This window comes from Cynoglossus semilaevis, chromosome 19 (genome assembly GCF_000523025.1).
Source record: "Cynoglossus semilaevis isolate Cse_v1.0 chromosome 19, Cse_v1.0, whole genome shotgun sequence".
Lineage (NCBI taxonomy): Eukaryota > Metazoa > Chordata > Actinopteri > Pleuronectiformes > Cynoglossidae > Cynoglossus > Cynoglossus semilaevis.
In genome coordinates, this window is record NC_024325.1 from 5780471 (window position 1) to 5902751 (window position 122281).

The 122281-nt window shown below is 40.2% G+C and overlaps 11 protein-coding genes across 20 annotated transcripts in view; 10 read left to right on the forward strand and 1 right to left on the reverse strand.

Annotated features, from left to right (window-relative positions):
* The window catches only part of arhgap32b (Rho GTPase activating protein 32b), a 78422-nt gene extending 68220 nt beyond the window's left edge, over positions 1 to 10202 (forward strand). For all 6 annotated transcript variants that reach the window (XM_008332487.3, XM_008332488.3, XM_008332489.3 and 3 more), the window contains 11 exons: positions 947 to 1049; positions 1671 to 1815; positions 2324 to 2406; positions 2707 to 2814; positions 2969 to 3114; positions 3193 to 3394; positions 3635 to 3780; positions 3863 to 3937; positions 4053 to 4883; positions 5437 to 6110; positions 6533 to 10202. In XM_008332487.3, coding sequence (XP_008330709.1) covers positions 947 to 1049; positions 1671 to 1815; positions 2324 to 2406; positions 2707 to 2814; positions 2969 to 3114; positions 3193 to 3394; positions 3635 to 3780; positions 3863 to 3937; positions 4053 to 4883; positions 5437 to 6110; positions 6533 to 8746 — 4727 coding nt within the window. In that variant the 3' untranslated portion in view covers positions 8747 to 10202. The remainder of the gene's footprint in view (positions 1 to 946; positions 1050 to 1670; positions 1816 to 2323; positions 2407 to 2706; positions 2815 to 2968; positions 3115 to 3192; positions 3395 to 3634; positions 3781 to 3862; positions 3938 to 4052; positions 4884 to 5436; positions 6111 to 6532) is intronic.
* A 1162-nt stretch (positions 10203 to 11364) lies between these two features.
* Positions 11365 to 15315, forward strand: LOC103394977 (histone H3.3). Its single transcript, XM_008332494.3, has 5 exons — positions 11365 to 11449; positions 11495 to 11550; positions 12843 to 12987; positions 13214 to 13367; positions 13979 to 15315. The coding sequence occupies exons 3-5, from the start codon at positions 12860 to 12862 to the stop codon at positions 14105 to 14107; spliced, it is 411 nt and encodes a 136-aa protein (XP_008330716.1). The 5' UTR covers positions 11365 to 11449; positions 11495 to 11550; positions 12843 to 12859; the 3' UTR covers positions 14108 to 15315.
* Positions 15316 to 15667: 352 nt separating this feature from the next.
* LOC103394976 (histone H3.3-like) lies at positions 15668 to 17093 on the forward strand. Of its 2 annotated transcripts, none has more exons than XM_025065779.1 (4): positions 15668 to 15822; positions 16129 to 16273; positions 16525 to 16678; positions 16805 to 17093. In XM_025065779.1, the coding sequence occupies exons 2-4, from the start codon at positions 16146 to 16148 to the stop codon at positions 16931 to 16933; spliced, it is 411 nt and encodes a 136-aa protein (XP_024921547.1). In that variant the 5' UTR covers positions 15668 to 15822; positions 16129 to 16145; the 3' UTR covers positions 16934 to 17093. The 2 variants fall into 2 exon arrangements, with proteins under 2 accessions (XP_024921547.1, XP_024921548.1); XM_025065780.1 differs by lacking the exon at positions 15668 to 15822 and adding an exon at positions 15889 to 15960.
* Positions 17094 to 22397: 5304 nt separating this feature from the next.
* On the reverse strand, positions 22398 to 26708 carry crx (cone-rod homeobox). 2 transcript variants are annotated; one of them, XM_008332495.3, is made up of 3 exons: positions 24894 to 26708; positions 23769 to 23920; positions 22398 to 23627 (listed from the first exon to the last, which is right to left on the reverse strand). In XM_008332495.3, the coding sequence occupies exons 1-3, from the start codon at positions 24988 to 24990 to the stop codon at positions 22992 to 22994; spliced, it is 885 nt and encodes a 294-aa protein (XP_008330717.1). In that variant the 5' UTR covers positions 24991 to 26708; the 3' UTR covers positions 22398 to 22991. The 2 variants fall into 2 exon arrangements, with proteins under 2 accessions (XP_008330717.1, XP_016896929.1); XM_017041440.2 differs by having other exon boundaries at positions 22398 to 23920.
* A 6529-nt stretch (positions 26709 to 33237) lies between these two features.
* Positions 33238 to 38550, forward strand: kptn (kaptin (actin binding protein)). The gene is made up of 13 exons (XM_008332496.3): positions 33238 to 33388; positions 33547 to 33806; positions 34182 to 34264; positions 34389 to 34473; positions 34557 to 34611; positions 34858 to 34936; positions 35131 to 35204; positions 35633 to 35739; positions 36648 to 36737; positions 36818 to 36881; positions 37105 to 37240; positions 37808 to 37972; positions 38198 to 38550. The coding sequence occupies exons 1-13, from the start codon at positions 33375 to 33377 to the stop codon at positions 38360 to 38362; spliced, it is 1377 nt and encodes a 458-aa protein (XP_008330718.1). The 5' UTR covers positions 33238 to 33374; the 3' UTR covers positions 38363 to 38550.
* A 335-nt stretch (positions 38551 to 38885) lies between these two features.
* Positions 38886 to 57671, forward strand: nova1 (NOVA alternative splicing regulator 1). 2 transcript variants are annotated; one of them, XM_008332497.3, is made up of 4 exons: positions 38886 to 40161; positions 47204 to 47347; positions 55722 to 55888; positions 56267 to 57671. In XM_008332497.3, the coding sequence occupies exons 1-4, from the start codon at positions 39981 to 39983 to the stop codon at positions 57284 to 57286; spliced, it is 1512 nt and encodes a 503-aa protein (XP_008330719.1). In that variant the 5' UTR covers positions 38886 to 39980; the 3' UTR covers positions 57287 to 57671. The 2 variants fall into 2 exon arrangements, with proteins under 2 accessions (XP_008330719.1, XP_008330720.1); XM_008332498.3 differs by lacking the exon at positions 38886 to 40161 and adding an exon at positions 44213 to 44681.
* Positions 57672 to 70014: 12343 nt separating this feature from the next.
* Positions 70015 to 75644, forward strand: capns1a (calpain, small subunit 1 a). The gene is made up of 11 exons (XM_008332499.3): positions 70015 to 70173; positions 71225 to 71281; positions 71387 to 71426; positions 71534 to 71626; positions 71769 to 71826; positions 71947 to 72011; positions 72521 to 72589; positions 73062 to 73140; positions 73375 to 73491; positions 73616 to 73674; positions 73782 to 75644. Exons 2-11 carry the CDS (start codon positions 71235 to 71237, stop codon positions 73806 to 73808), a joined length of 654 nt encoding a protein of 217 aa, XP_008330721.1. The 5' UTR covers positions 70015 to 70173; positions 71225 to 71234; the 3' UTR covers positions 73809 to 75644.
* A 412-nt stretch (positions 75645 to 76056) lies between these two features.
* Positions 76057 to 80577, forward strand: LOC103394983 (nuclear apoptosis-inducing factor 1). 2 transcript variants are annotated; one of them, XM_025065613.1, is made up of 5 exons: positions 76057 to 76547; positions 78093 to 78290; positions 78480 to 78902; positions 79241 to 79324; positions 79417 to 80577. In XM_025065613.1, the coding sequence occupies exons 2-5, from the start codon at positions 78164 to 78166 to the stop codon at positions 79836 to 79838; spliced, it is 1056 nt and encodes a 351-aa protein (XP_024921381.1). In that variant the 5' UTR covers positions 76057 to 76547; positions 78093 to 78163; the 3' UTR covers positions 79839 to 80577. The 2 variants fall into 2 exon arrangements, with proteins under 2 accessions (XP_024921381.1, XP_008330724.1); XM_008332502.3 differs by having other exon boundaries at positions 76070 to 76547; positions 79271 to 79324.
* A 3402-nt stretch (positions 80578 to 83979) lies between these two features.
* Positions 83980 to 91203, forward strand: dlb (deltaB). The gene is made up of 8 exons (XM_008332500.3): positions 83980 to 84208; positions 86217 to 86583; positions 86920 to 87159; positions 87263 to 87320; positions 87413 to 87670; positions 88422 to 88783; positions 88986 to 89202; positions 89649 to 91203. The coding sequence occupies exons 2-8, from the start codon at positions 86533 to 86535 to the stop codon at positions 90362 to 90364; spliced, it is 1902 nt and encodes a 633-aa protein (XP_008330722.1). The 5' UTR covers positions 83980 to 84208; positions 86217 to 86532; the 3' UTR covers positions 90365 to 91203.
* Positions 91204 to 92111: 908 nt separating this feature from the next.
* Positions 92112 to 98301, forward strand: ppp1r14aa (protein phosphatase 1, regulatory (inhibitor) subunit 14Aa). The gene is made up of 4 exons (XM_008332504.3): positions 92112 to 92400; positions 95829 to 95909; positions 96012 to 96044; positions 96953 to 98301. Exons 1-4 carry the CDS (start codon positions 92218 to 92220, stop codon positions 97130 to 97132), a joined length of 477 nt encoding a protein of 158 aa, XP_008330726.1. The 5' UTR covers positions 92112 to 92217; the 3' UTR covers positions 97133 to 98301.
* A 1001-nt stretch (positions 98302 to 99302) lies between these two features.
* On the forward strand, positions 99303 to 110009 carry exoc3l2a (exocyst complex component 3-like 2a). The gene is given in 14 exon segments (XM_025065847.1): positions 99303 to 99551; positions 101017 to 101581; positions 102080 to 102297; positions 103210 to 103954; positions 104034 to 104148; positions 104236 to 104346; positions 104454 to 104554; positions 104731 to 104841; positions 104997 to 105132; positions 105524 to 105646; positions 105946 to 106101; positions 106950 to 107071; positions 108540 to 108559; positions 108562 to 110009. Coding segments are annotated over 13 exon segments (2787 nt in total). The 5' UTR covers positions 99303 to 99551; positions 101017 to 101039; the 3' UTR covers positions 108849 to 110009.
* Positions 110010 to 122281: the final 12272 nt, after the last annotated feature.

Genomic DNA, 122281 nt, shown 5'->3' on the forward strand with positions numbered 1-122281 from the left:
TCTGTCACATACATGCTGTGGAGCTCACAAACTCTGTCTCTCTCAGACACTTTATTTCTTTTGAAGCCTGTTCAAGCCAAACCTACTCAATGTTGACACTGAATAATTTTAATTGTTATTACAATAACATCCAGTGGTGCTTAGTTTGTTATTTCATTTGGTTCAATGATATTTGTAAAATTTAGTCTGCTTTACTTTGTGTTGTTAACATAATTTCAGAGGTTAAAAATCACAAGATCAATACCTGATTTTAATTTAGTTTTGATCTTTACTGATTAAACATAAAACTACTGTATGTAAATTCTCTTGTGGCCCTCTCATGGACAGAGTGTGTGTGTGTGTGTGTGTGTGTGTGTGCGTGCGTGCGTGCGTGTGTGTGATGGGAGGCCTGGGAACCTCCTCACACACACAGACACTCACCTCCTTATCGCACACTGAGAACTAACAGGCCTTGGTAATTCATGGCTACAGAAGGGGACTGAAGAATCTCTGTGTTTTTATTTATATGTGTCATCTTCTATCACACAGAATTGATGGACTTGTTCTTTGATGCTGACTCACAGACAACAACAAACCTCCCAGTTTGTTTGTGTAGAAAGCAGGTTAGCGTTCTGACAGCATCAATAGTTCTAAAACTCTGTGTCCTCCCTTTTTTTTGATAGAAAGATCAATTGTTTTTGCTCAAAGCAGAAGAAGAAAATATTCACTGTCAGTGTTCCCTCAAAGCCTGTGGCCTTTTGTCCATTTGTGGTACGTGTTCCCACAGTGTAGCCGTTAGCATGCCTGCCTCGAGAACAGAGAGTCCTGGGTTCGATTCGCAGAGGAACCATATGCTTGAAAATGTGAATCCTCCAAAAAAAGTGTCTGCTAAATGCATAAATCTCATGCAGTGCTTAATATAAAAACAAAAGGAACTGATAAGGATTTCTTTTTTTTTCCTCCACAGTACCACAGGTCCTCAAGAGCTGCACGGAGTTCATTGAGAAACACGGTGTGGTGGACGGCATTTACCGTCTCTCTGGAATTGCTTCAAATATCCAGAAACTGCGGTGAGAAATACTCAAATACTCAAATACTCTAAACTGTGGGCTATATATAAGTGGTGTAATAGTACGATGACGTGTACAGTTGAGTCCAGCAATGATTGCATCATAGTTGGGGTCATTGCTGGACTTCAGACTCTGGGTCTTTGTGTTTTGTATAACAAAACTTATATCTTATAAAGGTGTTGTTCCTGCTTCCCAATTTGAATAATTTTGTCTTGCATGACATTTTTGTTTTCTCACTACATTAATATTTCCAAATTATTTCTTAGTTTAAGGTAGACATTCAAGCTCAACATTGTGTCGGCAGCTTGTCTCATTTGCAATGTAACAGAAAAAAACTAGGTTAACCTCAGGGGCTAGTCAGTGTTTATTGACAAGCTATGTTTTCCACAGATACAGAGTTCTGTATTTCAGTGGTCTGAATGTGTCAGAAGTCTGTGTATCAGTGAGCTGGTTCTGACAGACCGGAGATAAAACCTGGCAAGGGAAAACAAACTAGTACCATAGACTGGAGTATGTTCTGTTACCAAAAAAAACTGATAACACAGACATAAAGCCTCCTTAAGTGAGTTGGTTTGGACCACCCATCAAAAATATGTCATTGTTTATTTCCTCTCTCATCAGACATGAGTTTGACTCTGAGCAGATCCCTGACCTGACCAAAGATGTTTACATCCAGGATATCCACTGTGTGGGCTCGCTGTGTAAGCTCTACTTTAGAGAGCTGCCCAACCCCCTGCTCACCTACCAGCTCTATGAGAAGTTCTCTGTAAGCATATCGCCGGCAGCACTAATCACTCCTCACACACTTCACTCACGATGTCCATGAACATTACTGTTACAGCAGTGACTTTCAAGGCTGCGTTTACAATCCCCTCTACGAAGAGTTATGGGAGTTGATTGATTGATTACAAGATTGCATTCTGTCTTTAGAACAATACATTCCTCAGGTTCATTCTGCACAAGTGTCGTAAAAATGAGTCACTGTCACTTTAATTAATTTGACAGCAGTGTACTTGACACACTCTGTCCTTATGCAGCAGTCACAGTGTGTGTGGATTAAAATAAAAACAATAACTTTCTCCAAGTACAACAGAGCTATCCCTGAGGATGAAGTAAATGTTTGCTGGTTGTTATGGCAGCCTGGAGAGAGGAGCGGGTTGGCTGGTGTTCCACTCATGATCCATGTCGTGCTGTGAACACCAGTGAACAAGCTTAACATGTTCACTCAAACATCCCATCTTCCTGGTCTTACATCATTTCCTTTTTCTCTGTAGGAGGCTGTATCAGCAGCCACAGATGAAGAGCGGCTCATTAAAATTCATGATGTCATCCAGCAGCTTCCGCCCCCGCATTACAGGTCAGTGTAGAGGCACACTGCCCCCCACTGGAAAACACAGTGGTTGCCAGATGTTTGGTGTATGTTGTTAGTGTCAGCTTTATATACTTTATATATATATATATATATATATAGTAAAGTAAAAGGGAACAATTTGTCATTGGTAATCAATCTAATATTAAGCTATATCAGTGTAAATAGTGTAAATATTCAAGCACAAAAAATTGGTGTGCTGCAAACATCACTGGGTCATTTTGACCATTAATGTGTACATTATTAGTGGAACAATCTGAATCTAAATTAAGGATGGTTTGATCCTAGAACTCTGGAGTTTCTCATGAGGCACCTTTCCAGACTGGCAGCCTTCAGCTACATCACCAACATGCACAGCAAGAACCTGGCCATCGTCTGGGCCCCTAATCTGCTGCGGTGAGCCCTGTGTAAACTGTTATATGGTTAACATAGCTGTTATTGTGACCTTGAAGCTGCCTTACACAGTATTTGTAGACTTGTTTGGCGGAAAATCTATAAATGTAAGCCAACCACTGCTTTTTACATTGATCTTTCTGTGTTTTCTGCTTAGATCAAAACAGATCGAATCAGCTTGCTTTAGCGGCACAGCTGCCTTCATGGAAGTAAGGATCCAGTCAGTGGTGGTGGAGTTCATCCTCAACCATGTGGATGTTCTCTTCAGCACTAAGCTCAGCTCATTAATACGAGAGGGAGCAGGTACATGCAAGAGGCTGCTGCATAAATTATTATACCTCTTTGTACTGCACATTTGCTCATGGTTTTTTGTCAAACTAGGCCTGAACTCACTGTCTCGGCCCAAGTCACTGCTGGTTTCATCTCCCTCCACTAAACTTCTGAGTCTGGAGGAAGCCCAGGCCAGGACTCAGGCTCAGATCAACTCTCCCGTCACTGAGGACAGCAAGTACATCGAGGTGGGAGAAGGTCCAGCTGCCCTGCAGGGAAAGTTCCACACCGTTATCGAGTTTCCCACCGAGAGGTTTGTTGACTCCTACTGATAGACCAGATTCATAAAACAAATATAGGAAATGTTGGAGACCTTATTATTTGTTACTAAAAAATACAGTGCATTTAAATTCTACTGTTTGTGTTTCCCTCTGCTGGTTACTAATAGAATTGCAGGCAAACTCACTTACCCTGCACCAAGTTGCCAGTTCTGGCTGTCTTTAGTTTTTCATAGCCACTTGTATTAAAATAAATGTTGCTTTTATTTTTGTAGGAAAAGGCCACCTATTAAATCTAAGAAGTCTCCTGTGGGGAGTTGGCGTTCTTTTTTCAACCTAGGCAAATCGTCCTCCATGTCAAAGCGCAAGCTTCATAGAAATCCCAGTGAGCCGAATGAACTGAAAGCTATGGCCCTCGCAGGTAAGTCTTTTCTTCACAATGGAAAAGATAACTTGCATTATTTACACGTAAATACTGACCCGTGTCAACCAATATTTTTCAGGAGGCAGAGGAGAAACTGCAACATTAAGATCAGCCAAAAGTGAAGAGTCATTGAGTTCCTTGCATAATGTTGAAGGTAATTCTGATTGTCAGCATAATTAGTTTAAATATCTTATGCAACCCAAAAACTGTGGCTGTCACACTTAGAGCGTAGTGAATTGTTCCCAATTAAATCTTTCCCATTTCACCAGGGGAAGCTAAAGTGTATCGTCCTCGGAGGCCACGCTCCAGCAGCGATGCCCTGTCAGCCTCCTTTAACGGTGAGCTGCTAGACAGCCGACAGCACTGCAACTCCTACGACAACCTTGACGCCACAGAGGAAAGTGATGGAGATGATGGGCCCATCTGCGTGCCTGCTCTAATCTCACCTCCTCGCTCAGCAGGTGAAGACGTGGACCTCAGCCCACCGGACATTGGCATGGCCTCTTTGGACTTCGACCCAATGTCTTTCCAGTGCAGTCTCCCAGACACGTCTTACGCCTTCCCCGTGGATGACTCGATAAGCGGTGCTGAGGCCTCCACATTAAAAAGGAGCCCTGGCAGCATCTGTGGTAAAACCAATGGCCCTGGTGTCTCCACTTCCTTTTTGGGCTGCTTGACCTCCCCAGTATTGTCCACAACCTTCATTTCAGCTGCTGGAGAAAACATGGAAAACAAAAAACTTCCAACATCCCATTCATACAGTGACAAACCTACACAGGCTGTGTCACCCATTAAATGCAGTAAAGCCATCAGTATGACACCTTTTCCTACTTCAGAGCTTTTCACTACAGAAATGCCTGACAAAAGTAAAGGTGGACAGGCTGTTGCTGCACCATCGTTAGCTCCACCTGCAATTCCAAAGGACTCTTCTAACCCAACGGGCAGCGTGCTGCTCAGGCCAAAGGAGCGGCCACTTAGTGAAGCATTCCAAATGGAGCTACAGTCTAAGCTGACGGCCTTTGAAAGTACAGAGAGTCAAGAAAGGACAGTAGAGGAGAGTGTCCAGCAGACACCAGCTGCCAGCCACCAAGATCTTCAAGGTAAAGAACAAACACTGTTTTTTATCAAGCTTCTGAGTCTAGAGGTAACCTTCACGTAGCAGGATCAAACAAGTGTCTTAGTGCTGATGTAAAAACACATCTGTTGTCAGTTTACACCCAAACCTGGTCGTGTACAACAGGGACAGATAAAACTGCGTCTCTGCAACATGCAACTTAACATAACACATAATAGTCATATGTGCACAGAAAAAAAGTATTCAAAACTCTGACTGCTAAAAGGTCTAATTGCTAAAATCTGTATTTAAGAGGTACACTGTGCAGGGTTTATGCAGCATCTAGTGTTAAAGATCTATGTTTTGGTTTAACGGCTTCAAACTGTGTAGGTTAACATGACAAAAATCACATTTTATTTAAACAAAATAATTTTGTCTTAATTTTAAAAATGTTTTAGATGCAATTTAAACACCCCCTTCTTTCACTCCTAAAGCACCTTAAACCTACCTGCCTGCTGCCTTTTTGTTCACTCACCCACTGCTGTCTTGCCTTGTGATTATTGAACTTTAGAACCCCCTGTGTTTTTGTATCCCAATAGGAGTTGTAGCTGCGGACACTTCAAAGGACCCCACCCCTTATTCTCTCAGCGCCACAGCCCCAACCTCTGCCCCTCCTCCTCCCGCTCCTCCTCCTAAAAATGCTGCCCGCATGTTGGCCCTGGCCCTTGCTGAGTCTGCCCAGCAGGTCTGCCTCCAGTCTCAGTCACGGTCCTCCGAGCCCTCGACACCGAACCTCCAGTCACAGGATACCTCTGAAGACTTAACACCTGCACTTGCACCACAAGTCACGGCTTCCTGTGAGGAGAGAGCTGAACAAACGTGTCCTCCTCTACCACAGCCACCACCAACTACTGCCACGGCTGTCATCATGGCATCATCCATTCAGCTCCATCAAGTTCATCTCACCTCAACATCTAATCCTACAACCAAGCAGCAGCAGCAGCCAGTAGAGGTCACAGGCACGGTCACCAAAACTATGGAAAGTGCTACATCTTTGAGAAGTCCGCCTGAAACACATCCACCAATAGAGTTCCCCTCACATGACACCCCTCTGTTAAAGTGTCCCCCACTTCCCACTACAATCAACCCAACCTCTCCAACAAGGACAAGTCCAGAAAGGCTGCAGATCCTCACAGGGCCGGTCCATACCAGCTCCACCCCAGCCCCGATCCAAAGTGGCAGCGGTAAAGTCATACCACAGCCTGGTTCTGAGGTTAGTACTGTGTTCTAAGGTGATTATGTGTTCTGTGTTTATTTCTAATTAACAGATGCATATTATCATAACAGTTAAACTTCATTTGAAATAATATATTCAGCATTGTATCAGTGGGTAAACACAAAACACAGATGTTTTCTAGTTGTAATGTTAGATCTAGATGTAATGTTAGAGAGCTTCGATATGCTTTGTTTTTGTTTTTTTTATCAAATTCACCCAAGGACTTTTTAATTTTTAATATTTGAAAATTTTAATTATTAAAAACAAAGGCTAAATAATAAACAAACTAGATTCACAGGATGGTATAACATTTTCTTTTCTTGCCCTTACTGTTACTGCTCATGTGTTAAAACCTAGTAATGAAATGTATGCTGAAATGTATGCTTTAGTAAATCACTGTTTTTCTGTATTTTGCTCAGGTCAAATCAGACAACAAAGCATCACAAAGCATCACAAAACCTTTAGAACAGCCACCTCCTATAGCCCAAAAGCCCAAAAATCTGGCTATCCCACCTCCCCAGACTCAAACACAGACGCAGCTTCAGCCCCACCTGCCAACGCCACCACAACCTCAGACACCTACTAATCTGCAGATTCAAACACAAGCCCTCCCTAAACCACCAACACTGTCCAAGGCAAGTGCACGTGTAGCCCCCACCTCTGCTGAGCCTCTGGAGAAACCTAGAGAGGCAATTAAACCAGTACAGCCCTGTACAGAGTCCTCAAAGTACCACGACTCGTACACCCCTAAACCCCCAGCTCCTCCTGTCCGGACCATCGAGAGTAAACGAGCCACTGCAGCCCTCAGCCAAACTGAAGCAGCCTATCACGCTGTGGATGAAGGCCTTGCACCTGGCCATATAGAAGACGCCCTGCCTCAGCGTCCTCTTTCTCCTCCTCATAAGTCTTCCATGCACCAGCAGGCCTACCTGTACCATCCTAAAGGAGAGCCTGTTTTAGTTGAATCTCCAGGAGCTCCTTACTACCACCAGAGGCCGGTTACTCTTGGCCCACCACCGATGACACACCACTACAGGCCAGACGACGTGCCTCCATATCTTTCCTACGTGTCCAAGTCTGAGCCCCAGATTCCTTATAGTGCAAGAATGGACAACAGATACAGCACATTAGGCCCAAGATCCTATCACCACTCCATGAAGTCCAGAGGAAACTCCCGTGGCATGTTTGTGTCAGCAGGACCGGGGCATCCAGGTTACAGCCACGACAGAAATCAAGGCTACCCCACTATTCGCAGAGTACACTCACTACATGTTCCTTCAGCTGTTCGCTCAGTGCCCATTCAAAGGACCGAGGTTCCTCCTGATGATGACATGTTTTTCTACAGGCCCATGTATCAGTGCAAGGCCTACCCACAGTCCCCGCAGCAGCCCCCACAGCAGTCCTCACAGGGAGATTACCATGTCACGCAGCTGCAGCCTTACTTTGAGAACGGCAGAGTGCAGTACCGCTACAGTCCATACTCTGGCTCAGTGCACCTGGAAGCACCATTCTGTGACATGGACCCGTATGCCACAATTCGAATCCGTCACTTTCATCCTCACGGCAGCCGAGATCCTGGAGCTGTATCTGGTCGTTCGAGCGGAAAGGCAGCTGGGTATCACTACCTTGCTCGCCACATTCTCCCACCTGGTAAAGAGCACAGCTTTGTGAGCAGGGACATGCCCCCAAACCATGGGACCAAGGAATCTGCTGCCTACCTCTCATGGGACCCAGAGGAGTCAGAAAGGCTCCGTATGCACTCCATCCGTAGGGAGAGCAGGGCTAGACAAAGGATTAAAGGTCCAGTCCTCTCTCAGTATGATAATGTTGGCTTATACACACCAGCAGATATATCAGGTTATGAAACACTCCACCTGCGTAGCAAATCCGACCCAGGTAAAGCTGTGCTGCTTGTAGCTGAGAGCAAAGATGGACGCTACCTCCCTAGACATATGGTTTCAGACCCTGATGTCCTCATGTACTTAGAGACTGACAAACATGTCCAGGGTTGTGACAAGTCAGATGGACTTTCCAAGCAGAGCAGTTCCAAAAAATGCCACTCATCTCACTCACCTCCTGCAACTCTGAGCCACAGCCTCTCCCATCCAGAAGGTGGGCGATACGAGAGCGGAGAAGAAAAGCTGACTGCAGACGGCAGCAGGCCCAAACACTGGCAGCAGGAGTGCCCTAACAAGAGGAATATCCAACCACGGTATGAGTGTCCTGATTCTGACCATCCTCAGAGTAAGGGAAGGGCATCAAGCAGTTACCACAACACGGACGACCATGCATCAGTTGCCAGGGAACAAGTGTCCCGCTCCAAACCAGAGAGATCCCACAGTGTCCGTGAACAGCCGCAATACAGCCAGAGCAAAGACATGGACAGAGACTACTCGTATCAAAAACACAACACCAAAACAACAACTCAGTCCCACTATGATAACTTGGACGATTATCACCCAGTACCTCAAGCTCAGGCCCCAGTCCAAAAACATGGCTCCAGCTCCTTTCCTGCTCCAGGATTCTCAGGGAGCCACAGCAACAGAGCATACTCCACAGCACTGGGCCAGGGAGCCTTCATTCAGACTGAGCTAGCCATGCCGAGACCAGAGACTGAGATATGTACAGAATAGAACACTATGGGGGAACATGTGAAATGATCTTTTGTTTTGTTGAAGAAAGACTAATGAGCTGAGCAGCCTCTGCAGGACAGTGGACTGTGGCATCACCAATATTTTTGCTCCTGTGTATTTTTCTTGAATTTTAAGACTTTTTTCAGAAAGTCCTGAATGTACCTAAAAATTACTGCTTAAGATCATAATATTGACTGATCAAAACAGTAGCCAGACATACATGTATATAAGAAAAATGCAAGGGTCCTTCAACAAGAACCACAAAATATGTCAAATATATATGAATAGTATCTGTAGTAAAAAGGGATTTTTAGTTGTATTTTTTGTTAGGTGTGGCGCTGGGTATGAGCATCATCTGGAAATAAGGTTTGCATTTTAGAAATGCATGCACTCTTATCTCTTACAGAACAGTTCTGTGTAGATCACTATCATTAAGTTCTTTCTGGAAATAACAGCACAAGTTATTGAAACCGTTGACTCCCTCTGCTGACGTGTGCAGGAATCTGCAATACGGTGTGTCCATGTTTGTCTCCGAGTTTCCAGCCAGGTGTGTGAGTTTGATGAAGAGCTGCAGTGGGTTTTACTTTTAATTATTACAGTGGTTATCAATATAATTTGTTTTCTGTGGCTGTGTCATTTTGATGTAATTATAAACAGATTTTGGTGATAATGGAATGTTTTGGTACTTGTCTGTTCTTCAGTGGAAGAGGGACCAAATGACTTGGCGCAGTTGTTGCACATTAATGGGATACAGGTGATAAGGTTGATGTATAAGGTGGATTTATATTTCCCTTTTCTCATCACATTAATGGTACATTAATGAACTGGACTAACTTAACACATCCGACAACCACTCTGTCAAAACGTGGAAAAAATATGTTGTTGCATCTTTGAGCAAAGCCAACAACTTTGTTATGAGCCTTAAATTTTATTCCTGACCCTATTGTGTTTAATTTTACTGTCCTATAAGCCTATTGTCATATTGCACTGACATGGTGATAGGTTTGGCAGTGTAGATGATGACTCTTTTCTGGGCTGACGGTTTGATCTGTTGGGGTATTTAGTTTTATATCACCTCTGTGATTCTGAAGTTAAAATATTAAAGGGTGTTTTTTGTTTGTTTGTTTGGTTTTTTTTATGATACCCGGGGATCTTTTTTAGCTGCAAATTAATGTATACTACATTCATCTGGTATTATACAACATGCCCTTTAGGTTCATAATAATACCACTACAATGTATTTGACATGTCTAAATCCAGGTTGTACTCTGTAACCATTCAACTTCTACATTGCTTGCAGGTTTTTCCTCCTCTTGCCTTATGTAAAGCCTCTACCTTTTCAGATGGGGTGTTGAAGTAAGGCACTGTGTACTTGAATGTGAAAACACTCTTGTCTCAAATTAGAGGTATCTAACGTTAGATATGAAATAATAAAACTTTTCAGCAGATGCTGTAATCAATGTGTCTTCTTGTTAAACTCTGGAGCGTTCTTGATAAAAGTTGTCATCTACTGCAGAGAACCAGCTGTGTGAGGGTGTGTTAACCTTTTAAAAACTGGGATATATTTTTTATCTTGGCCTTCAACAAAACATGTTTCTAAAAACCCAAACAAACAGAATGTAAATATTTTTTTTGCCAAATGTAATCCACCAATTTACCAAACATTACTAAATGACAAAAAGTAGAAATTCTAATTTTTGTAATATCTGTTGAAATCATGCAATACAAAAATGTTGCACTAACAACAAACATTTCAGTAGAGCTATAAAAAAGAATAATTATTTTTATATCTTGTATAATGTTCGAATATAACTACAACAACTAGTGGCCCTTAGTGAGGATTGAACCAAATTTTATTTATAGTTGTATGTGGCATAAAATTAAATGAAACATTGAGAGCATTCTCAAGAAATAAAATAACCAAAGGGTGCTAATGCAGCACAGGCTTTTTTTTGGCTCAAAATAGAATATGTATATAAAAAAAAGACCTAAATGACCGTTAAGCCTATTAAGCCAATTGAATAGCACTACAATTGCACATCTAAATACAAATCATAATCATAGTAACACCCAATCCTAATGGAAATTAAATGGCCATGTATTACTGTAAAGAGCCTATGTGCGGCAACTGGTACACATGCCATAGTTTGAGAACTGCAGCTGATTTGTTGTCCCTAACTATGGATTTTGTATAATTCAATTTGGCTCACAATTATTTTTTATTACATACCACTTGCACTGATAAATTATTTGAGGTTGTGCTTATTAAATTACTTGACTGTAAAATTAGTTGAAAAGAGCTAAAAAAAACCCCCATACAAAATATTTGATAATAAAAAACATGTAATAAAAGAGAACTCAAGGGTTTGCTCGAGAATCATGTAGTTTTATTGTTTATGTAAGGTCAGAAAACTTTACGTTTATCCAAACCATTTGTAAAAGGAACTGCAAGTGTGAAAACATGGGAATTTATTACAGATTGGCCACATAAGAAAACAACAAGTGTGCGTAATGAGAAAATAAAGTTATGTTTGTTCGCTGGATTTTCATCTTGAAAAACAAGAATTTGTTTCTGTAAGCGAAGTTTCCGTGTTTACAAACGTTGCCAGTTGCATTGTGGGAGACAGATGATTGACATTGCCGCCATTTTGCCTTCCCTCTCTGCTTCCATTGTGTGAGAGATAGTAAATATCTGACACTGCCAGAGAAGCACAACGTACTTGTTTCCGTCATATATCTGACACTGTAAGAGAAGCACAACGTACTTGTTTCCGTCGAAGGAAAAGACGTAAAATTGACCCTCGGTAAGTTTAGTTTCAGTCTAAATTTATATCCATCTGGAAATTATTTAACATTTTGTCTATAAAATGCCTGATTTTAAGTTGTTTTTGTATTAACAACGCCTGTTTTTTCGACGTTATGTTGGGGAGAAAGCAGCTGCTCCGATGCCCAGGCTGAGAGAAGAGCCGCTCGTTACTTCAACTGCACAAATATCTGCTCCACTTTCAGTCTCGTCTTTACTTCGTTTTTTGCTTCAATATTGCATCGTTTTTTCGCGTGTGTAGCGCGACACTTGTAGCTTCATTTGTGCCGCATGTTTTGGTGGCAGTATTGTTAGAACACGTTGTCTGTTTATGTTGAAAAATGTTGAAGTTTACGTCTCGCTCACTGTTCGCTGGTACGTCGACAGCTTCATTACGCTCTGCGGCCATAATCTTGCGGTATGAGGCGGGGTTTTTGTTGCTTGTCCCGCCTACAAACTATGCAGTTTTGAATGCCATTCGTCGTTACATATTCAAGGGACACAGTGGATTCGTTTATTTATGCATAATGACCAGGTTATAGCGGCGTCATTGGTGGAAGTGTGAGGCAACACTCTTCGGATTGGTTCGTTGCTCTGTGTTTGTTGTGAAATCCCGGTTTCAACATTTGAAAAGGCTGACTGAAGGTCAGAGTAAGTGTTAGATCCAAAGTTAAATATTTAAAGAACTATTACTAGTTATATTCACAAATACGAATTTATCAGTAAATATCAAAATTGTGTTTAATGCGGTATTTTGATGTACAAACAAACACAGACTATGTAGTTTTGTAGTTATGTGGAGTTTAATATTTGTAAAGTGGGTGTAAAATCCCTTTAGAAAACAGACTTGAAAAATAGTTTTACAAACCATCTGATAAACAATCTAAAAATAAACAGTAAAACAAAAAATATGAAAAACTTAAACATGGTAGTTATTGCCATCAAACAGCATAATTACTTTAATGATTAAAAAATTATACCTTATGAATTATAACTAATACATAATAATTTGTAGTGCAGTACTGTTCAAAACAAATGCATATTTACATTTACATATTTACACATATATGTACAATATATTTGGTGAGCGTTAATTTGTGACTAGTCAACTAACTGGCAACATGCTACATAATGGTTGCAATTGTAAAAAAAAAAAAAAAAAGACCAGTAACCAATCTTCATGACATTTAAATTAACTGTCAGAAACAATTGTTTTTGGTACCAGTTACATGGTTTCATGGATTGTTTATTTGAACCCCCTTTCATGCTTCTTTCTTTACTGTTCTTGTCTAGGGGATACTTCATAAGTCATGGCTCGTACCAAGCAGACCGCTCGTAAGTCCACTGGAGGAAAAGCTCCTCGTAAACAGTTGGCCACAAAGGCTGCCCGAAAGAGTGCGCCCTCTACTGGTGGTGTAAAGAAGCCCCATCGTTACAGGTAGGAAAATTGATATGAACTTGTTGAGTGTTTGGTGGTGCATTTTCCCTGAATGATGTTCAAATGATCAACACATAGTAAGATAAACTGAACAAATTGTTATCAGGGAACCTGATTATTTAGAATCCTAGAACAACATATGTCATATTCATTCATTTTTAGTAGGAGCACTAACTTCCACTAACAGGATTAGCATTTATAACATTTTCTGCTCTTCGTTTTTTAGGCCTGGTACTGTTGCTCTGAGAGAGATCCGTCGGTACCAGAAGTCCACTGAGCTTCTGATCCGTAAGCTGCCGTTCCAGCGTCTGGTGAGGGAGATCGCTCAGGACTTCAAGACTGACCTGCGTTTCCAGAGCGCTGCCATTGGAGCTTTGCAGGTGTGTTGACATGCACAAAAAACATCACTATCATAGAATTCTGATTGCACTGTGTAGTACTATTTTCTTTGTGTATAAAATACCAGACTTGATTTTTGTATTTATCTTTAACCCAGTACTACAGAGAGTATCGATAATGATGTAACGGAAGTGATTCATTGCTTCATACTCATATGCCAAAGAAGTACTATGTCTATTTGTTTTTCTTTTTTGGGAGTCTATTTTGTCTGGATCTGCTTCTTCTATTATCCATCCCATAACACACAGCTCAAAAACTATTCTTTTTTTTTCTATTCTGGTATTCTCGATTTTATTCCCACATTTGCTACCCAACTGCTCAGGGAGTTCCTTTTTAACTGCTCACAATTTTTATTGTAACAGTCAAGTAAGAGAATAACAGCAGTGACCACAGTAGTTTGACCAATTACTTTTTCCAGCTAATTTGTTGAGGTTTTATCTCTTTTGTTAAAGATTAGTTGAATATGTTCATTCATTTTCAAGTTAAATTAAAAAAAAAAAACATGAAAAACTGCATTGTTTATAAAGTGTGGTTTAAATTGTCTCACACCTGACATTGCTAACGGGTCCATTTCTCCCTCTTTGTCCTGCAGGAGGCCAGTGAGGCCTATCTGGTGGGTCTGTTTGAGGACACCAACCTTTGTGCCATTCATGCTAAGCGTGTCACCATCATGCCCAAAGACATCCAGCTGGCACGCCGCATCCGAGGAGAGCGTGCTTAAGACGCTCTCCTCCTTCTTCTTTCTCCTCTTTTTTCTCTACATGTCCCTTCCTCTCTCCTCCCCATTGTACTCCACCCACACCCTGCACCCCTTGTTTCCCAACCTGCCCTGCTTCTCAGTAGACATTAGAGTAATTCTGATTATGAAGAGATAGAAATATGTTAAAAGTCTGGTCTCTCATAGGTTCGTTGGTTTTGTTGTTTTCTTGTCTTCACCAAATGTTTTAGAGTTCATTGTTGTGCATATTGACAGTTTAGCAGATCAGATCATCATGTGTTCACAAAGTCAAACAGGCATCTCTGGGTTTGGGTGAAATTTTGGAAGGTGAAATACTCTCCTGGGCTTTACCTGGATTGTGAAGTCAAAAGGTTCCTTTGGTGTTGTACACAGGGGCAAAGTATGGCCCAAGGACTAGTCTGCTTAAGGGGAGCTGCAACTTCCACAGCAGGGTGCTATTTTAAAACTGGTCCTAAAGCCTGTGTTCTCATGAACACCCTCCATCCTTTGGCCTGCCACCCTCACCACTGGGACCCAAACTGGGATATACCCTGGTCTGTTTGGCCATTTGTGTTTACATGTCAACTCTGTTATTTTAAACCATTTGGTAACCAAGAAAAACTGTTGTTTTGGACTTTTGGTTATTGTTGTGGATAAGGTGGTGTTGTTTTTACACATCGTCATCAATGACAGACATCTCTTCATTTATTACTTCCAATATCGTTGAAATAAAACAAGAAACATGTTTTTCTTTTACAGTGATCTGTTTTGTTAATGAAAATCAGGAAGGGCTCCTTTGTTTTCTAAGGTAACATCAGTCCTAACAGCAGCCACACGGGGGCGATGGTTTACCATCTCCTGTTTTCTTACCTGTTCACTGTAGATCAGTCTTCATCTATTAAGCCTCTGTCTCTATTTTTATCACCACAGTTTAGGCATTAGACTCATCACTACAGTATAAATTGATGTGATAGTTAAAATGACACTCTGCATGTTTAGACTTTGTCTCACACTTTCTGTCGCTCTTTCTCTTTGTAGATCTGAGAGAAAAAAAACTCCCTCTGAAAATTTGTGATACACAATATAACCTCATATTTGTTTTCTTTGATATTTTTTCTTATTCCTTGAGATTTTCAGACGTATAAATAAGCTGATCTTTGTATTTTCCAAATTTGTCATATTATGGTGGTAATAAATAGGTGTCAAAACAACAAATTGTCTTTTTTTTTCTGTCTGAGCTACAATGTTACACAAAGTTTAGGTTTATATTATAGCTCAGCTGTGGTGGATAATAGTCAAAGCTCAGATGGTTTAACAAAGAAACAACAACCACGAAAAGCATAAACTGCTATTTTACAATTAACTGCAAGAATAAAAATAGCCAAAATAGTTCCAGCCTATGCTTCAGTGTGGCTTGTACTTTGTCATAGTTGCAGGGATCAGGTGTGTGTATAAGACAAGTCACACAAAAAAAAAGAGAAGTTTCAGGAAAAGTATTTGGCCACCTATAAGAAGAAGGGAAGACCGAAAGAAATATAGGAAAAAAGCAACAAAGGGAGGCAAACATAAAAGGAGAAGTTGGGATAAAAGGAGAACATAGATGTCTTTCTACCAAACAAAAACACGTATCTGTACCAAACTAGCAACAAAACATTGAGTGGACGAACCGCAAAAGAAAGGGAAGTACAAAGTAAAACACAAAGAAGTGGAGAAGAAAGGTAGGTCAAAGTAGGAAGTAACGCACTGTAACACACTGCCATAGAACACCATCAGAATGTAATAGACGTTGCAGTCCAGAAGAGGGCAGTAATCTAACACAAATCCCATTCAACGCCACCAAAACATTTATATTCCAGGTGCATTTAATATACGATAATTACACAAAGTTCAAGCTTTAAATCTCTCCAGAAACAACACACACAAACACACAGTTTTATTAGTTCATTCTCGATGCTTTCCCACAAATGCCTGTGCAACAGTCTGAACAACGACATGATTTGTTTTGTTAATTTCTCCCGGTTCAGGTGATACTTCATAAGTCATGGCTCGTACAAAGCAGACCGCCCGAAAGTCCACTGGAGGGAAAGCTCCTCGCAAACAGTTGGCCACCAAGGCTGCACGCAAGAGTGCGCCCTCTACTGGTGGAGTGAAGAAGCCCCATCGTTACAGGTACGAACAGAGTAAAAAAGCTTAAAATTAGTCAGCTGTCACAAACTATTTAATTGTTTTTTGTTTGTTTGGTCTCCAAAACTAAGCAAGTAGCTTAAATATTTTTATATATTATATTTCTAAATTCTAAATCGTGACAGTTAATTCAGCTCCAAATAGGCAAAAAACAAACAAACAGATACGGTCAAATTAAAGGGTACTTAATAGTAGTAACTGAGGACATGTTGAATTTTGTGTAACTGTCTTGCCAGGCCTGGTACTGTTGCTCTGAGGGAGATCCGTCAGTACCAGAAGTCCACTGAGCTTCTGATCCGTAAGCTGCCGTTCCAGCGTCTGGTGAGGGAGATCGCTCAGGACTTCAAGACTGACCTGCGTTTCCAGAGCGCTGCTGTGGGAGCTCTGCAGGTGTGTGTGTGTGTGTGTGTGTGAGTGTGAGAGAGGATGTGCGCGTGTTTGTTTGTTTGTTTGTTAACATTGACAAACTTTCTTCCTCCGTTGCCATGTGTACATCTTCTCTATCGCCCCCTGCAGGAGGCCAGTGAGGCCTATCTGGTGGGTCTTTTTGAGGACACCAACCTTTGTGCCATCCATGCTAAGCGTGTCACCATCATGCCCAAAGACATCCAGCTGGCACGCCGCATCCGAGGAGAGCGTCCTTGAATGGTCACCTGTGGGTTTGTCCTCATGTCCCTGTCCTCCCTTACACTCTTCCCCTTTCTCCCCTTACTTCCTTACCTCCCCTACTGGATTTTTAGTAGACTACATCCTGTATAAGGAAGATAACAATATCTGAAAGTCTAGTCTCAAAGTGTGTTTTTAACGTCACATTTTTTAAAAGTACCTTTTAGGTACACTTGTCAAAGTAAAAAAACAAAACAAAAACAAGATAGTAAAGGTTATTGTCAACACTATTCAGGCTCCATCAACTGCTCTCTCCCTCTTCATCAGTATGACCATGTAGCCTGACTCAAATTTAAAGATAAACGGAAAAAAACGTGAAAATGATGTTATGTTACGTTCCTTGAGATTTCCAGACGTACAAATACAACTAATATTTGTTTTGTCCAAATTCTCTTGTAATGGTTTTAATAAAACACATGACAATCAATGTCCTGTAACCGTTAAGATTTTATTCTACGAATGTTCCCGAGTCACTGATTTTACACCACTTCTAAACAATTAGAATTTCCTACCTCGATTATTCAGCGTAGGAACTCCAAACGACCACACGGGGGAAACCTTTCCCCAGCTTTTGTCCACACAACGTGGACGTCCTTCAGGCCAGAACGTCCGAACTGATGGAGAGATTGAGGAGGGACCACCACCTATACTGTATGACGAATGTTTAATTTCAAATGTTCTATGCGATACAAAGATGTTTAAATTTTGACAAAAATTTGGTTCTTGAACGGATGGTCCATATTAGAAATGTGCAAAAAAAAAATAATTTTTGTGACATTGAAAAGCCTATACTGAAGAACTCGGCACATTTCCTTCAGCAGTATTCGCTTCTCTTCTCTCATTAACCACACTGACACCAGTACAGCACACAGTTCCTTCATGCAATATATATATATATATTTTACACATGTAGCCAGTTCACATTCCATTCTGATGGTCAACACCACAGATACCAGGTCACAAAAGAGGGAAACGTCATTATATTCTCCTCACCTGACACTGTGTCCTCCATAGCCTTGAAGTGTTGAAGCTAGCTCATGCTGTGTGTTTGAATATGGTGACTTATCAGATGACTCAACCGGACAAACATTTAATGGAGCACAAAGGTGACAATTGCCCAGGAAAATGTCTGAAAGGCAGAATGGTAAATGTTGAAAAATGGTACATTTAGTTTAAATTCAGAGGGTGGTGACATGAAAGTGTTCATTTCCACCCGAGCTGCAGTATCACACCATCAACATATTAGAATCAGTTATAGGTTGGAAATGTGATTGCAAAATGTTAAAACATATCTTGTGGCTAACATGAATTAGCCACAGTAGATAGTCAATAGACTAAAGGACTAAAACACGACTCAGACGTCATATTAGATCATTTGAACTAGAGCTTGGCCATAAAAATAAATAAGCATCAAGCGAATGAACAGAAAGCTCAAAGGAAACCTAACACTGCAGTCAACTACACTGTTAGAAAATAGTAAAATTAGTCAATTGTCGGGATAAAAGATACACGAGAAACAAGTTTATGTACAAATGATCTTATCGAGCCTGGGGGAGAAAATATCTCGCAAAAATAATAATTAGGTTTGTGAAATGTTTGCAACGTGGCACAAAAAGTTTTTTGAAATGTGTGCCGACTTCACGCATCACAGCGCAGTACACACGTGTGTGTGTGTGTGTGTGCACTTCAAGTCTGGTAAAAACTGAAAAAATCTTGGTGTTTTTTAATGTCCATTTTGTAGCAACATGGTGTGTTTTCCTACAATTAAATTGCTTTAAAAAACCTCAATATATACCGTCATGCCTATCATATATGTCATGTCGTTGCCCCTGTATACTTGCCAATACACACCCCTACTAACAACATATGTTTATGGGCCGAGAGATAATGTTTAAACCTGGGTCTAACTAATACACAGTTTCTTCGGATTTTCTGGTTAGGATAAAACTAATGTTGGAAGTGAAGTTAGGTTTGTCGGGGAACGTGCAGCGCTCTAACCCCCCTCCCTTCACTGCCTGGAGGTTATTTTACTACATAACTGTAGAACAGAGAAGATCAACTTCTTGCTTATATCATATTTGCCTACATGAAACTGAACACCCGGCATGACGATGCCGATGGTTTGGGACCGTTTCCATGTGAAGAGAACATGTGAGGTGAACGTCATCCGTATGTTAAAGACCATAGAATAATCCACTGAACACACAGGATGAATTTCCACCTGTCTCTGCAGCGATCCTATTTCCAATAGTTAGATCTAAAGAAGAAACGTTTTCTTTCGCCTGGTGGGAAGTATTAGATAGCATCAGTTATGTCCCGTATTTGTGTAAATGTTTCAAATCAGTCAGGCCTGCAGCCCCTCAGTGGTGCCCCCTGAAGACATGTTTATTCAGAGAAACTGTCCATCAATTACGTACATATTGTGTGGACATTTATATGGATTAGACATGTACTGGTAAAAACCCAATCACACTGCAGGCCTTAATTAAAACGCATCCTTTATTGACCTCTAAAGTGTGGGATTAACGTTTCATTCTGTCTATCTATCTATCTATCTATCTCCCTGTCTCCCTCTCTCCCTCTCTCCCTCTCTCCCTCTCCCTCTCCCTGGTTGGGTGTTTGATCTCACCTGTGTCCTGTGCCGTCGTTGTCTAATTAGCGACTCACCTGGTTGCTCTCCCACACTCTGCCTTTGTTGGTTCTGTTCATGCTCTTCTGTCAGTCACTGTCCAACCCAGGTGGTTCAGAGTCTTAGCCCAGTTTAGTTCATCCTGGTTCCGTTCCTGCCCCTGATCCCACGTCTGGGGTGCTGCTGCTGTTGTTACTGTGAGTGTCTGTCCATTTATGTAACCATTTTGATTTTTGGGATCTCAAAGCAGCTTCGTCTGATAATAATCAACAGATTCTTGTACCCTGGTTGTAGCCCTTCAGTTCATTGATCAACTGTTTGCCTGAATCATTTCTTTTATGTTAGTTCTTCACAAAATAACATTTTTGAATGTTTTGAAACTTCCTGTACAGAATTGTGACATCACTGTCACTGTTTGGGGCGGACGTTCAGCCAGGAGCTTGGGAACCTAGAAGCTGAATGTTCTTAGTGAATGATTCATATGTGACACACAAATGAATCACAAATGTCAAACAACATCTCACAGCCTTTGTTGAGAGGGTTGGATTAACAATGTCACCTTAAACAGCCTAAAGCCTAACTGATGAGTACAAATACATGAATAAAATAGATTTATATAATTGTCATTTGTAGACTTATGGTTATATTTAAGTCCCATGGGAACAATAAATCACATGACTTCTGGTTAAAAATATAAAACAAGATGCAGAGAGACCGGTGTTCTACGTTGTGGTTCAGGGTGGTTCATTTTGATGCTGATCCAGATGTTGATCAATGAAAATAAGGTTTCCCTCTCATCATGATGGAGTTGTCATTGTTGTTCTTGACAACTCTAATGAAAGGTGGACATGATTTTAAAATTTAGTTTTAGTCTAATTTAATCAAAGTCTGCCTGGAAATGACAGTATAGGGGAAAAAGTGCCCCTAGTGGAGGTTTTTAACTTCCTTGACCAAAAACTCAGTTGTTAATTAAACAGGTTAATTCATAACAATCAATGATTTAAAAATGATTTGAAAAAAGGACTGATTTTATTATTTATTCATTTACCCAGACCAGAGTCCATTTATCTGAGTCTTTGTTGCCTATTTTTCATTTCATGCGTTCACCTTCCTCAAGGTCTGCCCTGTGTTGGCTCCATCCCCCATCACATCTGCTCCTCGCTGGGATTACGACGCAAATGTCTGACTGAAACTCACAGTGCTGAGAGGGAAGATTATGAGTGTACTGTACGGGTTAACCAATCAGAGTGCACAGATGCAGGGATTAACCAATCACACCAGAGAGGGAGGGAGGGCGGGAGTGAGTGCGGGGGGATTAAACCAGCAGAGAAGGGATTAGGCCAGTGCTGAGTGCAGACAAATTGTTTTCAAATGGCTCTGGCTGTCTGCTCGCTTCTGTCGTAGCAATATATTTGAATTCATGAGGTGTTTTTGTGGGAATGCAGATGAAATGAGATTAACATGAAATAATGAATCCGTGTTTTTTTTCTTATTTATTTAGCCTGACATCCAAACATCTGAGCCGTCAATGATCAGGGGCTTCATTTTGACTGATTTAACTGTTGGATGTCAGTGAAGTAACAAACCTGACCTCAGGCTGAAACTGTTTCAACCTGAGGCCACGGAGAGACACCTACAGGATGGAGTACTTTAAAGTACAGACGCAGGACTGTGTGATGTCGGTGACGGCACGGTGGGTCACATGACGTGCGTGCTACATAAATAAGAGAGAAGCACATGTTTGTCAGACAAACAAAACAGAAAACATGGAACACAAACACTTGGGTAAATTATTCTGCATTTCTGATGTCACACACAAGTTTGCATGGCAATAATCAGGTCATGGAGGGATTATTAAGTTTTTAGAGGAGCGAGGGAGGGGGTGTTGGGGTGGATGTTGACGATGGGAAGGGGAACCAATGAGCTGACAGACAGACTGACGGACGGACAGACGAACAGACGGACAGAACGACAGGTGGGTGTGGACGGTGCTGTGAAACAGTAATTAGTTAAAACAAGTATTGACAAAAAGGCTTTAATGATCGTCTCCTTCGTCACGTGCTGTTTCATAAAAACATTAAATCAAGTGGTTCAGTCATTTTGAAGAAGCAGAAAAAGAAGAGGAGAAACAACAGGTAGATACAGAGTAACAGGATCCTGTCAGAGAAAATGAACTGAGCTAGGAAAGATGGAAGGATAAAAGTGAGGAAAGAGCCAGGAAAAGGTTGGAGGAGGTGGGTGAGACGGGTGAGAGACAGAGGGAGAGAGGACAATAATCCTAACTAATTCACTTAGGGCATTGCTGAAGGGAGGCTAAGAGGATTGAGACACTAGCAGAAACAGATAAGCTAAAATAACCAAGATGGGAGAGTGAGAGCCATACAGGCCGTATGACAAACATGACAGGTCTGGACCTTACAGCGTGGACACTGTCTGGACACTCCAGAATCCTCAGCGAAAACACCCTAATATGATGTAAGTCTCAATGACGATCAAAGCACAGACATAGTCGAGAAGAGGTTACTTTAATATGTCACACAGCCAAAACAGAAAAAAAGATCTAATTATCCTAGAACAGATGAGAAAAGATAAAAACACGACTGAAACGGTCAAAACCAACTCTAACATGGTCTAAAAATGCAAGAAAAAAAGTACAAGTTTAAGCAAAGAGTACAAGAGATAAATGAGAGCGCTAGGAATAAATAAACCATCGAAGAGAAAGTAATTCATGGGACATATGAGAAGAAGGGCTGCTACTATAGTCAAATCATACATCTCTAAATCATTATCCTCCAAATGTAAATGACAAAATAACAGGTCTGTATCTGTTGTGTATCTTAAGACAGACATATGTTAGTAACATGGGAGTCAAACAGTCCTGGGTTTAGTGGTCATTTAACGAGTTGGTCATTAGTTTTAATAACAATCCAGGTCGATTCATAACTGCAGCCACACTTAAGAGCCTGCTCCTACTAGAGCAGTTTAAAAGAACTATATAACAACATGGGTTTAAAGAACAAAAAGTGTCACGCTCATGCTGAGTCACATGTTCATGTCATGGATTAGACTTGTCCATGTGTGGAGCTGTTGTTTCCGGGTAGGGCTTTAAAAGGTTTCTGTTTTTTTTTTTTTTTTTTTTTTTTTTCCAGTTTACATAACATGAAGACACCACATACGCTCTGCTGCTCTCCGCGGCTGCTCACAGTGTAGTTACCGTCCTTCTATAAGCAACGTCTCTGGAATCACATGAAGCACTACAGAAATCACCATTAGAAAACAAAACGAGACCTTACAAACAATAAAGTGAGAGTGAATGATAACTGAGTCCTGGGGCAGAACCTCCTCTGACTACCTCACACTGACTCTCTGACCAACCCTGGGGCCTTCGTCTCCTTCGTCTCCTTCTGTCTACAGCACCTGGAACTTCCAGGAGCTCTGGTCTTTGTGATCCAGGCAGTCCATTGTGGTGAAGCCCAGTTTCCAGGCCTGCTGGTCCTTGTAATCCAGGCAGTCGACGGAGGTGAAGCCCAGAGAGGAGGCCGTGCTGTAGCCCTGCGAGGACAGCGAGGCCGGGGACTGACTTAAGGAGCCACCCATGGAGGGCACGGTGATGGGGCTGAGGGCGCCGCTGGTGCCTGACAACTGCGAGTGCATGGGGGACAGGTAGGCACTGCAGTCCAAGCCAGTGAAGTAGGAGGTGGTGCTGGCGTAGCCCTGGGTGTAGGCCGACGGCTGGCCGTAGCTCATGGGGTAAGGAGAGGGCCGCTGCATGCAGGGGGCGGAGGAGGCCAGGGGGTCCGGCAGTGGGGAGATAGCAGGGCTCCAGATGGACACGGCTGTGTTTCCAGTGCTGGAGCTGGGAGCCAGTGTTGGGCCTGACTGGACCGGAGAGGGGCTGTAGGAGCTGGACGGGTTAGGAACAGGGTCAGGGGCACTGGGCTCCTGGATCGGAGAAGCCTTCTTCTTAGGAGGGCGTGGTTTGGACTGACCACTGCTCTGCTGCTGTTGCTGACGGCACTTGGCACGGCGGTTTTTGAACCAAACCTGTAGATGTGTCAACAAATACAGCATGTTAGAACCGAACGAGTCGTGACAGAAAAACACAGAGGAACTTCCTGTAAGGAGAGTTCTACAGCTGCGGTGAATAAAAACATACAGGTGCTCCACAACACATTCCTCTTTTACCTGCACACGTGACTCCGGCAGGTTGATCTTGAGGGCCACCTCCTCCCTCATGAAGATGTCTGGGTACCGGGTCTTGGAGAACAGCGCCTCCAGGATGTCCAGCTGTGTCCGGGTGAAGGTGGTGCGCTCTCTGCGCTGCTTTCGCGGTGTGGCTGTGAAACCAGTAGTACACAGAGGGGGGCAAATAATTAGGACCACACTTCAGGATATAGTTAGGGTGCGTTCAGGTTCCACTTGTTGCCCGTGAGTAAGAACCCAGAGAGGCCATTTGTTTTTCAGACACTCTCTGATCCCGGTGGTTTTCCCACTGGTGACTGATGGAGATGAGCTCAGTGTTTGCTGATGGTATTAAGTGGCACTAACAGTCGCTGCATCTTCGCGGCGTTTTCTTTCATCATTTTAGAGAAAATGGATCAAGTTTCATATTATTCATTCATCTCTGGTTTGTACAGTCACAGTCATGTGTCTCCGAGTGATGCTGCGTGTTTGTTCAGAACGAGTAGAGTGAGCAATTATTAGTTTTTGTCACCTGAAATCCACATTTAGGGTATTAAATGTCTCCATAGTCTTTGGCTTGTCTAATAAGGTGAGTCGCCGTGAGGGAAAGTAAAAACATCTGAAGTTGAACACTTTTACTCAGGTTCCCCTGATACAGGGATCGGGAGTAAACACGAACGATCTGCTTTGAATATTAGACGGTGTCTGCATCGCAAAAAGAAAAAAAAATCACCTCAAACTCCAAAGTTAATATCATAAAAGTTTGACATTTGATTCAATTAATGTTCTTTCTAAATTCGGGGATGAAATAAAAACCTAACATTCCATGAGAAAGAAACGTCAACTTAAAAAAAGAAAAGAAATTCCTACAGTTTCAATCAATGCGACTCGCTTGATATAAGTACGAAAAAAAATAAAATAAACCAAAACTTTATATCAGTAAATCTGTCACTCAAGGACGTTTCCATTTTAATATTTGTTTCGAGTGTTCACAGCTTTACGCACGACCTTGCGCTTTTACGCATCACATGAAACGGAAAAAAAGTTGATCGATTCAATAACAACCGATAAATATGAAAAGAACGAAGAGTAAAATATATATTTGAAATATAGGATTTATATACTCACATGGATAAGCGACGGTGGTGTGAAGCACGTCCATCCCGGGGCCAGGCAAATTTAACCCGTTCATGGTGTAATGGGGCTGCTTTATGTAGGACATCATCCTTACTGCGGGCTTTTAAGTCCTGTCGCTGACTTGTGGGTCGGACACGCAACTCACCAACCGAGGGCCCCGCTGAGCTCAGCTGTGGCAGCAGGTCTGTGCGACACAGACACCGGGGGGAGCGGGGCGCAGCAAACGCACCACAACAAGTCACACACAGGAAAACTAAATTATACTTAAAAAAAGTGTTAGAAAAATAAACCAAAAGATAAGTTTTTAGGTATAACGGCGGAACAACGGAATGACAGACTGCGGAGCACACGGATACTGCTGCTGCTGATGCTGCTGCTGCTGCTGCGTTCAGGTTCACTCAGTTAAGTCATGGCACAGGTGACAGGCCACTGGATGTGCGTCTTGGTGAGGTCGCTCCTCTGAGTTTCTTTACCAGCACACGCTGCTAATTAGAGGGAGCAAGTGGCTCCAGAAAACCCCTCCTACCACACACACGCACGCACGCACGCACGTCAGGACGCACGCACGCACACACGGAGACAGCAACAGGCTACATCATTAGACGGAGCCTTTCCACGTTATATGCGCGTTAGTGTTAACATTAGATATAAGAACACACAAATGATGATGATGATTTTTTTAAAGTAATCACTCACCAACTAGACGTTTATTGCCTCTATTAGAAACAGAAAAAAGAGAAAAGTAAAGAAAGACAGTAATATTTACGGTTCAAATTATTTTAAATTAAAGTGAATCTGGTAAAATTAAATTGTTAAGTACACACAAGGCTGACTGTTCCAATCCGAGCTGATCTGATCCGAGCTGGAATTTACTTGAACATACCACAGTTGTTAAGAGTTTTATATTTAATGAAGCATAAATACATTTAATACAATAAAACAACAAACACACACTGTCATTGAGTTTCGTCTTAAACAGGAGTCCAGGTCTTGTACAGAACATCATCGTTTGTAACTGACACTGCATTCACAAGACGCAGAAGCCAAATAGAATAGAGGTTCCCAACCCCTGGTGCGGGGACCAGTGCTGGTCCGTATGTCATGTGGTACAGCGCCGCAGTTCAGTTTTACTAATTTACTTCATTCAAAGAGAATCCAGTCATATCCCTTTACTTTGTTCATTAAGAGATAATGTTTCAAAACAATAGTTCAGTCATACAACAGTACTAACAGAGTATAGTCCAAAAGATGTTTTATTGTGTAAATTTATCCTCAATGATGATGTGATATAACCAGTCGGCTGATACAGGCAGACCGGTCCATGGTACAGAAAAGGTTGGGGGCGCCACTGAGGTAGACAGCGTATCTTAATGGGAGGGTTACAGCACAGTGACATTCACAGGTGCCGTACTTTCCTTCATGTGGATGTACTGTATGATGTAGTTGATCTTTGTGGCGAAGGAGAGAGGAACATTTTAAAGAACAGACATCAGAGTCGACTCAGACTCCAGGGTTACTGTCATCCACATGGAATAAAAAGGTTTAACCAACAACATTTCCAGTTGCACATAATCTGAACTAGGAACTTTGTCATTATAGAACCGTAGTGTGTGTTTCCCACATTTGACCACACTGTACACCTGGTGCATGACCCAGGTTGGTTATATAGAAATGTGTAAATTAAGGAGAAGTTTATTTGTAGTCTATTGTTTTGTATTCAGAGAGGTTAACTCTTTGGCTGTAAAGGGCAAAAAAACTACAGTTTAATTCAATTTTGACCTTTGTGTCGTGTCTATTAGGGGAAATCTACTGCTTGATAAGTGTTGAGTTGACATTGAAAATATCACCATGAAGAGGAAAATTAAACAACATTTAATGAAATTTTCAATATGGCAAAAAGTGGTAAAATCCAAATTTTAAACTGTTAATAAGTAGTAGAAAAAAGTAACAAAAAGTAGAAAAACTTGTGTCAGTATTTATTTAAATTTTCTGTTTTTGCAGATATTCATTTCCAAACAAATAAAACCTAAACAAAAAGAATTAAGGTGGTCTCTAAAAATGTTTTTTTTCTAGTTCTAGTTTATTATTCTGCTGCTGTTTTTATTGCATTTCTAGAACAATCACTGATCTGAGCAGGGAATTAGCTCTACCTGCTGTTTACCTCCTCACTAACTCATACATTCACACTAACTGACTACAATTATCTCCTAAACATCTGCATATGAACAAGCTGTGGTCCCGCTCTCTCTGTCCTACACACACACACACACACACACACACACTTACACTAACACATGCTCAGATGCACAAAACCGACAAAGCTCATTTGATTTATCATAATATGCTTTATCTGAAAAGTAAGTATCTTATCTCCAGATAAAGCGTGGAAAGACAGGGCAATCCGGTCAGTGTTGGAGCAGGAAAGGAGGCTGCAGAGAACGACAGCCGCACAAACGGGAGACGGATCGGTGTGTGTGTTAACTTGGGAAAAAGACTGCCGAACGAGCAGGAAGGAGAAGGTGGCTACAAGAAGAATGTAAGATGGAGGAAAGGAATATTAGAGGAACCAGAGCATGGAGGCGGCTGCTGCACCTACTGGACAACCTCAGGATTACACCTGGAAAACATGATGTCCCACTTTATTTCCTGCATTTCCACGGCTGAGGGAATATTTCACGATGAGAAGAACTCGGATGAACAATTCTCTACAATTCCAGGTTTAAATTATGGACATTAAACCTGACACACTTCCATATTTAGACATTTGTTTTAAATCATAACAAACATTTTTTAAGATGCTGTAAAATGTGTTGTTTTTTTTTTACTTTTTTAGTTCTTTAAACTGTGAATTTAGATTTGTCATTCAGGATTTTTATTTTCTATTTAAACATTGATGTTATGCAAACTGCTGACTTGATTTAGATGATGGTGTTTCAGTCTTTATCCACGGGTGGAACAGCTTGTCCCACAGCTGCAGCAGTAAATAGGGAAGTAGGGAAGAGGACTGAGCTCTAATCCCTGTCCGACTGCCCTCCCCCCAAAGCTGTTCTCAGACCTGATGCAAGCAGCACTTTGTTTGAGGTCCAAAGTGAGGCCTGGAAACTTAGGACGCCGTGGAAAATACGGAGGCAAATAAGTTAGTCAGGTGGAAGGAGAAGGAGAAGGAGGAGGAGGAGTAAGTATAGCAGGTAGACACACTATGTGTGAGGGAAGGGTGGGTGGAGAAGCAGGTGAAGGGGCAGAGGAGGGGGGAGGCTGCCATCCACGTCCCCACTGACACACTCTGGCACTTAATCCAGATTACAGTGTCTAAAACAGGCCGGCTAAATCTGCAGGCCGGCAAGCAGTACAGAGGCCGCTGTCATCCCCAATCACTCACACACACACACACACGCACACACACACGCACAGACAGTAATCTCCTCTGTGCAAACCAGGTGCCACCAGCAGCTCAGCACAGACTGACACTAACCACCACCACCAACCCCCTCCAGCTCAGTTAAGTTATTGCACTTGTTACACACAAACTCCACACACACACACACACACGCACACACACACGCACAGCCAGTAATCTCCTCTGGGCAAACCAGGGGCCACCAGCAGCTCAGCACAGACTGACACTAACCACCACCAACAACCCCCTCCAGCTCAGTTAAGTTATTGCACTTGTTACACACAAACTCCACACACACACACACACACGCACACACACACGCACAGCCAGTAATCTCCTCTGTGCAAACCAGGTGCCACCAGCAGCTAAGCACAGACTGACACTAACCACCACCACCAACCCCCTCCAGCTCAGTTAAGTTATTGCACTTGTTACACACAAACTCCACACACACACACACACACGCACACACACACGCACAGCCAGTAATCTCCTCTGTGCAAACCAGGTGCCACCAGCAGCTAAGCACAGACTGACACTAACCACCACCACCCACCCCCTCCAGCTCAGTTAAGGTATTGCACTTGTTACACACAAACTCCACACACACACACACACACGCACACACACACGCACAGCCAGTAATCTCCTCTGGGCAAACCAGGGGCCACCAGCAGCTCAGCACAGACTGACACTAACCACCACCAACAACCCCCTCCAGCTCAGTTAAGTTATTGCACTTGTTACACACAAACTCCACACACACACACACACACACGCACACACACACGCACAGCCAGTAATCTCCTCTGGGCAAACCAGGGGCCACCAGCAGCTCAGCACAGACTGACACTAACCACCACCACCAACCCCCTCCAGCTCAGTGAAGTTATTGCACTTGTTACACACAAACTCCACACACACACACACACGCACTATATAGCTCAGCACTCAAGCACCCATATTGTGATTACAAAGACATTTTCACGTCTTTTTTATGTTAGCGTGTGTTAGCATCTCTCTGAAACAACCATCTCTGGATGAAGCCTGACTTGACCTTCAGGTGACCTGTATTATTGAATATGACAGCCTGCCCAAATAGCGAGGAGCAAACCAACACCTGTAAGCATCTTTGGTTACGGTGAGGAAAATTAAAGGAGGCTTAATCTGCCGCCTGTGATCCATTAATATGGTGTTATCTGATCAGCTGTATCAACATAATGAGTCAAAATGAAAAGACAGGATGAAAATGATGAAAATACTTTTGAGGGATATTGCTCAAGAACAAGAAATAGCTATGAGCAAAATAACAAATGAAACCATTGTTGTTTCAGCACCTTGACTTAGTTTACTTCAAAGAAATGAAACTGTCCTTTTTTTTATTTGGAAAGTTTGTTTCAATTTGCCTAATGATTCATTTCTAATTAAAGTCTTCTCTACAGATCATCTGTCTTCTCTTAAATCAGTGTGTTTGCGCTTTAGCTCGTCAGCAGACATGAACAAACGAGTGAGTTGATGGATGGTCAACCACAACATGTAACTCCACCAGTACCTGTTGCTCTAAACAGGTAGCTTTAAGTAGCAGTAGTAGTAGCAGTAGCAGCAGTAGTAGCTAGAAGTAGCTCAAATCTGTGGTTTTCCTTTTTTTAGTTTTTTACAGGTAAAAATGCCTTTATTTTCATTCATTTTTTTCCTCCCTCCTTTTTCAAAATAGATCCTTGACTTTCTCTTTAATTTGGTATTTCCTCCTGCCTCTGGTACGTCTTATTGTACTTCCTGTCATCACTTGTTCTTTGACATTGCTCTGATTTCTAACTTTTACTTCCGAAAGAGAATTCCAGTTCACAGGACTTACATTTTTCTGGGCGATAGTGATGAAAGTGTTGACGTTGACCCTACCAAAGGGGGCGCCACAGAAAAAACTTTGGGAACCACCTGATGTCTGAACCCAAAATAAGAAACTATTTCAGGTGAAACGGATGTAAAGGATGAAAAGTATCAGCCTTACATTTACATAATGGACTTTTGGTTTTATCAGCAAAGTTTCAAAGGGGTTCAATAGTAAAATGGATCTCCTTTATAGAGTTTCCTGACATGTTGCCTCCTCTGTTACAGTGCCTCCAGATAGTTGTAAAGAAAATGTATGCTGACCAAATTGTTGTGGGTTTTATTGGCTTCTTAAAGAACTGTAAGGTATTCAGTTTAATTTTCTTTACTAGACACAACTGAGAGAAAATAACACTGGTCAGTGAATGTTGATTGTCAGTCCATATAAATGTTGATTAATTTGTACTTTGAAGGAAACTTCAGTCATAACCACTATGATGATGTCATGGTTCAACTTCTCAGTTCAACTTTATAGATTCCAATAACAACAACTTAACATCTGTCACGTCTGAACCGATAACCAGAGCCAGACTTTACTACAAGTACACACAATAAATGTTGTACACTAAGGTGCATGCATGTGTGTGCTATTTGTGTGTGTGTAGTGAGCCAGTAGTTGCACTGTATGGTGAGGTGCGTCAATGTGGAGGATGAGTGATTACAGTGGACAGTAATCCTGCACTTGGATTAGCAGATGGTATTAGTAGGAGAAGCGGGGGCGAAGACCACAATGGCGCCACCGTAATGACACAAGCCTGCGACGGCCCGCACGTTCATTTTTTTCCTCCCTCCTTTTTCAAAATAGATCCTTGACTTTCTCTTTAATTTGGTATTTCCTCCTGCCTCTGGTACGTCTTATTGTACTTCCTGTCATCACTTGTTCTTTGACATTGCTCTGATTTCTAACTTTTACTTCCGAAAGAGAATTCCAGTTCACAGGACTTACATTTTTCTGGGCGATAGTGATGAACGTGTTGACGTTGACCCTACCAAAGGGGGCGCCACAGAAAAAACTTTGGGAACCACCTGATGTATGAACCCAAAATAAGAAACTGTTTCAGGTGAAAAGGATGTAAAGGATGAAAAGTATCAGCCTTACATTTACATAATGGACTTTTGGTTTTATCAGCAAAGTTTCAAAGGGGTTCAATAGTAAAATGGATCTCCTTTATAGAGTTTCCTGACATGTTGCCTCCTCTGTTACAGTGCCTCCAGATAGTTGTAAAGAAAATGTATGCTGACCAAATTGTTGTGGGTTTTATTGGCTTCTTAAAGAACTGTAAGGTATTCAGTTTAATTTTCTTTACTAGACATAACTGAGAGAAAATAACACTGGTCAGTGAATGTTGATTGTCAGTCCATATAAATGTTGATTAATTTGTACTTTGAAGGAAACTTCAGTCATAACCACTATGATGATGTCATGGTTCAACTTCTCAGTTCAACTTTATAGATTCCAATAACAACAACTTAACATCTGTCACGTCTGAACCGATAACCAGAGCCAGACTTTACTACAAGTACACACAATAAATGTTGTACACTAAGGTGCATGCATGTGTGTGCTATTTGTGTGTGTGTAGTGAGCCAGTAGTTGCACTGTATGGTGAGGTGCGTCAATGTGGAGGATGAGTGATTACAGTGGACAGTAATCCTGCACTTGGATTAGCAGATGGTATTAGTAGGAGAAGCGGGGGCGAAGCCCACAATGTCTCCTCTGAACTGACACAAGCTGCAGCAGCAGCAGCAGCAGCAGCAGCAGCAGCAGCTCTGAGGGCCTCACGTCCTTCTGCTTTACACCACACCAACACACAGACACACACTGCCAGGGCCACACGACAATATGATTTGATGAGTAGCAGTAGCACGAAAAAAAGTGTCTGACTCTTTAGGATGGCTAGGACATTATCATAACAATAAATAGACCATTTGTAATATATGCAAATGTACATTTTTGTCCTCATACTTGTACAATATTATCCATAGTGTACCTTGCACAAAAGATGACCTGATAAAGTTTAACCTTGCTGGAGGTAAATCTGACCGAAACTGCAAATGAATTTCCTTCCACAGGAGAATAATTTAAAATACCAGTTTGGAAAACCTCTCATATTCAGTTACAAAGTGATGAACACTATCCATAATAATGTTTATTTACTGTTTATACAAGGACAAGTAAAAAAAGAAGTTGTAAACCAATTGGATTCAATCTTTATGTATAGTATACGTATTTGTGAAGTTGAGGTTGATAGTTATCAAGGGTTCTTCCGTAGCATCCATGATCGAGGTTAAACTGACATCTGGTGGACAGGTTTCTACATAACAGATTACTCGACTAAATGTGACTAAATGAATGGAAAGCCCTAAGCGCGGACAATTATAAATATAGTTTAGATTTCTCGTAACTATCATGTTAAAATGTAAATTATTATTTCTGTCTGTTTACCGTTACTTAATCATTTGAATTGATATGCAAAATTTGATCTAAATTTGTTGTATATTTATGCTCAGTTGTTGACAAAGACTGCAGGTGATAATGCCAGGTGATTGGCATTAGCCAATACAACGAATGACTGTTTTGTTCTTTTTTGTCAAATTAAAAGATAACATGAAACAGATGAAAGGTAGACTTGATGTAATGACAGCATTTCGTTCGTTGAACTGGCCCCCAAACGCCTTAAAACTAAACAAACCATGCAAATCCAGTCCATGTGGTGTCAACATTAACCGCTGTGCGGCAGTAAAGTACACATATACCGTTGAATCTATTTACAATTTGCAGCATGAAGTAAAAAAGAATGCGGCGCTTTAAAATAATCTGTGTAAATTGTCATTCAGGGGACAAAATCGTTAAATTATTTACTTTAACTATATTTAACGTCTACCGTTTAACGTAATCAGTTGTTGTTCATTGAACTGATGTTTTTATTTCGCTAACAAGACAAGTATTAACATTTTGTCCAATACAAAACAAGAAAAACGTGCAAGACATTACACTTTTTAACATTTACGATAAATAATACAGAAAAATATCAGGCATATTCATTTAAAATTAAAATAATATATGTTGAAAGAACAATTAATAGGATTTAGAGCGCATTTCCTTCATAACTTTAGCTCTTTTTCGTCAAAATAACATTGAAAGCCACGATTTCTGATTTCATTGAACGCAGCTTTGCACAACCTGGATGTGTTTCCAAAGGTCAGTCCGTTAAGTTTGTTTTGGAACAAACGGGAAACTAAATTGCAATTTAAAGCAAATTAAATATAGCTGTTTAAGAATATGGTACAAACTGAGCGTTCTACATATATGCTAATAGGCGTCCCCGGTTTACTCTTTATTTATTTGTCCTAATCTAGCGTGTCGTTAACAGCACTTCAGCACTGCAGCTCAGTTTGTACAGTCTCAGTCGGCAGAATGCTCCGTGAGCTCTATCCCTTTGTGGAGGACAGTTTCAGTCGCTTCCCGTCGCAGAGTAACATTTACGGGCTGTGTCAGGCCGGGGAGCAGGAGTTGCTGGCAGCCACTCTCAAAGGAAAGGTGGTGTGTTTCAGATACCAGGAGCTGCAGAACAAAATAAGACCCGTTGCCAAAGAGGTCCAGTTCACATACATCCCAGGTAATTAAAAAAACAGTGGTTTGGTAGATGCCAGCCTAGATATAACTGGTATTTTAAGAAGCAGTCAAGAGAGCAAAAAAGTACTGGATGATGGTACAGGGTTGTACAACGATATCAAAACAGTGATGTCAGGTTTATGGAATGAGTTACAGATAAGTTCAGTGCAGGGGTGAAGATACATCAAGGTTAAGCACTAGGCATCCTTTTTATTGCAGTAGTGACAGTCAGGTTGACAGATAGGTCTTTAGGACTGTCCTAAATACAGGAGATTAAAGGTTACTATGTGTGCAGAAGAGAAACAGTAGAATATTTGGACCAGGTATTGGGCATATTTATCTATATGATATAAATTGAATTTATTTTGTCTTCTTTTAGTTGATGCAGAAATTGTATCCATTGATGCCTTCAACAAATCTCCACCCAACAGAGGCCTGGTGGTCGGCATTACGTTTATTAAGGTATTTACATAGCTAAATAAATGTGTTAGCATTTAAAGCATTGGCATGCATACAAAATGCTAACAATGGTAAATTCCCTCCAAAATAAAAGCACTAAACCTTTGCATTGATTGATTTCCACCAGGACTCTGGTGATAAAGCCACTCCTTTCCTAAACATCTACTGTGATTATGAGCCCGGTTCAGAGTTCAACCTGGAGTCTATAGCTCGTAAGTGTAAAGCACAATCCCAGTGTGTCTGATATTCACTATACCACACTGTCTTTACTGACTGCTAGTGTTTCTGTAAACAGAAAGTTGTTTGAATCTGGAGCTGCAGTTTACACCGTTCCAGCTGTACCACACTGAGTGAGTTCACTGCTCTCATTAAAAACAAACCAAATATTTATTATGACAAAAATGAAAAGAAAAAAGTCTGCTTTATGAAGTGATTACATGAGCCCCTTTAATGTAGTTTGAACTCCTTTCTGTAGTTACATGAAAACTTTTTTCATTAAAAAATGTATAAAATAAAATGTGACTATATTTTGTTTTTAGAAAATCTGCAGAAATAATCTCTCTTTCTCTCTCTCTGTCCGTCTTTCTTTGTGTCAGAGTGCAGTGTGAGGATGGTGGCAGTGAGACGGTGTTTCTACTCAGCGGCCATGACCAGAGAATACACCTGTATAAGGAGGTCAGCTAATTTGAAGACATAAAAATCTTTTTCTATCTTATAATATTAAGTATGGATATTTTATGTATGCAGTGCACTGTTTATTTTTCTTCTAGAGGCTTGGTTAAAATGTCAGCACCTACTTTTAACGTGACATTGACATGACATTGACATGATTTATTTGACCCTGACAGTATGTCCTCTGTTTCCAACAGAATGCCTCCCTACACCAGTTTGAAGAGCAACCTGTGGAGAAACTTTTTCCTGAACTACAACAGCTGCCTAGCAAGTCAGTTGCTCTGTGTTTCGCTCTGCACTGTGTTGATAACGGTTCTAAACATTTGGTAATGTTTTGATCTTATCTTTGCCAAAAGTCTAAAATGTAACACAGACGATAAAGTAAAGTTGTTTCTAACTTATCCACAGAAAATGAAAGTACATAACTAAATAGATTCTTCCCTTCTCTTTCTTTGGTGGGTGCTAAGTGCTACTCTTTCACAGTGTGGTCAAATTGGATTCTTTGAAAACAATTTGTCCATGAATACAAACAAATGTATGCTTTTCTTGTCACAGAGTGCTATAGCAACAGAGTTTTAGTTGTAAAATTGTAAAAACATCAGTTGTCATAATAGACCAGTGGATCTTGACGGATCAGGAAATATCTGTTTTGTGTTGTGTTTATGGCTTTTGACCCTCAGTGCTGTACTTTTTTTACAGTGTTCTCTGGATGGATGTGTTGAATTTAGCAGACGGCCGGCGTATCTCAGCGTTCGGCTGTCAGAACGGCTGTGTTGTGCTGGCTGTGGTAAACCAGACTGGACCAGGTGGGTGCGTTATATATCAAAATAATGAAATTCTTTACATTTAAACAATGAAAATTGCGGATAATTGTTTGACCCTTTTTTGACTCAGACAGTTAATCACTCTTTAAATTTGCTAGTGCAGCACATCAATGTTAATAATCAATAGTTGTTGGCAGGTTTTTAGAATATCATTTGATTTATCAGTGGCATTTCTCATCAAATTGAAATAAAATCAAAACTTCATCTCGTAGCACCTTGTCTGTTCCTATTCTGAACTCTCCTGAAGCATTCAGATGTACAAGGAGGTCCTGGACGTGATCAGTCTTCTTCCTCTGTAGCACATGATTATCACCACAGTCACAGACGGCCACATCAGGAAAAGAAAACTTTCTTTTGAGTCATCGACTTCATGTACTTGACTCACTGCGTTTATGTCTGACTGCTTCAGTCTCTTAGGAAATAAAGAGGAATTAAACGGCCTCACTGCCTCCATCCCACTCAGTTACATTTAAACAAAATCCAATATTTAAACCAATACAGTCAAGTCTGCTCAGCATTTATGCACTGTTGTTTTTACCGCTTTCCATTTGAAATGAAGTGCTGAGAACGTCCAACGAGGCAGCAGCAATAACACAGGCTTATTGGTGAAGTGATGCAGCTCAGAGTTGAACAGTGGGAGTCTCCACTGACAATTACAGCATCTCTACACTCATGAACAGGGATATTAATTATTTTTCATTCAACAGAAATTTTAACGATCATACAGACTAGACAGTGGTAATAAATTCAGTTCAGCATTTGTTATGAACAGATCTAAGCAGGAAGTCGGATTTAAAGAGGCTTTTCATTGTAGTTGATGTATGTCACACGGAGCGACAACTTATTTACTATTTCTCAATGTGTTTTGATGATCTTGTCTGTTCTACTAGAGGTTTTGCAGAGCTGGAGGGTCCAGTTTGACAGTCCAATCTCTACAGTCCTGCTGTTTCCTCTGAACGTCTGCACAAGCAACGACACGGGTATTTAACTGATCTGCAGGTTTATTATTTATTTTATTCTGTTTTTTTGTAATCTAAATATGGCTGCTTTTTTGTTTTAGGTGTCAAAAAGGAGAGCTACAACCTTCTAGTTACCAGCACCATTCAGGTGGCAGTTGTGTACAGGTAAAAACCAGATAGTCTTCTAGAGGTCCTACATCTATATTTGAATGCAGTTTAAATAGCGAGTATTCAGGGGAATGGGGTTATTGTTGGTAAAAACTGACGTGTTGTACCTTGTTTTTCTAGTGTATTTTTCTGTATTTTCTGTGGCATTTTCATCTTGTAACTTTAATGTATTGGTAAGTGTGAAGAGAACAGTAATAATTGGCTCGGTGTTCTTTTTCAGAGATGTTCAAGAGTATGGTTTGTCTCGCTCTACATGTCTCTCTGAAAGTGACCACTGTGACGCAGTGCTCTGCGCTCTGGTCATCGACCTGGATTTTGATGGACAAAAGGAAGTCTTACTTGGTACATATGGACAGGTCAGGAGTTCTCTTTAAAGATCAACTGTTATATCTGTGAGGAGAAAAATCTGGAAGTTTTTGTCCAGTAAATTGCTACATACAGTATTTCACTGTTAAAAATAGACTTAGTAGTAAATTAGGCTAAAAACATTATATTGTAGTACTAAAATACTGTTTAGTGGTTGTAACAGTGAGATATTGGACAAAAGGTAGTACACCAGGGCAATACATTAGTTGGCAAAGTGTTGAACTGTTGATTATCTTCTGAAGTAAAGGTTTGTTTTGTTCAAATTTGATTTTTGTTTTGCACACTTAAAAGCAACGACATCTACTGTGTGTATCTACAGTCTGTTGTGACAGAGGAGGACAAATGTGAAACATGTTGACATTTCATTATCTTCACCATCACTATCTATTATCATTCTTCCACTGTTACAGCTGAGATCATCAACAGCTTTACGCCTGATTTAACACGAACAGTAGGAGCAAAAACTGATGGACTGTAACAGGGAGGGACGTGTCGTGATCAACTGATGCTGCTGAGGTGTTGAAAATAACAGTACTGTCCACGTGTCTGCCCTGCAGGAACTTCAGTGCTACAAATTCAGTCCGGCAGGGAGTCGACAGTTTCAGCTGCAGTGGAGGCGGAGCTTCACCAGTCCTTTGCTGTCCATCAACTATCTAGATTTGACAGGGGACGGTGTGAGAGAGCTGGCTGTTCTTACCCTGAAGGGACTGCATATCTTACAGGTGTGTGTGTTACTGCATCACTACACTTGACCAAAATTATAATCTGCATTACTGCAGGGTGACTTTTACTGACATCTACTGGTGAAGAGCAGTGTAAGATGCGAGGGATTATTATATGTATATGTATGCATGGCTATTAATGCAGCCATAGCTCATCACCCAGCACACCGTCTCACACCTACCATCACTCATCATGTTTGATGTTGATATTGTTTGTCTGTGCAGCACAGCCTCACCTGCACTGCTGATGTGGTCCTGGAGCGACTAACACAGAGGGTGTCAGCACTGACAGCTGGCTGTGGGCCAGTGCCAGCCAAAGTTCAAGACTCCGAGGAGAAAGATGTTCTAGCGAAGACCAAGGAGTGTTTTGCTCATACATCATCAGAATGAGCAAAACACCGGCATTCTTTCCCCTTTGTACCGTTATTGCTTTACACTGTGCCTTGAGATTTCTCGAAGGTGTGTCTCTTCCTGCAGAGTCAGCTGTTGCCATGATTACAGACATAGGGAGAAGGTTTACTGTCTCTGCTAGTTATTAGCAACAGGTCCAATTCATGCAAGTACTGTAACATAAAACCTAAAACCTATAACATAAAACATAATACAATTATACATTAAATATACTGTACATAATACAATTATACATTAAATATACATGACATCAACGTAAGGTTTTGTTTTGTGTGTTTACTTTAAACCTAACTGAACTGTTGTGTAGCACATTGAAAAGTCATTATCGTCAATGTTTCCAGCAGTTATGTGACTTCCATTAAGTCAAATAACTCAATGTTCCATCACAAGCATTCTTCAATGAATCACAGTCATTGTTTTAAAAAAATCATACTGCATCAAACCAAATGGAAAACTGCAGAGTAAGACTGTTAAAAAAACTGTATCAGAATTTGACTATACTAATTTTAGGTTAACTTTAATAATAATACACTAACATATATAGTTAGTAGTTTAATAAACACTAATAACTAACTGTCTGTAACAAGTCATATTCAGTTTACCCAGATTAGACTTTTGTCTGACTTTTGTCAGGCAGAATCAGGGGTATTTTATTTATTTTTACTTTTGTTTAAGCAGCAAGTCTCCGCTGAGGCCTGTCTTTTACAAGAGACATCAAAATAATAATAATATGAACTTAAAGGTAAATAAAATAAATACATATTGACATGGGAAATATGCAGTCCATTGAGCCTAGTAGGAGTTGGTGCTCTGGGGTCGCAGCAAATTCCCAAGGGCCACCCCTTGGGGGCGCAATTGCCTTTAGACCACACAGTCCTTTGAAACATGTTTTTTCTACATTGTTTTTGAACAACTAATACAATTGACCATAATCTAATCACATTTGTTTGTTATTCTCTTTATTAGGGCGGACAGTTATTGCAAACTCTTGTAAATGTCTCCGTCTTTTGGCCCCCCAGTGGCACTGTAGTCCTGTCTGACTGTGAAACTACAGCGACTCTTCCCTCTGACTACAAAGGCAAGGCAACAATAACAACAGCTGCACTAATCACACACCGAGGACCTGACGGAGACACGGCGAGAGGATGACTTCAGAAAGCCTGCCTGCACCTCCTGCTCTGCACTTGTCTCCGCGGCAGCTGAACGTGTGACCACATTTATTTTTAAGGAGCCTCATTTCTGCGCGTCAACAATATAATACTGAACACACTGCTGGTCCTGGAGCGACGCCTTCAAGGAGCGCTTTTCTCCCTCTGATTGTTATATTTAGCTGTGAGACACAGACGCAGAGAGGTGCAACGCTGCCCGAGCAGCGGGAGAAGGGGAGAACGACCCCCGACCCCTCTGTTGTCCAGCCTCTGTGCTGCCGTTTACAGCAGTTACACACATCTCAACTTGTCGTTCACTTTGCGTTTTTAGGCGATGAGCTGGCCGTGAATGCGCCCCGTGCGTGTGCGCGTGTCTGTGTCTTAGCGACAGGAGGAAAACAGGGATTTTAGCGCAAAATTGTCTCTCGTGTGGGAAAGAAAAAAAGAAGATGATGATGATGGCCGGTGGTGGAGGGGCAGCGGTGGACCACAACGGGATTTACACCAACCCCAGCCTGCACAGCCTGCAGCAGAGCCACATGGACGCTGAAAACCCGGACTCCCGCAAACGGCCGCTGGAAACTCCGGCGGAGGAGGCCGGAGGTACCAACAAGCGCACCAACGTCGGAGGTAAGAGAAGCAGAACGCAACTCATCACCATCTTGTTGTGTATTTACAGTTAGAAGTGCAACGGACTGAGTAGTTAGTGCCGTTCCTTCACAGCAACGAGAATACCGGTTCGATTCCCGGCAATAACTGACAGTCCTTTTCGGAGTTTGCATGTTTTTTTTTTTTAACTGACCCGGGTTCTCGGTACACTCTCACCCGGCGACTACTAGTAACTATTGAGTTTGACTGCAGTCCTCGCACAGGAAGGAATGAAATAAAAGCTGATCTGTGTAAGTCAGGCCAACACGACCACCTAGCATCTGTGCAAAAAAAGTGATAGTTAATGACCATGACGTCACACACGGCAGCCACTGAGCCAGCAGCTCTGACCTCCTCAGCCCAGGTCAGCCTTAGGGATGAACTCACTCACCTGCCTCCAGTAGGTGGGGAGGTCAGTGAAGAATCACCTGTAATGGCTAAAACTTCTTTTCAAACTCCTAGTGTTTTCCCCCATAAAGCCAACAGTTACCAACATCAGCATTAAGTCCTGAGCTGAGAACTTCTGTGGCCCCAGGACTGATGATCTACATTGTTTAAGGTTGTTTGGATACTCATATCTATTTACTACAACATTATCTGGCTGCTCATTGAGATTTTGATCTGATACACAGTATATCTCATATATAGCCATGCCACCTAGATTCTGACCATATACAGTACACGTGCTGAATGTTGTCATCGCAGACTGAAAACCACAGCCATCAGATGCTGATGATTGGCGTTCTCCACCTGCAGTGACAACTCTCTAAAGAATCCTGTGAAAAATATTGTTCTGTTTCACTCCCGTTCACATTTAAGTCAAATGACAAAAGCTTCACATTTTATTTTTATTAAATCAGAATCAAAACTTTTCTTTGCTTGCAATGATTTTTGTCGGCTCATAAAATGTTCCAAAGCTCAGAATATGTTAATTTAGCAACTAATTAGTTCATGAATGAACAATGTCAGGAGCTGAATGTGTGTCTGAGGTGGAAAAAGGAAAAACTAAGAACAGTACTAGGTACAGAACCACATGTCCTTTGTCTATTTGCTTTATCAGGGAGCACCAGAACAGATTATCCATGTAATGACTTAATTCCAGTTTAATGCATTTCCTGGTACATTTACCAGGGTTGGGATAAGGGGGATAAGAACCTGGGACACTTTTCTTTTTCTTTCTCACTTCTCTACAACACTTCCTCTGCTGAGATGAGGCCCAGGGGGATCCCAGCTGAACCACAGCAAACCAGAGGTATTGTGATTTCACCCCAGTGTCATTTCAGTCTTCTGTACTCTACGGCCTACAGTATAATGTAAGACAATTCTTACCAAATTGTAAATTCTGACGTCCAACGTTAGCTCCTGAAGGAGTGTCCCTGTTCAGGGTCATGGGCTTTTACCTGCTTCGTCTGTCCTATTTTGGTCCCTTTCACACCACAACTATAAATGACACATCCAACACCATTGCAGACTAAGTCAGCACCAAACAATAGTTATTTATAGGTTGTGGGTTGAGCTAGACCTCTGTTTGTGACTACAACTACTAGTGTGCTAATTAAGATGGGTGCAATTGCTAAAGATGAAGAGTTTTTTTACTGGAAAGTTAGGTTCTTGACTTAAAATCCCTTGTAAAGTAAATAAATTGTAGAGATTAAGATGATTTTGGTTTTTGTCATGGTGAAAAATCTATGTACATGTGCAGGTTGACGTGTGATAAATGGGATAACAGCTGATTCAGTTTGTCAGTTACTGTAAGTCTTATTCAGCTGGTGATTCTTGTGTGCTGTGCAGGGGGAGCTCTTATTCAACAACTTGATGTTAATTAGACATCCTCAGAGACAAGGCGGTTTCTTCACCATATGTTCTATCTAACATTTGTCCCTCTTTGTGTCACACACACTCGCACACACACGCGTACACTCGGCCATTCAGTGACAGTAGCATTATATCCTGTTTCGAGCAGCATGAGTGCATCTTTGCTGCACATCACTGCACCTGAGAATTGTTATTTCAGAAGGGCACACACAGACCCTCGTGCCAGCAGATAGTATTTTAGAGCACATTCGGCCTCCATATGTCGTCCGTTAGCACTACTGAAGCAGTGTCTAACAGAATAGTCACACCATATTTTTGCCTTTAAATTTGGAGAAACTTTAACCAGTAACAAAAATGTATTTTTTTCAGACATTTTCTTTCAGTATCTCCATCAAGAGTGTGGTCAATAGAAGAAACGACAGTGGCTGACTTTTTACAGTCTTATTTGTTAAGGCAATGTTCCTTCTACAAATTATAATGGCAAACAGTGTGTAATAGCCTATGTAATATATAGTTTACTGCCACAATCATGTTGAATGACATTTAAAAATAAATGATATGAAGTAATTGGCCAGAACAGATAAAATAATGTCTTTAGTTGTTGAGTCACGGGTGAGGGACTTTTAATTATTTGTCACTGGCAGCTAAAAGTGTCAGATAAATAAATGACGCCGTCTTTTAATTAATTTCCACTTGTAAGAAAATCAATTGTTTTATGCAATTAATCTGCTGCTCTATAATAGTAGTCTATTAGATCAATATTATCAATATTATGTGTTCATTATGTAAATAATCAAACATGGCAAATGTTACGTAGATTTGAACAGCAGCACTTGCATAAAATGCAGCATCAGATTACTTTTTTTCCTGCAAAAACGTTTTAATAATCTCAGCGTCTTCAAGCGAGTTCTGTGTTTTATCGTCAACACCAGACTTTTGGTGTGCGTGCGTACTATGCATTAAATGCAACACTGCAGACCTACAGCCTGTCTGGCAGCAGTGGGAGACAGCCTTACACTGAACCATCCCTGTAATCACCCACCCCGTCCCCCTGACTGTGTCTGATATTGATCACGTTATTCCAACCAAACTGATCATTAACATGACTGGCAGCTACAACAAAGAGGAGAAAGACTGTGCTCTTTCAAAGCTCAGACTCTCATTGTGCATTAAAAGCTGTGGACACCCAATGAGGGAAATTACTCCTCTTTTATCAGCACTGCCTCTTTCACCTCCAAGTGTGCATCTTTCATTCATTTCTTTTTCTAATTACCCATACTCTGAGCCCATGTTGCTGGCAGGCACACACCTTCCAAAAGGTTCTGGGGCTGAGGGATTAGGTATGATCTCATAATGTTGCTAATGGAAAGGCTGGCAGCGGAATGGGAGCTGTATTTTTTTTTAATTTTTGGTGGGAAGGACACAGGTGCCCTTGCAGAGTGATGTAACGTGAGTGGACTGTGAATTTGCCAGGTGGCACTGAAAGAGAGAAAGAGAAGGGGGAAAAAAAGGAGATAGATAGACCAGGAGAGGGAGAGAAGTCTACAGAGAGGCTCTGTCTATTTACCAGCGCATCTTTTTAAGGGTATAGCACTCATAGAATTTTTTGGAAGGGGTTTATTTTTGAACAAATGGGCCATACACTGAACGTCTCATGTGTGGAGGGAAGATATCAATAGCCAGGAATAAGAGGATTTTCTTTTTTACAGGTTCTCGCAAAAACACTATGTAGAAAAAAAAAATACAACCTAGGTACCGTGTTCACGCACAGACAGTGACAGGCATGCACAATGCAGTTTTCACACACTTAAGATACCTCCCGTCGTTGGATTTATAGGCGTAGTGATTGGCTTCATCATCCCCCCTCCACCATTCTGCGGCACTGCCATTTGCAATGGTTGATGAGCCCCTCCGCCCTCTCAAACATGGCCGTCTAAGGGATGGGGTGGGGGAAAGGAAGAGAGGAGGGTGGGCGGCGTAAGGCACGCTGGCTCAGATCACTCCTCCTCCAGCTCCTTTATTAACTGCTAATCTTATCCATACACCTCTCCAGCCACTGTTGAAGGTCACTATATACGCTTCCCCATTCACCACTGATGTCCGCTCACTCATCCTCTTCACCTTTGTCACTTTCTGCGAAAAAAGTGAGTGAATGGACTGCCATACTTTATAGTGCTGCGTCAAAAGAGGCGGAGTAGAGAAAGAAATTCAATTTTTTGGGACCGGCATCGGGAGGTGGGGACATGACGTGTTGCAGGAAGGAAGCTGCCCATTGGCCATGTGAGGTGTCAGTCCTGCGTAGTGCTGCAGACGGACAGGCTACTCGATGAATATGGATGAGAGCAGTGAAAAGGGTGATGCGGCAGGGAAGACCCCCCCTCCTTCAAACCGATGCAGGCTTGAACAATGCGTGCCGTCTCTCACTGAAAACACTGAGAGCCTGCATTAGCATTTTCTCAGACAATTGAGGCTCTGGCCAGCTGCAGGCATGGCTGGGATGCTGCGGTGAAATTTCTTTTTCTGCACCCACTGATGAATTAAACCTCGGTGAAAAAGGTCGACTGGCCGCATTCCTCAACACTACCATTGTACCTATGTCTAGGCTAATAAGATCCCCTTTAGAGATTGTGTCCCGGCATTGATGGCGATCTGACAGAGGACTTGAGAAGCAGCAGATCTGAAAATGGGTAAGCGTCAAACTCTTTTTGTCTGACTTGTTGAATTTATCCATCATGCTAGACTACGTGTAGTTTAATACACCAAAAGCTCATTTGTCCGAGTTAACTCATTTTTCCGTTCCGTCATCTCTGCTGTCAGTCAGGACAGGTTAGTCCATTGAAATGCAGAATGGATACTTGGAAGGGTTGTGAGAAGGAGGGAGGACAGTCACAAGGCATTTCCTCCTGACCCACCCCCCTTGAGTGACTTAACTAAACGCATTTGGCTCAGTGTATGTGATTCTCCTCCAAGCCATCCTTGCAGTATTGGAGGCAGGGGTTTGAACTCACACCCCACTGGCTCAGCTTCCCAATGTCTCCCACTGCTCCTTCTCCCTGGCGGACTGCAGCAACAGATTGCCATGTTTACTCTACCACATGACGCCATTAAAACCTGTTACTGTGATCTCAGACACTGGGACAGAATTAATTATTGAGTAATGACAGCAAACGTGACTGTGTCTCAGCCGCTTCCTCCGCTGCTGCCTTTACTCCTTGAAGATGAGCTTAAAGTTACGCAATGGTTTTGGGCTTGTCTGTCAACAACAGGTCTTTGTATGTTTAGATTCTGCAGTCAGCGTCATTAGTAATTAAATGTAACGTCAGGGTCTGGTGCACGGAGTGAGTGTTCCAAAGCTTTATGGCGACCATATCAGTCAAGCATGATCTTTATTCTTTCACCAAGGTCATTTTATTGTTATTCGTTTCTGTGAAAAGCAGAGTGTGGGCTGCAATGTAGCGATACATTTTATATACCAGTAGAAAGCGAGAGGTGATCAATATTTGTATCATGATGTCATCGTACAAGAGAAATTTTCTATTTCTTTTGTGTAAATGATGTCAGAGAATTGACCTGAACCTTTAAGCTTTCGATGGGGGAGTGAAAATGGTGCTGACAAACAAATGTGGATATAAGATGTTCTGGGATTTGGGAATGTGGATGAGAACTACAGCTACTTAATTAGAATAAAAAGAGAAATTAATTTAACAATCGTGCTATTGTCAAATATTTGTCAGAGGCATTGTTAATGGGCGATATAGTCAAAATCAGCCTGTGTCTGAATGGAACATGAGGGGCATATTAATGCAATAAGGAGAAGCATGAACTTGTAGGCTGTGAAACTCCTTCATGTCACAGTGCCATGTTCATTTACATCTGAATCTAATGAATGCATTACAGAGGCAACAGGTTGGTTAAATCCAGGGTGGCACGCCTCCATCCATCTGACTCCCACCACTACTAAGCCCATTGCATGCCCCCACTCATATCTGACACACTTTAATACCCACAGGACGCACCGTAGTGTGTAGACAGACTCTTGTGAGACGTGGTAAAAACTGGACAAATCCTCACTGTTTCAAATTCAAACAAGAAATCCGACCATTTAAATGTGGACGTGAGCTTTGCATCTCCGACCGCTTCCGTGGCGTCACCCTTGAGGAGTCTGAGCTATAGCCAACATGACGTCACTGCATCGAAATCACCACACAGAGCCTATTCCTATCAGTCCTTCAGGATATTTAGCTTGGAACTTAACCAATTGTTTAACAAAATGTTTAATATGCAACAGGGAACCATGTACGGTCGGAAATGAATTATTTCTGATGCCTCCTTGGCAGGCTCTTGTATTATATTTAGCTGTAAGCTCAATATGTGGTTGATTGCCTTTTACTAGATTAGTGCACTTAATGTGATCAGGGTTTTCCTGGACAGATACTTCACCCACTTTGGTGCTGATTAATTCTTAATTAGAAACGGCTGGAAAAGGGAACTTTCCCCAGTGAAAGAGTGAAGGATGTGTGGCTGCAAATTCTACAGACTGAAATACTGTCAATCACTGAACGGTTGAAGTCACTGTAAGCCACAGTAATCTCCTTCCAAAATGGAGATTTAGACCAACTTGGCACAATATCCTGCGGACAAATCTGTGGGATTGGAGCCCATATGTTCTTCTCACGTCTGTTAATTACAAAGGATCACTCTGTATTGGCATTAATCAACCGTCTTGATAATTGCTTCATGAGTTTGCGTTCTGTCTCCTGTGCTATTTGTCTGTCAGTGCAGTGGGAACTGTTCCGTTCAGACAAGTGTTGATTCTCCTTGCTTTTGGTTCAGGTGTGTCTTGACTTTGTATTTGGACAGAGGTTGCTAAAACTCCTTGAAAACAGTTAAAATTAGATCTCTGCAAACTGGAAAGGAGGTCATCATTTACTCTACAAGAAATCTGGGACAGGACCCAGAACATGTCACCTATCTCCAATAAAACATGAATGTACTGGAAACTCAGTAAAGTCCTCTAAATCTGTACACAATTGTGCATTAATTCTTGTAATTTGTTAATGTGTCCGTGTGGGATTTTTCTTTTACTGTTCGTTCTGGGTTTCGACAGCTTGGTGCTAATACAGTGTATGAGATGATGTCCACAGGTACTTTCTTCTTTTTTTTTTTGTCTGATGTAAACCTTTACCACTTTGTGTTCCTCCTTCCCCAGAGGAGGGTGAGTACTTCCTGAAGGTGCTGATCCCCAGCTATGCAGCCGGCTCTATAATTGGCAAGGGCGGCCAGACCATCGTACAACTGCAGAAAGAGACGGGTGCCACTATTAAGCTGTCCAAATCCAAAGACTTTTATCCAGGTAAGACTACACCAACACCACTGACCAACACAGAGTGTGTGTGTATGAGACGTCGTCCACGTGAGGCTCAGATTTTCCTTCTACTTTCTGCCTTTAGTGTGTCTAAGAGGAAAAGACAACAAAAAGACCCAGATAGATAATCCTTAATCTATTGTCGTTCATTTTGATCAGGCACTCGTGCAAGTTAGTTTGTATCACCCACTCTTTAGGTGTAGGTGGTATTAAGTGCTTAATAAATAACTACTATTTAATCTAACCATTTTCTTTTTTTTCTCTCTCAAATAAAGTAAACTGTTCATTATGCACAACATGTATACAGAGAATAATTTACAAAAACACACAGTTCCAATGCCACAGAAGTGAAGAAATAATACGTCCCAGATTAGATCTTTTAATACAGAGATGAGCTAACTGCTAACATGCTCCATTAGTGGGCCTCAGTTGCAAACAGTTGAATAATCCAATCTAAGTTGGACCAAAGTTTAGCTTTTTTTCCCACAGATAGTGGTTCTTAAAATATGCACAGAAAATGGTAAAATTAAAGCAACATTTTCAGCCGGATAAGTTGTTATTTGGATTTTGGATTTTTCACTTCACAAAACAATAGCGCTGAATCTGTCCGCTGTCTTCATAAGATGATTTTTTTTATGGCTCCTTGGTCATTATTGTACGTAGAGCAATCTGTGACTCTAAGGAGTAATTGGCGTTGCATGTCATTAAATACATTTATAAGTAGTATTGGTTTTTTTTGGAAGTAGAATCATTTGCTTTCACAGATCATTGGTTTATAGAAACATATCGCAGCTGTAAACTGCATGTTCATGGTTACGGGGTCATTGAATGTAATTAATGTTTTGTCCTTGAGGGATTTAACATGCCTCAAGGACAGAGGTGTTGCTGCTGTCCGACACTGCATTCGGGTCTGCAGATGTTTCCAGTTCCAGTAGAAAACTGCCTGGGTGGTGGCACTTTGTCAGTACAGTGGCTCTGTAGCATAAACAGACAAGAACTGCTCTTTTTGGGATAATCATTCACTGGTGCCATTTTGTTCCTGCCAAAAACGTGGAAAATTCTCTGATGATGAGGACTGGTACCGTGTACATTGGACAGCATTAATCCAGCTTGAAAGTGCCTCTTAAAAATGTCAAGAGGAAAGGGATGCTCGGTGGCCGCTGTGCACATTGAGGGCAAAGCTGAATCAGTCCATCCTCCAAACACAACGTGTGTGAGTTGTAGAAGAGTCGAGGTGTTTGTCCTTCATGCCTCAGAGAATCTCTCAACCTGATGAAAAATAACAGGTGCCGAGCGTCTCGCAACTTATTAGGTCCAGATGTTTTCTGTGATAACATGAGCCGGCAAATAAGGCCTGCGTAGTACTTGTAGTACTCGTAGTAGCATGCCTTAAACTTTTTTTTTTTTTTACACATTTAGAATATGAATGGCACAAATACAGAGAGTCTCTTTTAGCTTCTTTCTTAATCAGGACTCACCACAGTGGTAGTATATAAAGAATAATTTGTTACATACGGTGTATGCCCTTCCTGATGTAACCCACCCTGGGATTTGGTGACTAGTTGATGGACATTACAGACTTTACAGTTACTTCAAAGATATTTGAAGGATTTTGACCCCTGCCCCACTCCCCTGTTTTTTACATGTTCACATGTAACAGGCTACGTAGCAGACAGACTGAGCTGTAGCTGCAGAGTTACTGAGTGCTCGAGGGGAGAAGAAGGATGACCTGGCTGCACATTTTCCATCCTCCATGTTTCTTTTAGCTGTGGTGAAATGACGCCAGCTTAGAGATCTCTGCAGATTCTCCACACATGAGCCCAGCCAGGTTTAAGGGAATAAGTTATGGCTACTCAGCTGGCACCAGGCCCAATGAAGGAAGTGATATGTATCTCTATTTCTCTCTTAGGATTGTAAAAATGTTCATAGGCCACCACCTGCTCGGCCCATCCCCCCACTCATTATCGTGATGAGTGAGAAGAGGAGTTCAGGGACACTGCGCTGGCAACGATTTGATTGGTTGGTTGTTCTGTTCCAGACAAATGAAGTGAACCGACTGCCACTGTTGACACCACAATGGATCAGAGTGTTGCTTTCTCGTAGTGCAAAATTGAATTAGTGAATTATCCTTCAGTGTAGAATCAGGTATGATTTAACCAAGTGTTTGTCACACAGCCCGTGCTGCAGCAGCCGGAACAAACTCCTGAACTACAGCACAATCACACACAGGAGAAATCAAGGGACAAAACATGATGCAGCCATTTTCTTCCTCTCTTTCCTCGCTCTGATTGCTCACTGTCTTTGACACTCCCAGCCACCTCACGACTCCCATCCGACGGTGTCAAACATAAAATTGCGTATCCATATGTCTTGGCGGGAAGTGTACAAGTGAGCCCTGTGATAAGCAGACTGAGATGGATGAGCAGAGATACTGAAGGGTATGGATGATGCATGATTGTATGTGAGCGAGGGGACAGGGGGCCAGGCCCAGAAATAGCCCGTTTCAATCCCTCTCTGTGGACATGACCCCTCTCTCAGCTGCAATCAAGCTGCTCAAACACACGCCAAGTTTCCTCTTTACTCCTCCCCACTCACTGTTTGTCTCAGGGTTGGTTCCTGGTAGTTAGGGGAGTCCAGGCAGATAAGATTGCATCACACTTTTCTTAAACTTGTGTTTGTTTGCTTGTACGCCCCTTGAATCTCACTGGTGCTGACTATCGTCTTCTCAACATTTATTGTAAGCACAGTAAGGCTGAATGATTTGTGCGTTCATAAATACAGCATACTTTACATTCAGCCCCTCACACTGTGCATTCAACACACACACACACACACACACAGCCCTGCTTACACACATCTTCATACTTTAGCAGCTGCAGGGAGAGCCGTGGGAGTTCACGATTCAAACACAAACTTAGAAACAAAACTTCAAACCCTTGTGCTTTGTGCAGCTGGGCACTGGCCAAGAACGTGTATTGAGTTACTTTGTAGAGCACAAACCAGATGAGTGTGTTGTGATGTTGCAGAAATGCTGCAAGGATGTTTTTCACCAGCAGATCATTAAAATTTCAGTCACAATAAGTGACCTCATGCTTAAAAACTAAACTATTGCCCCAAAAAAACAGCCTCTTAGAAGGAACAAAAGAATAATAAAACCAAACTTGCATTAACCCAACTATAGATTTTGACTTTTAATGTTTTAAGTATGTTGTCATTAATTTTGTTCAAGTTGAGGTCTTGGGTCTGAATTTTTAATCTAACATGAACTAAAAATAATTTGTTTTCTAGATGAATTACTTTTCTTTCATGTGAATTTTCCGGACATTATTATAGGTTTAAAGCAGAGAAATCAAAGCACAGAACAAGTCGCTAGCAGGAGAAAAAACGTGAGTAATCTGTTCAGTAGTGCTTGAGGGAGTTTTTAACAATCTGGCAAAACAACCAGGATGATGTCACCAGTGTTATATCAGCCTGTGCTCGGACACTCCAAATTTTAACTGAATGCATATGTTGCAAACTTGGGATTGTGCATCTGAGATATGTCAGCATTCAGCAGTAAATGCAAAAAAATAACTGCTGTCCAGCAGTTTTTGAACCTAACGTCATGAAGGAAAATGAAGAACAGCCTACGTTTTCATGCTTCTTTAAATGTCAACAGTTTCCTCAACTTCTCAGTGATCTCCAGACTTTTTTAAGGGAAGCCAAATATTTTGTTAATAAAATCATAAATATTTATTCTGCATTTGCAATTTTCTACTAAACCCTGTTGGCCTAGAAAAAGCTATATAGCTAATTATTAGCTAAATTAACAAAATGTAACTAAGCTAAGCTCATACTCGGCTAAAATTTAGTAAATAATAGCAAGTTAAGTTTAAGTTAGCTCAGAAAATATCTTGAAGTTAGCCAGAAGACACATAGCTGACGGGTTTGCCAAAAGATAGTTGGCAGTTTTTATTAAATTTACCCGTAGACATTTCCCAGAGGCAAAATGTTACAGTGTTTTTGTTTTGATACTGGGCCATCAAGGTCATTTTACTGGATCAGTGGCAGACCAGCTAACTGTCTACTAATGGGTTCCAGATCCTTTATGATTCATAACTAAACTTTATATTTGCAAATTGTAGAGGTTGACTATAGCAGAAAAGAATGACCTGGCTGTTGGATTTGAGTTATATCATAGTTTTCTCAGTTCATGAAAAAAAAAATTAGGGCCTGCTCCAACCTGGACCAATACTAAAATCTAAACTGTCATGAAGCTCATTCGTCTCTTCACTCTGATTGGACATGTGGGAGTATCCCTTATGTTGGCAGGATTGTCCAAGCTCCGCTGTCATGGATACAACAACAAACATGCAGAGCACAGCAGAAGACTACACCAAACCTTATTGTATTGATTACAGTGATTGCAGTGTTTGTGAAATACCAATAGTTGGTAAGATTTGGTGTGAATTTGTTTTTTGGAAAATCTGCTTATTAGGTTTAGAGATTTCTCCTAACAGTATGTTTATTTAGCAGCAGCAGTTAGGGCTGATGGAGCAGTTCAAAGACAGAGACAGAGTGGTGACATCTAATTCCTTCTCCTCATCTTCATTTCATAATGTTTTCTTTTCAAGGTAACAAAACTGAACAATTTTTTAGGCAGGTTTACAAAGGTCATATTGGCACATTTTGTAAAAGCAGTTAATATGAAGCTAATGGGCCAAAGGCTGGAGGAGTTGTTTGTGCTCAGTAGTATATAATATATGCCCCTAATGAGAGACACCTCTGAATAGGCGGTTAATTACAGCAGCACACAGTGAGAGGACACTGCTCTGCTTTGGGTTGATAGTAGGGTTTTCACTAAACAAGCTGACAAGAGTACTGTCAACAATAAAAAGTGGTGGTTGGTGTGTGTGCGTGTGTGAGCGTGAGCTCAGCCCGTACCACGGAGAGGACACTAAGTAGGAAAATGCTTTCAGCCGGTTTTAATTTCTTCTCAATAACAGAAGGCTTTTTAATCCAAACGGAAACAAGTCTTCTCAAATGAAACTGACACTTTCACAACAGACATTATATAAATACAATTATGAATATAGTCAATGATATAATGAACAGGAAGAAAGCAGAGCCTTTAATTTATTGAAATATTTATATTTAAATTTAAACATTGTCTCCTCCTTTCCAGTGGTGAAAATGTCACTTACTTTAAATTGTTTGCCACTATGGTTCAATAAAAAGCATAGTACAAAACATAATGTTGAATAATTCTCAACAAGACGTTACCTGCTGGTGTATGAGTGCTTCATCTCTCCACTGTGCTTTTACACTGAGAGGACACATCTTACAGTCAGTCTTGCTCCTGCCTTTGTCCCCGATGTTAAAATACCTCTAAACTGCTGACATTGTTGACCTACTTATATAAACTACCTGTGAGGACAGTGGGACGCTGAACTGCAGTAGGAAAACAAATAACGGTGGCTGACCGGTGCACTGCAGTTCAACTGAAGAGCCTTTACAAAGTATCTATGTGGACTGTCTCAGCACATGTATTCCATCAGGAGTATATCAATGAAGTGCAGGTCCAGATACCACTGTTGGTGTCAATGCAAGACTGTGTGTTTTAGGAGTTACTGACAATGTGGCAATTAAGCCCTTCATGTCGCGTGACTGCCTGTCATAGATAGAGGGAGACAAAGAGTCGGAGTGAGATGTGACCATAAACATCCCAGCGCTTCATTACCATAAACACTGTAATTTATTTTGAGGCATTACTAATGCAGTATCAATGATACAGTAGCTCCTGCTGTTAGTACTCACAAATGTCCTATTTGTGTATTACTCCCTCTCTAAAAATAGTCCCCAACAAATGGGTTTCATCTCCCACATTGAGTTGTGCTCAACACAACCATGGTCACCTGTTTTAGGATATTTTAGATACGTGAATAGAATAGAATTGACTCTTATTTAGATGCCGACAGTAGAGTTAACATAAATCCAATACAAAGATTGCAACTGATTTGCTGTTGGGGCTTTACATAAAATAATTCTCATGATCAATAGATATAAATATCTGTAAGGCAATTATTTCTGAAGTTGTACCGTAAATAAACTTGCATTCAATCTGTGTTTCAGAAAACCCAAGCTGGACTGGAGCGAATCAAATCAATACATAGTTTATAAAAGGATTTTCTGCATATTTCACCTAAAAATTTAAAATATTTTAGTGTGCACTAGGACAGTGTGATTAAGGATTATGTGAATTTGAAAACTAGATATCGCACCTAGTACTAAACAACTCCGATCTTTCTTTCTTACTTTTCATCTTAAGAGTCCCCTCTATTTGTAGTAAAATGTTAGACAGTTGATATATAATACCTTGTTATTAGTTGGTCTTCACATAAGACACACCAACACACTTGGGGCTCATTGATTGGATGTACGTATCTGACCTGGGATAACCAATCAGTTTAGAGCTTAATTCTGTTCTTTCTTGCACACTTTGGCCTGACATTTAAAGGACAGGTTCCAGTTTCTCTGCTGGTTGGTCCTTCTCAGGGTCGCAAAGGGAGCTGGAACCAAACCACCCATTCATCTGAGGATGGCCAAATAGAGAAATATAATATACAGACAGACATCTACTCAGACCTCTGGTCAATCTGGAGTGGTCAAGTGTATCGGCTGCAATCCTGTTGTTAAAGGTTAACCACCGTAGGAAGAGAAAGTGTGTGGTTGGGAAGAGAAGCAGACTAATTTACTGAATTAAACTGGCACGTCATGAAACATTCCCAGATTTAAAACGTGTTTATAGCTTGGCACAGCTTGCTGTATGGCAACGGTGATGTGATGAAAAAAAACTCAGCAGTGAAAACTCCAAGTCGGACATTCCAAGTTGAGTTGTAGTGTGAATAATTAGGTTATAAATCTGTGGATGTGATGACAGTAATAGTTTATGCGTTGAGAGCTCACAGTATAAATGTGAATAAGGCAGAGTCAGGCTCCAGTGAAGCCACAGAAGAGCTCAAACAGGGAGAGTTGTGTTGGAACTCTTTCGCTTCAGGATCAAGATAGGAGACCTTGAAGTCAGGGGTCTCTTGGGACGAGCTGAGGGCTGAGATGTGCACTCTCTGGGGCACTGACACATTTCTTTTCCTCTATATGCCTATGAGAGGAGGAGCTACAGTGTCTCTTACTGCAGCCCAGAGCTTTTATTATGCAATTCATCATTTTCAAAGAGAGACAAAAGCTGATGCAAGAAGTGGAGGAAGTGAAGAGGTTGTAGAATAAAACTACAGTAATTGTTATTTTTATTTATTTATTTTGTCCTGTTTACTGTTTCTTATAAGCAATCAATATTTCTAGCAGGACTCACTGACAAAATCACAAAGGCAGAGATTTATCTTGAGGTCTCTGTGCAAAACAATTTGGAATGAACTTTTAATGAACTAGTGTTTATTAAAAAAAACATAACTCTGGAAAATAAAGAACTCAGAAAACAATGATTTACTCTAAGCACTTATTGTGATCAGAAGCCCATAAAAACTTAATATAAATGAAATCTTGTTTCTATTTTTTATAATTGTATACTGGACAATGGACTGTTATTTATATCCCATAAAAATTTAATATACATGAAATCAGCCATGTTTCTATTTTTTATAATTGTTATACTGGACAATGGACTGTTATTTATATTTTATTAATGTCCAGCTGAGCCTTGCTTAAAAGCTCTATAATTTGTTTGTCTTTCCACTGAAATTTCACTGTCTTTCCACTTGATTAACAACTTAAGATTTTTTCAGTTTAGCTAAATCGCTGATTAAAAATGCTGTGTCAAGCACAGTCATGACAAAAAATGAGGACATTCTCATTAAATCGTCTAAAATGAACAAATGTAGATATCTCATTTTTAAGTCATGTATTATACACATCGAAACAATAATCAAAATATTAAAGAAAGTCGTACAGGAACAGAGATAAACCGAGGAGAATCTTGTGAAAAGGTAATAAAGATTTGCGTCATTCACATCAATTTTATGACTTGAACACTCGTCCATGGTGACAAAATGACTTTTAGGCTGGCATGGAAAGAAACTCAGGTCAGTAAAACAGTTCTGAAAGACTAACTGCTCTTCAGTTACATTTTCATTCGGGAAAAAGTGCTGAATTACTATTTTACTCAGGATGATCTTCCTGTCTGTCATCTTCAGCTCAGTGGCAGACTAACCAATCATGTTTTTATATTCAGCTGCTTCTCTCTGTACGTTGATTTAAAAACTCAGTAATTGGTGCGATGAATTTTATTTAATAAAGACACATTTTAGTCCAACCCCAACGTCCTAAGAATGATTGATCGATTGACCTTTTTCCTCCTCTGTTACCACAGGAACAACAGAACGAGTCTGTCTGATACAGGGTACAGTCGAAGCCCTCAATGGAGTCCACAACTTCATCGCAGAGAAAGTCCGCGAGATGCCCCAGAGCGCCCAGAAACCAGAGCCTGTTAGCATACTGCAGCCCCAGACCACAGTCAACCCTGACCGTGTCAAACAGGTGAGATACAGTACAGTCAGTCAGACTGTGTGTGTGTGTGTGTGTGTGTGTGTGTGTGTGTGTGGTCTAATGTCAGAAACAACAGTTTACTAGGAGGCCACCTTATCTATTACCCGTTGCCTGGGCCGTGACCCACAGTCTAGTAGGGTCAGGAAAATGTGAGGGTGTGTGGTTATTTTTACCAACAGTCTTTCATAGCTAGACAGAGCCATGTGGCAGCTGCATCCTAAACCCCTGGGATTAACGAATGGCAGAGTAAAGCCGGGGCTGCTGGTTCTTTGACTCCGTGTGATATATCCTCCTATCTGACTGCCTTGTTTTTTTTTGCCTTTCCTCTATAACATTTATTGCTACTTCATTTTTTTATTTTTTCTACAGGCCAAACTTATTGTGCCCAATAGCACAGCTGGGCTGATCATCGGTAAAGGTGGCGCCACAGTAAAAGCAGTCATGGAGCAGTCAGGGGCCTGGGTGCAGCTCTCACAGAAACCGGAAGGCATCAACCTGCAGGAACGAGTAGTAACCATCAGCGGTGAGCCCGAACAGAACCGCAAGGCCGTGGAAATCATAGTACAGAAGATCCAGGAAGACCCCCAGAGCAGCAGTTGTCTCAACATCAGTTATTCCAACGTCTCAGGCCCAGTTGCCAACTCCAACCCCACAGGCTCCCCCTATGCTAACACTGCTGAGGTCCTGCCCAACGCAGCTGCAGCAGCTGCCACTGCGTCCAGTCTTCTGGGTCAGGCCGGTCTAACGGGAATGGGTGCGTTCCCCGCTGCCATGTCCACTTTCTCTGGCAACGATCTTTTGGCCATAACGTCAGCCCTCAACACACTGGCCAGCTATGGCTACAACACTAACACCCTTGGTCTCGGTCTGAACCCTGCAGCTGCCTCTGGAGTCCTCGCTGCAGTAGCAGCCAGTGCAAACCCAGCTGCTGCTGCTGCAGCTAACCTGCTGGCCTCCTACGCAAGCGATGCTTCCGGCAGTGCAGGCCACCCTGCCACAGGTCTCGGTGGTTTCTCCCTTGGTTCTCTAGCAGCTGCTACAGGGGCTTCCAATGGTTACCTAAATGCCTCATCTCCACTGATGGCGTCCTCTCTTTTGGCAACAGAAAAGCTAGCTGATGGGGCCAAGGACGTGGTTGAGATTGCAGTTCCCGAGAATCTGGTGGGTGCCATTTTAGGGAAAGGAGGGAAAACGCTGGTAGAGTACCAGGAGCTAACAGGAGCCCGAATCCAGATCTCCAAAAAGGGAGAGTTCATTCCTGGTACTCGGAACCGTAAAGTTACCATAACAGGGTCACCGGCCGCTACACAAGCAGCGCAGTATCTAATCAGCCAGAGGATCACGTACGAGCAGGGTGTGCGTGCTAACAACCCACAAAAGGTGGGCTAAAAAGAAGAAGAAAAGGATAGAAGGAAAGGATGAAGACAGAGATAGAAAGGAATTGAGAGGGCCACAGTGAATAGAAAAAAGAAATGTCCAAATATCTGTTCAATATTTCGGTATCAAATGAGAGAATCCTTAAGGAGGAGGTGGGGGAGACAACCAAGATAAGTGTGTGTGATATGTGAATGTGTTTTCAGGACTGAAGTCCTGATGTTTTTTAAAAGTTTGTGTCGATTCCTTTTGACGATGGTGATCAGAGTAAGCTGAACTGGTCCACTGCCAAGTTGCAGATTCTAAGGGGTGGGGCCACAGGGTCTCACTCTCCTCCAAAACCTCATAGCTGTTTTATTTTGTTTCTCCTTTTTTTTTTTTTTTTTTTTTTTGGTTTTTTTGGTTTCCACTTTCGTTGTTTTCCCCACCCCCCGGGGTTTTTTTTTTTTTTTTGTTGGGTTCTGTTGGTTTCCACTTCAGTTGCTTACCTCAGCTCCCGGTGAGTTGAGCATGTCAGATAACAGTCAGATAAGACGTCAGCCAGCTGAAGCGCTGATCTATAAACCTCGCTCTTTGTGTACAATGCAAAAAGGCATTGTTAACAGGGACAGGTTTTATGACAAGCACCTGAGGTCATCTCAATCTGTGGGGAAGCAATCGAAGTATATTATTATTTCTACGTTCGTACACAGTGAATTCTGGCTCATACCATAATTGAAGTTTTTAAAAATTTAATTATATTATATTTTTATCCATTATTTATTGATATGGTCTCATTCAAACACAAAACGGTTATTTAAACCTGCGAGTGCGGGTTGATCTGAATGTAAACGCATTATTAACCTATTGCTGTTATTTTATTTACAGGGATCAAAAATTGTTTTGCAGTGAAAGAAATGTATAACTCAAACCCAGTCTGAACTTAGCTGTTGCTGTCTGCAAGAAGAGTTCAGGGGTTCAAATAATCAATGTGAGAGGACAGAGGAGACACACAGGAATGTATAAATGTATATGTATACAAAGATACATGAATAATGCTCCCACAAACGCACAAACAGAGACACATTTGCATATCCAGCCACAGCTAAAAACACACGGAAAAATATTTGTTGTTAAACCCTTTATTGGTGCTATAGGGATAGGTTTTTATCTCCATTACCATGAAATCAGAATCTCTCTGGAGGCTAATCTCTATGTTTATTATCATACAAGAAAAAAAGGTGACGTGTAGTCCAGCAATTAGTAGTCAACTGGATCAGACACAGCCTTCTTTAATGGATTTAGGCTGATTACTGCACTTTGTGGTGCAACAATGGAGTGTCAATACTCAAGGCCCATGTCAACTACCAATGCAGGTCTGCTTTTTTTTCTGTTTCTTTTTTCTTCTAAATACTCGGCCCATAGTGAGATTCAGTCCGACGTTACTTTTACCTCAGTCACAAATTCTAACTTAAAGCTCAGTCTACAAATATGCAGTGTCCAACTATTTGAGATCACAAAGCACTACAGAAGCATTTTTGCTTTAAAAAGCTGTATGAACCAATATCTGTGAGCAAAGAAACCATTGCCTTTACATTAAGGGTACCAAATACACAAGAGACGTGAACTAATGAAAGGGAGGTCGATTTGAAAAAGGAAAAAAAACTGAGTTATTCAGTGAGCCTTTCTTCCCACTTTGCATCAACACTTCCTAACTTGAAGTGGAGCACATAATAAAATGTACCATAATGTTTTGGCATCATTGTCTGTCATGGGCAATTGTTTGCCTAATGCAGGGAGGTTAATTGTCTAGAGCATTTACTAGCACGAAGAGACTAACTTGGCTTCCTTCTGTGCTGCTATTCATGGTGTTCATCCTGACTACACTGGGTCTCTGAAGACTGCACTGTGAGACATTCAGAACACAATGTAAAGCATGTTTGTCCCTGCTTGAGATGTGAGTATTTTAATGTGCACATTTGTGTCACATACACAACGAAACCTACCAATATTAACATTGAAGATATTTTCACGAGAGCATCTCTACTCCACCGTCCGGTGATGTTTCTGTTTTACCAGCACCAATGCACCACACATAATTTAGCAGGCATTTTCAGCGAAAAACAGCGAAACCACAAATTTTTTCCCATCACAGTCTCCTGTACTGTTATTCTCTAGCCCTGTTACGTCCACTGTCTACAGGCATTTCAAAATTGTCCCCATCAACCCAGGCTCTATGATCAGCTTCCTGACAACATGGCTGTGAGGGTTGGTGCTGAGTAGTGTCCAAGTAAAGTCAAAGTCGATTTTGGTTTATTTTTCTTAATTGAAAAAAAAAGCATTGTCTTTTTTCATTTTCATTAATTCTCCTTTGTAGTTCGTAGATTTGCAACAAATGCAACAACAAGCCTTTCTTTCGCTGTGCGTCTGGAAGGCTCTGCTGTCACCCATAACTACAATGTGGCCACCGGTGAAACCATAGTGTAAATTAACCTTTTACTGCCCAAGATTTTAGCATACAATAAGATACAAGCACAATATGGGGGTGTTTAATCAATGCAACTGGACTGCTCGCCTGATCGATACTGATCAATATGTCGTGCCAAATACTATTTCTCTTTGCCCTTCATTAGCTTTCCTCTTTCTCTCAACATTTTATTCCCCTGCATGTTGCTGTTTTCTCACCATTTTGCAGCGTCCCGCTGTCTCCCGAACCCTGTCTGTGCTCCTCACCCTACGCCGTGCTCTCTCCCCCTCTTTCTCCTTCCTCCTGTCTCGTCTTCTCATGGGCAGTGTGTCGGGCGTGCTGCTGCTGCTGATGCTGCTGCTGCTGCTAGAGGGAGTTATGCACTACAGGTCATAAGGGTATGAAGATATTTCCCCAGGCCGCTAAAGTTCACAAGGCTAAAATGCACAGAAAACACCTGCCTCCAAAACTGTGACAGCAACTACACCAACCAGCAACATTTAGTTGAAAAAAAAAAACAACCCTAATTCCCTCTTTAAGAAGAACAAGTAGAATTTGTAAAGGTTTAGACTGTGAACCTTGGCCTTTTAAGGGAATAGAAAATGTTCTTTTGTTTGTATGTTTGATTTTCCCAGCAGGAGGCAGATCATTTGAAAAGATACTCTAATGTTGGCTGAAAAAAAAAAAAAGCATAGTGAGGGCAGAATGCAAATGATAGTGCGTGTTAGTTTTGGAACTTGTTTGTGACCTCAAGCCGAAAAACAATGACATCCTTTATGCATATCCTCTTATCTGAAAATGACTAGAATCCATATCTGTGGAATACAATATGTCATGTCATATGATCTATATGTACTTTATTGTAGCTATTCTAGTTTGTAGTCCAAATGCAGTCCAGCGTTGTCGATACAATGTGAACTATGTTATATTCGTGTGGATGATGAGAGTGCCAACTAAGCCTGATTAAGATTAGCTTCGCAATTTGTTTGTGCATTATGATGACAACTCATCATCAGCTGGTGGTGTCCATATTTCTGTCATTGATGATTTAGTTTGACAGTAAGAAAATGTAAAGAATATTGGAAGCAATATAGTAGCATGTTGTCCTGTTTTGTGTTTTATGTCTGTTGTATGAACCTTTGAAATTACTAAGATTTTGAATGAATAGGGTTTACATGTACTTTTTGTAAGTTATGAAAATGCTGCTATTTGATAAGTAAACTATACAAAATATTTTAGTTGAAAAGATGTCTGGTCTGTTGATTAGAAACATGCTCTGAAGAGGCTGGAGCATAAAACGAGGTGTATAGAATACTATACAGTATTGGTAAGATAGTAAAGTAATAATAGAACTCCATAGTACAACCTGTGCCAAACTAGACCTCTGCAGCTTCTGAAATTGTAAATGTGCGATCAAATGTTAGATATCAATAACTTGTTTAGAAGTGCTGATCAAGTGCCAATCAAACACTGTCTTTTAAGTTAAGAAAAGATAATCAAATACATTACGTAAGAAAACAAAGGACAAAGAACTTTTCGTGCATCGTTTTTATCTCATAGGTACATAGATAAAAGTTAAAGATTGTGATTTTTATGGATCCATGTTGTTTTACACTCCATGCATCCCTTGTGTGTTTGTTTGACCTGTGGCTTAAGTACTGCTGTTTTCTCACAAAATGTCTCTATAGGCCAGCATGGACTAAGCATAACATGTTATAAGCATTCATAACATAGTCATTAACAATCAAAATGTGTTCGTGGAGTTAGGTGTTATCTTTTTGCACGTCTTCTATTGCATGGTATCAAAGTAAATTATGGAGAAAAAAAAACTACAAAAATTATGCGAGGTGTCTCGCAACATTCAGAGACATAACACTGCATGCAGTCAAATGTAAAGCACTTGAGTTTTACTCACCTCATGATTTTCTTTAAAAAAAAAAAGTTTTTTTTTATGTTGTTCGATGGGAGGGAGCTCATTACTGTCATGTTGGCCAGAAAAAAGACAGACACACACACATAAACAATTAAGATCAAGTCCATATCAGTTTATCAAGTTCACTTTTTAGACATCATCAAAGATGTGTTCATTTTTAGGAACAGTGAGGAGAAATAAAAATGTGAAACAAGCAAACGTGAAAATGTTATCCAGTGCATTGGCTCCTTGTGTTTTCTTTGTTTTTAATCAGGCATTAGGCGTTTGTTTTTACAAACAGGTTGAACCTCATATAACCTGTCCCACGATGGTCTTTGATTTGATTTTGTTTTTTTTAATTACACAACTTGAAAGCCCAGATCTAATCTATGAATGTACTCATTTACTCTCTCTTTTTTTTTTCCCTTATCTGTCGAATGTTATCAGTCTACAATGTAAATTCAGGGCAGGATTGTCAAATACATGTAGAGTTTAATCTATGTCAATATCAGATTTCAGCTATAGTCAGGTAGGCCGCACACGGCCGCAGTCACGAAACCAGATATTTTTAACACAACTTCTGATTCGCTGTCAACATTATCTTGTTTGTTTGGTGTTGCATAAATGCACTTTACTGAGAAGTGGTCATGTTGGCTGTGAAAAAACAAGCAACTCATGTTGACTTTTTATGGTTGGTTTTGCTTTTTTTCACCTTTTATTTCCTTGCCATTCTTTGCTGTTACACCAATGTTACCCTTTTTTCAACATTTGATTTACTCCCTTATCCTGTTGGATCTAACGAACGATGGAAAGGGCTGGAGTCTCAGACAAAACAGAAACATTGCACCTTGCCCCCACCTGAAGGCTTCTCCTTCACATTCCCTTCAGCGGAGGCTCGTGTCAATCACCGATTGCTGTATTCCGGACTGACAGGTGAAACTTTGAGGGATGTATACTTTTTTTTTCTTTCCTTTTTTGATTGCCTTTGTTTGAAAAAACAAAAACTATGATTTGAAGAGGTTTTATTTAAAGCACTCGTGTGAAGATACTGATGCAAGCTTATGGTTGGGGCTTATATTGCCAAACAGATCTGAGAAACACGATGGTTTCAGCAGAATGACGTTTGCTCAGGCTCCAGGATGAAAGGCATTGAGAGGCACAGTGATGACGATGATGATGAATGAATGAATGGTGCTTGTGTCTCACCATTTTAGTTAGAAATCCGTTTATTTCACAGAGTCACTAACTACAGTATCATTCCAACGTTAGCGCATTTTCCTTTTGATTTTTGCTCCAATTGTATCCTGGACACTCACCCAACCGTCCACACCTCCACACCACCGCAGAGCCCTTTCACAGGAAGGCAATGACTGGTTTTATTTGCTATGAACTGGCTAAGGCTGCTCGCTCCTCTCTTAAAACCTCTTCTACCTGAGTGTCACTCTGTCAGCCTACATAATATCACGATTTTGTCTTTGTTACAATGAGTACCTGCTACTGTGTCCGCTCTTGAAATGGATTAAAGTATTTCTGAGCCCGTTCGTCTGAGAACATACTGGATGTGAGACATTTTGTCACTGACCCTCTGAAGCTCACATGAACATGATCGACCTCCATCCCCGAGAACTCATCTGTACTATATGTTGGATTTTATTGCCTTTACTTTTGCTGTCAAAGTCATTTTGTTTCCTTATTCCCTGGACAACTCAGCAGGGTTAAACGCTTGCTTTGGTGTAGACTAAAGAAAAGCATTTCGGTACCTTGCAAACATTTTCATGTCATTGTCATTTATTTGATGATCAGTTTCATTTTCTTCAACCTCTGTTCTTTCCATGTCAGAAAAAAATGGACTGACAGCATAAGATCACATATTCCAATCCAAGAGAAGTGATGTTTTGTCGATTGGGTTCGTCTTTCTTTGATTATAATGAGAGCGGGTTTTAACAAGGAGAATTCCCGAAAGTCCAGCATTATTGACTTAAAAAAGGGCTTTCTAGAACAGCATTTATATATCTTTTCAAATTAAAACGTCTTCTCAACACGGTCAGAAATGAGAGGAAAATGCCTTGTCGTGCCATTTTAGTCAAAAGAATGAAAGCTTTTTAATGGCAAATATTTGTCAGTGAGAGTGCCAAATAATTCCACACTGAGCCAAAAGGCTGCCAGCCTACATAACTAAATGTTAGATCACAGGAATGGTTACCTGTCCTGTCACTACCCTCCAAAAACATCACACTAATTGTTTGAGCTCATCCACCAGTATTGTTATGCTGCCAGTCTGTTTTCTGCTTTTGTCAGAGGAACATCTCAGAAGCAGTATATTTTCTAAATGACACACTGTTGATTAAAAAAAAAAAAGACAGCAGCTAAAAGGGCGGGGAATGAGAGGATTTTAAAAGTGTCATTGTTTTTTATTGTTAGGTTTATTTGAACATTATTCATTAATAGATTTAACGGTAATGACTATTTAATGTAACTGTAGTACTGTGTTTGTAAACGAAATTCAGTGAGTTGTGTTTTATGACTCGTGGACTACCAGTGAAGTCAGCATTTCAGTGTTAATAATTGAATTGTTTTTTAAAGATTATTTTTGCGACGGCAACAAAGAGTCATTATAAATGTTCATTTTAACATCACTTGTCTTCCTTTCCTTTTATTCTTCACCTCATCCTTGTTATTACATTATACAACACTATAGTCACAGCACTTTGGACAGAAAGGATGAAATCACATTGATGACAGCCTGACCAGTACAATTTCATACAGCACATTACATTTTTATATTGTGTGTAGATGCAGATCTGGAGTGAGGGTCGACACCTGTATTTAAGGGGCTAACAGCAGCTCTGAGCTATAGGACTTTATGCTTACTCATCACTTAAGTGTTAAGTTAAAACTGGTCAAGAAATAACATGTTTTAATTGCTCAGATCGATAAAAACAAGATGGCGTAGTATATATCTGAAAGACTATAAACAGAGCAGCTAACTTGATTCTGAACTCCTTGAAAAGCTACCTACGACACCCACCTTTCCCCTCGCCCTCAGCAGTCTGTTGTCTCCTAAGAGACCACAATACAATATATGACTCTAAGATCTGGTCTAATCTAACCTCTGTTATAGACTAAAACAATGACGCACATAAAGTTTTCAACATAACTACCATCAACCTGATCAACACACTGAACTCTAAAGTATCTGAGGTGTTGAAACTGAGCACATCTCAAATGAAAACCATTGATCCAGGGAATGTATTGTGCTGAAAAAAGAAAAAAAACATCTTAAAGTTCACACCTGGTTTTATTTGCTCGTTGGAACATTCTATTGTTCAGTTTGTCATGACGTAGTTCAGACTCACAACATTAGGTATTTGCTGCAGAGTGATAGTGATTTGGCCAGAGTCCATCTGCAAACATGAACATTTGCTTCATTCCACAAAGCATCTGAGAGACCACAGTTTCAAATATTTGTCCTCTCTGTGCTCACAGTGAGATTGTAGAGCGTCTGCAGAGAAGTGAAGGGACAGACGAGGAGGCTTTAAAGGCTGAGGCGACGTTTTATAGTCTAATCTTTATACACGCGTACAGGTGTTCTCAGTTAAATCGACTAATTACAGGGCTGCAGTAATGCTGAGCCAGCAACACCACAACACCGTCCACACACACACACACACACACACACACGGCCAGAGAAGGCACAGAGTGAATGCCTTTGAGTGAGTTGAACATTTTTGTAATTAACAGTTATTTGATGACATTTTGGCTCATGGTTAATGCCTTTAATCAGTGGTATCCAAACATCATTTTAAAGATTTAATACATTAATCTTGACCAAAGTTGTGCTAAGTTTCTATGCGAAACAATTTGATTGGTTTTAGAGTTGGATGAAACGATTTTCTGGGCCTTTTGCCCGGCAGATATTTGACAGGTCATAGAAGAAAAAGTAAAGTGTAAATAATGAAATTAATGACGGCTGAATTCCATTTAGCTTGTTCATTTTCAGAGTACATGCTGGCTCACTTTCCTACCTAAACTGAACACAGTCATTATGATGATCATTAACACCTGCTGTTGTCTACATATTACTTTAGGCCAGTTTACAAATTTACAGACGTTAAACTAGAACCTCTGGGCAAACTAGTCATGCTAGTTTATTTATGGCACAATAACTATATCCGTTCTGAATTATTATTAGATTTAATTTGTAAATAATAGTTAGTATATTGGTCAGTACAATAAGTCTAACGCAAAATGTCATCATTTTTCTATCTCGGTATAAATACAACTTACACCAGACTGGCGCTGGCTCTTCTGCTCGCAAGTAAATCTGTCCAATAAAACTCCATGAATCATGCTGAATTCATTTTATTGACTCTTAAAGTGCTGAGCGCAGCCATGCTCAGTGTTTTGCTAAATACAGATGACACCAATAAAATGGAGAATGTAGGAAACAGAAGTTAACATATTCAAATGACTTTAATATCTCCTACTACAATGACCTTTTTCATTAGCCAACAGACAGAGTCCTAATCTTTCAGCCCAGCCGAGCGAGTAGGGAAATGACATCATATGGACAGGGCTGCAGCTGTGCTGAGATCATTCAAATGCATTTTTGTACTCTATTTAGAAACATGAGACGCATGTTCTATTCTGCATTTGAAACAACATGTTATAGATTCTTCTTTAGAGACGTAGAGAGAGATGTCTTAAACTTCCCAACAAGAGTGTTATTTCTAGCACTAATACAGTGAGTCATAGAAATACATTCAGACCATGAATTGATGCTTTCAAATAGAAACACAAGAGGGAAAAATATATTGAAGGTCAGGAAAAATAATTTAAATCAGAACTGAGGATTTCTAAAATACATGCCTAAAGTGCACTCCTGTTTTAGCAATCTGCGCTGAATTAGTTTCCAGGAGCCACAAATAAAATTTGCTGCTAATTGGATTTAGGTGCCTTCAGAAAAACAACAGAAAAGGAGCAAAAATGCAGATGAGGAATATCTTGCACATACTGTATGTTCATCAATTAGGCAGTGAATATTACCTTTTATGAGTCAGTGGTACTTGGGGATTTACATTTTTACTGTTTAATAAAGGCTAAGGCTAATAAAGACTATCTTTTTTTTAATCTTTTATTCTTTTTGATTTATCCCTTGAATGCCACAAGAAAATGGAAGGAATCTAATTCTACACATAACTGCCACGATGGTTAGCCTGTCATAAAACCACTCTTCAAAGCATATCTTTTCAGTTGTACCTTAATTGTACGGTGCCTTTTGTCATGAAGCAATGCAGCACATTTCTAACATACAAAGGCAAGAGAGAATCTTACACAGCCCGGTGTACGGTAACTGTTAAAATCACAATCCAGAGACATTCTGCACATCTCAGCCCCTCACATTTCTCGTCTCCACTTTAAATTAAAGTGTGCGAGCCTGCAGCAGTGTGCATTTAAGGTACATTTGATTGGAGCTGCGAGAGAAGGTAGCAATGGTCTTGAATGATAAAATTGCGTTGTCAAGGAAACAGTTTGTTTTAACACTGCAAATATGTTGTACTGGGGATGCGGATATACAATAGTTCAACCTCCAGCCTCCAGTTCAGCTCTGCCTTCCCTCTTTCAAAGGGGAATAGGTAACTGCAGAGGTAACACGCTATGAATTCATAATCCTCAGATACTATTTAAAGGCAGTCTGTCCTAATTCACATGGTTGAAACCAATCATTTTAGCAAATCTAATTTGCCCTATGAATCATTGCAGTTGGATTCCTTATTTTTTTAAATGATGAATGGGGGGGGGGAGTGAAGGCTGCTGGAAAGCAGAGAAGCGCTGAAGCACCCTTTAACATGGCTCCTGTTGTAACCATGGATACCTCCATTTCATGGACAGAAGTAATTTTAGCTGGAGTGAGACCTGAAAGACACATATCACTGGATCGGCACATCATTTTTATCATTTCTTAAATGTCAAGTCACTGATACAGCATATATCTAAATACATTTTTTCATATGTAGTATAGGTCTGTAATACGACATCCCTCAGTATAATGACCTCGAGAGTAAAATACTATGTTTAGGTTTTTTTTTTGCAGGAACAATTTTGTGGTCATAGAAACCATACAGCTGTCAGTATCCCATTGGCTGACAATAATATGTCAATTTAGTAACCAAATAAAGGAGTGATGATGAGATGCTTGTACATCAAATACAAGAAAGATGAGTATTTGTCTAATTAAGCCAAAATCATTTTAATGACGTATGGCAGAAAAAGAAGATGTTTTCCTGCAACTGCAAGCTGAGATACAGTTCACGGACAGGTTGCCTATTTCTTTGTACATGTTGGAGAGCAGAGAGAGACTCTGAGACTTTCTGTTGCAGAGCAAGGTACTGGCAGTGTCAAGGCAACAAGGAAAGTACAGACCACAGGGAATTAAAGGAAATGTACGTACGTTAGAAACAAAACACAGCTGAGACGAGCTCAGCTACTTCTCCAAAGTCAAGAAACAAGGGAGTGGATTATCAGAATGCCACAGAATCCAAACCCTTACCCAGACAGGGACATGTTTGTGCCACTTGCTGTTATGAATATGCAACAAAAGGAACTTTGGACAGAGAGCAGAATGTTGCCAAGGTGATTTTCCTCTCTCTTAATTTATATGGTAGAAGAACTGAATCAGATATTGAATGTTCACCAGTGGTTGCTGTTGTATAAAAAATGTCATTGGTGCATATAGAGCAACATAAATATAAATTTATTGTGTGTTCACAAAAATATAATTTACATAAAAATGTGGAAATCTTCAAAACCGATTCGGTTGCACTTAATTTAGTCGATTAAATAGTGATTCACTACTTTTTTCAAAAATGCACAGTAATGACAAAATTGCTACATTACAATTTTAAAATACCTACACTTGGTAGGATGAGCTGCCTCCTGTTTTGTACTCTGATATCATCAGAAATAAATAGTACACATTGAGTAGTAGGACTGAATATAGTGAGATTTATATCTGTATTTGCTATATTTGCATTTAATTAACTAGCCGATACGTGCTCGTATTATCTCAGCTATGTGCTCTCTGTCTCCACCTTCTGGCTTTATTCAGCACTGATAGTCTTTAATGCGCTGTACAGTATTTGTGGTCAAACGAAAACATCAGATGATGTCGCAGTCTGTGACTACTGACTAAAGAGAAAGCATCGTGTTTTTGAAAAGACATTTGAGGCGAACTGCTCTGTGTCCAGAAAAAAAAAAGAAAAATATTTTTAATCTCCCCCAAAAAACAAACAACGATCGACATAATCAATACCATCACATTGCTTACAACCTGAAACATAACCCACCTGAGTGTTAGTTTATGTCAAATAAACTAAGTCAAATTCAACTTTTTGATCGTCCATTTTAGCTTAGCCTGTTTATTTGTGAGCTGTTGCAGAATAAACAGGGCGTTTGTAGGATAAATAAAATGACTACATGTATGAACTGTTTCATTTGACATCATTGTGAATACAGGCAGCTATTCTCCATATGCCCTAACAAAGGAATTCTATGGCATTTCTCTCTGCAGCCATGATCATCAAAGAACAGCAGGGAAGAAAGATTCACTTGGCAGTTTTGCGTGTGTCTGTGGTAATCGCAGCTATTATGCTGCAATTATCAGAGAGAAGGATTATGTCAAAATAGATGACAACACAATTTTCTCTGCCTTCTCATTAAGCTGTGTTTAATTATTCAGTTTTGTGTGCAGTCAATTGTAACTGCGCCTCAAGTCTTCTTGCAAATATTCTGAGCGATAGTTGGGCTTCCAAGCAGTGGCCTACTTTCTGTATGTAATTTTAAGGTATAATCAAATGTGCTTTTTCAATTATCTTTCTTGTCAAGGCGTTTCAAGAAATATTAAATGATCTGAAGTCACTGAAGGCTTTCTAGAAGTACCTGGGATTGAAAAAAATGTATTATTTAACATTGTTTGCAATTAATTTGTTTTTTCAGTTAAATACAACATGAGTTAATAAACAGGACTTAAACCGTTAATTATTCAATTTCAATATACTGAAAAATCAAACCAAAGTCGATCATTTACCCATGGTAGAGTTTAGAAGGAGCTTTACTAACAGAAAATGATTGTAAATTTGCAGGACACTCCTTTCCTTTCCAAACAATTATTATTATTTCCAAAAAAAAAATTGTATGCATATATACATATATAAATTATTTACCCTGCTATATAACTCAATATATCGTCGCGTTATTAATAACAAATAATTTAAGCTAATTTAATAAAGCATACTGAATTATCGCCCTGAATAAACGGTCTTGGTCGGTAAGGAAATGAGTATACCTTCCACTGTACATCCGTGATAACGCATCTCTGCACCATGAAATGAGCTGCCCTTTTCTGTCGTCACGTCCTGTTTGAGCGTCACACAGGGTGTGTTTACAGGCGGCCTCCCAAGTCTGTGCCAGCTGTAGTTCGGTAGAACTTTCGCAATCTTCATCTACTGTCTACGCTCATCGCTTCATCTTCTCGCTGCATTAAAGGTAGCTATAAACATATTTGTAGATAATAGTTTGTTTCTAGTAAACTGCAGGGAAATTAGTAGGTGCAAGATTTGATCGGGTTTTGACTTTGTCATATTGCGTTCCTTGTCATAACAGCTAATTGAATGTCAGCAGAGCTAATGCTAAACTTAGTGTGTTTATGTGTGTGGTAACAAGCCTACATGCTAGCGTGGTTACGCCCCAGATTCTAGCCCCTACTACCTAACAGTTTGCAGGGCCTAGATATGTGGACAGTGTTTACACTGTAAAAAAAAAAATCATGTTAACGCTAACAGTGTACCACAGCTAATACCACGAAGCGCGACGCTTTGGGGTTATTTCCTACCCACACCAAATCACCAAAACGTTGACGTGAGATGAGTGACTTAGTACTAATGACTCTTTAATTTTGAACGTCATGACGACGACCTAAAACATCCTTTTTCCTAAATCGGAGAACGTTTCCACAGCAGAAGAAGTGCATGAGTGCGTACAGTGGGTGTGGGAACTTTTCTAGTGCAGTGTATTTGAGGAAATGAAGAAGACATGCCATTGCATGATCTATAACCAGCCCAACAACTGGCCCAGACAGTTTGTCTTAGGCTGTGGTTTTACATGTTAAGTACTTCAGCAATCATATAATAGGATGCTGCTTCCCTTGACACAAACTTTAACTATGAATAAAAAGGAATATATTGTATATTCCCGTGGTGTTTTGGTAATTTATACTAATTTTAATGATTGGTTATTGATTATTCTCTTCCAATGACTTGTTATTGTAGGGTACTAGATTGTTGATGTTTTTTGTCAGTGCTTGGGTAAAATTCCACAAAGTACACAAAGTAGTAATAGTATAGACTATAATACTATATATTTTTTTACTCTGAAGGCTTTTAGCATTGGTATTATAAAGTAATTGATGTGTTTATAGCTGTACATAAGAGCCATTTTTAAATTAGCCCTTCATTATTTATTAATTTTGTTTAATTTTCCTAATGGTCTTGAATATGTAACATTTAAGTCAATGCTCTTTTGTATTTGAACTTTACAGTTGGTGCAAGATGTTTGCGGCCAAAAGGTTCCTGTCTGGCCTCATTGATGTTGTAACGTAAGAATATATGTATATTTTTTTATACAAAAGACTCATATTAATAAAATCGTGCTTTGCTGTCTTTAAACTTTTTAACTCACACCCTCTGTCCTGTCACAATAGCAACAACATTGATCCAGCTATGTTTGTTCCCTCTGAACCAGTGAGTGTTAAACATTACAGAACCAACATCATATGACCATTATCACATTGCTAATATTTAATCCTCACAGACTTTACGTTTGTAAATATGAGAATTGTTTCCCACAGCCCCCACCACGTATGCCAGTTCAATATGCAGACCAACATGAGAGTGATGAGGAGAAACAGTTTCGCAGAGTCTTCCAGCAACTGGCTGGTGATGTGAGTGATGTTTCATTCATTGCCATTTTATTTTTAAAAGTCATATAGATGTCATGAAATGCTAATCACCTATTGTGTTGTTCTTTGCCTATAGCTTTTTTGGAGGTCTAAAAAGTGACTACTGTTATCTTTTTTCTTTAAGGACTTGGAGGTTAGCCCAACTGAGCTGATGAGCATCCTGAATAGAATTATTTCAAAACGTAAGATGTTGGCTTTTGTAATATTTAATGTTGCTATACTTTTTTAAAATAGATGATGAATTAAAAAGGTATTAATATATATTGATGAAATGTAAATAAATATTTTGTTCTGTTTTTCAGATGGTGATCTGAAGACAGATGGTTTCAGCATTGAGAATTGCAGAAGCATGGTGGCAGTCATGGATGTATCCTGGTCTTATCTCTAGCCATCTTTAGCTGTTACCATATTCTGTGATGCTCTGAGCTCATTAAGGCCAAGGAAATACATTAAACTTCTGCATTGGCCTGTAATACAGTTTCAAAATGAGGTAAACGTGGCATGTAATAGATCCTGGTTTTAATGTTTAATGGTCTCAGATTGTGAAATGAAAACAGTAAATACACATTGAAGGTGCTTAATCTCACAATCTCTAATAAGTAAAACATAAGACATGTTTTAATACTACCTTTATTTTATATATAGTCAAAAATAGCCCAACAAAGAAGGTTTTAAAATTGAAAGTAAAAAAAGTTATTCTTCATTTCTTGTCACATTTTAAGCTTCTGCACTGTTTCAGAACATCACTGTCTCCTGAGTAGGCTACCAGAGTGCAAGGGCATAAAAGATACACCTTAGGCAAACACAGGTACTGCTGTTTGTACAAGCTGTAATTAAAGAAAGAAGAGTTGCCTTTTGTTCTTAACGCTCCTTCAGAGTGACAGCACTGGGAAACTGGGCTTCCATGAATTTAAACATCTGTGGAACAACATCAAGAAATGGCAGGCAAGTAGATCATCCTGAATTCTGCTACACACATTTGTAAACAACACAGTGAATTGTTATTGGTGACAAGGCAGAAGACTAGGGCTTAACTGGGAGCTGGTTCAGCTGGCTGTTGTGGTTACAGAGAGGTTAGACTTGATGTTCAGGTTACCCGTGTTCCTTGGTTACTCACTGCGTAGTTTTTTTTATCATATATTTTTATATATATGATAAAATAGTTTATATAAAATATATTTAACCAAGGTAATAAAATTTCATTGGTTAACCTTTTTTGTTTTAAATTATTTGAACTAAAGTTTGACATATTATATATTATATATTTTATATATACATACTGTATTTTATAATACAACCAGCACCAGAGTTCATGGATAGTAGCTATATGTTTGTCTTACTAACTATGAAAAAGTTTGAGGTAACCATGTAAGATGCCAGTGATGTTTTAAATTCATGTGTTGTTACTGTTATTTAGGGTGTGTACAAGTCCTTTGATAGAGATGGCTCAGGTTTGATCGGCGCTGATGAGCTGCCCAGCGCTTTTGGAGCTGCTGGTGAGAATCTTCTCTTTTTTTTATATCTAACTTTTAATTAAGGTAGAGTAAAAAAAGAGGGTCCCTACGTTTTCAACAATAAAATTTTGGAAATAGGAAATATATGAATTGTGTCCCAGACTTCAATAAAATTGTATGAACATCTCTCACACACACATGCACAAACACTAGCAGGCATATGTGCTTCATTATTAGTAACATAACGGTATTGTCTTTTGGGATTTTCTTCCTCAGGCTTCCCCCTTAATGACCAGCTCTTCAACATGATCATTCGCAGATATAGTGATGAAAATGGTAACATGGATTTTGATAACTACATCGGCTGCCTTGTGAGGCTGGATGCCATGTGCCGTAAGTTTTACAGAAGCATTCCTAAGATAAACTTTTTCCCGTGAAGTTTCTGTTTGATAACAGTGATTTGGAACTTGGCTCAAAAAACTAAAGGTAGTGTTGTCTATTTTTTCTCCTCATTCAGGTGCCTTCAAAACTCTGGATAAGGATAACAACGGAACTATAAAAGTCAATGTCCAGGAGGTAAATTTGTCCAAATGTTTTAAGGATATATATTTAACAAAAAATTTAATGAAGTGAAAGACCCATTGTTCCTCATAAACACTATCTTCTCTCTTGTGTATTTTCAGTGGCTTCAGCTGACCATGTATTCCTGAGTCCAGAGGATGTGCCACTGTTTGTTATAAAGAACCGTATTGTTTCTCTCCTCACTTAATTACCCTTTTTACTTTATATGTTACTTTTCAAATCCCCTAGGTACATCTGGCACATTTACAATATTAAGGGCATGCACGTTAGGAAGGATTCTACAGCAGTTGTAATACTCATTGGAAAGAATTAAAAAGCCTCAAAAACATACACATTTTGGATCACATCAGTACCTATAGCTTTACTGGATAAGTATGTAGCAAACATGCTAACATGTTTACTTGTTTGGCATTTGCCCCTTTTACCTTTGGTCAGAATGGCTTCATAAGGCAGGTAGCATTGACCACCTGTTAATGTGATTGTAAAAAGATGTAATCATTTTGTAGGTGGGACTGATTGTACAAATGCCAGGGACAATAATGTACTGAACCTATGTATTTGTTCTGTTCACTTCATTCAAACGCATATGTACCGCCACTGGAAACTTAAGTCTAAGTAGTGCAGATTTCCAACTCGTGTCAACACAGTCAGACGTGTGTGAAAACTGCATCGGGAACACACCTTTTCTGACTGCATAACAGAAGTCAAAGGTGCAACTTATTCATAGTAGTACATGATAAAGATAGATATTGGGAGAACAGAGCCTTTAACTACAAAGTCACCAATTAGAATTCGTACATATGAAAAGTGTAAAAGTAAAAGGTTTAAAAAAAAAAAAAAAAATCACACTAATGCTTAATGGTGTTTTGATATTTTGGCACAATTCTTGCTAGGTGTTGGGAGTTTTCACTGCATATATTAAAAAAAGAAAAGAAATATAATGACATCACAATCACATTTTACATAATTGTGTCTCACCTTGTTTTTTATTTAGCAGATTCTACTGTCAAATGTCAATGAATGTAACCTCATGGATTCAAAAGTCCTCTGGTTTGTAACCTTGCGGCCATGGAGTTTTTGTCAAGAATTTGACCTTAGCATGTTCTGCAAAGGCTGATGGCAAAAGCTTTCTAGGAAACCATTGTCACCATGTCCTTAGATTAATGACAACAAAGGGTAGAAACAAGGAGTGCCAAGGAAATGCCTTTCAGCCCTGAGAGGAAGCGCAATTGGCTACAACACTTGAGAAAAGGCATGGGTGGAGGACTTTTTCTTAAAGACTTTTCAAATTTCTATATTTAGGCACCACCAACAAACTACAGACTACTATGAATGTTAAAGTAGGTAATTGCTGTGTCTTTGTAAAATCAGTCCTGATGGTACTATTGAGAAGTGGCTCACATACAATGTAAGGAAAGTGCATGTGTTTTGCACTATAGTCAGTCACAAGCACATCACAGACTAATGGCTTTTTACCTTATATTTTAATCCATCATTGTTACATTTGAATTGTGCACTGAAGGTAAGAAACCCCAATGCTATCTCTCTCTACATATATTATTTTAAGATTCCAATTTTGAAAATAGCATATATCCTGAAATTTGCTGTGACAATAGAGGTCATTTTCATGTGTTTATTAACCGTATGCAGTTCTATTAACTTTTCTGTAATTTTAGAAAAACAGTCAAATAAGGTGGTGAGTAAGCAGGCTAGCACTTTGCAGTTGAATATTAATGCTGGTGATCCAGATTAGTCACAATGCTCTGTTTGTCAGCTGACTAACTGATCACGTTATCACTACTTACTCAAAATATACCTGCATCAGAGATAACACCAGCACAGTGTGTGAACTGTCATGTATCACTGATGTGTGAGCCACTAATGCATGCAGCCAGTAGAAATGATAAATGTTGATGAGGTTTTTACCCTGCAGTTGTAGCCAGTTATTTATCTGTTACTGGAAATGTTTGCAAAAATGATGTGCCATATTTGAAATAAACATCAAAAAATTCAAAAAAATATTATTGTTCATTATATACTGCATAACGTGCGTGGAATGACTGTGCAAAGGTTTCAGGTGGGTGGAACAATTTTCTGTATCACCACTATTTGGAGCCTTTATTATCAACATAATAATAAGCGTTCTTATTGTACATTCATGATAATATTTCTTTAAAAAGTAACCTTAAATTATTTTTAGGCATACATTTGATATTACTTCATTTTAAAAAGAAAAGTATTTCAAATTCATGTCACGGAAAAGGGATTTGGGCTTCTGGTACTGAGGGATAAGTAAACGTCATATTTCTTCCTCTCCAGAGGAGGACCGCAATACAGAATACAAAACTGCTAAATAGAGGGACAGTGCCCCCCATTGTCAGAAAAACAACATGACTACATAAAATGCAAAATGTATTACAGTGTTTTGAAAAACTTTGAGCTCTCCAGCAACCTAAGCGTTAATGAATCGCCCAACATCGCAGTTGGACTACTGAGAAGCGTGTCAACAAAGTAGTCACACTTCTGTTATAATTGAGTTTACTCATGACACAGGATGTTTCATCGACGCTCCTTCAAATTAAAACAACTTTTGTTTTGTTTATAATAAAGACTAGTTAAACTATCAGAAGAATCGCCTTGCTTAAATAATAACTGTGAATGAAACATACAGAAGGGAGACGCCACATAATTACTTAAAACACAAATATTAAACTGGTGAAATATAAGTCATCATCGATTTTGAATAACCGGACACAAGTTTGCTAAGCGTTAGCTTAACGCCGGCTAGCTTGACGGTAGCAGTACTGGTAATAAGGAAGTTAAGCCTCACCTTTTGCGGAAAAAAATATTTCTCCACAAATTTGAAGGTATGTTCACTTTCTTAAGTTTTTCATTTGATTACTACTATTCTCCGGAGAAAATGTTTTATTAAGCACCTTGTTATTTATTTTAATAGTATTGCATCGCTAGCTAAGGTGCTGCTGCTGCAGAAAGCGCAAACGTTTTTGGTTGTGTAAAATCAAAATAAAGTCTTGAAAATGAATGAACGGGGTCGCTTTTGAATTAAATATATACTTTACTTTGGCATATTTTAAAGTTTTAAGATTTGTCTTTTATTTACTTCCAGGGATTTAATGGTAGGTAGTTAGCTGACCATGCTATAGCATTGGACCTATAGCAACTATAGCGCCGTCCATTGTTCATTTACTCACTGCAAGACGCTTTCGACACCTCGTGAGGATAGTTATATAAATGCTATGCGCATTGACATTTTTGTTAAACTTTTTATTTTTATGTTCTATTGTCATGGCAGAGTTGTGGTTCATCTTAATACAATCTTCCTTTCGACAGACTAAAATAATGTACTAAAGTCAATAACAGTGTTTAACGCAAGTAACAAATATAAAACTATGAATATGGTCCAATTTTAAACCATAATACTAGGCTACTTCCCAGTTAACGGTAGAGGTAGACAGAATTCTATTAGTTCTATATATGCTAGGGATATATGCTAGCTTGAAAACCGATATTTCTTGCTCAACGTGTCTTACTATAATAATAATAATGTTTCTTGCTGATATTAAACTTTAATATATATAAATCAAATGTGAATAAAACGATGAAGATTCACCTCCACCCCAGCCTAGCCCAATAGAGGATATATCACTAGAAACATTGGTAGACAAGAAAAGTTGGTCTTTTTTTATCGTTGTTTCATGTAAACACTCTGACATGTGTGGCTGTTGTCACAGAAGTCTAATAAACAAACGTATCAAAAGTAAAAATGCCATGAAACTTTGCACTGAGGCTCCATATATTATATATTATTATATTTGTTCATTGAACTATATCAGCTAATAGGTCGTCTTTCTTACATTTTTAAAGATGGCAATATTTATCAGTCCATGTTTTTTGTTTTATGTATTTCAGCTTGTAACATATGAACACTATGTTCAAAAATAGTTGCAGGGAGTACAGTTACATATAAGTACAGAGTACATATAAAGTTTGGTATTTATTATCCTCCTAGGTGCGTTCCTGCACATCATGTCTTAGTTCAGATTATTTCCCACATATTGCTATAATTCTGTGGAGGCTTATATGCCAGGCCCACTTCAATCAGTTGCTGCAATAGCAACAACTCAGTGGGCTGCCCTTATATCTGCCTAATATTTTCCAGTACAATGCCCCTTTAATATAAGCATGAGCTATGGTGGTACTTGCTGCAAAGACCCGGGTTCTTCTTATTATAAAAGGAAGTGTAGAATCCAAAATAACCTTCAGGTACTTTCCATATTATCTATACTTATGCAAAGATTGTAAAAATGTAAGTATCCAGCTTTTAGATTGGTGTGACAACTTGCACTGTTTTCTACTTTGTTGTTTATCAAAGTCTTGTTCCTGTCTGTCAGGCAGAGAAGGTGGACCAGAGTATACAGGTGACAACAAAGCTTGACACGTGCTGACACTGTGTGTGTGGAGAATGTCGTCGTCATCATTATACTACGGCATAGACCACATTCGCTTCAAGAAAAGAAAAGCACGTTTCAGTTTCAATGAAGTCCACAAGCTGCTGGAGGAAGTGAGAAAGAATCGTAGAATTCTTGTGGGTATGTGTCTAATGTACATGCTATGCATTCTTTTGTCTTTTTGTGTGTCAATGGAAGGAGCATTTGACTTCAATGCACGTGTTTAGGATATAGAATCCAATTTTTCGAACCTACTGTCGATTTTCCTTTTTTTTTTTTTACCCATTATTAGCACCTGCCGGGTATTTACATTTCTTTTTGCATTCACAGGTAAATACAACCGTGGTGTGCCAACAGAAATTAAGAAAATGACATGGACGGAGATCACTGCGCAGGTCAATGAGATTGGAGAGTGCCATCGTGAAGTCATGGAGGTTGTAAAGAAATGGTCTGATCTCAAGTGTGACACCAAGAGGAAAGTTGCTGCAATGCAGTCAGGGAACATGCTCAGCAGGGGATTCAACTCACGCATCTCCCGAGATCTTAATCACACAGAACGATTAGTCCTTCAAATCCTGGAGATGGATGACGATGACAAAGGCATGAGTGAATATGGCCCATTGGTAGATGATGATGATGGAGCTGAGATCGAGGAAGAGGTTGAAGAGGACACGATGGAACAGCAGAATTCACCAAATGGTGACATGGGGTCTATGCCTCCCCCAACCTCTGTTACTACGAGAAAACAGTCAGGTAGTAACTATTATAAATTCCATCTAACTATGGTGCTAACTAGGGTTGTCCTGATACATTTGTTTTTACAAACTAATACAAGTATACAACTAAGACACCAAGTACCAACACCAATACCTTTTACATGTTTGGTTTCAATAAATGGAAATATTAAGGTGACAAAGATCTGTGGGAAATATAGTGACATGCAGTATGCATGTATTTGAGTTCAACCCAAACCACAGTGAGGACACAAAGCAATAAAATGCTTCCAGCCAGTTTTAACAAGCGAATAGTATTTTCAAGAAGCTTAGAAGTTGATTTTTTTTGTCTTACTTTTTTTTTCGTTCTCTTGACAATGAACTGTGAAAATACTTTTGATGTTACAGGAGAGTCGTCAAATGTTTCCTTTGATGTGCAATATGAAGTACCTCCAACAGAAGGTGAGCTATCAAGTTATTCATTCAATAAGAGTTTTTGGATTTAATGTCTTAGTCATCAGCAAAAAACTAAAAGGTCTTTTTTTTTCAAACAGAAAATGAAGCTGCATTCGGAGACTCCGACTCAGATCAAAAAGATTATAGTCTTCCTTCCATCCACTCAGTAAATTCCACAAAGGATCATCAAGGGAGCAATGGCCTACAAAAACAAGGACAGCCTCAGACAGCTCGTGAAGCATCAGCCTCGATAGCCTCACATCAGCCCTCCTCAAACAGCATGCTACATAATGCAACGCTGAGCCTTCAGGAGCAGCACGCTACTAACATGCTGCTAGAGACGGTTTCACGCTCACTGGAGCTGCTGTCTGAGTCGGTGCAGCAGCTAGCCGAGACCCAGCACGAGTTTGTTCGCGAGTCTTTGCAGCTGCAGCGAGACATGGTGCAGGTTCTCAGAGACTTCACAGGGGGAGCCATTGCTGTCATGCATGACAAACTGAATGGACGACCAACATTATAGCAACCAGGAGTCAAAGCTGTGAGTTTTGTCACTGACTTTCTACAGTATATCTTGTATATACAGGTTTTTTTAAGTGTCTTTGAGCTTTACTGCTAACTACTGTTATTTTTAATAATTCTTTACAAATGTTCCTTGACTTTGTTTGGAAACGTTGGAAAAATGGTCTCTGTGGGCGCATGAATACACAGTGAAAGAGAAACCATTATTTGCAAAATAAATACTCTTTTTTGCTACTGAAAGTGGGATTCATTCCACTCACATTACAAAAGTTGTTCCTCCCACTTTCATGTTTTTTGTTGTTCAAAGCCATGGTTGGTTAAAGCCATTTGCGTGTACGTTTCTGGAAGTTATCACATGTACTGTAAATGTGAGTGGATTTTTGCACCTGACCATTATATGGTCCTTTTTTTGTAGGCTCCACAATCGATGTACAAATCATTAAAAAAACAACAACTAGAAACTGAATACATTTATTAGATTGGATTAGATTTTCTAATTAGAAGGTTTGAGTATAAAATATTCCGTGATTTCTTTTCAAATGAAATAAAATGTATTTAACCAGCCTGCAAATCTGCTGAGGAAAAGTCATGATTTTATTACATATTTGAAATCTTACATTAATCCTAATATGTGAAGTCTAAAACATGTTTCTGTGTCAACCAGAATATGTACCCAATCATTTATATTTGGAAAAACTCAGCTTCTCCACAGGTACTGCAAATAAAGTCTGGAAACACTACATAACAGCAAGCGCATGTTTATAAATGTTTTTTCACAGCAAAACATTCAGTTCAATTCAATCTAGATTCATGGGGGATTCTGCAGGTGTTCAACCAGTTTTACAGACACCGGCAGGGGGCAGTGCGCTGTTTCTTGAGGTGTTTCTAGCCATGTGACAGTACAAAGACCAAATACCCCAACGGTTATAAAACCTGCATCTACAAGAAATAGAAAGTTAAACGGTAAATGGATGAAGTTTACAGTGGATTAACTAAATAAGTATTCTTACAAACAAGAAAACAAACAATGTTGTGTATTATTATTATTATTTAAAATAATGATTATTAATTTATGTATGCCCCTTGTGTTTGTCACAAATTAATAAATTAATTTTAATTTTGTAAATTGTATTAATTATTGTCAAAATAGAAAAATAGTACAAGGTAAAGCCATAATAACTTCTATTTGGTTAATCATCTAATGAAATGACCTGGAAGCATATACTGTACATGAGTGGCTCTCTTGGTAGAGCTCCCATTGGCAGTCATTTAAGCTTTAACAAGCTGAAAACAGAACTAAACTTTTGATCAAACAAAAAACCACTGTCAGTGAACAACTAGATGTATGGAAACTAATACCAAAATCACAACAACCTCTGTTTCACTTTCACAACTGTTGGTTAAGGCTTCATCACTCTTTCATTAAAGCCCATTGTTTAAGCTGGGACATTATGATTTATTTTTCATCATGAACTTATGAAGATACGTGCTAAGTGAAAGCCCCCAAAATCAAGTCAACAACTTCCTGTAAATTGTCCTCTAAAAGGCATTTTGAGCATCACGACTGGATGAAGCTCAACTGATGACAATAGAACAATAATATTAAACCCGGCAAAATTAGTGGTACATTTTACAAAATTACTTTGTGGAGTTGTAAGGCAGTGACATAAAATAATGAAATCTCAGTGAATCTAAAAATGTAAAAAAGGAAGACTGATTAGCTTAAAAATATATATATGTACAAATCTGTATTTATACACAAACGAATAAAAATGATTGAAGTTGATTTAAAAATATATAATGTTTACAAGAACACACACACACAATAGCAGGGTTTACTCCAACTCCATTGTTCTCCCTCAGCCCCCCTCTCCCTCTATAGGGTTAAACAGCTGCTGAGGCTGGAGCAGTATACTGCAGCAGGGAGGGGTCAGAGCTGGGATGGAGCAGGAGTTCAACAGTCTGCTGCGGTTTCCTCCAAAGCTGCAAGGCAGGGGGCCGTAGCGACTGACAGGAGGGGATGTGGTCTTCAATAGACAGCTGTATTCAGTTATTGTGCTCTGGTCTTTTTACCTTCAGTCCTTTACGGTGCCCTTAAACCTGAGACATAATCCTTTATTAAAGGCTATTATTCACACTGAGCGTCTATAAAACTGTATTTTACTGCTCTCTAGCTTTTTAGCATAAGATGCAGCCCTTACTTAAACCGTGAATTTAAATGCATTAAATGCAAATTTTATTTTGTAATGCCTTTACAAAGTCTTTTTTGTAATTTTACACTGTTTGACATGATGTGTTCATGTGGATAAATCCTAATGGAAATTTGTCCAAAACTCTTATTTGTAGAACGCTGTTGCAGTTAACATAGCAACAGGCGGAAGAAAATGTTCCCACGTCATATTTTAACACCAAAGCTAAATGTTTCACAGCATTTGATTGGCATCTGGCAAATGAACACAGATTTAAAGGCCCCACAAAAAGGGTAAAAATCTATCCATCGATCGGTCCTTCTGCAAGCCTATATGAAGGTTTCCTCCTCCTTCCCAGTACCCATGTTGACCCCTGTGACCTTTCCTTTTCTTCAGTTTTTACCCCCACCTGTTCTCATTCCCTCAGTTCTCCCACCTCCCTTTTTTTTATCTCCCATCTGTCACTGGAACTGCTGCAGGAATGGCACAGGAACAGTAGGTTAAAGCACGGCATTACTCTGTGTTGAGATTAAGTTTTTGTGTCCTGACAAAAAGAGTAATTACACATTAAGGATTGATTTACTTTACCATGATTGTTGTTTTCAATGAGCATTTGTGAATGTGAGACAGAATAATATAGACACTATTGGGCACAAGTATTATTATTGTTATTTTTATAATAATAATTATTGTTAATTATAATGACAATAATATTATACTACTCTAATACCAATACTAATACTCTAATATGAACTGTAGATGTACAAAATAGTCACAATACAATAAAAAAAACTGTAGTAAGTATGCATGTGTTATAAAGACTCGTTATCACCACAAAGTAATTTGGTGTCCTTTTTGGGATAATGTTGAAGTGTTGTTTAGAGAAAAGGAGGTCATGTTGGAAAAGTTGCATATTTTTATTGACCTTTTAGTTTTGTGGTGCATTGTGGGATCTTTCTGGTGAAACATATGCCATGGCTCAAAAAATATTGCTAAACACTGATTTAAAGTGATGACATATTTGGCTGCATTGTTAAAAATGTTGACATTCGTCCTTTCACTGTCACTATGTTCACACTGCATCACTTTTCACCTGACATTGGTAAAATGCATAGTAATGGTGAGGTTCACACTGGATGGCTAAACATTTTGAAACATTTTTAATGTTTTCTATGCTAGACATTCCAGTCTAATAATATTATGACATTTGAACAGTAAATGTAACCACTTTGACCTTAATCATATGAGCTGAGACGCAGCCTCAGTTTCAGTGATTTCTTCCTGAAGTTTCTCTTCAACTCTGTCAGTCTGTTTTTGGATGTTTTTGGATTTTGCTGTTTTTGGATTTTGCTGCTTTGCTCTGCATTTATTTCATCTGATGTTTACAGGTTTCATATGATCTCTTTGTCATAGTTGAGGTCTTCTATTCTCAGTGTGTGTGGACCCATTGTCTCCTGGGGTGGGTGGGATAGGGAACAGTAGACTGTAGCACAGATGGTCTGAGGAAACGAGGTAAAGAGCAGAAACATTTAAAACAATTGATTTGCTCATCTGTGACCAGGCACAGTAAAGACACAGTATTTCTGCCAGTATTATTGTCCGTTGACCATTTGTCTAATACTCCTCCAGAGACCCTGAGTCACTTCAGCCGTAAATCTGCAGAGTGAGGAGTTGACGATGCAGTGTAAATTGTGCAGTACCCAACTGCAGCCGGCATCTGAATGAAATGATCGAATCAACCAAATGACGTGCACACATTTGGGCCTCCGTGTACACACTCACAAACCTACACACACCCTGTCCACACCTCCCATTGTTCCACAGTCAGACGGCAGGCTGGGCTGGCAGAAGTGACCACAACAGACCAACTTCTCCCTGGAGGGCCTGCTTGGGTCAGATTTGCAGCAGCCCCCACCTTTCTGACTCTCTGTTTCCTAATGTCCTTAGGGAGAAGAAGGATCCCCAAGCTGCTGCGGGCTGAAGATGAGGCAGATGCAGGCCACTTGTACTAATGGGAGGTCCGAGGGGGATGACATGACTGCTCTTTGGTTCCCATGCCCTGTGGCACACTCATGTCACACTCCTGCAAGCTTATATCGATGACGGCCGCAGAGAGGGTGCACTGTCCATCTGCTGTGCAGACACAAAGACACACACATCCCTCATCGCTGTGGTGCAGCAGGTATGAAACTCAGTGTTGGCCTGTCCCAGAGGAAAGGAGGATGATAATGAAGATGCATGCTTCATCAGTGTGTCTGCAATGTGTAGAAACGCTCCAGAAATATTTTAAAGTCACAGGTGTCACACATCAATGGTATACAATGGTCCACACTGTACATACAGTTCAATTTAAAAGGTCAAACATTAAAAAAAGAAAAAACAAATACATTTTGAAGTTTAAAACCAATGATTACCTTAAATAAAACTGCATGAAGAGTTTGTGTTTGGAGTAAAACGAATTGTTAGACTTTTTAAAAAATACTTTATGTCCTCAAATACTGAATATTGTTTCTTGTCCATTTATTATAAAAAAAACCAAAGCTGGTTATTTTATTAGATTTAATATGGCAGCCATACAGCCTACTTGCTAATAGTCTCTTTCTCTCCCTCTCTTTTTTAATCAATTTTGCATTTCTACTAAAATAACAAATACATGTGTATATATTTGTTATTTTAGTAGAAATGCAATTTTGATGGAAAAAGTTTTAACAAAATATATGTAAGAAAAAGAGTTTTTGGAAATTACAATAAACGAACTCTTAAAAAGGTTTGATGTATAAGTGGCTGCTTCTGTACAGAGCTGACCATTTATGACGCCTGATTCTGGGCTCCAGCCCAGTTCGTGGGTCAGTACCCCAACTCACATGACCACACACACACACAAAACAAACAAAAAAACCAACAACTTCCATCAAACTACAATCAAAAAGCCTTATACTTCGCCCACTTTCCATCCAAGTGTGTGTGTTTCGTCCTTCCTTTGTCCCAGTGAAGTATGTCAGGATATACAGGGGGCCACTGCAGGCACGCGTCCCCTTCCTCATTATAATATCAAAAGACCCTACACCCCAACCACGCGCTGTCGCCCCCCCCTCCTCTCCACTTACCACCACCACCATGCATATCCAACACTGCATTTCCTTATCACTGATAATCACGGGCACAATTTTCTTTAAGCTTTGAATTCGCACCCAGTGACTCCTGCTATCGTTATACAATTGTCCAAAAAGGGAAAAAAAAGTTATACAATGTGTTAATTAAGCTATTTTAAAAATCACATACAATTCTATCTCATTTTTTAATCCAACAAATATTTAAAAACAATGTCTTTAAAAATTGAATCTGTATTTGCTTATATGTCAGCAACATCTTAGGTGTGTTTACTCCAAACACAAAATCTCTGCTGCGGGCGACAGGTGCTGAAACCGACAGCCGAGCAGAGTCCTCCCTAAATCAATAAGTACTGGTGTGTGTGTGTGTGTGTGGTTGGGGGGTTGGTTTGGACTATCATGTTGCTTTTGTCTGGACCTCATACGAACAGCTGTATGGTAATCAACGGCACATGGTTGACACAGCAGGGCTTCAACCCCTGCTATTGTCTCCCAAAGCGTCTACTCCCCCTCCTCGCCCCTCACCCTCCCCACTCACAAACACACACACACACACGCGTAACTGCCCACAGTCTTGTGTCACCTCGCACACGCGTCAGAGTAATTATAACGTCGGCTGTAAAGAAAGAAAGGAGGCCTGCTATTCTTCTCTGCTTTCTTCTGATCTTTGTTCACAGTTTTCTTTGTTTTTCATGAAAAAAAAAAACATTTTGAAAAATATTCTTGTAACAAACGTACTGTAATAATAAATAAATTCATAAACAATAAAAAAATAAACAATAAACAATAAAAAAATAAGTAATAAATACGCAACAACCTAATGTTGGGCCATGTCCCCTTTGTGAAAATAGTTCAAACAAATGACATAATTTTTTTAGTCAAGTAAAAAAGTCTTCGCACTCGATGCTAAATGTTTGTGAACAGTTGGAGTCACTTCGGACACCTCGACCGTCCACCAGCATCCAGACTCTTTCACTTTCCAGATGGTTAGGATTCATGCTGCTCAGCATATCTGCTTCTTATGCATATTCCATATCAAGGTCCCTATCCAGATGTAGTTTGGTTTGTCTAAATCCCCAGGCAGACGTCCTGTGCCAGGCCTGCTCCCCTGAGATCTGCCCCCCTCCTCCTCTCTGCCTGTGACGCGCGGCATCAGGGTATAAAAGCAGCGTGCGCTTTTACGCACAGGAACACAAACAAAAACCAGTGCCAGGACCAAGACGGGGAGGTGGGATTTAGGACTCACCGAGAGGACCACCACAGCTCAGAGTTATTTTTATAGTGGACCATTTCAGATTTTTCTTTGACAACTTTTTGGGGGAATATCAACGCACACGTCGAATGTGGACATCCACAAATATTTTTTCTCTTTTTAATTTTCACTGGAAGACCCGAAATGGCACCGCTACTCTTCAGACTCTTACTGGCTTTGACCTTAATGCACACAGTAAGATAGTTTATTTTTTACATAATAATGTGAAAACCAACACTACTTCACTTTGTACGACTACTAGTAGTAATAGTATTCATAAAGTTAACGATAAGTCTCTCTGTTTTTCTTACATGAATGAACAATGTCCACCCATAGATTGTTTCCTCGATTATGTTCTTGTTCATCTAAAGTCTGAATCATTAAGTAAATTATCGGACTGCTATCGTTTTCCAGATATGGTATGTTTGTATGCAGACGTATATAAACCTAAACGTATTGCTCCCCTTCGTCTTTGTCCTTATATAAACTTTCTGATCAATAACCACTGTCTTCTTCTCTCTGCCACCTCAGGTTTGCTCGTCCGGTGTCTTTGAGCTCAAGATCCACTCTTTTCACACAGCGCAGCGCATCTGCAGGAGACACAGGGACTGTCACATTTTTTTCCGGATTTGCCTTAAACACCCGGAGGATGTGATCTCCGCAGAGCCGCCCTGCACCTTTGGCACAGGGCAAACCAACGTCATCAGAGCCGATCACACCTCCATCTCCAGCAGTGCGCCCATAAGAGTGCCGTTTCATTTCAAGTGGCCGGTAAGTACAACATAAATGTCCAAGATATAAGAGCCTTTTGGTTAATTCATTTGAAGTAGCCTTTAACGTAGCTCGACCTAAGTGCAACTTTGTTCTTTCTCAGGGAACGTTTTCGTTGATCATTGAAGCGTGGAACGCAGAATCTCCCACCGAATACACAGGTAGGTTGTTCAGTCACTTTATAGTTGGACCTAACGACTCACTATTCCAATGTAGAAAAGCTTTAAGAAGACCCCTCTCTCCCCCCCCTCAGACAACCAAAACAACTTGGTGAGCCGTCTGGCGACCAGGAGAAGACTTGCCATCGGAGAAGACTGGTCTCAGGATGTGCACTTCGGAGAGCAGAGCGAGCTGCGCTACTCCTACCACGTTTTCTGCGACGAGTACTACTTCGGAGACGGCTGTGCGGAATACTGCAGGCCCAGAGACGACACCCTGGGTCACTACACCTGCGACGAGGAGGGCAATCGCATCTGTCTGGAGGGCTGGAAGGGAAACTACTGTTCTGAGCGTAAGTGTTCAACTTCAGGGTCCAATCATTAGCCACGAAGGGAGTCGATTTTATTTTATTGATAAACCTGGGCCACAAGGTAGGGAGGTCAGTATTATTACCAAAATATATTCAAAACACATACATGGCATTTGGAGAAAGTATAGGCCTTTCCAGAGAAATGTATCTGTTTATATATGTTATTGTTTAATGAGATGTCAACACTTTCAGCAAGCAGCTCCCCCTAAGAATGGAAAGAAGTACATATGTAGAAAGTATATACATGCATACACAACAGGGGCTTACACAATGCAGCTGATATACTGTGCTCAGTACTATATGAACATCTGTGCTGGTGTATAAACATGTCCACCTCTGAGACATGTCCTGCAGTGTTGTGTTGTAGACAGTCCATCTGCCTTTTGTTCTCTGATACAATGAGCGAAAGAACCGTGGCCCCCTGAGATAGGCAGCATAAACTAATCTGTCAAGGTGATCGGGGCGTTTTTATGTAAGAATGTGTGTGTGTGTGAGAGAGAGAGAGAGAGAGAGGGAGTGTGAGTGATGAGAAGGAGATAAAAGAAAGTATTTTTCTACAGCATCGTGCCTACCAGCTGCTTGGGTTAATACTTTACCAACAGTGAAGTCTGGAGCAGGGCTGGGGTCAGACAGAGGGACTTGGTGTGTGTGTGTGTGTGTGTGTCAGTTGGGCTGGAAGGCGTGCCCATTGTAATTACACACCCTCCTCACCCCTCCTCTCTTTGCTCCACAGCCATCTGCTCGGCGGACTGCAGTGAGAAGCATGGCTACTGTGAGGTCCCTGGGGGCTGTACGTGTCGTATGGGCTGGCAGGGCCCCTCCTGCAACGAGTGCGTCCGCTATCCAGGCTGCCTCCATGGGACGTGCAGCCAGCCGTGGCAGTGCAACTGTCAGGAGGGCTGGGGGGGGCTCTTCTGTGACCAGGACCTCAATTACTGCACCAACCACAAGCCCTGCACCAACGGTGCGACCTGCACGAACACAGGACAGGGCAGTTACACCTGCACCTGCAGGCCCGGCTTTGGGGGCACCAACTGTGAGCTGGAGACAAATGAATGCGACAGCAACCCCTGCAAGAATGGAGGCAGCTGCAACGTAAGTGTTAACAATGGTGATGGTTGGTCTACATATTCACATCACATAATGATAACAAATATAATAAAAAAATAAAATATATTAATTAAATTAGGTTGATTATCATCGACAATTGTTGAGCAATTAAATGGTCTATTATTAATTATTGTTAGGCTCCAGAAGTTCCCGACATTGCCTTATGTTTTCCCTTGTCTATCCGCAGGACCTGGAGAACGACTACTCCTGCACTTGCCCTCAGGGATTCTATGGGAAGAACTGTGAGATCATTGCCATGACGTGTGCAGACGGTCCCTGTTTTAACGGCGGCACCTGTGTGGAGACGATGACCGGAGGCTACACCTGCCGATGCCCTCCTAATTACACCGGCTCCAACTGTGAAAAGAAGCTGGACCGCTGCAGCAACAGGCCATGCCTGAACGGTGAGTGGGCAGGGAAGAATTGTTCCTCTGGCGACATCTTGTGGTACTTTTACCACAGCGAAAGTTATCATTGTAAACTGGTAATATGAAACATATGCACTATTTATTTAATGTTTAAAAATATGAATATGAAAATTATGAATGCCACTATTGGACAGACACATTTAAAATAGCAGCCAATCACCCATTAGTTTAGCATAAGCGAAGCTAATCCTGCTAACTTGACCTTTCCTTATTGGTTTTTAATGGAAGTCTAAGTTGGAGTACTGCCGCCTACTGGGCAACGGCATCTCCATGACTTGTACAAGTAAAGAAAACGATAAATTATACAGAGGATAAAGTGTATACTGATAACCAAAACACTATATATACTGTATATATTGTATTTCCTGACTGCCCTGTCTTTAAGTTATCAATGCTGAACACTCTATTTCTCTCATTTGCAGGTGGCGAGTGTCTAGATCTGGGCCAGAGCATCTTGTGCCGCTGTCAGGTTGGCTTCACCGGCGCCAACTGTCAGATTAACATTGATGACTGTGCTTCAAGTCCCTGTCAGAATGCTGGAACCTGCCAGGATGGCTTGAATGACTACACCTGTTCATGCACCCTGGGATACACAGGGAAAAACTGTAGCGTACGCTCAGATGCCTGCGGTGCTCGCCCGTGTCAAAACGGCGGTACCTGCTTCACCCACTTCACAGGGCCCGTGTGTCAGTGTCCCAAAGGCTTCATGGGTCCAAGTTGTGAGTTCACCCTTCAGCCCAGTTTCAAGCCAGCTTTGCGACAAACCTCTGAGCCCTCGTCTGCAACCGTGACCGTCTCCTGCGTCCTGGCGGTCCTGGTGCTGGTCCTGGTGGCAGCAATCATTATCCTGAGGAGGAGGAGGAGGTTACAAGGAAGGAAGCAGCTGAGTGACATTGCAGTTTACAATGACTTGGAGACAGTCAACAACCTGGGTGGAAGTGAGAGAGATTCTTTCCTGGGTCCGAATGGCCTGTTCAAGATCAGCAACAGCACAGCTCGCCTCAGCCTCTCACTCTGCCCAGACGGCAGATCGGGCTACAGGCACAATCCTGCAGAGAGCGGTCTGGCCAGAGGTCAGCGTCAGGACTTCATGTGGAACGATGAGGTCGCTGTGGGCACTGGAGCTGGGCTGAGATGAAACTCAGATGAAGAACATAAATGCGGACGTTTAAACAGGAAAGTAAAATATAAGCACTTGTTAAACCTCTCTCTTCATGCAGTGAGCATGGACAGAAGCGTGATTTGTGAGCCAAACACTATCTGGGAGAGATGATTCACCATCTACGGATGAACATATCTGGCTAAGATGTTCTACAAAGAATATGAAAAACTGTACAGGGCAAAGCTCTTCCACGTATAAGACCCAAAGACTAGTAATAAAAGCCACATTTCACTGGACCTACAACACAAACCAAATACAGGAAGTCATATTCACTAGGTCATGTTTGGAAAACCTGCCCGAAAAATGTTTCATGGTGATTGCCTTTAATGTGTTTTCTCTGTTCGATTAGTTGGTCTTTTTTTTTTTTAAACACTGGACTTTTAAAAATAATATTATTTATTTTTGCTTTTCAATCTTCCTTTGACCTTTTTTTCCTTATTGTGAGTACCATCATTTTTTTATTCTTTATATTATTTATTTATTTGAAGACTTGTGTTTTTCACCTTACTTTGATTGTCACAGATGTAGAGATATATTTATATGCTGCGGAATGGTGTTTATGGAATGGGCTGTGCAGGTTAGTGTGACATATCCCAAAGATGTTCAGAGCAGGGATATAAGGAAAAGTGCTTTATCACACACTCATTCACTGTGATTTTATTTATCATGAAGACTACTGATCTCATTGCTCTTTCATGTGCCATTTTTTTTATTTCATGCCAAAGTTTGTGTTACGTTACACATTTCCATTCATATTATTTAATTTTATTGTGTGTCGATTGTGATGTGGAATAAAACGTTTGTTTGAATGTAAAGAAATAATGTTCCTGTTTTACTAAATCATTCTGCGCCCACAGAACCAGGAGATGAATGAGTCTGGGTTACAGCTCTAACCGTATAAGAAACTGTAGTTTATTTTAAAGTTTATTAGTTAACCTTTCATCGACAAGGTTAACTCAGAGAGTCAGAGATAAGTTTAAAAGTTTAGACACTGACAGCCTACTGCCTAAACAGTCCAAAACTATGGGAGAAGGTTTATCATTTCATGAAGCTCCAGGCATTTTAATAGAACACAATGTGTCACCTTAAATATATTATACAAGTCTCCTTAAAATCCAATAGTAATCCTCCACATGAACTAATGATACTTCACACACCAATAGTGTAGCTTCCTATTTGCATGATGTAGTTTCTGAGATAATTTAGCTAATACAGCAGTTTACGTATGTTTTTATTGTACTTTGAAGAGCAAATCAAAAGCATGTACTGAGTATAATAGATTATTCACTAAGTTTTCATAGTAAAAAAAAAAAAATTACAATTATTAAAAATACATTATTTATTCATTTATTAGTATAAGACAGTGCTGATAAAAAATGATATCTTTTTTTTATCAGCAGCTTTGCTGTAGATAAAAACAGTTTAGGCTCGTTATCAGTGTCATCAACCTGATGTGATGCAGCTGAGCAGCCACACCTACAGCTGTTTAGCTGCCATTTCTTGCCCTGACTTCCTGGACAAACACACACACTGCACAGCCAGATGAAGTTCACACGCAAATGAAGAAATTGATATTTTGGGAGTTTGTGTTAGTAGGTTTAGATAAAGATGAAAAGTCTAAAGGTCTGTGGAACAGATATTAAAATCTAACTCAGCAAGCGATCAGTGTTTAAAGCAACAAACAAACATTGGCTGAGCAGGAGGAGGGTGGGGAGGAGGGGTTGGGGTTGGGGGGGGGTCAACAGCCTGTATGCACTCCCTTCCCTTTACCCCGTCCTCCCCTCCTGTCCCTGACAGAGACAGACCAGTCAGACTGGTACAGAGCAGACATGGCCGAGGAGCAAACAGGGGACAAGCTGGAGCCGCAGGATCTGGAATTCCAGGATCATGGTGGTCACATCCCCAAGAGGCATGCCAGGGTTACCGTCAAATACAACAGGAAGGAGCTGCAGAGGAGGCTGGATGTGGAGAAGTGGATTGATGAAAGCCTGGACAGACTGTACAAGGGTCAGGTGGGTCAGGAGCATGGTCAGCAGGCTGTTATGAAGAAATAATGTGTCATAAACATTGAGATGTCAGTTTACTGTGGCGATAAACATTTTCTGAATGTTCTAGCTTGGTTAAGGATTTGACTTTGATTGATTCTTGCACATATAATAATAATTAAAAAAATCTATATTTCAGGGGGTTTCTGTACCCTATTTGCTGAATACTAAAATATAATAATTCAGGAAGTTTTTAAACTTTAGGTTGCACATGTTTTCAACTGACCCTTCAGCACAGCTTGTCCAAACACAACAACAGTCCAGTCCCATTGTTGTTGCTTCAGTGTTTCTTTCGACTGCGTCCATCCCTCTGTCGTCACTCTTCCTCCTAAAAATCCACTTTTGGCCACATAGTTTTACTTGAGTCTCTTTGTGATCATCACCGTTGACCAGTGAATCTTAGCATCATTTGTTTTTCTTTCTATAGTTTCTTTTCTACTTTTACAAGATTCCTAGTTGCAAACAAAGGTAAAAGCATGTACTCCCTCTGTATTTCTCTGTGAGGGTGGTGTTCTTTGGGTTACCCGACATTCTCCATCTTTCTCCAGCTGACTGAAGAAGTGGTGTTTTATAATTTGTTGTTTTATAATTACATTTACTTCATTTATTTCAATATGAGGAGGTGTCCACTGCACCTGAGTCCCCTGGTGGACTCCAAGCTTGTTATCGGACTACTTTATCTTTATTGTTCTTTGACTTCCTTCGTTAAAACGTCTCTCTGTAACATAAGTCATCTTGGCATATTTTACAGTCTGAGGATCAAAATGCTTTACAGGACAAAAGAAAAGAACTGACCTCCCCGACCTGACCACTCAACTTCTTCAACAAGAAGCAAACAATATCAGTTGCACAAAGTCAATGAAACACAACAAAGTCAGTTATAACTGTGGAAACACCAGCATCAGTTTCAAAGGTCAACCAAGACCAAACACTGGAGATTAGAAACACTAACTTAACAGAAGGCTTAAAAGTTCAAATAAAATGTAAACTACACGAAAGAAGAGAAACGTTATTTCAAATTTTTTAATGTGAAATATAAAAGCTGCTTTTTTTGTGTGCTACACTTTTTTTAAGTGTAGCACACAAACAAGGGAAGGTTCATAAAGACAAATTGAAGAAAAAAGATTATATATTGTATAAAAATATATAATAATAATAATAATAATAATAATAATAATAATAATAATAATAATAATAATAATAATAATAATAATAATAATAATAATAATAATAATAATAATAATAAATACAAATACAAAATAATTATAAAAATAAAATCACTAATCAAGATTTTTTTTAAAATTGATCTACAAATAAATAAATATCATTATCAGTTTAAAATGTATTTGAACTCATCAGAGGGCAGATGGACAGAATGTGTCACCTATTTTCTGTCTGTCTGTCTGTCCATTTGGACATCCATGTCAGCAGGACAGTGATCCTGATTGGCCGAGGCCACATCTGCAGCTTCGAAGCTCTGGCCTCCTGTGACGTATGACGTGTTTAGCAGAGAGCAGAGGTGGCACAGAGTGCTTCTCCTTACAAGGCCAGGGATGATCCAGACAGATGTGTAGTCCTCTCCTGTCCACTTCTCCCTGAGACCATGTCCGTAGTTTCTGCCTTATATGGACAGTGAGGGACGAGTGTGAGCTGATGAATTAAATGAAGAGAGGGTTGTGGCCTATAGTCCATGTCCCTGGAGGAGGCAGAGTGTTCGGCTGCTGCTCTCTCAGGGGAACAGGCTTTTTTTGGACAGTATATATAAGTATTTGATGAAAGATGGTGTATATTGATCATCAAATACATTCCCAGAACATTTATTCATACATTTTCCTACTGCTTACCCATTCCTCGGGTGGTTGGCCTGTGGGACTCAGTCAATCTTAGCAGTCACTGGGTTAAACAACCACACAGAAACACTCACATTCATATCTGTGTAGAGTATAGTTTTCAAAGAAACAGATTTAAATGGGTTGGACTTTTAGAGGAAAGGAAAGAAAAGAAAAGAAAAATGAATAAATACAGATATTAGTCCTTTATTTGTCCCCCAATATGGCAAATTCACAGTGAGTCTCTGCAACACACACAGGCTGCCACAGGAGGTGCCATCAAGTATGGTGGTTCCTCTGGAGCTCGAACCCAGGACCTTCTGCATGTAAGGCAGATGCGTGAGGTGAACAACAAAAGTTGTCATCTCACAACGTAAACAAACAGCGTTTTTTTTTAGTTCGATTGAAATGTTTTTTGTCCTTTGTGGCAGTTTTCTTTGTAACGTGCCATCAACTGCTATCGAGGGAAATTGCATTGTGGTACTTGTTTCTGAAGTATTACTCTGCCTCTTTTCAAATACAGTACATGTATGCGAATGATAAAGCTTGGGGGTGGGGGGACAAATGAAGCCCAGAGCTGCGACTGCTTCCACAGGACAGTACAGTAGAGAACAGTGCAGTGGTGTGGAAGGCTGTGGAACTCACGTCCCTTCTCTCAGCAGAACAATGGCCGACTGTCCATGAACAACAGGCTCTGTTAATGTACTGACTGAGCGTTGTTGTTGTTCAGAGTCTGAACACACAGGAGGTGGACGTGCAGGCTGTTCACGGTTGTCACATGGTCTGAATAATGACAATATTATTTTTGCTCAAAGTGTAAGGAAGTAGACATGAATAACCGTGTGTCTTCTTCTACTGCGTCTGTTGGTTTAATGACAAAGAACGCTTAAATCATTGTAGGCCAGGCATGGGCAAACTAAGGCCTGAGGGCCGGATGCGGCCCGTTTAATCCAGCCCACCAAACCTTTTCAAATGATATAATTTATTTATATTATCATTATACTTCTGCCTTTTCCCTGCAGTTTACACAAACGGTCCATCTATCTGCTCCTGACCTGGCCCCCTGCTCAATTTTAGGACAATCGTGGTCCGCAAATTTGCCCACGCCTGATGTAGGCTGTATTTGCAACCTGTAATACTTCATCTTTAAACTTGATAGGTCAATAGAATAGTCTTGTGGAGAGTCTCTTTTTGACATTACTGACTGAAGGATGACCAATCTGTGCAGGGTCAAATTGTAGGTTCGCTGGGGATTATGTTTTAACTACTTAAAGCCATATTTCATAAAACAGAAACCCTAACGGCACTAAAGCTGATATGGGGGAAACAGGACATTTTTTAACACTGTATATATTTGCTGTATTTACACTCAGGATATAGGAGTCAGGAGTTTGGTTACATGCATTTCAAGTTTCTCTTATTCAGCTGCCAAGTTAGCGTTAGTAATATTTAATAATCAAACTACAGCTTGTATTTTTAAACACATTTTTAACTCCTGAAAATTGGGTTTTTAATGATCATGTTTACGTTGGCTAGAGAGTATTCATCTGAGCATGTTGTTTGCAGGAGGGCAACATGCCGGAGGAGTTAAACATCGACGAGTTGATTGATTTGCCGAATGACGAGATGAGGGTGAAAAAGTTACAGGTAAGAAAAAAATAATAATGCTGCCAGTATGTAAATGATTAAAAAAAATTAAATTAAAGTGGTTGTTTAGCTGAATTGTAACAAAACTGTTTCCTCTGACAGGAAGTTCTTCAAAACTGCAACAACAACACAGAGGTACGTGTGTGATTCCTCAAATGAGACTTTTCACGTCTGTCAGTTTGTAAAATTCTTTACATCCATAAATATTTATTTGCCGTTTTCACAGTCTGACAACATCAACAACAGCCTTTTGTGTTTCTTAGCATAATAATGGTCAAACAACGAGTCTTTCTGAACACTGTGGTCTGGTCAAAGATAGAAACGAGCAGACAAACTAAAAATAAATAAATAAATAAAAAATATTTATTTCCACTGATGAATTGTTGACATCCATTTTATAACTTGTCTGACTCTGTAGTCTCAGAGTTGGTAATCTGTAACAATATTTAGCCACAGTGAAGCACTTGTATGTTTGAATCTGAGCTGTGGTTTTAGGGAATTTCAAGCTTTACATTTAAACCACACCAGAACTTAGCAGACAAAGTGGGAACTTCCTCTCAGGGGCTTCTGAGCTCATCCTCCTGGGAGCCAGCTGCTCTGTGAGGCCTTCTTTCACGTTCAACACAGGAAGACTGGAAATTCTTCAACAACCCACAGAGCAGGGATTGATCTGCTTTAGCACAGTTTGATAGAAAAAGAACATTTGGAATAACACACAGTCTTGACACCTTTCAAAAAAGCCAAATACAAACTGTTTCCTCAGAGTAGGTCAATTTCTTTAAAATTCAATAAAAAGTAGAATTTGCAGCTTGTAGTTACCACGTTGGTCCACTACAATGTCATCCAGAAAATACCATGTCCTGTAAAGTAGTGTCCCAGTAATGGAAAGGAAATGCTGCCATCGTCTGGCTTATTCTTGTAATGTCAAGATCACTGATTTTAACACAAGCGGAACTCGACCAGTCTTTTTCCTTATTAACATGTTTATTTATTTGTCTATATCCTTGTGTTATTTTCTGCATGTGATCTCCACTTTCCAACAGGCCTTCATTCAAGAGCTGTTGACAAGACTGGAGGGCGTCCACAAGCAGGACGAGCTACAGACTGAAGGCGTTGAACATCCTACCATCACTCACAGCCACTACCGTCACGATCCGTACCACTTCAACAACCCTCATCACCATCATTTTCACCACACCCGACACCAAAACCAGACCCTCTGACTGCACACGCAGGCCACATCACGTCAGGTCATTTTCATACGGGTCTGTGGGCTTGGTGAGGTAGATCAGTTTTCCATGTATGTCACAGGTGTCATGTACAAGCCTTGCTGATAACCACCTGTCGGCGGTCCATATAAAGACACAGCTCACAGTTTGTTGTTTGGTGAGGTTTTCGACAAAGGTCATCACATTGGTCAACACAGACTTGACCTCTTGGTGAAGCCACAGCTGTCTGTTTGTGGTCCATAACTCAAGACACCTTATATTGAACAGAGACAGTATTATCAGCCATGTAATGTAAATGTATATATTTTACCAGCATTTTACTGTCTTGTAGCCATTTTCTGTGTTGGGGAAACCAAACGTGGCTGTTTCACGTGTAACATCCTGAATATGGACGACCTTCTGTTGACCCTGTGTTAGAATGTACAGGTTAGTTTTAGTGAGCGGCTCGTTCTTCTGGTCCTACATTAGAAGCCTGTCTAATCCACATGTATAATTATAAATAGATGCCACATTCATCTAACCTCCACATCAGGCCATACCTATCTAAACAACATTTAGTTTGTTGGTCTGTGTTTAATAGCTGAAGACGTTTTTGCCAGTATTGTCTGGGTTAGATGTGGCCCACATTCAGGTGTGCAAATAAAATCAGTCCTTTATTCATCTCACAGTGGGTAAATTCACAAACTGTCCCTAACTGTGCACCAAAACCCCATAATTAATTGCTATATGTAGACTGTGTAACTATTTTTATTATGAATAGATTGGTGAATGAGCAAAGTCTGTAGAAAATATTGAATGTGATTCACTGGTTAAGTATGGCATAGTTGTTACGTAAAGTACCACTATCACACATGGACTGAATTCACATCTGTTTCCCTGAGTTCATAGTTGATAGTGTGTCATGCAGTAATAAATTATTAATGCAACAATTACTTTTGTCTTTGTCTCTATGTAAATATCTGTATAGGAAATAAATATGAATTGAAAACCGTGTTGACTGAAATGCACTATATGAGTGCTTTATTCAGTCGTTAATTTTATACCATCACCAACAGGCTTTTAAATAACTTGATGGTGGCATTGTAGGAATTCACAACATCTAGTTGGTCATGTTGTAGTTTAATTTTTCTCTGCTGTTCCTAAGAGGAACTTCCTGGTTTGAATAAAAAAAATAAAAAACAAAAAACTGAAGTCAGATTTCATCAGTTTTTGTGGGGGTCATACAAAATTGACAGAACCTTCTATGTAGACCTTTAAATTGGAATTTCACATCCATAGGTTCTTGAATAGAATTAAACCTTTCTTGTCTTTCCTATTAAAGAATGTGAGAAAATGAGATGCATCACAAAATTACTTATTTCATACAGATGCATTTTTTAATGTTTGTATTTTCAAAATAGAGCATTGACAATGTTTATATATTATTAAATAATAAATTAGCAAGATAATAATAAATTGGTCCTAATTGGTTGGGGGGTTAATATCTTGGTCAGTAGTTCTCTTTCTTCTGTTCTTCCCCAGACTGTCCACTGGTTGGCAGAAAAGAGCTAAAATGTCTGAGTTGGCCTACAGGGAATTGTACTGTTGAAATGTTGCTTTGCTTTATTATGTATTTTATAACGTCTGAACCTGAGGCACGGACACACGCACGTGCATTTTTGCACACTTTGTGCTTCTTCCAGTGACTCGGTTCTTTGAGTTTAAGTTCATGCCGTGGCTGCAGTGAGCTGGAGTTTTGGGGTGGTTTAAGCAAAGACAAGAAATCATGTTGATTGTCACGTCAGTGCAGGTTGGTTCACTTATGGTCTTCCTTTGAGGAAGAGCAGAGGGTGTTCAGATGGAATTTATCTTCAAGGACAAAGACAGTGTGTTGTCATTGTAGTGTGGTTTACCATCTTAGTTAGAGACGTCAATCTGGGCACACTCACACTCTAATCACACACTCTAACACTAATCCAAACTATATTGCATGCACATGATTAAATTGATTAAATTTGAACGAAAACTCAGCATTGCAGGGCAAATCTTCGGCTGATTGTTGTTTTGCCCTCTCACTGTTTAGATAGTGAAATTGGTGCAATAAAAATGTCCCCAGAGCACAGGTGTGGGGGGGGGTTAGGGATTGAGAGACTGGGAGGTGGGGTGGGAGGGTATGTGGCGTAGGAGGGGGCAAAAGGACGGGACAGGCCTTTCCTCAGGAAAACATATCACCTTCCACCACAATAGAGCTGCTCAGGAAACCACAGGCAGCCACATTGCTCTCTTGAGTCACCAAGTACTTTCAGACACGCTCTCACACTCACTGCTCCCACACACAAATACACACACAATCACACACTCAAAAGCTGGCAGCTCACACAGCTCACACACTCCAGGATGACAGTGTACTGAGACGCTGCAGCAGTATCATCAGGTAAGTCTCATCCTCTGTCACCACTGTCTGTTCATCTGGACTGCACTCTTTCATTTGATCATGTTGTTCCTGCAGCCACATGATCAAATGACCTGGGAGAATCTGTACTCACACTCTTTTTTTATGTTTTTTTTTTAAATTTCCTTAATTAATCAATGCACATTCAGTGTCAATCAGTGGTGTCTGTTAATTTAACACCTCAGGTGACCTCACTCTTATTTCTTTAAGAAATTCTATGAAACCTGTAAGTGACCTTTCTCATGACCCGCTTTGTAATCGAGGAAAAACCTACCCATTGTTTTAATGATGCCTTACTTAAAATACTCACCAGAGTTCCAGGTCTAAACTTGGGTTCAGGTTTGTTCTCTCAATCTTTTTTATTAAGAAAACAAAAGAAAAAAACAAAAGAAAACACTGTCTATTTGGGACTTTTAAAGAAAACCTGTAAACAACCCATAAATTCCAACCGAGAAATTCAATTAAACTGTGCTTTATACTTTTTTACAAAGTTTTGTAATCTGGGAATATTTCTTCCCCCCAAAGATTCATCATTGCCGAATATGCTAATAGGAAGTGATAAACATTAAGTGCTGGTCCATATCTGGTACATACTTGGGTTGTGAGTCACGTCTACGTCTAAGTATAAAAAGACCAGGAGGCTGAGTCTGTTAAAGAAAATTAAGCTCAAATCCACTACACATAAACTGACGTCTGGTAAAGTATATTTGTTTTTGTTATTTTAAAATTTAAGGTATATTTTATGTTGATTTGGAAAACATTCATATTTATTTTTTCTTTAGCCTGGATATATTCTCTACATAAAAACCGTAATGACACTTAAAAACTTAAAAAGTTAAATCAATAACTTAAATAATGATACAATTCTAAATAGTACGAATGTAATGTAGTGGTAATTAATTTCTACTATTATAAAAAACACAACTACGCTTTGTATTTAAAAGTTCTTCTAATTACTGCAAATATTAATAAAAAAATTAAAGGTCAAATGAATCAAATGGTCTTTGCCCGGTTTGGGGAGAAATATTTCATTCACATTGAATCTTACTAAAAATCAAATCCCTCTCTGACTCGGCCGACACAAGTGTTTGTTTTTAACTGGTGTAATATTTATGTCAGACTACAGAGTTGCACATGTAAACGTATCAATATTTTGAGTTCTTATTTCCTTTTTGCTGAGTGAAAACTATTCCGCAAGCAGTGTTTGAAAGGATGTTTTTCTTTCCGCCTGTGTAAACCGTCTGCTGACTGATACGATGTGTCAGGTCACCCAGCCTAGCCTTAACAGGGGAGAGATATGAATCCCATACGATATAGATGACTTTGAATTAATGTTTTTCTATAGTAAAATGTTGGTTGTGTGATTTAATTTAAACTAAAAATAATCAAATGTCTAATTAAGTCTTCATGTTAAGTTTTAATTTAACACATTCTTTTTGTTTTCCAGTTTCCAAACTATCACTTGCAAACATGCCAATACTGAAGAAACTTCCAGGAAGGTCAAAGAGCTGCCACGAGTTCCCCAGGGTGAACGGTGAATTCATTTTGCCCCGGCTGGACTTGGACCTCAGGGACTTGAATGAGCTGAATGATCTGAGGGACATTAAAGTCCCGCAGAAGAACTTGAACCCCTTTGAGGATGTGGACCTGGATGATGATGACAGAAACGAGGGTGACGTGGGCCTCATCATGGGGCAGGTCACGGGACACCAGGGTCACCAGCTCAGAAGCATGCGCGACGGAGAAGAGGAGGAAAATGAGGTGAACGCTGAGAAACACGGGGCAGGGAACCCTAAAGGCAAACCTCTCAGAGGGACCCTGGAGCGGATCTGTGGCGTGTCACCCTTCAAAACCCTGGAAAAACTGGGAAAAGGCCTGCGCATATCAGGACGCAATGTATGGGGGGGCAACTACCCCAACTTCAGCCCCGGAGAATCGAAAACATTGCCACCAGAGAGAGAGAAAAAGAAAGGTCTACGCAGAGGCTCGGAGGGAATCATGACCTTACTTCGGTGAGGAAAGATGAGTAGAGTAGAAGGGAAACAGTTTGTTTAGAAATATTTAAATGCATTTTACTGAAGAGACAAACATTAGGTTTTAGATCAGTAGAGTAAAACAGGAGATCTGTGATCAAGCTTTGGCACTTCAGAATCAAGTTATGAAACAAACTAAAACAAAAGTTACATTGACCGTTGCATTGACTGCACAGTAACACACACAGTAACAGAAAATATGATTGTATAGTGTGTTTATTTCCTGAGAAATTATGTAACATGTCATAATGGCCTGTTGATCTAAGGAACCTCTTTTGTTTTCCACCACCATGTTGTGTTCCTACACTGTTCTGTAAATGGAACTATTTTTAACAGAGGTATTTCGAGCCGTTGTGAGACTGTAACAGAGCACAGAGTAAAATAAACTTTAGGTCATATCATGGTGTGCCGTACAAGCATCTGTCAATCATACAGTCACTCATGTTGTTTTTTTGTTTATTTTTCCCTCTTGTGCAGCATTACAGGTCGACGTAAAGAGGAGCGCAGAGAAAGTCTGCCCTGTGGGGACCTGAGTGCAGACAGTGAGGCGCTAGCCTCTAGACGCTCCTCTTTCTTCAAGATGGTCAGTATGGGCAAGCTGACGAGGGACTCCATGTCAGACAAGGCCTCCCTGGAGACTGATGAGGAATCAGAAGAGGAGGAGCCCATGGTAAAAAAGAGGGAGCCCCTCTCAGGTATCAAAACCAGTATAAGAATATTCATAAACATCTGTGAAAATTCTCATTCATCCAGGTCATGTTATCCAAAGACTTCTTCTTGGAGCTTGAAAGATGTTTTGTTCCTCATCAGTTTCCTCAGTCGAGGAATGAAACGTCTTTCAAGCTCCAAGAACAAGTCCAGTTGCTTCCAACTAAACTCTTTGGATAATATTGATGAATGCAGTATCCTGTTTTGGTTGTCACCACTTCCTCAAACCTGAAGTAAACATGTCACAGATTCCCAGTTGTTCAGGTCCGTGCTATATTTAAATTGTAGGCGTCTACTGGAGATGCAGGATTTCAAAAGAAATTGTCAATCCTCTTCAGCTTTCATCTTCTAGAACTCAGAACTTTGTTGTAAATTCTACAAAGCCACTAAGTCAAAAGAAAGGTGCAAACAACTTGGAAATATACACCTGGAATACTACGTGATACTAAAAGGCAATACTCTTTCCAGATGTTCTTTTGACCTAGACTGTGTGTCTCCCTTCGGTTGACGTGTTTGCTTCTCTTTGTAATTGGTCATTAAAAAAATATGAAGATGGACTTTTCTAAAATCCTGCCACAGCCCCAACGAGATGGAAAGTTCCCAAGACCTGTGAGTCAGTGGGTTCAACCACCACAGGAGTGAGAAAGGAGGAAATGACACACGCTTCCTCCATCCTTAATGTCCTCTGAGTAGATGTTTTAACCAAACCTCTGTTCAAAAACTCCACAGGGGATTTGACTCTGAATAGAATGGTGTGCAGAATGAGCAACAAATAGCCCAATTTGTCAGTCAGGCACACGCACAGGCACCTCACAGCCACAAAGACAATGGAGTGCTTAATCAATTGTCCTTTTATTGAAAGTGGCACATGAATAAAAATGTATTTGTCTGTTCCTCAGTGCTTGAGATCTTGCAGCTGGTCAATCACAGAGATCTCCTCTTGGCTGACACTCACATTCAGGAGCTGGAACGGGAAAGTGAGCTTTTGTCCCACCTGCCACCTTCTCCCACTGTCACTCTCGCACATTGTCCCAGCACGCCTCATGGAATTCTCCCCTTCTCCAACACATCCATGGATGACTCACTCAGCTCCAACGCAACACTGGACTCAAGCAGACGAAAGGTTAAGGATGTGGAGCTCCTGTACGAGGCCCTGCAGAAAGAAATGTGGGATGTAGTGAGGGAGTCCCTACGCCAGCCCAGTGCTGGACCCAGCCTCGGTCTTGTGGTGCTGGTGATCCAACAAGAGGAGCACGCTGATGCTGCCTGGGCCTTGAGAGACACAGCCAAGCCAGAACAAGATGACCCGCCGACCCAGTCCAGCCAGCGTCCACGCAGACTGAAAATGAAATGGAAACAAGCCGTGGCAGAGGCCGCAGACTGGAGTCTGCCAAATCAGGTGGACACCCAGGCTGGATACCTAGCCTCATACCTGGAGCGCCTAAGAAGCCGCATGGTAGACGACCTGGATGCAGCCAAGCGAAATGCCGTGTCCATTTACCCAGAGGAGTTTGCTGCCTTCCAGGTTTACCTGGAAAGCTACCATCGAGGCGTGGCCAAACGTCTGCGCACAATTACCAATGGCCCTCTGCAGATCACTGATGTCTACTCACTGCTGGACTGGTTTTACAACATCTACAACAGGTAATGTGCTAGAGAAGCCTGTCGAGCTGGGGAGATTCATACAAAAACCTCAATAATAATCTGAACTAATCTCCACCAGGGATGTTCTTGGAACCATTGGCACATCCACAGCAATCAACTATACTCCGCTAGAACCGATTCTGCCTCAAGGCACAGTGGACAGACTTGAACAAGACTGCATCAGTATTGTCAGGGTAAGATGTTTTTTTTTCTTATTCTTCTTAGCTAGAAAGTCTGGTCAGAGAACATTTAAAAAAAAAAAAATTCTAACCTAATTCCAGGAAAAGGTGACATCGGAGCTTATCCAGATTCTAGATGAGGAGGAGAGACGATGGGCTCAGACTCTGCATATAGAGGAATATCAATCGCATCTAGCACGTTCTGTCATCCAGGTACGCTTTTTAACACATTTACCACTGGAAAAGACATCATGTGTTTCTTCGTTTTGGTGTAAGTTTCCCAAGATAATGTTTTCTGATCCGTTTCCTCACATTTCTAGAGACTAAAAGTGGATTTGGACAGATCAACATCTGTGAACCAGTTTCTTGGGGCAAGAGTAGCTCGCTGTAGCCTCAGTGGATTGGCAGAATTTCTCTACAGGTGAGCAGATTCTCCACTAGAAGACAGGACTAAATGAATGTTGGATTTGGTTAGTGTGATGGATGACAAAAGATGGACAATTCTTACTGTGCATAAATGGGTTTTGTCCAGTTCCTCTTACTTTGTAATATGACCACAGGTCTTGGGTTTGTCTTTATACCTGTGTATGCGTTCAGTTTCCAGAGAAAAGTGGAGATGTTTCATGAGACTCAGGCTGAATTTGGAGATCGAGGGGATGGATACGTGTCCAGGACCATAGCTCTGGTCAACTGCTGCCCACCTCTCAGGTAAACACAGAGATAAGAACCACTGTACCTCAATTAATGCATTAATAAATCTTCCCAAATCTTAATCGAGAACCACTGTACCTCACATTAATAAATCTTCCCAAATCTTAATCATAATTCTTAACATTGTTTCATCTGGGTATCATCCTTTCCAGATCCTTTGTGGAGCGCTGCAGGCAGTGTGATCCACAGGGCAGTGATGAGGCGGCGCAGAGAGCCGACTCCTCACTGGACAGGATCATCAATCAGTCAGTGAGGGTTCTGACCGACAGACTGTTTGAACACATTAGGGTGAGTTAGAGGGTTTTTTTCCTAATAATGCCACACGGCCTACCACATTTAAATGATTTTCACAGTCTTACAAACTGAAAGATTATTTCCACAGTTATGTTTTTCAAGGATGTTTTTTAAAAAAAGTAAATGTTTAATAATATTTTTGCAGCATATACATTAATTACTTTTTAATGCATCAAAAGTCACTGCTAACAACAAGCTATTAAATGTTTGTATTAAACTTTAACTTCACTCTGAAGGAAGTAGAAATTGAAAAACCTAAATTTCTGTTTTAGTGCGTGGAAGGAAGTAGGAAGTAGAAATTCAAAAACCTAAATTTCTGTTTTAGTGCGTATCTGAATGTAATCTAAGATTTGTCCATTAATGACATCTTGATCTTTCTTTCCAGCCTTTCTTTGACAAACTGATTAGGAGAAAATGGCTAAACAACACAGATGCCTTTGAGGCCATTGAAGGTTGCATCAAACAGCACTTCAAGAAGTTCAAACGGATGGACCCTCCACCATATCAGGTATGATCTTTATAAACACAAAGTAGCAGGAAAATAAATGAGCCAGTCGTTCAGGTAAACACACAGGGTTAACCATAACTCTGTGACATGGTTTAAACAAAAACAAGAAATATATCTAGGATTTAGTAAGGCATCTGAGCCAGCAGTTAATCACAACAGAATAAACCGAGGTTATTTCCAGCCTGGTGAAGTGCTGAGCTTCTCCTACAAACTAAGCAAACTATTTTTAAAACTGTGTTAAAAAACATTGTTCTCTGAAAGGTTACAGCATGTCAAAAACTGTTGTGTGTCATTGACAGACTCTGGTGGGTGAAGTGCATCGACGTGTCCTGGTGGAATATGTCAGAGCCATCATGCGAGGACGGGTCATCTGCACATCTTCCAAGATGAGGAAGAGGATGGCGTTCCGCCTGCAAGATGAAGCCAAACTGCTGAAAGGACTCTTCAAAGATCTGGTGAGTCCTGTCCTGACACGGGGACAAAGACATTTTGGGTTCCACTCCCAGCCTTCAGTGATCATTAATAATTCTGAAATGCTGATTGTTCAAAACCGTGAGCAGAGTTGACCTGGGAACTGCAGCGGCTGGTGTGTGTGAATGGAACCTGACCCTCAAACTTCCTAGGTCAGAAATAACTCAGACTGTGTTGATACAGAAGTGTGCGCTGAAAAATGGCTGCCGTCAGTGAGATGGAGATGGATAGAGCCGGCTTACGTTAGCGCTAACCCCAGCAGGGGAAGAGAGTGTAAAACAACTTGGCTTGTCAGTGTGGCATTTGCCCCCTTTGTGTTTGTGAGTTCAAACAAGTGTCTGTCACCTCGGCTGACAACAGGAAGCCGCTGTGTTCAGAGGGAACTTCCTGTTCCTGTCAGCTGGCTAGCTTTGATGTGGCTCAGGGATGGCCTTGGAGACTCTTTCACTGAAGATTGGGACGTAGTATCTCTGGCAACTAGGAACTTGGCGTTGGGGGTGTAGATTAGATTAGATTTTAATGGCTCTCTGAAACAGGCATCGTTATTTTTAGTGAATGCAGAGCCAAAGGAATTCAGCTTTCTTTCCTGAGCGTATAAAGGAAAAACAGGTCCTGGAAAAACAGAGGTGGAGTATTGTTATTCATACAGTAAATCACCTGAAATGTTTGGCCTCTGACACTTGAAGGTATTAATCCATGTTTCCTTTGAGGGTTTTGAGGTAAAGGCCAAGCGATAAGTCATAACAAGTGCACTGGTTAAAAACTCATTTAAAAAGAAGCCAGATGAAAAACTTCCGTCTAAAATTACAGTTTTTTTTCATCTTCTCCTCAGGATTCAAGCTCTTCGTGGTTGGATAGTGTTATCTGTCACCTTGCTGATATCATTCTGCTGGAGGACACTCCTTCCATCCAGATGGAGGTGGCTGTGCTGGTCAAAGAGTTTCCAGATATAAGGTGAGAACTGTACTGCAGAACGACTGTTGGAATGGATTCTTTTTTTGTTGTAACCAGGAAATCTCCATTAAAACCTGGTATGTGTGTGCTGGACCCCCAAAGGTGGTATTTTCTTTTTTTGCTTACTGCCACACATATGTCTGCTGTTTTTGGCACACATCCAAGCAGCGAAAACTCAAGACTGTGTGTGTGTTTTTATGTGCATGTGTCACAATGGATCAAAACAAGGAAAAGGAGCACGGAAACATATCTACATTAGGTCTGCTATTTCGGGAGTGGAGCGCGGGTCTGTTTTGAGAAGGGATGAGGTTGAGAGGCCTTAGGGAGGATGGGGGGGGGCTCGTAGGGTGGAGGGTGTGGGGGCAGAGCCACCGGGGCTGTTTGTGCACAGATCAAGACTCAGGTGATGGCTGGCAAACTACCATCGCATGTGACGCATTAGCCTCTCAGGAGCAGACAGGAAGCTGCTGCCGAGTACTTCCGCTTCCTGCCACCCTACAGGAGACAGAGTGGTGCCTCTTAAAGAGGGAGAGGGGTTGAAGAGGGGAACAAAACACAACAGTGCAGACATGGAGACATGCTACCTCACTGCTTGACTCATCCCTTTTGTTTACTGCATGGCATCCCCTACCGGTATTTTGGGATATCATAAGCTGCCGGGCTTCCTTGCGGTTTTCTGGGTGCTTCTTAAAACAACAGCGCAGTCCACAGTCACAGCCGTCATGTGACTGCACCTGGGAATACATGTCAGCTCCTCTTCTTCCTCCATTTATTCAGTCATATGTCTGAAAAATTCCATTGCCGTGAAGGAAATGATTAAGGCATTTCAAGGGTTATTTTAAGCGAAATTCCAAACATTTCCAGAGGTTTCAAATAGAAAAAAAAATCTTATTTTCAAATATAGCAAGAAATAATGATATGGATGGATTTTTTTTCGATATTTCAATGGAAAACATTGTGTACCACAGATATACTGTAGCTACAATATCACTTCACAGAATTGTTATATTTTAGATTTAAAATTTAGATGTCCATTTTCCAAGGTGTATGGGTTACCTTACTTTAAGGTTTGAGTGTGATCAGGTTATCCAATGACTTTTGAAATATTTGAAATATATAAATGAGAAGAATATATAAATGTGAAGAACATTTTGTCCTTTGCGGTCACCCATAGACAAATATGACAGTGTAACATAGCAGACCGTGACAAAGACAGTTGTAAAAATAAAAAAGAAACAGAAACTAACATTGAGTTTCCAGTTTTCCTAAATTCATTATGACACCTTTCTGGAAGTGACACAAAATGGTGTGTCTATTACCAGTAACAGATGCTGTGACTCAGAGCTAATCAGACTTTGTTATTCACAATCATTGCAGCATTTGATGACACCATTGAGATTCAGCTGTCTTTAACACTCATCTGTCTTCCTTCCTCTCATCCTCCTTCTAATATCCTTCCTCCGCACAGGAAGAAGCACATCTCCACCCTGACATGCGCGGGATGATGCGGCAGGCGGAGCGCCAAGAGATCCTCAACATCGTCAAAGACTTTGAATGCAGAAGTGCCCTTGTGTGTCGGGACCGTGCCCTCTTTTCTGACATCCCCATCACGTCAGAGATGCACTGCATCAGCCTGGGTTTCCTCCGCCTTGCCATGACGGTCTCCAATTGGTTCGCTGAGCACCGCCCGAGCCGAAACCGCAGAAGTACCAGGAGTGCGACTCCTCAGCCTGCAGAAAATGTGGAAGACATGAACAAACCTCACAGAGAAGACTAGCCGACATCGCGTGCGAGGCAGAAGAGCGGACGCAGGCGTGCTGTGAGAAAATGTACCTGCACCTTGACCATAAACTGTACCAAACATTGTTACCTGTCACATATGGAAACATGACCTCAGGTACTGCTTGTACTGCACATGCTCACTGATATTTCTCCATCTCCACATTTGCATTCTTATCATGAAAGAGACTCTATATTATCAAAGGTCATTATAGTTTGCAACCTATTTACTTGACTTCCAAACAAATAGAAAAGACTGTTCTTAAAATGTAACTTTTTCAGTTTTTTTTTTGTAGCCATTGCATTCTACATACATGAACTAAGGTGTTCACCATTTAACTATTAAGGATTTGTAAAGGAATAATGGCTTTATTTCAGATAAATCAGAGTAATGGACAGATGGTCACTGGAGAGTTTTGGCTTTAGCAGTACAGTATAGACTATTTACAGGAATGGAAGTACCTATCTGGTTCTGAAATAACGCCCCTGAAGTAAACCGTAAATACCACTGGGAAACATAAGGATTCTTTTGTACTTTGTATGTTTGAATTGGTTGATTGAAGTATTTTTGAATGATTGCTAACATTGGACACCATGTATGGTCCAAGTGTAAAACCATTCAAAATAAGACCAGTCCTGAAAAGTATGTTGAACAAGTGATCTTTATTTTACAGTCAGGTGGCTACATTATTGTCTAATATATATAATCTATGATCTGGTGATGATGAGTGACAGATATAATACTTCAGAGACCTAGACACTGACAGGTGGTTGTGAGGTGGAGGGTGAGACTGAGGGCATCAAAATGACAAGGAGGAGAAGGAGAGAAGGAGAAGGCTTCAACGGAATGTGATGGACACACTCTGACGCCCTGGGAGTGATGGCTGATTGGAAACTGGAATTGTGCTAGAACAGGTATTAGAATGAGAATTCTTCATGACTCAAGTCACATTCATTAATTCGTCATTAAACCAGCCATATATATATACATACAGTATATATATGTGTGTGTGTGGCCATTCTCTGGTAAAAAAAAAGCATATGCAAAATATATGTAAATCTAAATGTGTTGAACTCTGACTGTGAATTAATTGGAATTGTTGCTGGAAATGTAATAAAAACCCATTGACTGGGTGGAGTAAACAGAATTTTTTTATCACCTTTGTTTGCATTTTCATTGCAAGCTTATACGTATTTTCAATGGAAGCTACTGTACGTTAGAATAGCATTTGTAAGATGACTCTTATTGGATTTTTTTTATATTATGTCTACTTCTAACATTAGATGTTGTGGCCCCCGGATGTTGGCATGTCAGACAGTATGTCTAGAAATTTGAAAAACAATACATACCACACTGTAAGAGGATCTGACGCACAACCGAGCTGCAAATACTGGCTGTATACACACCTTTATTGTTTATCTTCAGGAACCACAAACCTGAGGTAGTGGGCTTGACTATGGCCAGTCACTCTGCCGCCACATGCGAGGGGTCACCCACCCTCAGGCCAACAACGGGATGTTTCTTGATAAACAAAGATTTCCTGTTGTCCAGTGAGGTGCCAACGGATGCTTTTATTGGAGCCAAGTTTACGTTATGCATTAGGAGGGAACTTCCCCTTTGCTGCTCAGAGTCAAGGTACCGTAGCCGCTAAGCTTTTCAAGCTGGAGCTGCTCGTGGGCTCTCAAAACAAACTCAGGCAGCCGCAGCAGGAGGCCATCCTCACACTGAGTCTGAAACCAGATGACCTCTTGGCTGCTTTGAAATGGTAAAATAATTCATAAGGGTTAGTTATGGTCCACTGAGAAATTTAGAGCTGGAGGTGAACAGAAAGAGCACGGCTGCCATAGCTGGATAACAGGATGAGTGCAGCGGGAAACCAATGAAGTTACACCATTATAGAACTGATTAGTTTGGCTTGTGATATGTGAAAATCTGACTGTATGAACTGTTGAATCTGCTTGTTGAATTTTCAGCCTTTACTGTTTCATGTTTTACGTCGCAAAAGGAAAGAAAAACATGAACAAAGTATGAACATGTTCAGGTAGTCTATTACTCTAGGCCTTTCAGGGTGATAGCCTCGATAGCATGGTATTTATGATCGCAGGTTCCCAACATCACCATTCCAGACTCCCATTCCCAAACAGTTAAAAATAGCCACTGGTTCTACAGGAGTTCACGATTTTGAAAAGATGATCAAAAGAGTTAGGACAAAGATTTCAGAAAGACCTTGACCTGTTCGACCTTGGGTAATATTACAATTCAAACTATAATATACTGTATTGCACATAGCAATAGAAACATCTAAGTTGTGCAAGTTGTCGAGGCTCGTCTTTGACAAATCAACCTTCAAGGAAACTTGTTTTTTTGGTCAGATGTTCTACTCTTTTCACTAACAATGAACATTAAATCCAGCGCTGCATGACGATGCATTACTGGTCATGGCACTGGGTGATCTGGATCTTTGTAGACATGGAACGTGTTTGCTCTGTCTCTTATTGAAAATGATCTATAGGTACAAGGTAAATGGAAAGGACTATTGAGCAAAGTCAGGAAGTTAGTGATTAAGTTATTAAGTCACTTCCTGGAACATTTCAAATCAGTTCATGTTCATTAGAATGGCCAGTATCTTCTGGAGGGGGTTCTGCCAATTTCCTCAACATTGTAAGTTACAGATCATTGTAATTTTCAGTAACTTCAAAATGTTTACCATTTCTTGTGGGGAAAAAGGTGGGATGAGAGATTCAATGGTTTGTTCCGTTTTGCAGAGACTTCCTGTTTTTGGCGTGCCTGATTTATGACTAAAAAAGATCAAACTTGGCATGAACTTGACAGTGCACAGCAAGGGAATACGTAGGTATATACTGTATTTATATATATCCTTGGTATTACATCTGTTATTGCTTACAAACAATAGATGTCAGGTAACTTTAATCCAGAGTTGTCTGGTGCTTGTTTTTATTTCTCAATAAGTTCCATGAAATACACAATGGTTCAGGAAAGCATTAGGAGTACCTGGCATCAACCAAAATACTAGGTTTGGAAAGGAGGCTGGTACACGTACAAGTGAAATCATCTCAGACATCCTCTCGTAACGCAGGTCCAAGGCAGATGCTGGACTGCTGTTTTCCAGATATCCACATAAGGGGATTACCACCCATGGACGAGAAGGGCAGTCAAGATGACGACGCCAAATCATCGGAGGCTTCCCTCGATCAAGCTTCTGAAGGTGGAATGTCTCCAGTATCACAATGAAATCCCAGGGAGGCATTCTCCTGTTTCCTCTCATCAACACAGAGCAGAAATGGAAAATCCATCTGGATGTATTTGCTGTTTGTTTTCGGAAGCAAGCCGAGCCCTGTCTTTGTCCACACTGTCATGCACTCTTCATGGTCCCCCCTCTTCTCTGTTTGTTTTGCTTCTCACACTCACTGCCTGATATCTAAGTAATGATTGAGACATTGTGTTGTGGCTTAGAGGGAAATACTTTTTACCGAGAAAGGTCAAGTTTGATCACTGGGTCTTGTTTAGTCTAAGTGGAGTCCATTATTTGTTCCCTTTGCTTCAGTCCATAAATCTACATTCTTCCAAAATCATTAGCCCCTGAAGAGACGTAATATTATTTTAGGCCTGTTTTACAAGTGTTTCCAGATAAAACAAAAACTTTTTAAGATGCCATTCTATAAAAAAGAGAGAATGCTCTGTTTTGGAATCCTACATTATTTTTCACTTTATTTTCACCAAACTCTCTCCTAAACTTCACTGTGTGAACTGTGTTCTTCTGGGTTATATTTCTATTTGTCACATTCATCAATTTATTTGAATCGTGTGTTTTTTGACGTGTGTTTTTCCTGGTTTATTTTCTGTCTTGCTTGTGTGTACTTCCCACTTCATGTCTTTCTGCTTTTAAACACCTGCATCTATGACTGCCTGCTGCACTGATGACCTGATCCTTCTCACCTGTGTCTCCTCAGAGCCCCGCCCTGTCTGTGTATATAAATACCTATGTCTCTGTCTTGTGCCTGTGGTCTTGTGTCTCCGTAGTTCCTCACAATAAAATAGTGTATACTGTCAGTGTACTGCTTATACTTTCAACTTGTTTTTTTTACTTCTCTATTTCTGTCCTGATTATCTGAGAACATGGACTTTTTCCACTTGGAGCCATACGTTACATGCGCAAGCTCAAAGTGCTTCAGACGAACAAAGTTGAACATGAACAACATCCAAAAATGTGATTGACAGCAATAAGGTAATATTTGGATTGTATTTTAGCACTTGAAGCCCAGTTATATTGTCTTTAAACAGATGAGAAAAACAACAGACAAACTGGATACTGTCTCCTTTGATTGAATTCCTTCAGAAACTTAGCTGTCTAAAATATATTGGCTAAGATAACTTGTCTTTACACCTTGTTTACATTAAAAAGAATGTTTTTTTGATTTCAAATCATTTATTTAATTTATAATTTTTTTGTGTGTGAGGTTTTGTTTTAATGGTCACCGTTCTTAATTGGATGTTTAACATTTTTAACTTCCTGGTTTTCTGGAACACAATAACAGTCCTGCTGTTATATATATTTATATATAATTTGATATAATAAAATAATATTATTTACTGCTTAGTTTGTCTTAGTCTGGAACTTCATTTTCTTAAATTGAATATATATATATATATATATATATATATACATATTTAAGGCTTTTTTTTTCCTTTAATAAATATTTCAAGGACATTTCGGAGTAATGTACCTTTAATTGTTACTCTGGTTCCTGTAATGTCCCCAGTTCTTAATCACAGGAACATGGCAAGCTGTCATGATAAATACCAATCATTTGTGCTGGGTCTGGTCTCAGTTTAGGTGTGGTCCTGCGAGCCCACACATTGTGTAACCGCACGATCTGTTCTGACATGACCCCATCAGGGCGAGTTTCAATAGGCAGAACCTCCTGTCCTCTTCCACGTCCAGTTAGAGCCGTCTGTCAGGATGACTGCCCACTTGAGCTGGAACAATGGCGCTGTTACGCCTGTTGGGATATCCTGATTTATTTTGTCCTTGCGTATCAATCAAGTGCATCTTTATTTAGCGATGATGAGGTTCACGGTGGTGCCCACTCCAGCTGCAGGTCACTTTGGTTCTTTCATTATTCACTGTGACATTTAATTAATCATCCTCAGGTTTTGGCTGCAGACTGGGCAGGGGAAGTCCACTTTTGTTCAAAACAGGGACTGTGATCTCAAAGGAAAATATCTTAAATCAAAATGTGCCAACAGCATCCATACTGACGAGTGGGTATAATCTAGATAAATGCTGATTAAATGATTAGTTTGTCTGGTTGCACTGATATAAATATTGTGTCCAGGTCATTTCTGGCCTGATGCCACTTTCACTGTAAACATCCCAACTCACCGGTTATTTGTTTTCCTTTGTTTAAAGTTTTTTGACATCTATATAATAGTGAGAAAAAACAGAAAGTGGCTTTGTTGGTCCTGAGTGTCTGTATTTATCTGAGCACATCCCCTGGCCTCATTCCTGCAGGACACTCAAACCCAGCAGACGTCAGAGAGTGATACAGCAGTAAACAAGGTGAAGAGCCTCTGCCCTGATCACCAGAGAAGAAGCTGCGCAGGTAAACACTCACTACACCGAAATAAATCTTCACGTCTTACATCTTATCAAGTCTATTTCAAAATGTTTTTTAAAAATTTTATTAAAGAAATTGTTAGCTTTGAAACCCTTTAAATAAAGGTATGGATGTGCTAATATTTTGCGGTCTGGTTTTTCTAGGTGAATAGGTGTTGAGTTATTTGAGTTTTTGCTCAGAATAAAAATAAATAACTCATGACAGTTTGGTATCTCACAAATTCAAACAGATTTTTATTTTTATTTATTAATCTTATATTATCATCAATTAAAATGGAAAAACACACATACTGTCCACTGGTGGATGCATTTAAAACTGAATGAAGTTGAAGAAGTCATACCTTAATCGTTACCATAGGAGACCACCATAACTATCACAGGATTTAATTAAGTCTAATACATTACAGAATCGTATTTAGTGGAACACTGACAGGACAACAAGCGATCATGAGGGTTTTCTCAAATGCAGTTATTTCAATTAATAGGTATTTAATTATAGGCAAGAACGGCAGCAAAGAATATTTAATGTTAAAGCTAGTATGATTGAAATATATAAAAAAGAAAAATGTTTTGGATAAATATTAAATGTCATATGACAACAAAAACCTTTTTTTCCCCTCTCTTTTTCAGTCCTTCAACCTCTGAGTCTCTCTCCGTGCTCCCGCCTCCCTCTGGTGAGTTCTCTTGAACTACCTGTTGTCCCACTGGGTGTCACTCACACAAACAAGAGTCTAAAAATACATGAGTGGCTGAAGAAAGAAGAGCAATCGAAGATGCCAGCGAGTGTATTTTCAAACATTTCATGGAAAACAGGGTGGACAAGCGGACGTCCTCAAAGGCCACATGTTTGTGAGGGAAGTGGGTCCACGCTCTGTCCTAGAGGCCTCACCTTTACTCACATGGAGGGAGTTCTGTTGTTGTTATCGCTGGCCTAAACATAAACATGCTCATAGCAGTTCTTGGGAAACAAGGCGGGAGCTGATGTGCTTTAAAGTCGCACCGGCCTATCTGTACATATCACGACATCATACGAAACAATATATCATTATGTAATGTCGTTACATCTTTTGTTGCCACTGTTTTGCACTACAGTTATGAATTAATAAGGGGAAGAAGTAAAGTGTCTTTATCATCCTGCACTGGGGGAATTCACTGTGTGAGTCTTTGCAATCCTCTCGGCCTCAAACCCAGGACCTTCTGCATGTAAGGCAGATGTGCAATATAGGTTTGATAACTGTTTACTACTATGGAACCACCATGATATTTATGCAAATTACTTTGGTTCCATCATGTCTAAATAAAAGATGAGTAAAATGCTTTGGTAAAATAAAACAATGAATATAGCACAGCTGATTGACACACCTGTTTAACTGGCTGGTGTCTGTGACTTTATCTTTAAAAGACACTGCATGTTACATCTATGTCTTCCACTGTGAAACAAAACCATGTGTCTGACCTGCATCACTTTTTTCCCCCTTTTATGCGCTTGTTATTCTAACAGGTGATTCAGATTCTGAAGAACAATAAGGTTCAGTAGTGTTCAGTAAAGTTTGACATAATAATGATGATGATGATTTTTTATGAAATGAAAGAGCTTAGAATTATAAACGACCACGTGTGAGTTCTGTGTAAAGATGACACATAACGGAAGCCCAAAACTTCCCAAGCTGGCCGGTGTAGCAGAAAATGTTGTAATAATAGAAAAGTAATTATCTGTGAGGCGCTTGTGCTGGGGAACAAAGGTGTTTGTGTGTCTAAGCACCTCCTAGTGTACATGACTTTATTTCCTCAGATAGTTTTTTTTGTTTGTTTTGTTTTTCTTACGTATTTATCGTGATGTCCACCATCACCTGCCAGTAAGCTGCCTGTTCCCTCCTGTTCACAACACATTTACTGGCTCTGGCCGTATACAAGAGAGGAAGCTACTTTGCATGGCAAGGCATAAGTCTGAAACTGAACAATGGCTGTTCTGTGAAATATGGTGTGAGGGTCTCACCTTTGGCTCCTGGTGCCTTCTCCCACTGGTTTATTTGCGTAAGCAGGTTGTGTTGTACAACCCCGTCAGGAAGAGGTGGTTCAGGAAAACCAAATTTGAGCCTAGGCTTTGGAGTAAACTTGTTTTAGACTCCAACATCCAGCTTATCTGATGTGTGTGAAAGGTGAAAGAGAGTTTAAATCCTAAACTGAAAACCCACAGTCAGGTAGTAAGTTTATTTCCTTGTTGTTGATCTTCGGTGAGACGTGTTTACTGATTTAGATTCCAGTAATGTTATTGTGCAGTACACTTTGTTATAATACAACATTTGTTTACTCTACGACGGGGGTGTTAAACTCAAATTCACTGCAAATATAATAACACTGCGGGCCAGAGTTGGCCACCGGGCCTGAGTTTGAATCATATGCTCTAAGGTATAACAGTACCGAAATTGTGTGTTGGTTTGTGTAACTTTATTGAAAACTTTTTCTCAAGGCAATTTATCAGTCTTTTCTGAACTAGGGATTTCCCAAAGGATATGAAAAATTACTCAGTACTCAATAATACAGACATTTGCTGTTTAATTATAAAAAGTCAGACATTATAGTATTGCAAAAAAAAGTGCACACTGTGAAAGAATATCCGGGGGAAAGATACTGGATCCTGTTTAGTGGAAAATAATTAGACAACACATTTTATTCAATATAATATCTAAGTATCTCAAATAAAAAAGTTCAAAATTACTTAATATATTTATATTTACTTAATTACTTAATTAATTAATTTTTTTTATGATGCTCACCTTCTCAGATATTAAACCAGAAGTGAATATTTAACTTGACATACTATAATTTCTGTTTTCACCTGAAACATTTTCATAGTATATTAAACAACAGCCAACAATATTGTTAGTCCGTCTGACATTCCCGTTTCCCTGCACTAGGCCCATTGTCTCGCCCACAAAGTTCATTTTCATTTGACCTGGAAGAGATAATAATGAAGCAAAAGTGTTCTTCTTGTTGCCCAAATATTTTTGACTGTTTTCAAGAAAGATAAACAGCTGCCAACTGCAACGGCGGTCTGAATGCACTCTCTCACCCTGTCATGAACCCTCCATCCATCTTTCATTAGTCCAAGTTTGAGTTTAATGACTCCACATCCTCTGGTCTCCTGCTGACGCTGCTCTGCAGACTTGTCCTTTCACACTTTACAATTGGCCTCCCTCACCCTTGACACATGAACCTCCTCACCTTTTTCAGGTTGTCCAGTGCAGCTAAAGAATGCATCTGTCTTATCTGTGTTACACAACAGGTCACATGCACTGCACTGACTGCTGCAGAGCACCAAATCACGTCAGGGGCAGAAGGGCACCTGCGTGGGTAAGACACACCCTGGGCAGTCTCTGATGAAGACATTCAGATGTATAGCATAACAAAAGGCACTGTCCAGCTAATACTGTCTGCTCATGATTTATATCTATATATTTATACCTATTTATAACTTCTAAGGAATTCCCTGTCGTATTTCACACTGTGAAAGTAATCGCTCGAAGCTGTAATTTTGCTTGCACAATGCCTCCCTCTAGTTTTTCATAGAGCACATTGCATTTAGTCTGAAGTAAAGACCAGATTGAAGGCTTTATTTGCTACTTGCTTGATTATACACTACAAATAAAAGTCACCAGGTCAATGTTTTACACCTAAAAACGCTATTTTATATGGTTAATATATGCTTTAATTTAGTCATTTTTACACTTTTACACTGCTATCAAACAACTGCTGCTGCAAATAGATCTTTTATTCATTCATGTTCACCAGCCTAGGATATAGATTTTGCCCTAAGTTAATGTAGGGCATTCTTATAGATGTTTCTAGACATTTTGTACACCTCTTTGTGGTCAAAAAGGTCTCTAAGGTCAAAAGGTCTCAAAGGTCAAACAGCAGTGGTTTCTGCCCTCAGCCTGTGCACAGAGATCACTCCACCCCAAAAACGTTTTCCCTAATACAATATTCCAATAATATAGTATTACAATATTATTATCATTTATATATAACTGTGCACTAAAAACATTGTTTTAAGATCAATTAGCCATTTCTCTTCCTACGATTAATACAGAATGGTGAGCCTTAAACCATCCTTGGAAAGGGCATTGGTGGATTATGTTTTTGAACTGACTCTTGATACCTAAACAGCTTTTTACATCAGTCCAAACTGTTTCACTGGACACTATTTTTTATAGCTTTTATAGTTTTCCATGTAGTCAGGAAGGACATCATAAATCCTCATTTTGTTATTGTGTCTGTTCGATTAAAGTTTAAATGGAAACTCAAATGATTAAATGTGACCGTATTTTGAGAGGTGCACTAACAGTCAAGAAAATACAGTTTGTATACAGCCACAATTTACTGGATGTTTGTTTCTGGAACTACTCCACAGGCTGCTGTGTGTGGAAATGTCAAGCTGCGGAAACACAATTACCCTGCTTGTAGCCTGGTATTAAATAATCCTGCATTCCTCCTCAGCAGCAGAGAGTGTGTGCTGAAGGCTGAGGTTGACCTTAGCTCATTTTACAGAATGTTCTTGTCATCGCAGGTGTTGATGATGACAAAGAAGAAAACAGCCTTTGACTGTGCTTCCATAACATTTACAGCATGTTTATAGGACAGCTTGTTGTTTTGTTTTTTTTTTGTCATTAAAATAAATGCTACGCTCCGTCATCACACCGTCAAAGCTGAAGTGTTTCCAAAGGTCTCCAGTCACATCTGAGCCAATTTGTCGTAAATAAAAATGTTTTTGTAAACATTACCTGAAGGAGCTGACTTGTAACCGACACACGATTGGTTAATTTGAAATTCCACTGAGGCAAGGAGATGGAACACTACATGGTCACGCTAACTTTATCAGTCATTGTATCTGTTCTTCATGTGTAAGATTTTCTACTGACACAAGCCCTAATTAGTACATTTTAATTAACATTTTAAAATAAAACTGCAACTCCAAAATAACCATGACTGCAGAGGTGTGAGCGTGACTCACTGTCAGGCCTGCTGCACAAGACAAAAAGAACTAGTTGGACTTAGACAATGTGCTTGATTTCTCACTTTGCTGTCCCCGAAACTGGAGGAATCCTGCAGACCGGCAAGGGGACGTGCTTGGCAGCGTGAGTGGAACGTTTTGAAGAACACAGTAGTTATTAGAGCGTCAGCCAAAATTAGAGACCACAGGCTTTCTTAAGAATGTGTGAGGAGGAGTGTAGGTGTAGCAGGACACTGTTCAGTCCTGAAGCAGTATGTAACTCTGAGAAGAGACACTCTAAAAGAGTCCCTTAGTTGATTAGTCACTGAGTTATTTGGTCAATTAAATGTTCAGTCATGTCAAAAACATTTCCTTTATCCCGTTTGTGTAGTCTGTTATTTTACTTTTGTTTCAGTCGTTTTTTTCTGAATTCAGACCATTGTAAAAAAAAAAAAGTTGTTGACTAGATTAGAAAAAGTCTTTTGACTTCAGATTGCGACTTTTAAATGTTTAATCAGATACACAGCAGAACTGTGAAGGATACAGTATCTACTGGATAAACACAGAGGTGAAGAACAGACTCTTCTGTCTCTGGCAGATTGGATGTTCTGCTTTCATGCCTGGCTTTATGCTAAATCAGTTGGTTCAACATTAGTTGTACTGAGCTGTCCTCTCAATGAGTGCAAACAAAATGCCTCAGAAAGAGACATTAAACGTCCTGGACTACCAGAAGGTACTGTTAGGGATCAGGGCAATTACTTAAAAAAAAAAGTGTTAAAAAAAAAAAGTAAATAAAGTCAATTACATGTAGCTGACTGGTGCACAAATGTTAAAATAAACTGGCACCAGCTGGGATTTGTCTCTTGAAATAAAATCTTTACTCCATTCACTAAAATCTTCCCTCAAATCTTCAGTAGTGACTTGGAGTTGTTTTTTGTATTTCTGTGCATCTTACATATATGTTACAATACTGAGATACACATATACACAGCACCTGTGTAAAATCAAACCTACAAGAGCATGAGGAAATTTCAATGTAGCCACATATGAAAGAAGAATGTGTTTCAGAGCATGAACAAAGAACACACACAGCAAGAAGAATGTGTTTCAGAGCATGAACACACTTTTAAAGGAACTTTTTTTTTCAGAGTCATAGTTGTGAAGTGACAAGGACAATATGACACCAAGGAACATGGCTGAATTCACTGATGTGAACAAACACCTCATCTCTGTGTGTGTTTTTAACAAGCTCTTGGATCAATAATATGACTTGCTGCATATAATTTTCTGTGTGAAGCGTTCATGTACATAAAGTTGCAATAATTTGTTTAAATCCTACATAAATGAAATAATTTGAATTACTAGTACTAGTACCAGTCTTGTGCTTTTTGCACTGTTTCAGTCTAGGTTCGGAGAATTACAGATGTGAGGGAGAGAGGTTTAATGCTCTGTCTTTTTAAATGGTTCTGCTCTATCTGAGAGGACAACCTTGGCAGCGACGGTGCAGACCCCAGTCCTCAGCCTGTGCAGGCCACGCCACTGCCGCCACCAGCCGTGAGCGGCACCATCACCACAGTAAACTGCAAACCGGCCAGGTCCGACTGCTCGAGTTCTACTCCTCACCGTCTGTGGACACTTGATTATCCGCAAAGCACAGACCTATATTCATAGCTGTACGTTGTGTTGTGTTGAACCTGTCAGCACATATCTGATGTGGCGCATCTCAACTGCGTCAAGTATAACAGGCCTAGACTGTCCACACAGGAAGTGAAAGATTACCAGCCTTCAAAATAAAAGCTAACGTATATTTCCTAAACCTTCATCAACACCGAGTATTATTAGACCAAAAACATGTTTCCATTGCCTCCTGGTCTATTTCAAATTAACCTTGATCCAGATTATATCGATTTTGCAAAACTATTTTTAAAAAATCAAAGAAGAAGAAGAAAAAAGAAAAAGTTAGCTTCATCTCAAACTGTATTAAGTTGACAGATATACACGGGTACTGTTTTATTTCTAATTAATTTACGAAAGTGCTAAAATATGGTGTTTAGTTGTAATTTTAAAACTGCGAAGTCCATTGAGACATATCTTTAGTAAATGCTTCTTTTGTATTCGTTTTGGTTACAAACTTGTAACTTAACTTTTAGCCGTTAATGTGCTAACTGTGCTAACCTCCCAAACTTCTACTTGTGTGACCTTTTTATTGACGTGCAGGCTGTTGCTGACATTAATTATTGAGAGGTTTCCTTTAACACACTGATATTTATAAATTGTCTAGTACTGAGATGACGAATGTTAATGATGCAGTCGCAATTTATGCCTTTGGTTGTGAAGAGAAGAACACCGGAAATGCTGCGCCTTCAATCTGTCTTGATGCTGGTGCATCATTCCACCGACCAGGAATAAGGATCTGTGAGCAGCCGGGCCTTTTCCTCCGCTGCACCGTCAGATGTGTTTTCCTGCTGCCGCTGCTGCAGGAGCGGCTCTCGCTCGCGTCGCGGAGCTTAAGCTGGGTGTTTGGTGAGATACGGAGATGACACTCATCCAGGAAGAGCCCTGTTTGTTTTGCACTGCGAAATGAGGCAGGGGGAGGAGGAGAGTCGCCGCCACAGAGACGCTGGGCTCCGGCCAAACATCGCCGCATTTTAGCACTCATCTGATTCCGGGGCTTTGCTTTGCATTGCATTGTCTGCGTGGTTGGTCGCTCATATATCTGCACGGTGCATGGTGGACATGTAGCTCGCTTGAGGACATCCCCCTCCCCTGATGTCCATAGCTGCCATGATGGGCAGAGGTCTC

Excerpts from the sequence above, each read along its gene's own strand:
- LOC103394977 (XM_008332494.3), top strand. The coding sequence starts at position 12,860 with ATGGCTCGTACCAAGCAGACCGCTCGTAAGTCCACTGGAGGAAAAGCT. Across the intron at positions 12,988-13,213 it reads AAGAAGCCCCATCGTTACAG|GCCTGGTACTGTTGCTCTGA; the intron begins GTAGGAAAATTG and ends TTCGTTTTTTAG. Across the intron at positions 13,368-13,978 it reads CTGCCATTGGAGCTTTGCAG|GAGGCCAGTGAGGCCTATCT; the intron begins GTGTGTTGACAT and ends TTTGTCCTGCAG.
- LOC103394976 (XM_025065779.1), top strand. The coding sequence starts at position 16,146 with ATGGCTCGTACAAAGCAGACCGCCCGAAAGTCCACTGGAGGGAAAGCT. Across the intron at positions 16,274-16,524 it reads AAGAAGCCCCATCGTTACAG|GCCTGGTACTGTTGCTCTGA; the intron begins GTACGAACAGAG and ends CTGTCTTGCCAG. Across the intron at positions 16,679-16,804 it reads CTGCTGTGGGAGCTCTGCAG|GAGGCCAGTGAGGCCTATCT; the intron begins GTGTGTGTGTGT and ends CGCCCCCTGCAG.
- crx (XM_017041440.2), bottom strand. The coding sequence starts at position 24,990 with ATGATGTCCTACATAAAGCAGCCCCATTACACCATGAACGGGTTAAAT. Across the intron at positions 23,921-24,893 it reads CACCACCGTCGCTTATCCAT|CCACACCGCGAAAGCAGCGC; the intron begins GTGAGTATATAA and ends CTGGTTTCACAG.
- kptn (XM_008332496.3), top strand. Across the intron at positions 34,474-34,556 it reads CAACCTGGAGTCTATAGCTC|AAAGTTGTTTGAATCTGGAG; the intron begins GTAAGTGTAAAG and ends TTCTGTAAACAG. Across the intron at positions 34,612-34,857 it reads TTCCAGCTGTACCACACTGA|AGTGCAGTGTGAGGATGGTG; the intron begins GTGAGTTCACTG and ends TCTTTGTGTCAG.
- nova1 (XM_008332497.3), top strand. The coding sequence starts at position 39,981 with ATGATGATGATGGCCGGTGGTGGAGGGGCAGCGGTGGACCACAACGGG. Across the intron at positions 40,162-47,203 it reads CAAGCGCACCAACGTCGGAG|AGGAGGGTGAGTACTTCCTG; the intron begins GTAAGAGAAGCA and ends CTCCTTCCCCAG. Across the intron at positions 47,348-55,721 it reads ATCCAAAGACTTTTATCCAG|GAACAACAGAACGAGTCTGT; the intron begins GTAAGACTACAC and ends CTGTTACCACAG.
- capns1a (XM_008332499.3), top strand. The coding sequence starts at position 71,235 with ATGTTTGCGGCCAAAAGGTTCCTGTCTGGCCTCATTGATGTTGTAAC. Across the intron at positions 71,282-71,386 it reads GGCCTCATTGATGTTGTAAC|CAACAACATTGATCCAGCTA; the intron begins GTAAGAATATAT and ends CTGTCACAATAG. Across the intron at positions 73,141-73,374 it reads CAGCGCTTTTGGAGCTGCTG|GCTTCCCCCTTAATGACCAG; the intron begins GTGAGAATCTTC and ends TTTCTTCCTCAG.
- LOC103394983 (XM_025065613.1), top strand. The coding sequence starts at position 78,164 with ATGTCGTCGTCATCATTATACTACGGCATAGACCACATTCGCTTCAAG. Across the intron at positions 78,291-78,479 it reads GAATCGTAGAATTCTTGTGG|GTAAATACAACCGTGGTGTG; the intron begins GTATGTGTCTAA and ends TTGCATTCACAG. Across the intron at positions 78,903-79,240 it reads TACTACGAGAAAACAGTCAG|TGAACTGTGAAAATACTTTT; the intron begins GTAGTAACTATT and ends TTCTCTTGACAA.
- dlb (XM_008332500.3), top strand. The coding sequence starts at position 86,533 with ATGGCACCGCTACTCTTCAGACTCTTACTGGCTTTGACCTTAATGCAC. Across the intron at positions 88,784-88,985 it reads AGAATGGAGGCAGCTGCAAC|GACCTGGAGAACGACTACTC; the intron begins GTAAGTGTTAAC and ends GTCTATCCGCAG. Across the intron at positions 89,203-89,648 it reads CAACAGGCCATGCCTGAACG|GTGGCGAGTGTCTAGATCTG; the intron begins GTGAGTGGGCAG and ends TCTCATTTGCAG.
- ppp1r14aa (XM_008332504.3), top strand. The coding sequence starts at position 92,218 with ATGGCCGAGGAGCAAACAGGGGACAAGCTGGAGCCGCAGGATCTGGAA. Across the intron at positions 95,910-96,011 it reads TGAGGGTGAAAAAGTTACAG|GAAGTTCTTCAAAACTGCAA; the intron begins GTAAGAAAAAAA and ends TTCCTCTGACAG. Across the intron at positions 96,045-96,952 it reads ACTGCAACAACAACACAGAG|GCCTTCATTCAAGAGCTGTT; the intron begins GTACGTGTGTGA and ends ACTTTCCAACAG.